The 121896-nt window shown below is 47.0% G+C and overlaps 5 protein-coding genes across 5 annotated transcripts in view; 4 read left to right on the forward strand and 1 right to left on the reverse strand.

Annotated features, from left to right (window-relative positions):
* LOC149362160 (uncharacterized) overlaps window positions 1-1692 on the forward strand; it is a 10936-nt gene extending 9244 nt beyond the window's left edge. The window contains exon 5 of the mRNA XM_089568232.1: window positions 1541-1692. Coding sequence (XP_089424358.1) covers window positions 1541-1692 — 152 coding nt within the window. The remainder of the gene's footprint in view (window positions 1-1540) is intronic.
* Window positions 1693-26683: 24991 nt separating this feature from the next.
* LOC149362161 (uncharacterized) lies at window positions 26684-37689 on the forward strand. The gene is made up of 5 exons (XM_089569647.1): window positions 26684-26797; window positions 29762-29925; window positions 32728-32801; window positions 35958-36044; window positions 37538-37689. The coding sequence occupies exons 1-5, from the start codon at window positions 26684-26686 to the stop codon at window positions 37687-37689; spliced, it is 591 nt and encodes a 196-aa protein (XP_089425773.1).
* Window positions 37690-46281: 8592 nt separating this feature from the next.
* Window positions 46282-59062, forward strand: LOC149362162 (uncharacterized). Its single transcript, XM_089568233.1, has 5 exons — window positions 46282-46395; window positions 50391-50554; window positions 52112-52185; window positions 57318-57404; window positions 58911-59062. The coding sequence occupies exons 1-5, from the start codon at window positions 46282-46284 to the stop codon at window positions 59060-59062; spliced, it is 591 nt and encodes a 196-aa protein (XP_089424359.1).
* A 7014-nt stretch (window positions 59063-66076) lies between these two features.
* LOC149362163 (uncharacterized) lies at window positions 66077-80278 on the reverse strand. The gene is made up of 5 exons (XM_089568234.1): window positions 79752-80278; window positions 70837-71126; window positions 70608-70676; window positions 69428-69517; window positions 66077-66220 (listed from the first exon to the last, which is right to left on the reverse strand). Exons 1-5 carry the CDS (start codon window positions 79972-79974, stop codon window positions 66077-66079), a joined length of 816 nt encoding a protein of 271 aa, XP_089424360.1. The 5' UTR covers window positions 79975-80278.
* Window positions 80279-96147: 15869 nt separating this feature from the next.
* Window positions 96148-121467, forward strand: LOC149362164 (uncharacterized). Its single transcript, XM_089572928.1, has 5 exons — window positions 96148-96261; window positions 107016-107182; window positions 108468-108541; window positions 116097-116183; window positions 121316-121467. The coding sequence occupies exons 1-5, from the start codon at window positions 96148-96150 to the stop codon at window positions 121465-121467; spliced, it is 594 nt and encodes a 197-aa protein (XP_089429054.1).
* Window positions 121468-121896: the final 429 nt, after the last annotated feature.

A 121896-nucleotide genomic window follows, 5' to 3' on the forward strand; every position in this document is an offset into this window, starting at 1 on the left:
CTCCAAATTTGGCCCTGGCGGCCGCCGAAATTTGACCTTGGCCGATTTAGACAAAAATCGACGTCCAACCATAACTCACTATCCCCAACACCATGGCGATCTCAAAATTTGGCCCCGGTCATTTGCAAAAATTTGGCCCTGGCTACCTCCGAAATTTGAACATTGCATAATCGGACTGAAATCGATGTCTAACCAGAATTGACGGGGCCGAACACGGTAGCGATCTCGAATTTTGGCCCGGGACATTTCCAAAATTTGGACAGAACATACCTTAAAATTTGACCTTGTCAGGTTTGTACCACCATTACTGGCCGTGCCTAACGCAATGGTGACCTCCATATTTGGTCCGGGCGACCTCCGAAATCGGACCTTGTCCTATTTCAACCAAAATCGATGTCCAACCATAATTGGCCATGCTCAACACGATTTCGCCCTCCAAATTTGGCACGGGCCAACCTCGAAATTTGACCTCGTCCGATTTGGACCAAAATCGATGTCCAACCATAAATAACCGCGCCCAACAAAATGGCGACCTCCAAACTTTGCTAGGACAAACCCCAAAATTCAACCTTGGCCGATATGGACCAATCGATGACCAACCGCTATGGAGCTTGCCCAACACGAGGGCGACCTCCATTTTTGGGCCGGTCCTGCCCCGAAATTTACCTTGGCCGATATGGACCAAAATCGGTGTCCAACAATAACTGACCGTGGCAGACACGATGGTGACCGCCAAATTTCCCCCGGACCATTGCCAAAATTTGACCTTGGCCATTTGGGAATGCTTTCGCTCTATAATAGGTTTAACCGGGTTCAAACCTCATGGTGTAGCATGGCTACCAAAGGTACGCCTAGCGCCTTAGTCCAGCATGATGGCTTGTTCTTTTACCCTAGATCTTTCACGTTCAGTCTTAAATGAGCTTCGTCCAGATAGCGATAGTGTCTGGTCACGTGACTTGACATGAACGTATGGCGCGTATATAAACGCCACGTAGCCGCACTCATTATTCATGGAAGAAGAGCAGTCAGGACTGTCTATCTAGGCATGCCGGAGCTATTACTATTATAGCTATTATTATAACCGTGATTAAACCGTGCCTAATTTTTTTGGAAGTTTGGTGAAGAAAATAAAGGTTTATTTGTACTGCCACGTCACAAAATTACCGTCACTTTGACTTGGCAATAACTACACGCATAATAAGTTACTTTTGATGTAAGCATGATGTGGTCTGAACATGCAAATCACATTACAAGAAAAATCGCAGCCTGCTTCCTTTCTTCATAAGCGTCGAATCAAGTAGTTTACTATGCGTATGACACAGAATAAATGTCGTGTATTCTTTCTAATCTGTTATTCTCACTAGAATACACAAGTATCAAATAGAGACATGGTAGACACATTTGCGGGGCTCCTGACTTATTCATGAGCTTGCTTCACCGTGGTAATCTTATCTACAAGGAACGGACTATGTACGAGTTCATTAAATAATCCTGTTTGGCGCACCTTCCCTCACACAAGCCTACCGATTTCTCTGCCCAGGATACGGCTGCACCCACTGGCGCCGGGTGTCCACATTCCATGAGCAAGACGACCACTGCGAGAGAATCTACGAGGAAAACTGCGGCTCGTCCCCCAAGTACCAAATCTACTACCCGTCGTGCGCTCCGGACTTGGGCATGCCTGGTCGGTAGGGAACTCGATCTGTGAGCGGATGTCGCCGTGTGTGCCATACAGATCGCTATCGGCGGCTTTGCTCGGCAAAAAATTTTCTCTTTTGTGTATACGTCGGCACACCAATGAGCCACATGAGGGGTATGAAGGCCTCCTTTATGTCCCTCTAATTAATCGTGCCTTAGGTGAGCCGCCGCCACATTATGCCTGAAAACTTTGTAATCTTATCCGCCCACCTCAGCCTCTAACGCCCTTGTGCTATGCTTGGTCTCCCTTAGAGTCCACTTTGTTACCTTAGGGGATCATCGGTTATTTTGCTTTTGTGTGAAAAGTGGTGAACGATATAAAAGATGTGACCAGAACAGAACGCGGGCGTATAACAGATAGGCAGAGAAAATGACTTTATCAAGCTGAGGTTTCTGGCGGAAGTAGAGAAGTGCGCATGAAAAAAATGCACTTTGCAAAGCAATTATGTGTTTTACTCAATAGCGCACACATCCAACCATTTATACCGAACCGACTTTCATAGAACATAAAATGCGATATATATTATTTCGTGATTTTTGGTGAAGAAATTAAGCTTGGTGAAGAAAATAACGGTTTATTTTTTTAGAAAATAAAGGAAAAATGGGGCAATGATCGCTGAAATTGATTACAAAATAGAGAACATCGAACATGCTTTAAAGATCTGAAGTGGCCGAAAAGCAGGCTAAGGTGAAACTTGCCGTCGGCAAAAGTCATGTTTAGACAGACGTGAGCAATCGCGTTACCAGTAAAGATCAGATACCTAAAGTAATCAGATTTTTACACCAACCTATACAGCAACCAAAATGATCAGTACGCTAATGAGGCAGACATTATTTATTTATTATTTATTTATTTGAGGAGTAATTGGACATGCATCCGATAAGCAAAAAAGATTAAAGAAAGCTTCACAAGCAAAGCAAAAACAGAAAACAGCTGGAAGGATCACATAGCCGAAGCTCTGCCGATGAGCGGTGGATAAATTGTGCTGCAAAAATTTGCCACCCTTGTATTGACAGCTTCTCACGGGATCGAGAGTACACAAATGTTGGAAAACAATCAAAGCATTCTAAAGTGTAAAAAAAGTGAAAAGTACTTGAAAAATTACAGACCGATCAGCTAACTGTCTGTTGCTATCCACACAATTTATCAAGTGCTAGAGAAAGCTGCAGAATATAAGAATATAAGCTGCCCCTACGTATAGTGTCCATAGATTATCAGAGCAAGGGGTGTAAGGCAAGAAGACACTATCTCTCCGGTACTATTCACCGCATGTTTAGAGGAGGTTTCAGAGATCTTCTGAGGGAAGAGTTAGTGGCAGCAGATATTGGCGATTAGCTTAGTAATCTTGGATTTTCTAGTGATATTACCTTGATAAGCTACCCAAACAACCAAATGCAAAGTATGATCGAGGACCTACAAAGAAAAGCAAAATAGTGGTTCTGAAAATTAATATGAAGAAAATCTGAAGTAATGTCAAGTAGTCACGGAACGGAACAAGAGTTTACTATAAGCACCAAAGTACTGTAAATACAAGGGAATGAGTCTACTGCGAGTTCAGTTGGGGTTCCAGTCCATGAGACTGAAATCTGAAATCATAAACGTAATCTGAAATCATAAAAGGCAGTTTAGCAGTATCCTTCAGTAGAAAATATTATTACAACTGTATCTTACCAGTATTCGCTTATGAGGCAGAAATATTGAGGCTAACGGAAAGTGTTGAACTTAAACCGCGGACAACACAGCGAGCTGTGGAGATGAAAATGGTTCGTGTAACAACAGTACATTGGAAGAGAGCCCACTGGGTCAGGGAACAAACGCAAGTTAATGATGTCCTAGTGTCCTAGTCAAAATTGAGAAGTGGTCGTGGGCAAGGCTTGTAATATTAAGGCAAGAGAAGCGATGGTCCCTTAAGGCGATGAAGTGGACAAGTACAGTATGGGGCATCATAGTCGGAAGATGCCGCTATAAATGCCTGAAGGAGACTCATAACAATGTGCACGAAACGGCGAAAGGACACACTGACATAGAATGTTGGAATCTAGACAGTAAAACATGCGGGTGATACTTCGCGGTAACAAAAGTTACCAATACAAATCAGCTCAATTGCAATGGTATAGGAGGTATGTGTCAGCAGCCCCTCTGTGGCAATAACAGAAATTAAGTAAGGTTTTTTCGTCACAACGAAATGACGCCGCTGTTGTCGCCAACAGTATTCGTTAGTAAGAATCTTCCCCTGTGGTTGCCGAAGATTTTCATGTTTTGGTTCAGCCTGTCGTATCTATTTCCGCCAACCAAGCAATAAATTTCACTTGAAAGTCAGCGCTCGTCCTTCTGTGCATTTTTTCGCCCAAGTCTCACTTTGCGCTAATTCTACTCCACGTCAAGTTGGCAGATGAGATTTGGAAGTTTGCGGGGATAATCAAGCCGCAGCTGTTACAAGACAGGATTAATAGGAGGGCATGAGAGCAACCCCTCTCCTACAATGGACATAGATGCGCAGATAATGAAGTGAAAATAAAAATGACTTGACAAACCTGACTTTGCCGTGGAGGTCCTACTGTAATATGGCTTCTCACTCCTAGCCATCCTTGTTAACTTAAGAGCGTCAGTGCACTAAGGAGAGCCTTAAGAAACTTCTTCCGAGTTTCTATGAACGTGCACCCATGTAACTTTTCAGAAAGTGGAAAACTTGCGCTTAGGTTTGATTCTCTAATACTTCACAGAAGTGGTTCTGTTGAGTACCTCGAAAACATGAAGTGGCAATCATTTCAGTATTGTCAGGATAAGGAAGGTAGAGCCAGCATCGATAATCGCTCATATCCTACCGTGTGGTCCATCAGCAAGTCTGAAGAAACTGTTATTTGTTTTCTTTTTGGTGCTGTATGCAGCGGTTTTCAAAATGGACCCGTCCGTAGTCATGCGCTGGTACTCAACAGCCTGGGATGAAAATTCTGTGGAATCTCAGAGACGACGAGTGACAAACGCTGGCCCCCTTCCAAATAACCACACTGGCTGTCCAGAAACCAACATGGCTTTTTGAGTTATGTGCGCGTCCAGTGGTGCGCAGTGGTGCATCACCTTCGCGTTGTTTGTGAGCTCACTCAGTTTGCACACCACAGTTTGCAGCTACATAGCTTGCCAAACTTACTGAGAAATCCCATTAGTAGCTTTCGCACTAGCCTTGACTTCACCATTTTTTTACCCGTGATGAAATGCCGAATAGGCCCATAAAGCTCCCAGACACGGACGTTCTTTGAAAGATGACCCATTTAATATACGTTGTTGTTCATGGTACTGCTTCCGTAAAAGTGGTCTAGCGTGAGAATTAAGGCTAGACCTTGTACATGAGTTGCATTTATGTTAGACATTAACGTCTGCAACATCACATGCGAAGATTCAACTGAAAGTGCACAGTTGCGAAGGTAACAAGCATTGAAAAAGTCCACCAAGATGAGTATGCTGTTGAAGTGTATCCCGCTCTTAAGCCCTTTTCGCTCTCCAAAACTCTCTTTCTGCGACCTTGGCAGTCGCCCAACATCCTTGGGTGGCCTCATTACAACAAGTTTCTGGTCTAGTGCTAAGTTGTTTCCGATGTAGAACATGGCTTTTAAACCTTCGAGTCAATACTCCAGGAACTGACGTCTGACTTCCAGCAGCACTCAATGCATGTTGTCGGAAACGAATCTACAGATCATGTCAAAATATTCAAGATTGATTGAAATTGATACTGTTCCAATTCCTCTAATTACTGTCCCAGGTTTAACTGCCGCATCAGTTTATTTCGTCACCTGCATTTCTATCTGCTATGGAGGCTCCTTCGTTTGGTTCAAGGGTATTCTGTACAACCCCCATGTTGCGTCCCGCGGTGGAAACGAAAGTTTGCTGAATTCCTCCTGTCGAGGCTATAACCACCGAACCCAAAGCAGAGCTTATACAAAATACCTTAAAAACTTCAGTGACGCCTTTACAGGACAGTTGGATTCCCTACACACACAAACATCAGTATGTTGAACAAAAATTCTATATAATGAATTCATTCTTGGCTGACAGTTTCGAAGGCCCAGTACAGCCGAAACAACCTTGTTCATCGAACTAAGGGAGGAAGTACGTTTACAATAAGCTGGATTGTCCAGGTACCGGTATATGAAGAGTAGAACACTGGAGCACCTTCTGTCTTGAGTGTCATGGCCGCAACAAATGTTGGACACCTGCCCCCACCCTCGATGTCTGTGAAAGCGCCTTTCAAAAACTGCGCAAAATCCAAAAAATCTTCAGGGTTCAAAATATTCTGTAGCTTAGAGCGAACGCGAAGTGCCACACACGGACTCAAGACTACAACCTTTGGTGCAGATGAACACGTAAAGAATGAGCAGTTGGTGGTGGTGGTGGTGGTGGTGAAAACATTTATTAAGAAAGGACAGGAGGTATGCTTGGATCAGCCCGTAAGGGACCGATCCTTACAAACACTAGGTGGAGGTCCCTAGTATGGGACCCCAGTGGCGGTGGCCGCCGCCCGGGCGCGCCCGACTAAGGCTTGTTGGGCCTGTAAGTCGTGGCAGCCGAGCAGGGTCGCCTCCCAGTCCTCCCGGGTTGGGTTGGGGATGGGGGGAATAGCCGGGTTGGAGGGGCAGGCCCACACCATGTGATAGGTGTCAGAAGACACCGCACTACAGTGCGGGCAGCTGCCGTTACAGGAGGGGTCAAAATGCTTTAGTGCTGCCGGGCACAGTAATGTATTGGTGAGAAGGCGGAGAAGGAGCCGCTCATCCGCCTTCTTGAGGCCTTTACATGGGCTTGGGTAAAGGCGATGACTGTTTTGATAGTAGGCTGTAATTTCTTTGAATGTATACACCGGATTAAAATCGGGTTCCTGATCGGGTGGGGAGGAGAAAACAGCCCGGTGAGAGAGCGCGCGGGCGGCTGCGTCTGCTGCCTCGTTTCCTGCCAACCCCTGATGAGCAGGGGCCCATATAATGTAACGGTTTGCGGGGTCCGTATCCCGTATGCAATTTTGGTATATTCGATAGGCTAGGAAGGGAGTGCAGCCTTGTTCGACGTTCCGACAGGCCCCTCGCGAGTCGGTGATTATGTATTTTGAATCGGAATGTGAGGCCGCGAGAGCAATCGCGACCTCTTCTGCTAGTGTTGCACTTCTGGCTCTGAAGGTGAGGCCGTTAACTGTGTTGTTGTTGTGAACTACCGCGGCCGTGTACCATCCCCCGTGGTGAGGACCGGAGGCGTCCACGTAGTATACACCTGTTTTGTTGCCATAATGTCGGGCTAGCGCTTCCGCTCGTGCCAGGCGCCGACCATTATGGTCTTCGTGTGACATGTTTGCTGGAAGAGGCCGCACGTGGAGGGCACGTCTCCACAGTTCTGGGATGCGAAACCTGTCTTCCATTGGAGGGGTGTGTTGGATATGGAGTCGAGCAAGAAGGCGGCGACCCGACTCCGTTAGCGACAAGCGCGTGTACTGGTTTGTAAGGTGCGCCTCCCGGAGCTCCCGGAAAGTATTCACCACCCCAAGAGCCATAAGCCGGCTGTTTGAAGTAGTGATGGGGAGGTCAAGGGCACGCTTAATAATTTTGCGAAGGATGACCTCAAGCGCATCCTCCTCTTGTTTCCGTAGGTGGAGATAAGGAGTCGAATAGAGAATTCGACTGGTTACAAAGGCGTTTGCCAGCCGCAAGGCATCCTTACTTCGTAACCCCCCGCGTTTGTTGGAAACCCGGCGGACCATACGGCCCACCTGGTCCCCCACCTTTCGGAGTTTGGCCAATGTAGTGTCTGGCCGTCTGTGTTTGTGGATGTAGAGTCCTAGTACCCGTATCTCGTCACTTTCGCGTATGGGACCGCTCTCAAGAGAAGGAGAGATTTTAGTTGCGCACTTCTGTGAGGGGCGGAGGTGCACAAATTCCGATTTTGAGGGGAACATTGAAGACCGCAGCGGCGGGCGTAGCGGTCTACTATCGTCGCCGCTGTTTGCAGGCTGGTTTCAATGTCTCCTGTGCTGCCCTGCGTGGCCCATATGGTTATGTCATCGGCGTACAGGGCGTGCTGCACGCCGGCGACACCATCCAGTTGTGCCGGCAGGTGCATCATAGCCAGATTGAAGAGTAGCGGGGAAAGTACCGCCCCTTGGGGGGTTCCCCGCGTGCCGAGTAGGTAAGGACCATGCTTTCTATCTTGGATGCGGATGTAGGATTGACGATCCATTAAAAATTGGCATATGTATCTGAATGTGTTGAGGCCACAGTCGGTCTGACTTAGGTTAGTGAGTATGATCTCGTGTGTTACATTTTCAAATGCCCCTTTGAGATCCAAGGCGAGTACTACCCGGTCATTATGGGGGCATTCGAGGGGGTCAAGGACTTCCCGATTAAGTTGCAGGAGGACATCCTGTGCGGATCTGTGTGGGCGGAATCCGAACATGGTGCTCGCAAATACATGTTTGTGTTCAAGATATGCAGATAACCGATCCCGCACCATCGTCTCCATGAGTTTGCCCACACAAGAGGTGAGAGAGATGGGGCTTAGGTAATCTGTGTCAACTGGTTTGCCTGTTTTAGGGATGAAAGTGACCAGAGCCGTTTTCCAGTCAATTGGAAGGGGGGTGTCTCGGCGCCAAATTGCATTGATGTAGGCGAGGAGGGACTGGTATGCCAAGTCGGGCAGGTTCGTCAAAAGCTTGACGGTGACCTTATCCCTCCCTGGCGCAGTGCCCCGTTTCATTTTGGCGAGGGCCGCCCGCAGATCATGGAGCTGGAAAGGTTGATCCAGCTCCGTGTTCTCCTTGCCTGCATAAGAGTACGCAGATCCACGGGCGTCTTGGGCTGTACACAGATACTGGTCCCGAAGTTTCTGTGCCAGTTGAGTTGTGTTGCCAGGGAAAGCATGCATGGCTCGCTGCAAATGTTTTTGTGTTTCTGTTCGTGTTTGGGTTGGGTCGATTAGGGCTCGAAAGAGACGCCACGTGTTGCGGCTGGACATTTGTCGCGCGGCCGTGTTACATCTATCCACCCAGTTGGAGTCGGCGAGTTGGGCCGCGTACTCTGCCGCTTTCTGGGTAAGCTCGGCAATTCGAGCTTTAAGCTTTCTGTTATGTTTCTGGCGTCGCCAACGGCGGACGAGGCTGCGACGGGCTTCCCAGAGGTGTAGAAGGTGGTTATCCACGTCCGTGACCGCCTCTGAGAGCTGGATCTGAGTTTCATGCGAGCAAAGGTGTGTCAGCAGCTGTTGGGACCATGCCTGGTATCCTTGCTCCGAAATGGGTGTATTATCAAGTGTGTGAAAATTTTGCCTGAATTTCGTCCAATCTGGGATACGGGCTTGTGTTCTGGCACGCTTGAGGGGTCGTGTGCGTAGTGTAGTGTTAAGGATGCAGTGGTCGCTACCGAGGGTCTCCTCGGTGTTGAGCCAGTCTGCGTGTCGTATGTTGCGAGTGAAGGTTAAGTCCGGACACGTATCCCGTGTCACAGAATTCCCTAGCCGTGTTGGGTGGATGGGGTCCGTGTGGAGGGTGAGGCCCAACGTGGATGCAAGTTCCGCCAACTTACGTCCGCGCGACTCCTCCTTGCGATACCCCCACAGCTGACTGGGAGCGTTAAAGTCGCCCACAATCAGCAGGGGATCGCGACCCGCAACTCTTAGCGCACGGCTAAAGAGGTCCGAAAAAGTCACTCGCTTAAGTTTGGGAGAGCAGTACACGTTGAGTATATGCAACGGCGGGTCCTTGCGGCGGAGTGGTAGGATAGTCACCATTACATAAGAATACTCGAGCTGGAGATCGAAATCTACTAAGTTGGCTGTGTAGGCTTTGTGAACGAGAAGACAAGACGCGGGATCCTGTTGGAACGTCGTGTAATTTGAAAGTGTGGCGCCCAGGCCTGGCTCCTGGAGGGCAACCACGGCTGGTAGGGACTCGAAGGTATCAAGGTAGAGGCGGAAATTCGCCCGCTTAGTGCGGTCTTTAAAGCCTCTACAGTTCCATTGTGTTATTGAAGTGGAGACGGCCGAATTGGAGATGGCGGAACTCCTTTGATTAAGGTGTCTCGCCATGATTTAAAATTTTTAGGGGGGAGGAGGAGGTATTGGGTGCCCCAGAGCCAGCTACTTGTGCCATCGAGGGGGTGATGACGGAAGGAGCGGGGCAGCTGTCCTCATTGTCCGAATCAATAATGAGACGGTTGAATTTTGAAGGGCGGGATACGTCCCTAATGGGCCCCGTCCGACGGAGGAGGCGGGGGTTGTCCAAGATGTGTTTTGAGACCAGTGCGGGGATGGCAGATTTGACCTTGGTCAAGATCTGGTCCATGGCGGTCTCGATCATAGATCGTAATCATAGATCGATCATAGATCGAGCAGTTACTCGCGTGACTCGTGACTCGTACAAAATCGGCCGATGAAAATACAGTTTACGATTTTTAGGAGGTTACAAAAACGACGGGAACTGCTGTTCCTGCTGGCAAAAAACTTCAGTGCCATCAAATCCGCTATGCTGCAAAACAAGGAGTGAACAAAACAAAACTGCGTCGATGGTTTGTGGAAGACGTCGCCAAACCCGTACGTGTGTTCATGCTTCGCAGTGAACACTGGATCTGAACACCGGAACTGAAGCTAAACCTAATTAGCATTTTGCCCAACTACGCAAATCGATCATTATTTTTTACGTGGCTTCCGCCTGAGTTCTGGCTTTGGGGATTTCACCTTTTCTGTCCGTTCCGGTTGGTTGGTTTGTGGGGTTTAACGTCCCAAAGCGACTAAGGCTATGAGAGACGCCGTAGTGGAGGGCTCCGGAAATTTCGACCACCTGGGGTTCTTTAACGTGCACTGACATCGCACAATACACGGGCCTCGAATTTCTCCTTCAAAGAAATTCCACCGCTGCGGCCGGGATCGAACCCGCGTCTTTCGGGACAGCAGCCGAGCACCATAGCCACTGAGCCCCGCGTTCCCTTTTCAAACTACTAGCTTCCTGTTCACCATGCTTTCGAGTTTGTTTTCCGGCGTGGCGTCCGCCTCAATTTGGGTCTTCAATTTTGCCCCTTTTTACTCCCTTACATTTCAAACTACTAGCTTCGTGTACAACATCCTTTTTAAGCTTTCTAGTAACTTTTTAGCTTTGTTTCTGTTGGCGGCTTCATGGTGTTTTCTTCCAAACTGATTTTTGGCCTTCGTTTCTTTGGGAGTGTTCTCCCTTTTAGTGTTCTAGTTTTGATTTTCGCGCTGGTTTTGGTTTATCTGTCGGCGTTTCGTTAGCGCCGTTGTGACTGATATATGACATAGGCTCAGTTTTTTTATCTCTGGTTTCCGTGTTCGCGTTGATGCCAGTCTATCTAGGTGACGTTCGCCGTGTTCTTCCTTTGTATCTCTGCTATTTGTCATGCGCGCAGCCTTCTACCCGCCTCCCCCTTGTCTCCGACAAATGGTTATGCATTCTGCTCCTTTCTGCATTATTTTTAATAAAGTTGAAAGTCAGCAATGTCTTGTGTGTGTGTGTCTTCCTATGTCCCAAAATACAAACTGGCCCTACAGATAGTACTTCCGTGGGCGCCATTAGGAGCGCCGCATGCGCCGTCTGCTTATACCGCACAGTACTGAGAGAAAGAGCTCTCCTCTATAAGCGGCTGCAGAGAGACACCTGTCCGTCGCCCCAAAACCGATTTCCCAGTCAACCCCTCGGCACACCTCCAACATGTGTATTTTGAGAAGTTCCTCTACCCCAGGGACTCTTCTACGTGGTATTAGAATATGCAAGAGCCCCTCAACAGCCCATCCCCCACCTAACAAGTAACACGTTTGAACAGTGACTGTCCATGACTAAGAGCTTACCAAACATATTTTATTTAAATCGTTGGTACGACATCGCCTTTATAACTCGCGTTATATAACTCCAGGCCCTACAGCTCAGTACCTATAAAACGCTGCTAAGCGTGGCTTCTGGCCAGCACAGTGTGAAATTGTGATTTTGGCTTATGGCGATGACGTCGCCCTTTTTTATTTCAGTAAAGTTATTATTACTTTTAAAAAAAGCAGGCTTGGATGGGCCGGGAGCACGTTGTGCTGTAAGAGCAATGATTTGCAGCTTCTTTGTGGCGACGCTCTTTAAAGTGCTGCGTTCTGCTAGGAAACAGGTACATGCGCTGCATATGATTTTTGTGCTTTTTCTGGGGTGCTCTCAAAGAAATCCTATGCGTCGACAGAATTTTTTGCTCCCTTCATAGAGTATGCAAAATGTACTGTGCCTTTTTGCCTACGAAATTGTTTCAGGGTTCTTCGTGTTCAAAACCACAAACCACCCTTTCCTGGCAGCTGTGCTTAATAGACGACTAAGTGCTCATCTGTATTTTCTAGAATTAGTCATGAGTATATTGTGCTGATAGATTCGATTTTATCTCTTTTCTCTTTCCCTTAGAATACCTGTACGGCCTCTCCAGAAGGCAGATGAAAAAGATTCTGATCGGTCATTTTTTTCTCTATTCATATACCGGCAGCCTTACTAAGCCTTTCTTGACCCCAATGTGTCAAAAAGCGAGTTCAGCATATGCAGATTCACTCGGTCTTAAAAACGTTTTTTAGATTCCACACGTGGAGCTTACACGTTAAGGCGGGGGTCCCACTCCGGCTGACCAGATGCTTCATTTCAGGGTATGTTCTCGCCAGCGTTCTGCACATTGTTCCTTTTCAAACAGCACAATGTAGAGATCAATCAAAAGCTTAGAGTACACTATGTCAATTGATGCACACAGCAATAGTGTAGCTACATCATCAACTGCACAGGAGGTTGTGTTGGAGCTGACGAATTCGGTAGATTCCCTGGTATTACCCACTTAGAGAACTTTTCTGAGGAAACTATTTTACTCAGGACAGTTTTGTTTGGGCTACGAATACATGTTTCTGTAGTGTCCAATTCTCTCAGAATGTGCGTTCGTTGAACTGCATTTCACCGGCGCCCTTTCAAATGTAGCAAAATTTGGCTATTTTGGGCACTAGTATCTGCTCTTTGTTAAATGCACAACAGCAATATATTTACCACTTCGGGCGGGCAATATACTGGTGCAGTGTGCGGAGTTTAATCAAGTTATCTTCATTATTTCTTTTTTAATTGCCTTTGTGATTTTAAGAGTTTCCGTAATACTGCCTCACGAACAGAATTCTTCAAATTAAAAAGAATATTAATAACGAACAAAAAATGGTTAATATGACAATCTTTCAATGGCTTTTAACAAAGGACGAGTGGTCAGAGATCGTAGCAATATTACTGGGCAAGCTGTTCCAATCTTAACTGGCCAGAAGGAGCGGTGATTATTTAAGCTACTTTGTGTGTCCAACGATAGCATTAATTTTGAAAGGTTGATCAACACGTAAAGATATATTGTGTCCTGGTCGAAGAAAAGTTTCGCGAAAGGAAGAGGACTCACCATATAGTTTAGGCATAAAAGAGGCTCGCATTCCGTCGTCTGATCTGAAGGGGTAATAAATTTAAACGACGTATCAAACTTGTGACTCTAACAGGTATGAGTAATCGTGGAGGGTTAATCTAGCAGCTTTGTGTTGCACTTATTCATTGCGATCGGTTAAATAGGCTTGATGGGGATTCCAAATTATGTATGAATACTCCAGTTGAGACCTTACGAGCGTAGTGTAAGTAAGAAGTTCAGTTTCGGTGTTAGCTTGCTGGAGAGTTCTTTTAAGGAAACCAAGAGTTCTAAATGCTTTATTTATAACGTACTGAATATGGGTTCTCCATGTTAAACCTCAGGTTAGCACAGTCCGAGATATTTAGTGCAGGATACGTTTATAGTGACGTTATATTGGTGATATAATTTTCAACCTGGCGTTTAGTAGCGAATGTTATTGCTTTTGTCTTTCTGGTATTAATATTGATTAGCCGCCTAGTGTACCAATCTGAGACAGTATTTAAACCTTCTTGCAACATGTCGTGGCGATGTTACGGTAAATTAAACAGTCATCTACGAACAGATTGATTTATGATAATATATACAGAAGATAGAGGGCTGGTCTATGTACGAAGCCCTGCGGAATGGCAGGCTTGACAGGTAATGGAGGGGAATTATACTTATCAATTACGACAGCTCGAACCCGATTAGATAAAAACGTATTGTTCCAGTCAAAGACGGTGGTCGACAAATTAATACAAGTCCGCTAGTAAATCAGTATATTGTGAGAGACGCGATGGAATGCTTTGGCGAAATCAATAAAGACAGCATCGATCGGCAAATGTAAGTGAATGGACAGATGCAGTTCGGTTAGCAATTCAACCAGCTGTTTTTCACATCAGCGCCCACACTGAAAACCTTGCTGATTAGGAATAATTAGCTGAAAGGTGGCAAGATATGTCATAATTTTCGATGAGATGATACGCTCGAGAAGCTTGCATGCTACACAGGTGAGGGAAATTGGCCTATAATCCTCACACGAATTTTTATCACCCGACTTGAAAACACTAATGCTATGAGCCTGTGTCCAATTTTCCGGCATGTCACCGGTGGAAAGAGACTGTTGGAACAGCTTGCCCGAAAGAAAAGGAGGCTATGTATCGCATAGCTTCAGTAGCTTTGTCGAGATTCCATCGGGTCCAGGGCTTGAGTTGACAGACAGACGGTCTATATATAGCTCACTCAACCCCGTAACATGGAACTTTTATGCCGTCCATGACGAACTCAAATGTACCCTGCGGAACACTAGTTTCTGATATAGGATTCTCATCAGTGAAGACCGGGCTGACAAATGCATTAAATTCGTCCGCCATCTGAGATGCAACAGGCGGAGTGTCGTCCGTACCCAGAAAGGGAAGAACATAGGTAGTGTGCGGATTTAAGATCTTCGTAAACCTCTTTTGATCTGATCGAATAATATTGAAATTTCGTCATTATAAAAAGATTTTTGACCATCCTTTATTTTTGCGAGCACAAGAGTACGAATGGTAATTAGTCCAATCGTTATCCACGTCTGCGTACACAGCACGTCTGTATAGTCTACAAATGCTCCGTTTTATTTTGTTCCTAAACCGTGGGGCACGATGACCAGGCCCAATTTTAGCACAGGGGCACATGCGGCTCCACATTTAATTAGTCTGTCGCGCAATAACTTCCAGTTTTTCACAACTGCCTGTCATTAAACTGGTGCAAGTAGAAAGATGCTACTTGCACCAGAAAAAAAGAGAAAAATGCAACAAAGGGCGAGTTACTAGAACCTTTTATGGCTAAGAGAACAGGAATCGTAAATCTAATTACGATGGCTGCGCTTATTTGTATGAAGAATTGCGACTAGGAAAAGAACCGTCATGACAGAAGGGCAAGATTCCGAAATCGGTGAAACAGAAGCAAGGAATCTAGTTCTCAAAGAAGGTGAGAACAAATTTCATTCTTTGTTGCTCTTCCCTCGTTTGGTCAAAGGGTGCGACCGGGTCTGTACGCAATCCTGATGTGATGAAAGGAAGCAGCAAACTTCCCTTTTGATACAGATTTAGGATGCTTCGGGAGAAACAATGGTGCTCTAGGAATTCATTACACGAATCAATGGGCTCATTAAGATACAAGGGGCGATACTTGGGCATTGCAATCTAACTCTCCTCAGCAACTGGGGAACAAAGAGTGCAGCCATTAAAAGCTTGCACGATATCATTTGGGAAACACGAACTATAATTAGGCATCGTGTTAGGAGGCCAGACAGAAGAAATCGATGCCACGTCAATAACGTTTTTCTAAACAATCACATGTGAAGAGAAAATAACACATGGAGAGAACAAAAATATTCTGCTCGATGACCTACACTATGAATCCTATGATAAAAGGGAAATAGGGAGACACCTTTTAAATGCTGCATTCATCGCTGGCAACGTGCTGCACTTGTTCCTTGACAGCGATATTAATTCTGAACGCGCAGACAACCACTGAATGAAGAGGTTGCTGTCGTTGCGTTCTTTCTGCATATTTCACGTACATCGTGAAAAGGCACGAAGTGACCCCGTGCTAAATGCAGGTTCAAGCTGAAGACTCCCATAACAGTTCTGGCCGACGAATCGCTCAAGACGTGCGAGCGTTACAACCAATCGCGTCGCGCCAGATTGACAGCGAATGGGCGAGCGCTGATTCGCTGCCGTCGAGTCACGTGATATGTTGTGTACGAATGCGCACTAAGATCCAGTGCGTGCTGGTCGATGGAATCGCCTTTCAGGTCAGCAAGTGTGCTGTATGAATGACGATGTGTTTTTTATGCATCATTTTAACCCCCCTGCTGTAGCGCCTTCGTCTAAGTGGGGTAAAAATTGAATAAAGAATAAAAAATAAAAAGGTCCACCCGGAAAGAGGGCAGCAAGCCCCCTTACCCGATGACTAACTGTAGACAAGCCGTCCTCGTCGGACCATGGCAGTTTACGCGACGTGTTAGTTTAGACACGATAGCGTTAAAGACCCTGTTCACGAGAAAATACGGTGTTGGCATTGTCGGCGTTGAGGGCCAAAACTCACTGGCATGACTTCTGCAGGTGGCCCGCACAGAGCAATTTAGCAGGCAGGTGGGCCATTTAGGTCACGTTACCGTGCGTCGTCATCACAACCTGCGCATCGGATAGTGAGACAAGTAACGACCGTGGCATGTGCCAGTTAAATTAATGATTGGTCTCTCGGGAAGAGCAACCTGGGTCACACAAGGCCCACCGCTGGGGCACCTGCCATCGCAGCGCAGTAGCGCATTCCTCAACTGCCGCACCACTGCGAAAGAAGGGCTGCATCGCAGCACCACTGCGCCCCGTGGTATATCACTCAGTGTCGACAAACTGTGGAGCACACTGAAAGATAAACTCTGATCTGCGTGAAGGATATGTGCCGAAATGGGTGATGATGAAACGTTGCAGCAAAAGCAAGCCATGGCTTACAAAAGCGGTGCACAGAGCCGTTGAAGAGAGACAGAAGGTATACGCACGCTTCAAAAAAAAATCCATCGCAAAAAAACAATAAGTTACAAAAGGTTACACAAAATATGAATGCTGCTGTTAAAAAAACGAAATTTGCCTATTTCAGTCCTTCGACTTACGTTTCCAAGATAGCCCTAAAGAATTTTGGCAGTATGTTAAAGGAAACAGAAAGGCTGAGTTCTTAATCCCAACACTCGATCACAACGGATATGTCGTTAACGATAATGTGGAGAAAGCCAAGTCCTTTAGGACGTTTTTAAGGCGGAAGCCTTTAATGCCTCATCGTTGTAAGCAGGAGTTGTCGACAGAAATGTCACGCTTTTCAATTGGTCGAAACGGTCGTGACGTCACAGTGCGCGAATTTCAAACGGGGCCAATTGTACTTTGCCTACTAACCATGCAACCAATTAAAGGGATCGTATAGTGGTGCTCCAAGTAACTTTGACTAAGTTTAGTTAATTGGTTAATTAACCAATTAGCCTAATTAACCTGTCCAGCCAGATCATATAAATAAATAAAACCGAGTAGGAAATTGGTCGAGCTTGGGAATCGAACCCCGGTCTCCGGAGTGCGAGTCGAGCACGCTACCACTCCGCCATGCCAGCTTTTTTTTTTCTTTATTTTCGAGATTGACATGAAAACAATAAGACCACTTCAGCTACACTTCAGCTGATACGGGTGAAGTTAAAATTTGTTAAGTTTCACTAGATCATCTAGTAGTGTTACCCACTGGGGTGGGTCATGCTGCGCCTGGTAACATTCCCGCAGATAAACAGCACTTTCAACAAAGTTCTCACGTGTACTACGAGTGTTTATATCAGCATGCCTTACTTGCATTCGCGTTTTCCACAAGCTGTGGAGGTCAAGAAGCATTAATAAGTCATAGGGTACCTCTTTGCGATCAACTGGTAGAAATCTGATACCATAAGGGTGCAGTGGTAGTTCTTTCTTGATGGTTCTCTGCAGGACATCCCAGAAAAGTATGGCGTCCCAGCAGTCTAGGAAAACATGTTCAATTGTCTCCGGCTGCTTACATAACATGCAATTTGTTGTCCATGGGACAAAGATTCCTTTTTCATGGAGCCAGGTTTTAACGGGTAGTGTATTTGAGTGCAATTTGAAAAAGAATGTTTTTCTGTCGGCCGGACCGGCATCATTTTCACCCGTTTTAAAATATCCTGCCCTGGGCCTCCACGGTAAGGCGCGCGATACAAAGGTGGCTGCAGCATAATATCAACCAGATCCTTATACAGCTTCTTTTTGGGAACGTTATACAGGTATTCTACTGAAAAACGCACTTCCAACAACCTGAAGGAAAGGACAACCTCACGCAAATATCCGTTTACAGCACCACACATGTTTTCACACGATGACACTATGATTCCGGGGAGCAGCCTTTGCAACCGTATTTGCATAACAGTTCTCAAAAATATGTCATTTTGATCCCGAAGGAAAATAAAGCGCGACACCACTTGACGCAAAAACGAATGAACCAGTCCAACGCCACCGCTTTTGACTGAAATAAACAAGTTTGTTCGCCTGGCTTTCTCCCAGGTCGACGCCCAAAGAAAAACGGCAAACACTCAATGGATTTTTTGAATATTGCTGCGCGACGCACAGAGCACATTCATCACGTACCATATCTTAGAAATCAAGAAAACATTGCACACAAAGGCACGTGAAAAGATTGACAGCTGCCTTCCTTGCCACGCGTCCGCTTTCTCTCTTGCCTTTAACGTCTCCTCGTTCCAGTGTGTGCTGGGATCGCGGTAACTTTTTAGGGGCACCCCAAGGTACCGCGTCGGTAAGTCAGTCCATTGCAGTCGAGAAAAGAAATCTAGTGAAATATCCCATTCCCCATGCCAATATCCTGAGCTTTTTCCCCAGTTTATCTGACATCCAGTTTGGTCGCAGAACTTTTCGACCACATTCATAGCTTCACGAATGCTGTCTCTGTTTGTGCAAAATACCGCTATGTCGTCCGCGTATGCAAGGATTTTCACTTCGGCTGCCTGAAGCTTGAATCCAGAAATGCAGTCACTGTTAAGAATGGCCAAGCACAACGGCTCGAGATATACTGCAAAAAGCAGGGGAGAGAGCGGGCATCCTTGTCTCACCGACGAGCGTACTATGAGTCTGTTGGTAAGTTCGCCATTAACTATAATTCTCGTCGTACAATTCGCGTAAGCCATTTTTACCCCTTCTACTATTACGTTACCCAGGTTGGCATGCTCTAGAATGGAGAAAAGAATGTCATGAGAAACACGCTCGAAAGCTTTTGCTAAATCTAGCTGCATCATAGCTACTTGACTGCCAAGCGCGTCAACGCATTCTAATACGCTTCGTGCAACATGTATATTTGTGGCAATGCTGCGACCTTTGATGCCACAGGTTTGATGCGGCCCAACTAACTTGGTGATTACACTTTGCAATCTGCTGGCTAAAATCTTCATGAACACCTTGTAATCCACATTTTTGAGGCTGATTGGTCTATAGGACCCCATCAACATACGTTTCTCCGTGTCATCAGTCTTGGGAATTAAAACAATGTGGGAGGTAGTAAAAGACAATGGAACTTGATTATTTTCATAAGCTTCTGTTAATACTTTGAGCATCAGTTGAGCGACGTAGTGTTTCAATGTTTTGAAGAATATAGCACTCAACCCATCTGGCCCAGGGGCTTTCCCAGATGGTAGGTCGTCTATTGCTTTTTCTATCTCCTGCAAGGTAATTGGCAGCTCTAGGCGCTGCTTGATTTCATCGTCAAGTGTTGGCATCAATTGTAAGAAGTTTACATGAAAACCTTCTACAGTCTGTCGCTTGTTACTGAAAAGTTCTGTGAAGTGGTCCACAAAGGCGTTCTGAATATCTCCTGGATCGCTGGTAATTGCGTCTCCGTATCTTATCTTTGTGATTTCTTTCTGGCAAGCGTACCGTTTTTCGTCCGCGAGCGCTCGCTTTGTAGGCGTTTCGCCTGCCCACAATTTTTCGGACCTTGCACGTACAGAGGGCAAAACGCATGTCTAGAACACGTTCTGAGCGTGTTTTGGACTGAAGACGCGATAACTAATGATAAGATTTGGTTAAAAAATGGTCTGGATGTAAACATGTGCAGTTAAACTCATTTAATTTCATCGTCATTTTTTGCCTGCTTGCTCGCAGCGGCTTTGGGAGCTGCGGAGAACACAGTTTGGTTGTTCTAGGCATGTGTTTTGCCCTCTGTACGACAGCAGCTTTATATTTTTCTGTGTCATTGCGTTCCAGTTCGCATTTCACATCTCTGATTTCTTTTGTGAACATTCCAGGAGCTGTGCTTTCCATGTTCAGCAAGCATTCCAGTTCAGCGTGCAAGGTTCTTTCTTTTTCTTTCGCTTTATACCTAATCACACTGCTCCTTTCTATTGCTTTAATCTGCACCTGCTCTTTGAATCGTTCCCATTCCATTGCAAAAGAAACTGGTTGGGCAATAAGAATGTTCTCAAAATCAGTCTTAATTTTCATCACGAACTCTTCATCCTCCAAAAGTTTGGCATTCAGTTTCCACAAGTGCCAGTTAAAGCGTGCTTTCCTGCTCTTTTTTCCAAAAGTGGCACTCACAAGACAATGATCACTGAAAGTCACTGGTTGTACATGATAACTAGAGCATAAGGGAACAAGATCAACTGACACATATACTCTGTCCAATCGCGCATGACTATCGCGCTGAAAGTGCGTGTATTCCGGACAGCTCCCAGTGGAGAACACACTGCCAATATCCTCTAAGCTGTAGTCACTAACAAATGCGGTCAGCATTTCAGCACTCTTATCTCTAAATTTTCTGCACTTAGCTCTGTCAACAGCCATGCACACGCAATTGAAGTCCCCAAGAACAACCAAAATTTTGTCGCACTTGAACCATGACTCCAAGGATTCAAAAAAATTCTGACGCTCTCTTTCCACATTCGGAGCATATACACAAATGACACGCCAACATAATTTCGAAAAGGTGAAATCAACAACCAAAAGACGGCCACTTTCACAAGAAAAAACCGACTCCACGCCTATACCCAAAGTGTTGCGTATAAATAAGAGATGTGATGCCACACAAGTTTTGAGCAGCCAAAGCGATCCGTAAACAATTGCGCGAAGTCGCTTAACAACGATAAGATGAAACCGCGCTCAAACTGGGAGTTCAATAACTGGAAGGACACTACAATAACAATAGTGCAGGCGCTGAAAAGAAAAGCAAAGCATTGAGTGGCAACAAGCACCAAGAAAACATGAAGAAAGATCAAGAGAACATCAAGCAGAAGAGGGGACGCCAAGAGCTTTCTTGTCGCGAAGGGCGCCCTGCACAGGAAAAGAAAAGGAAATAATTTAAGCGAAGCATTGTTTCCGGCCATAGCAAAACCGGATATTCGTAGAACACGATTTGATGGTGGAACAAGCTGTGTTCGGTAGGTGTGTGTTTAGTATGACAGCTGTTGCGGGAAAAGCTGGAGTACTAAACCGAATGATGTTGTAAAGGCGGCAGGAAATTCAGAAAGACCGCGGAGGCTCCACGAAACCCTGGGTATAGGGGTACCAAGCTTGATTCATGGAACAAAACAATGCCGCGTTGTGTCTGGAAGCAGTATTCGTCGTGCGAAGAGGCTCACTAGAATACTGCCTGTGACCATGAAGCCAACTTCGTGTATATAGATTGGGAGACTCAGTTGTGCCTTTATTTTTCAGGGGCGCTTCATTTTGCCCGCGCGCTGTCTCATTCTGCCCCGCGAGTCGGGGTAATATGAATATCATTCTCAAAATTCTCCATATCATAACTTTTTTTTCTGTTCCTCTTCAGCTGCCCGTTTCATATTTGAGGAGCGTAGTGCTAGGGCGAAAGGAAAGAATCCTGTATAATTTGTTTGCGTATTTTTGCGAAAAATAAACAGTCGGTGCTTTGCGAAGTCGTGTGGCGTCTTCTCCCAGTCTCGCCTCCTTTTTACCCCGAACGTTTCCCAAATCAGACATCTTTTCTACAGCCATGGTTTGTGTGGAGCCTAGCTCCGTGGTCGTTCTGAATTTCCTGCCGTGTTTGCAAAATTATTCTGTTTTAGTACCGCAGCTGGTCTCGCAACAGTTGGGACATTAAACCGAAACAAGCGGCGATTAGAATTGGAGAAAGCGCTTAACCCTGCTTGACTACCTTCATGATTTGTATATTATTACTTTCTCAATGGAGGACTATGCCTCTTCTACAGCCTGGTTTCATAACGCTTGCATGACTGCTGGTGTTTCCATACGTCAAACGCTTTGTTCTAATCTATGAAGGCTCTATATAGAGTTTAGCTGTGCCCTGTTCATTTATTGGCCACCTGATTGACGCATTCAATGTGGCCCATTGACGAGTTGGCTTTACCATAAAGCCTATGCCTTTGGTTGCTCTAATTTTTTTAGGGACTATTTTAACAGATGCCTTGGAAGCAACGCTGATCAGTCAAATTTTCAGTGCCTTCACGTCCCCTTTCTTAATGATTAAGATAATGTTAGCGTGCTTCTAAATATCCAGTGCGTTCAGTCTCGTTTCATTATAGGTACGAGGTAGCGAGTTCCCTTAGCACAATATATTCCTATCGTAGTTCAACAAATCTGAAGCTAATTGGTCACCACTTGCCGTTCTTGCCTTTTTTTTTTGCCTGAAAACCTCTCATTACTTCCCCGTTCTTTACTTGTGGAACGCCCATTTCCTCCTAACCACTCCCTCCGTCATTAGCGCCAAAATGTTTTGCGAGGCACTGAGCAGATCAGCGTTGAATTAATTTCTTGCCTACTTTACCTGTTTTATTCATATTCGTGATGGCATCGCCCTGCTTGCTTCTTGGTGCATAGACATAGGTTCTCGCTAACAATTATTTGCTCTTGCCCGATTTCAATCTATTTGCGTTCCTTATAGCATTTTCGATTCCCTTCGAGTTATACTTTTTATGTCAGATACCTTACTCTTATTGTCTAGCTCTGACAGTTCAGGCAGTTCTATTCTGTCTCTGCGGTCAAAAGATTTCATATCTAGTGAAGCAGCGCAAAGGCACGGGGCCAAAGGGAAGAAAGGGATGAACACAGCGCATGTTTAGCTTTCCCTAAGCCATACATTTGTTGCACACGGCGTAACTATATTTCAAGGTGATTGTTTGTATTCCGAAGAAGTTTCGGATTGGGTGTCTGGTGTGTGGGTTAAACCAATCTGCTGCTGACGTGACCACTGCACCAGTAAAGCCGGTTGGAAACGAAGGAAGAACACATGGTTTCCGCGGTTAAAAGCAATTGCCTGTCACATCCATCACAGTTTTCCTTTGCCGACAAAATGGGCAAAACGTGTGCCTTCTTCCTTTCATGCAGTGCTTGCCCCGCGTTCCGGTGTCTCGAAATGGGCAACGAAATGGGGAAAATGGGTTTTCCGTTCGTTTAGCTTTGGCGTCGCTTTTCCGGTGCCTCGAATAGGATGTGCATGACGGATGCAGATGTTGCTGGCTTGCGCTTCCTGCTTTTTTTTTTTGCATTAGAAAATGCAGCGTTAAATATAGAACGCTAAGGTATTTGTGGCGTTTCACGACCCGAACATGCTCTTCGTGGGCTATAAGGGATGCCTTAATGTTGGGCTCTGCAATAATTTCAACCACCTGAGATTCAATAACGTGCGCTGAAACCGCAGAGCAGACAGGCGTTTTTGCATGTCACCACCACTGCCATGCTCCCGTCAAGGCAGGGATTCGATCCCGCAACCTGCAAATCAGAAGCTGAACGCCATAGCCAATGAGCAGCTGCGGAGAACTTTTGATACGAAAGCCGACACTGACTTTCCGGGATCCCACTTACACTATATACTGGCAGTGTTTCTGTCTTGGGACATCTCTCTTTCGATACTTGTCTGAGGTAGCCTATCCCATGCGTTTACAGAGGTTTGCCCTTTCAGAAGGTTTTTAGACGGCCTATAGGAAGTATGTGAACTGTCTACTGAAATTTTTGCAAGGCCTCGCTCATGGGGACACATTGCATAGGTGGTCAGTAGAGTTTCTAATGAAAGTTTTGGAAGCAACCGCTGACAGGAACACCCGCCTGAGTCCCAAATTAGAAACTAAACACCTCGCAAAGTGTTGCATCAATTTTGGATTCCAGAACAATACTTACGGCCTTCGTTGCACCTAGGTTTACTACCTGCAGAGTTTTCCTAACACGTTATGAGTACTTGATGAGGTATAATAAATTACATTTATTTTGAGTTTTAATTCACTACGGCTTGGAGGGTATACTGTTTTCGGCAATCCAGTCATTTTGTTCAGTACTCGATTGCTAGTAACATGGCACATTTTTTCCCTTAAAAAAAGCTGTAATCAAGAGTTTAACTTTAAGAACCTTATCATGGTGGCATGCATTCCTCCTAGCGCGGAAGCTTCTTTCGTGACTGAGTAACAATAATCTCATTGTGGAGAAGCCGCGCGCGCGCCCGTGTTCCGTGGTTCGCATTTCACCACGAGAGTGGTTGCCGGCTCATTCTAACAATCCCCCAAATGAGGCCGCCGATAACATAACCCGAGGACTTACTTGCCGGGCAAACGGCGACCCCACCCGGGATTTCTCGAGGGAGCATGCACACACTTTCTCAGAACTCACACAACAAGCACGCCTTGCCCGTCGACTCTATCCCCCTCCCCACCCCCGCCTATCCCACTCCCAACAAATCCTCTGGAGGCGACTCCAGACCCGAACTCTTCCTACCCCTCAGCTTCCATCCTACTTCCGCCCCGTTTCCCCCGAGTGCACTCTCTGCGGAGAATCGCACGCCACCCTGGACCACATCCTCTTCGGGTGCCCTGCCGATCCTCCCACGCAGGGAGAGCCCGCCATCGGAATATGGGAGGAATGAGAGGCCCTCCTTGCGTAGTAGGACCCGTACACGCAACTTCGCCGAGGCAACCGGGGTGCCAGTACCAGGGCCCTATGTGGCCTGGGCACATGCGCGTAATGTGAGGGCTGTGCGGTGGCCCTGAGACCTTGAACGGTCCAAACTAGCTTGCTTAATAAAGTTTTCCGTACATCCATGAAAGAACAATAGTGTGTCATGTTTAGGAAACATAGGCTTGATGCCTCAGAACGCGAATACCGAAGCGCGGCGCTCTGGGTAACTACGAGCTCGTGCACAAGCTATTCGTGCGTTATACAAGCGCCATTCCCTGTGGCAAGCTGCAGCAGCTCGTTTAAGTCCGTAAAGATTTTGGTTATGCTAATAAAAGGTGAAAGAAAAATAATGTAACAGTTACTGCATGCTTATTAATTAATGACCTACTTTTGTAGGGCGGAAATTCACTGAAGTGGGCTAGATTTCAGATCATTTCATTGTAATTGTAATAAGAATTTTTTCCTGTAACCAGTAAAAGAGTGAATTCTTACCCGCAGTAGACAAAACAGTGGGCTCGCTGATTTGCTTGCTCGTTTTCCGAGTAATGGGTTTCGTCCAAGACGTATACAGAGCTGATTGCGCTGAAATTCTGCACAACTCTCACTTATAGCATAGTGATACATGGTCACTCATGCAGGTTGTGCGATGCCGCATCAAAATAAGATGCAACCAATACGCCCCTCATTTCTATGCTCTTAACTTGGTTTTCACAAGGAGCCCAGTAAGACATTATTTGAATAACCCCTGCCTTGAAGAATTATGATACGCTTGTTGCAGCTATCTACAACTTTTACTGAGTTAGAAACTGCCTACAAACGTATAATATGCCTCGGTAATTCCCACCTCGAAATAAAAGACCTTGGAAGATGCTTAAGCTTCGCCATTAAGAGTAGAACGCGATAACTCTATCGGACCGCCGTCGCTCTTCGGCAGTCATCTGCAGCCGCGCGGGGGGGGGGGGGGTTGATGCCTAAGCTTTTTCCGCTGACGAACGGGATCGCTGCATCCCTCGGCGGACTCCGCGACGGATGGAAACTTCCTGCCAGGCAGACGAGATCTAATGTCAAGTAGTTTCGCGCCACCATGTGGCGGCACGCTCGGCGGTCCCTTGACGGGTGTATGCCTCTATTTTTCCCCGAATTGTGATGCCCGAATCACATCTTACACATCAATACATTACACACACGCGCCCATCAAACCGTTCAAGTACGATGAAGCTTGTGATCAATCGAATCACTCTGGTTTGAATTACCTGTTCACTAATTAGCATAGTAATAATTAACTATTCACACAACGGTACATGACCTTAAGACACCATACGAAGTCAAAGACCACAACGCGTTGACCAAGTCTATCGCTATCCCGCTTGCATAGACGAGCGTTTTTGACCTATGGGTAGTGTGCCCGTCTCGCAATCTGAGGGTTCTAGGTTCTAATACCACCTAATCGAAACCAAATTACTTTTCACAGCAATTAAATTACTTCGCTATATAAACGTCCTTGAGACGCTTGCTACCGCCCCGAGCACGCTAGCACTAATTTGTCTTTCACCGCGCCGGTCCTGGGCGTTGACGCAGCGTTATATACAGGTATATTATACGGGAAGGAAGAGTGTGATTGCACGGGTTTGAATTACCCGTCATAGATCATGTGGTTGTGACGTCACGAACGGGTATGCTAGCCTTAAATTGTCTGCTACGCCGCCGGACAACGCCAACATCTGTTTTTCTGCGACACGGGGCCTTTAACGCTGCCGCGTTAAAAAGAGAAAGAAACATTAAGCACTGACGCCCTCTACTTATGGACGTTTTCTGCATATCCTGTTTTGCAAGCAATTTAAATCTCCTGTAGTTATGAGACAGATGGTGGTGCTTATTTTTGCTTGTGCCTAAAGGTCCTAAAGGTCCGTTGCCTAAAGGTCCTAAAGGTCCGTGCCTAAAGGTCCGTTGTCGTCTTTTGTTCCTCGTGTAACGCGGCCCTCTCCTGTCACTGCAAATTTCCGGTAATAACCTTGTGCCCTCTCCTATTTCTCTGTTTTTCTTGTTTCCAAGTTTAAAATGGACAGCAGCTAACGCGAGAACCACGCATAGTCAGCTAAACCCCGCAAGGAGAGGTTCTTATCGAAGACATGTTCCAAAAAATTTCTGCCTTCCTTTTCGTTCAGGTTCTGCTGACCCTGGCTAATGGACATCACTACCCAGAACTGCGTGGAGATCTTCAAGCGTACCAGGAACACAGTAGGGTGAGGCCCTTCACTTTTCTGATCTTTTCTAATAATTAGGGGTTGCGGGTCGGCTCCTTTCTATCTCTCTTTTGAAAGGGCAAAATATGATCCAGATGAAGTGATTTTTTTAAAAATAGCATCTCCAGAGTTTTGTTGCGAAAGCTGTTGTACCCCAGACAACTCTCATGCGGTAATCTGATTCCTGATGAAGTGAAGCCTCCAGTTGAAGCTAGCAGCGTCCAGTCCACGCCAGGAGCCACCAACCTCCGCCCTGCACCACCTCCGGTGGCACCAACCACCACCTACCAACTTCTCCATCCACCTGCTCCATAAGCGCCATCCACCATGCTCCCACCGAACTCTACAGTCCGAAGGGGCCACCCACTACGTAGCCTCCTACCGTCGCCCTACACGGGACCTCCACCCACTATACGTTCCCGCACGAAAAAATTTAGTGACGATTAAAAAAGAAATTGAAGGCAAAAGAGAAAGTACCGGGTGAGTTCAGAAAAAGCGTGAAAGGAAGAGGGGCAAAGGAATGTGGAAGCGAAGCCAAGGGTACCTTAGAAATGATAGCAGGAGGTGCAGAACATAAGGTAAACGTATAACGATAAATTAAACGAAGAGAAAAAAGGAAAGTAGGCAGAAGAGGGGGACTAAAGTGGAAAGTATAGGTAGGAGCGGAGCGGCAGGGTGGAAGAAAAGATCAAGCGGCGCTATGCTATGAAGTACCCAGGAATGATTCGCCACGTGCAATACCTTTTTAAAGAATTGCGTCAGTGCCGGAATATATATCAAAGATTCTAAGTTTCCTCTCAATGTGTGGACATTGGCTGGTTGTAAGGTTTTCAATTTGGGGATTGGGAATGGCTCTCTGTATTTTCTATCCCTTGCGGATTAGAAGCCTCACTGCGCGTCAGGAAACCATCTGCCTACCCTCTTTCTACCATGGACCCTTCTTTATTGGGATTTTATTACCTTCTTGATGTAGATCTATGGTGGATGCGCAGCTGCGATAGATATCTTTTAGTATTTCTCCATCACGGCACTCTTAATGCCATCCAATAAAAAGCGATCGTGAAATTAAATTCAAAGACGTGGTGGGAAAGCAAGGTGCCCTCGAGAAGCATCACCCTCCAGTCTTCACCCCATTTCAACCCACCGACATAGAGGCTCGCATCCAGCCGCCGCCACCATCAACCCACCCTCCCACCCGCCATCTCTGCCCACCCTCCAGAAAAATTCTGTCCTTTTTGACAAGCCTAGTCTTGAAGTATAAGCATTCCATCGAGTGAAATAATCAAAAAAGGCATCGAGGATAAATCCAGCTGCTTTCGCAGAATTGTCTCTTGGGATGTTTGATCGTGCCGTAATTATCTTTAGACGGGACAACTCCAATTACAGGACCATGAGATTTGACTAAGAATAAAGATTCGTTAGAGGTATGCTCAGTGCTCCTATAAGGTCACAAGACGGGACATCTCCAGGTGGCTGACAGACAGCAATAAGAGCCGAAGCCTGCTCCGGTTACTGCATAAGGATAGCTTTCAAGACTGCCTATACTATTTTCGTAGCCGCATTCATTGGAAAGATTTTTTGATAAAAAAATACTAAATAAAAAATGTTACCTGCACTGACACTCATTCACCGCTTTCAAATGCGAATTGGCACCATACTGAATGAGGTGTCAGCTGTAATTCCTGCACATCCTAGTTACAAGCCTCGAACAGGGACAGAAAGGATAGCACAGGTACGATAGGTCTGCAAGCATTTCTGTAGTTTCTTTTTTCTTTGTAGATGATCCAAAGCTATGATTCTGAAGTTCCTGTATGTTGCCTTGTAAACGAGATAAGATTTCCCCTGATGCTCAGATTTTCACTCACAGGTTAAAACTGACTTGATGGCAGAGATGAGGGCTATTGAGGGGCTTATCATAGTACCTCTAAATGGGATGAATCGCTTGCAGAAGTTCACAAAACTGAGGAAAAGGCGTAGCTGCGCCGTAAGGAAATGGGGCGAGGGAAACTGGTGATGGCTTCCATATAGGAAGGAAGAGGTTTGATGCCCTCGCTGTTCAGGAGGTGGTGGACAAACTCAGTGGATGCAACCACGAATTTACACGTGCCGGTGTTGATGACAAGGCCGTGAGATTGAACACAACGCAGTAGAGGTCACTCCAGCCGTGAGTCTCGAGTGAGCAACTAGCGACCGGGATGTCGTCGACATAGGCAAAAACTAAATGTAGTCCAGGAGTTATACATCAATAAAAGGCTGAAAGGTCTGCGCGGCGTTCTTAAGGCGAACAGGAACTTGGAGGGACCAAAGTGCATCTTGAGTTCTTCTCTGGAGCCATAGAAATTTGATGGTAAGCCGCTGCTAGGCCGCTCTTAAATCGAAGCTGCCCACTGTGGAGGCCGCAGGTGAAGTACTGGACGTTATGCACAGCGTATCGGCCAGCAATTTGTAGCAGGGTTCAGAGAGCTATAATCTCCACAAGACAGCCTGTGGAGATTATAGCCGGTCACAGTGCGCGGAAGGAAAACGTGCAGCGAATACGATGGCTTGAGGACAAACCTTGTAGTATAGTGACGACGAGATGCGAGAGGTCTCTCCGAGACCTGTCGGAATTTCTCGCGGATCCCGGGCCTTCAGATCCGGTTTATTGCTCGAATGCTGATCTGGCGATCGTGCCTCCACTTCCCCCCATTCACGAGCGCACAGGCCGCAGTCGGGCCCATCCACAGTCGAATTAGTAGTTTATGCACACGCTTGCAGCGTCTGTGGGGAACGGCAGTTGCCCCAAGACAGTGTCGCTGTCGATATGAGCCCATAAATCGCAGCCACTCAAAAATAGCGATTTTTACCGTGACAGTGGAGAAATATGGCTGCCACCTTTCATGTGCGACTCTGTTTTCCGCAGGAAATTGCGACATGCTTTCTTGCGGCTGTAACAAATAGCATTCATTGTTCTCTCATGCGCAGTGCTATCCTGATGTCGGAGAGTGGTACCAGATATACAGAAATTACTACTATGACCCTGATTTCGGAGGAGCGTCCAAATGCGTCAAGTATCAAAGATACGGAATATACAAGAACTTCTCCACACCAGTAACTATCACTTATGGAATCAAAGGAAACGGATCAGTGTAAGCTAAACCGAAGAATGTGTTACAAAGCAGCATGTTGGTGAGAAAAGGCACTTAACACCATAGGTTTCACGGATGCAGTTGCGTACATTCAAAGAACAAATTTCTGTGAAGTGGCATTTTTTTAAATCCTGCGTCGCATTGCTATAGCACTCAAGGGTGCCCACTAGGGAGACGGAGCATGCATATTTTCAGCGCCCGTGATGCTTCGTCCTACGTTGCACCTGAGGTATGACAGGGCTTGCACACGCGGTGCTATGGTCGAGGTACGTGTAACTCGAACACATACTCGGGGAGGAATGGAGCGGCAGGGAAAGACTTGGGCGAAAGAATGAAAACACATGCGGAAGCGCCAACTTTCAAATTTAATTTATCGCTGTCAATACGTCAAATATATACATGGCAACTCGCCCCTCGAAAACTGCTAAACAAACAAAATTAGCGTGTCGGTGTCAGGTACGATAAGCGATACAACGCGCATGAGCATTAAAACGATCAGAGCCAATGACAAGCGAACCGCAGCACATATTGAGTCCCCATCGACAAAAAATGTAACAAGCTCCTAAGCTCGAAAAAGACAACTAGGTGTCTTTTTCGAGCTTGGGAGCTCGCCCCGGGACACAAGCGATTTCACAGAAAATTGCGTCACAAAAAGCCACGAGAACCACGCCCGAAGACTAAAAGTAAATAAGAAAAAAAAAAGAGCACGACGGCTACAGCGGCAACAACAGATTAACATGACGTCTAAAACGCTAGTAATACCACGGCTAGAGAAGGCACCGAAAAAGGACCAAATACAGGGCATCGATAAAACATGAAAACCCTTTGGAAGGACTCGTGCTCCGTCAAGTAAGTGAATCTGAAATGCACAGTCAACTACAAGAACAAGTTCTTAGATTGTTCTGAAGGTATTGTCTACAAATTTTCCTTAACGTATGGTGCTTGCTACATCGGCCAGATCGAGTAGTGTATAAATGAGCGTCTCAGAGAACACCGCAGAAAGTTGCACCTAGCGACCGCTGACGGCAACCTTGCCCAACATTGCAGGTCCTGAAGATGCACGGCGCTGCTTGAGGTATGCTCTGTCATCTACAAGCGCAGATACCAGCTCAGTCGCGAAATAGTAGAAGCTCAACAAATTTTACAAGCGGACTAGAAATCCCTCAATACAGCATCAGTATGCCTCACACACAAAAAAAGAGAGTTTTGTTGGCCAAACCAGAGCGCTGTCGGAGTTGCAGACATAACAAGAGTTTAGCTTTCTGTCTGAAGGCTCGGGCTCAGTGCTACTAGCTTTTTAGTTGCCCGCTTCCTCTCTTTTCAACTTCTATACCTTTTGTCTTGTTGTATTGGGGTTTTTAGCGTTCATGTTTTATCGATGCCCTGTCATTTGGAGGATTTTAAGTTTCTTCTCCAGCCTTGTTATTGTTGGCGTTTTAGACCATGTTCATTTGTCGTTGCAGCTTTAGCTGTCATGTTCCATTTTTTTACTTATTTACTTTCAACCTTCTGGCGCGATTCTCGCTGTTTTTTGTGACGCGGTGTTCTTTGAGTTCGCTTGTATCTCGGGGCAAGCTCCAAATTTGTTAAAACCCGCCTTCTAAGTTCTGTCAGTTCTTCGCCTGTTCTGCGGTCGTTGTCTTCCTTGTCCTGCTGCTTCTCATCGATTACGCTTTTCTTTTACATTGTTTAGTCCATTGTTTACAGATAGAGGTTCACTAAGGGCTATGGCTCGCTTGTGATTGGCTGTGACATTTTTAATCTGCGTTATCTTATTTTGCTTGTCGTACCTGTATTTACGGGCTGATTTTGTAGTTTTTGCCGTTTTCGAGCGGCGTGTTGCCATGTATAAATTCGGCATATCTATAACCATCCGTTGAAGTCGAAAGTTGGCTCTTGGCTGTTTGCTCTATTTCTCTCGCCCAAGTCTTTCCCTGTCGCGCCATTCCTCCCAGAGTATGTCGCCCACACTTGCCCAAACCTTTACGCTGCTCGAATACCTACGAACGTTTGAATACATTCGAATACATTCGAATGTGCCGCAGGAGCGAAGCGTGCAAAACACTGGATGCCGCATGCGGCGATCCTGGCTTTGTACCTTAACGGCGCCATGAGGTTCTATATTGTTCAGTTTCCGGCAAATTATAAAATTAAACTGCCGACGCAAATAATTTCTGTGCCTAGTTAACTTATCCAAATGAATAACATTCATCTATGCTTTCCTTGGTTTTATTCACTGCTGCATCCTTCCGTATGCATACCTTGATGTTCCCCATACTTTTCAGCGAACTGGTCTGCTTTATCACTCATAAATAACTATAGGTTGTTGTAAACATGAAGAGTAAATGCGTCAAGTCCACGCAGTAGGGGTGCACTTGAAAGGTGTGTTGTTCTTTCACAAATGTATGCCTTGCCAAAATGACTGCCCCGCGAGATTGATGCAAATTCGCCCTGCGTTCCTAAAGATTATCATGCGCTCCTACGGGTGCTGTTGCATAGTGCGCGCGGAGCTAATTTCCAGCATCCTCACTGCAGGAAAACCTCAAGTTTAGCTTTGATCAAAATGTGTTCGTCAAGGCACTGGACCTGTTATCCAGTTTGCAGCAAACGAACGTTAAAGCTGATGAGTCGAAGATGTCTGAAAATGTTTTTTCAAAAATTACTCAGCGATGTAATGCGACTAAACTCACACAAATTGAATGAACTGTCGCATAATGTGAGTGCGCTAAACTGAAACATGATTGAGATTTTAATACAAACTTCATCTGAGTGGTAATTAAGAGTAAATTGCATATTTTTCAGGCCCGGTCGATATACCCTGTCTTCCACGCCTTGCTATAATGGCAAAAACTTAGGCACATTCATTCCAGATGACAGTAAGTGTTGAATTCTAATGATTGCATTCCTTCCTATTTTGAAATCCAAGCTTTTCCTCAAGTTAGGATTGATCAAATTAGCAAAGACTAATAGAGATTCACCGCGGCGTTGTGGCTCAGTGGTTAAGGCGCTTGGCTGCTGACCCGAAATACGCGTGTTCGATCACGGCCGCGGCGGTCAAATTTCGATGGAGGTGAAGTTATAGAGGCCATGTACTAGGCATTATCAGCGTGGTTAAAGAACCCCAGGTGGTCCAAATTTCCGGAGCCCTTTTGATACGGCGTCTCTCAGAGCCTGAGTCCCTCTGGTATGTTAAACCTCCCTAAACCATACACTAATAGAGATTTTGACCCCATATATTATGAAATAATACTTCAAACCGTAACTCTTCAACGTTTACAATGCTAGGCAGCATAATAATTTCAGTAATGTTTAGGAATACTGGACGAGACTCATTAGAAATAAATTAAGATGTCCTCATTTCAACTTCTCTGTCGCCCGCAATCTTCGTAATGGCCCCTTGAGTGCCGGGGTGTTGATGCCTGGCGCCACCGCCAACCCTGAGCTCCCATACCGAAGCTATCGTCCAAACTCCGGATCTAGGTTGCAAGGGGAAGGGCAGAAACCGGAAACGGTGGCAGTCGAGGTCTTGTTGAAGCTCCTGCCGACGGATGGGGGCTTTGGGACACTTCAGCGTGCATAAGGGTGAAGCAAATATGGCATGACACAAAATCCTTAGTTCTCACCTCTCCCTCTCTTAAAAAAAGGAAACGATCGCATAAACGGCTCCACCAGTGTACCTAAACATTTTTTTATAAAGCATGAAGTGCTTTTCGCTCCCGTTCTCTGCAGACTGAGCAGAACATCGTCCTGATATGGTGGAGAACCAGATGTTGACACCTTCGCCGAAACTCACACCAATCTAAAGCGGAAATTCACATCAGAATCTCATTCAGAGGGCAACAAATTTCACTGTGTTTCGAGCGAGTCGGATGCAACGCTCGTCCGTTGTCTGTTCGCGTTGTTTGTTCGCCTAGCGCGAGCGCTCTTTCCCGTGCCACTGCCCGCTCTTCGTCGTCTTCTACGTAGCAAACATCTGTGCACCAATTCGAATGCAGTACACATTCTCTGAAGTTTCTGCTGGTAAATAATAGTTCACTGCCCACCGTAGTGGCTGAGTGCCTGGTCCTCTTGGTTGCTCGACATCGAGTGAATGATGTGTTTCTTCTCACTGCAATTTACATCATGACTGCCGCAGGGACCAAAGCGTTCGGCTGCTCAGAGCCACTTCGCGGATGGTGTTGTTGACATGGGGGACAAAAATTCATCTGTGGCCAGGGCCAGTGCCCCGCGAAAACTAGGGCTTAATGCTAATGGTGAATTGGTCATCAGGCAAGTACAGATCAAATCAAACAGTCCAGGATGAAGGCAGAGTATAAAGGAAATAAAGAGAGACAACGAAAGCGCAACGGAAACTACCAAAAGAACGCATGCATTCTGCCAAAGCTAACTTCTTTTTCGGCTAATACCCTTACTCCTATTTTGAAAGTCCGCTTGGTAGCATTGGTTTCTACACAGTTTTTCTCGCGGACCCACATAAATTTCATCAATTTTTGCGGCCGGGAAAAATGCTTCTGATATGAAGAATGCTCAGATCCGTGAGCGTTAGCGTTAAATGCCTTGCGGCGTAAGAAACAAGTGCTGTTTGTGCTGCTCTTGAAGCTATAAATATAAAATAAAACTCGTTTGCAGTAGGTATGTGGCAGGCTAAAATACCTTGACATCGTCAAATGGCGACTGAACAGGGCGCTCGAGGAGGAAAGCGTACAAATTATATGGCATCTGCTGAATGAATGCCACCACAAACTGCAATGATACGAAGCCATGGACCTGATGGCTTTGCTACGGAAACAAACCCATCGGTCATGTTTCTGACTATATTAAATCGATCGCGGCGCATACCAACGAGACTTTGCCAGAAATATTTTCCTTGAACAGTCAGCCAATAATTGAACGTATAACTACTCAAGGAGCCCCAGCAGCACCTCCGTGTGGGATGGCTATCATTCACCAAGGTACAGAGTATAACCAACGGTCTCATGCTCACTCTTACAAAACGTTCTCGAGGAACTGCCACCACCGGCCGGAAATATCCAACCGTAAGTACAAAACAGCCGCAGAAAGCGCAAGGAACTACTTCTGTGCACATCACCAGTCGAGAATCGAGAACATACTTCCGGCCGTGCGACCTCAATGACAAGAATATCCTCTACCCCCCGGGTCATTCCTCTAAGGATAGTGTGAGCCTATCCTTACCATTCACGAGCGCATTGGCCCTGCCCACGCGCGTCATAGTTACCGCATTAATTCCCACACACCACGCCTTGTACCCTCAAAATGGCCTGGTCGCTCACTTTCAGGGCTCTGCCGAATGCTATGGTTGCCCTTGGCGAACGTCATTCATGCGTTAGACAAGAGCAATACTACCTTGAACTCCAGTCCCATGGAGCTCTGCCTTTTCAACTTAACACGTGAAAGGGGGTCGTTAATTATGATTGTATGTCAATTTGTGTGGTGAGTTCTTCTTGTTGCAAATAAAATTACATGACCCTTATCATAATTAGAGCGTGAGCAGAGATGCTACGGCTTGATTTGCTTTATGGGGTTTAAACAGCCAAAGCTTTATGGGGTTTAACCTGCTCCCCCCTTATGTAATGCCCCACCTAGGGGTCCTTAAGGGAAAATAAACGATGATGATGATGATGAAGCGACTCATGCTATGAGCGACGCCGTAGTGGAGGGCTCCGGATAATTTCGACCGCTTGAGTTTCATTAACTAAATGCGACCGCCGCGGCCGGGATCGAAGCCGTATCTTTCGGGTCAGCAGCCGAGCACCACAACCACTTATCTACACGGCGGCTTGAGACTACTATGACTGCCTGTGCCTATGAGGCCTTGCAAATGACGTTATGTCAGAGAAGTAATCATGAAAAACCAATTGCGCAATGCCGTTACGAACTCAAGCAACGTATTCTATTAGGAACATTCTGTACGTCGAAATTCCGCCTTCTGTCCCAACTTAGCTTCGAGGCTGCACAACATGCGGCTAGCACTAACGTAATTAATTCTTTTTGTTCCTGATTACGTCGCCAAGCTTCAGCAGTCGTTCAGGAAGAGTGGAACGTGATTTATACGGACTGTGATAAATGCTTCATCGCCCGCCACCGCTATGCCGAAAATGGTGAGTAATAGAAATTTTAATAACTGCAGAGGGCAAATGGCTATCGGAACTGTACTCTTGATCAAGGTATCTTAAATATATCTTAATCAGTATATCTTAAATAAATTAGAAGCCTGAAGTTCAGTGAACCTGCGTTGATATTTACCGAGCGTTTAACTTTCTTTTATTCCCTCAACAGCAGCGCACTCGGCGTTGGCGTGTTGAGAAAGGCATTTGGTCCACCTGCCGACCAGGTAACGTGGCCTTATGACGCCAGCAAAACCTGTCCATCAGACTGTAAGCAAACTGCCCATCGTGGCAGGCGGCAGTTCATTTAATGATTGGTGGAGACAGGTTGCTTGGGAAGAGCAATCTGGGTCGCACAACGCCCTTCACTGGCTGTGTTTGAAATAACCTCCTACCGGGGCAGCTGCATTTCGCTTAACTGCTGCACCACTGGGTCAGTAGTGGTAAGAGGACTCCCCGCCGCGTTCTATCAATTGAAAAGTAGGGAAGGACCAACTGCGCTATACGGGCACATAGTCGGAACCCAGGCGACAAAGGAATATTGGCGTGGCAGGGATTTGGGATATTATCACATTGTACTGTTAAGGGTAGGCTAAGCATTATGTGATGGTTAAAGAGAGAACAGTGCTTTTGTAGGACCCCAGGCCGAATAAGGGACCCATTAGGCTATTGCGTCATACCCTTAAAGTGGAGCTTCTGTGTCCCCTCAAATTTTCTTTCCCTTCTGTTCCAAAACGAACGCTGGAAAAGGTTGACAACTGCAGTTGAAGGGCATTACTAAGACTGCCTAGGCAGCAAATTATATTTACATTACCGTAGCACTGTCCCTCTTTACACGACTGCCCTCAAGCTAAATTATCCCCAGAGGTATTGGTGCGTGTTTAGTGATTGCACCTATCTCGAGCACCACGTAAAATTTCCGCCACTTGGACTTGGAAATAATACCGCACTGTTTAATCGCTTGTAGTTATTTTTCATACATGCACGATGTCTTCTGAACGTGAAAGTCATGTCACAAAGTATGACAACTCTCTCATTTCTTTCATTCGTCTTTATTTTTTCATCACTTCGAGTTTCAGATTGGATAAACATGAAGTTGTGAAAGAAAGCGCGAGAAACTGGGCGAGAAAATCAAGAGATACACACGAGCGCTTTTCCAGATCTTCTCTTTTTGTCGGTTCATTTTCCTTTTACCCTGTCTTCTCAGATAATATTCTGTCGCGAACGCACTCAGCAAAGTACATCAAAATAATACTTCTGCATTATTGTGCTGGGAGCCACGTCACAATTTAATTTCAGTAGAATGCAGCTGCTTCAAAAAGAGCTGTTACAGTTTTGAGAAACTTGTTATTACGCTACCTATTCATAAGGTGATTTCAGCACTTTAATCTTATCTATGGAGCACGAAGCGCCTGACTTCTTTCCCCATTCCATAATCAGCGCTAGTGGTCCCTATCCTCAATCTGCCTACTGGTTTGTCTCCCTAGGATACGGTTGCACCTACTGGCGCCGGGTGTCAACATTCCATCAGCAAGGGGACTGCTGCGACTTTATCTACGACGAGAACTGCGGCTCATCGCCCAAGTACCAAATCTATTACCCCTGGTGCAATCCGGACCTGGGGATGCCCGGAGCATAGACGACGCGATGCGTACGCGGGTTTCGCAGTGTGCGTAACGCAGATCGCACATGGCGGCGTCACTAAGCAGAGCCATGTACCTGATTTGTGCTTGGTCATAGAGGCAATAAAAATCACGGTTTTTTCGTTCATGGTATTGTCACGTGGCAAGAAAGATATAGGCAGGTGCACTGGCCAAGTCTTCCGAAGCAGAGTGGTCATTTGGCGGATTGCTGCCCGCGAAAGAAAGAGATACAACCGAGATGATACGCGCGCACTCGGCAGTTTGTGCAGTAGGAATGATCGCGCGGACGGCTCCGCTGTAACCAAACATGAGAGGGAACTCATCAGACACGATGCAAATGTCGTAGCTAGCACTCTTCGGCATTCTGCTACTGGTCGCATGTGATAAGCGCAGATCTTTCGACAACACAAGAGCAGCCTCTCTAACATTTTTAAAGCGGCAGGGTTGAAGGCCTTGCTGTTAGAGGCCTCGTCGGCGTTTCGACAAAAGCAGGTTGCCCACCTGCCAACTAGCTCACGGGACCTTTCGGCGTCATCACATCGAATAATAGGCAAACTGTCCACCCTGGCAGGTGGCAGTTAAATTAATGATGGGCCGCTCGTGATGATCAACCTGGGGCGCACAAAGCTGACCGCTGGGAGCACGTGCCATCGCAGGGCAGTACGCCGTCAGTACCCATTACGCTATCGCACCATGCCCTTAAGGCGGAACTTAAGGTTCCTCTCCAATTTTTTTTTATTGCTGCACACACGCATACAGGAAGAGAACTGTTTAATCCATTTAATTCTTGGGAAACTGAAGATTCGTAATCGTAGACCACTCAGTTGTGGCAAGAAGCCTTGCTGCGTCACCAAAGATATTCGGGCCTCAAAGAGCGAGCGAACAAAAACAGAAAGGACAGCACCGATGGCTGCGGTTTCATTCTCCCCTATAGGCATCCTTGATCTTCAAGAAGCATGGAAAGGCCCCGCCGCGGTGGCTCAGTGGTTACGGCGCTCGGCTGCTGACCCGAAAGACGCGGGTTCGATCCCGGCCCCGGAGGCTGAATTTCGATGAAGGTTAAATTCTAGAGGTCCGTGTACTGTGCGATGTCAGTGCACGTTAAAGAACCCCGGGTGGTCGAAATTTCCGGAGCCCTCCACTACGGCGTCTCTCATAGCCTGAGTTGCTTTGGGACGTTAAAACCCAATAAACAAAACCAAACCAAACCAAGAAGCATGGAAAGAGTACCAGGAGGTAGGTGGGACGCTTTGGAATCCGCCAGCGCCGTGAACAGTTTTCAAGGCTTTATGCCCGACAGCACAGCCATACAGTGAACAATATAGTCTACCGCTCCACCTGGCTTGATGACTTGCACCATCTTTTTCACAGGGATGTAACACTGCACACTGTATGAAGCACTTTGCCTCCAGTCATACAACCCGTGAATCTTGTGAGACGGCCATAGTTATACGTTACGCCTGGTCCCAGGGCCATCAATACCGCGCTACAGAGTTGAAATACGTCATTTCGTGTGCAACACGAGGACAAAATAAAAAAATAAATAAGGAGTGACGACTTGTCTCCATCGCCTTGCACTGCTTTGCCCATTTTTTCTTTGCTGCACATTGGCTCTGCGCAACTGCAACGAATGCCCCGAGAAATACCGGCCAAGTACATGGGCGCCTATGCCCATTTGTTTCACACTAAACGGATGTGAACGCAGTAAACAGCAGCGCTTCCTATCGACGACTAAGGGCGCCACACCATCGTTCTCTGCTCTGTCTTCGATGGTGCCAGCCTAGTGATGCAAAACTATCGAGAGTACTATCGATACTATCGATAGTTGAGTCACTATCGAACTATCGATAGTAAAAAAGACTATCGATAGTACTATCCACACTATAAAATCAACCACACGTACCCACTGCATCCTAAACTTGGTTTCCCGGGTGTGTGGTATGGAGGTGATGGTATGAGTAACTGACAGGGCTCGCCCGTTTTCGCAGCCTACGCGTCACCGAGCTCTGCAGACGTTCCCTACGTAAAGTTGTTGGATAAAATGTTAGCGTGCGAATGTCCTGGTTGCGAAGCATGTGTGAGAAAACCATTTCTGCAGCGGTTGCGTCAGCAAACCAGCACAACTTGTGCTGTTTGTTCTTTCATCGGCCGCAGTTCCACGTATTTTTCCGAACTGTCCCACTGCACGTTAAAGAACCTCAGCTGGTCCAAATTTACCTGGAGACCTCCAATCAGGTATCGTAAATGTTTTGGTTACATCGCTGGCCAAAAAATGCATAATATCAATATTGGTGCTATCAAGAGTCTTACCATCGACAGTTTTACTATCGATAGTGTTGCTATCAATAGCGGTACTATTGGTAGTAGTACTATCGATAGCAACACTATCGATAGTAATACTATCGATTCTACTATCGATAGTAATACTATCCATTCTACTATCGATAGTATTGATGGGGTCCTTGACAATATTGATGGGGTCCTTGACAAATGGGGTCCTTGACTGGACAAATGATGGGGTCCTTGACAAATAAAAGATTTTCACTTAGTTTATGACATATTTCTGCATTCGTAAAACGATCAGTCGAGGGCTTCCCTCACACCGCCGGCCAAGGGGATCGACTGGTAATTTTTCTTGTCTTACCGTTTGTTTAGGGCCGAGCAGAGTCGCACTGCTCATATAAATGCATTATCTTCACTGTATAGACGTTGCGCGAATTATTGCTCGACTTTCTGGACTTCTACGGTAAATTTGGTGCTTCACTGGAATCAGTTAAAATAAGAAAAAAAGCTTTGTATATCTTGTTGGTTGACGGTGCAGAAACTTTCCTTGACATACTGGAGAAACACGTTAGGCTAGAGGCTGAACAAGAAAGCTCTGTGGAAACGATGCATTCAAGGCAAGGTCTGCACAAGCAACTAAAACGGAGAAACCCGTGGTAGTTCTGGAGGTCAGTCTGTAGCGCACGTATTAGGGCACAGCTCTCGATGACGTGCGTTCCGAAAAGGTGGCGTTCTTTCCCTGGGCAGCCTTGCAGCACTCGATCGTAAAATCAAATGGCACTGAGGTAAGAGTCTACCTGGAAATAAATGGTACCATGGCCTGCTTATAGTCAATGGAGGCATTTTTACCGTAGGGATAAAATTGACGGCTGTCGGTTTTTTCATTTTTCGTGCTAAAGGTGCGAGTAGTTCGTGAAGATGGTCGGACAGGTTTCTTAATGGTCAGACCGTGAATCCCACATTCCGGCGAAACGGTGTGGCTTCCTTATGTATTTTTGGCAGGAGTCGAGCTTCTTTGGCAAAGCAGTCATTCATTGACGGGTATGCCGCTCTGGCGAACACATTTCAATTGCGCTAATAAGTAGCTCTTGCTGTTCGCCGTTTATTTTCGCTGCCTTTATCTCTTTATCTGTGCGTTGATTCCTGTATCTCAGAGAAATGTCAATATCTTTCCTCTACAGTCGGCACATACCACAGTGCTGTCAACCTTGTTAGCGGGGGTGATTAGGAAGGCCTGACATAGCTCTCTCTCCCGGGCTTGTAGCTGAGGGCGTATGTGTGCACTGTGTTAGAGAAACTGGAGCAGAATTCGGCGTCTTTAACATTGTGCATTTCTGAGTGAACAAAAGTTTTTGTCTAGCTGCTGCATTACGGGTATGAGTAAGAAAAATGGGAGGGAACGGCATTGTGTCGACTACCACGGTACAGTGCGTGCTTCAGGGAACAAAAGCAGCTTACTCACTGCGCATGGCACAGGAAGCATTCAGCAGCTTGCAGGAAGGAATGTTGTTGTTGTAAGTGCTCGGCTGGGCACAAGCACCAGGCTAGAATTGAGTTAAATATAGTACAACAGAGCTTCTAAAAGTAATACAATTAAAGCATCCTGTAAAAAGAAAAACCTTTCTTTTAGTCCGGCTGACCTGCAAAACTGTGAAAAGAAAAGGCCGAGCTCAGCAGAACGGAATCCCGGGTGTGAAGCGTGCAGAGATATCTTGAAAGGCCGTGTGTCCAGTTGTGACAGGTGATTTGGTATGACTGGCTGGCTTGACTTGAAAAACTCTGATAAAGAATTAGCATGACGAAGTGACACACCGTAAAAAAGGAAAATAAAGCAAAAAGAGAAAAAAATTCACGGTGGGGGGGGGGGGAGCACTTTGTTGACCTAAAGTGCGGTGAGGCGAAAGCCTTTAGCGTGGTGGTGCTGCTTGTGTCACTATTGTGTGGTTAAGATGTTAAGTACACAATTGTTTCTGAATCTTAAATGCTCCAGACACTGGAGGGTGTTTGGGAGGCATCTGCCTGATTCGACGCGTTTCTGCAAACACTATCCAGCGTCCTAGGCAAGGAGAAGTACATATTCGTTGGCAGGAAGTAGCGTAGCCATTAGCACGGAACGGAAGGATGGTGGTTCGAATCCCATCGTACACAAAGATTTTATTCCGTTAGCAATACTACTGTAGGTTTCGCCTCGTCGCCTAGCCCCGGCCGGTAGGGACGGATTACCTTGAACCGCCGCTGCGCTGAGCAGGTGGCGCATCGCTGGTTCAGCCACGCTCCGCCAGATGGCAGCGCCGTCGCCGCGTCGCGCGGCAGCAGTTTTCTTTGTCTACGACAGATGGCGCCACTAGGCGCGCAGTGCAAAACACTGCTGAGCAGCTTGTGTACGAACGTCAAGTGACTCTTAAACAGCCCAGCTGTAATTAGCCTAATTTCTAGTCACACCATATAAATAAATAACACCGAGTAGGAATTTGGTCGAGTTGGGACATCGAACCAGGGTCTCCGGAGTGTCTCCGGAGGGTCTCCGGAGTGATAGACGAGCACACTAACGACTCCGCCATGCCAGCTCGACGGTTCGGAATGAACAAAGGCGCGTCTAGTGAATACGGTGCCTTCGTTCACTCCCACTCTTCTTCCCTTCCCGTTACGGTGAGGTTCAGGTGTCCACCGAGATATGCGGTACAGATACACTTCCTTTCCTCAAAAACGAATTTACCAACGAGCAAGGCATACAGCCGAACTGGCGATGGCGTTTTGTGGCCTCCCTGGCAGCGTGGCGGAATGGTCACGTGACCAAATATGGCGGCGCCCATGCTCCCGCGCTGTTAAGCGTCTATAAATGGCGCTTGCCTTGGCGTGAATGCTTTGCTATGCAGTCCTCTAAGGAGAAGTGGCAGCGACAGGAAGAAGCCAAAAAGCGACAACGCGCACAAGAGACGCCAGAAAAGCGTCAAGAACGTCTTGCAAAGCGTCGCGCTAAGGATGCAGCTCGGCGACAACGTTCTACCTCGCAGAGTGGTTCCACGTCATCGGCCACCGATGAATCTCAACACCTGACTGCTCAGCAACGCCGCAGTGCTACCAGGCGAAGGCAACGCGCCGAAGAATCGCCAGAATAATGCGCGCAAGGACTCGAAAAAGAGCGCATTACCGAGGTTGCCATTCCTAACGCAATTTAGCCGGTTTACCCAGAGCTACACCACTGCCAATTTTTTTTTCTGGTCTCACTAGAAAATGAGTGACACCTCTGCTGACAACCTCCTGTCGACAACGATGAGGCATTAAAGGCTTTCGCCTTGAAAACATTGCGGCGAGTTCAGATGAAGCATGAAAGTAAATTGGGGGGAGGGGGGGGGGTAATGTGGAAGCCAAGTGTTTTAGGGAAATGATGACCAGATAAGCAGGGCTCAAGCTGAAAATAAAATTCAACGCAGAGAGAGAGAAAACAAAGTCTTTGAGGGTGTAAAGGATGAGCCCGGTTGGATGGGTAGGGTGAAATAAACCATAAAGAGGTTTCTTGCTTGTTTAGCTTCGGGAACCTAGTCAGTTTCTTTCGATCTGGGGGGGTCAGAGGATTTCTCGTTTTGGCATTGTGTAGGTACCGTATGCCCTGCTTCTGTTTCGCCCTTCGTAATCATATTTATAAGGTGAATGTTGATTCTATACGTATATACCGGCGAAGTTTGGGATGGGGTGTCTGGTGTGTCTGGTAAGCCACTTCGCTGCTGACCTGACCGGCGCGTCAGTGAAGCCGTTGGAAACACAGGAAGATGAACGTGGCTTCCTCGGTAAAAAAAAAAAAAATCCTGTCTCATCCGTCACAGTTATTTCTGTGCAACGAAAACAAGAAAATGAGTTTTCCAATCGTTCACTCTTGGCTCCACTTTTTGATGCCTAGAATAGGACGTGCATGACAGATTCAGACAGATTCAGATTTTAATGGCTTGGCTTCCTGCTATTCCCATGAGAAAAGCCGACGTTGAATATGCGACTCTATGGTAACCGTGGCGTTTGACGACCCGAATCTGCTAATCTTGGGCTATGAGCAATGCTGTAGTGAAGCGTGCACGGTTAATTTTAACTCAACCATTTGGGTTAATAACATACACTGACATCGCGTCCGCCGTAATGCGCGCCTCACAGCAGGGATTCGATCCAGCGACCTCGAGATCAGCAGCCTTATGTCATAGCCACTGAGAAGCCGCGGAGGGCTTTTAATATGGAACTCTGCGCTGCCTTTCCACGATCCGACTTCCACTATACACTGGCAGCGATTCTCTCCTGGGACAAGTTTCTTTCAATTCTTGTCTTGGGGGTTCGCCCTTTCACAAGTTTTTTGGATACTGTATAGAAAGTATATGGAGGGTGTATTGAAATTTTCGCAAGTAAGCGCTGATGAGGACATCGCGCATAGGTAGTGAGTAGAGTGCCTGACGAAAATTTTGGAACCTACCGCTGATTACAACACTGTGCCCAGTCGCAGACTGAAAATTAAGCACCCCCCCAAGGCGTTTCATCATTTGTATATACCAGAACAAAACTTACGGCCCCCGTTGCACCTTTGTTTACTACAGTTTTACTGACGCGTTGTAAGTAACTGATAGGGTGTAATAAATTGCAATTCATCCAAATTTTCTAATGCATCGATTACTTTTTAGGGGGTATTCTTCTCGGTAATCCAGTAATTTTCTAATGCATCGATTACTTTTTAGGGGGTATTCTTCTCGGTAATCCAGTAATTTTGTTCAGTACTCGGTTACTAGTAACCTGGTAAATATTTTTTTTTTTGCTTTAAAGCTTTTAATCGGCACTTTAACTTCGAGAACCTTGTCTTCGTGGTAAATACGTTAGGCGCGGAAACGTCGTTCGTGTTCGAGCTACAATCGTCTATATGCGGAGAAGCCAGCGCGCGCAGATGTTAGGACAAACAAGGCTGCACGGCCGGCAGTTGACTATTATTCTCCGTGGTTCACATTCCTTCACTACAGAACAACGGAATGTCATGGTTAATTAACCGGGTGTTTGTTCTCTCAAAGCGATATTAGCGAAGTGCGACGCTTTTTGTGACTACGAACCGCCCTTGCCTCCTGCACCTACATCGAGAGGAAAATGCAAAATAAAAAAAATACTGACAAAACAACTGCTGCTGAAAATTAGCTGCTGTAACAGTGTAGCATTTACATATTTTTGTACGACTAATAAAATTTGGAAGAAAATTAATTTATCATTATTTGAACATTTTGTAATTATTCAGCTACTTCTCAGGGGCTGCACTTGAATACAGAAATCAGCTAAGTTTTGGATTAATTATTGGCGATTAAAATCGGTAGCTTTTTTGTGCAACTTGTACAAGAGCGAATCATTATCTGCAGTAGCCGAATAATGGGTACGCTGATTGGCTTGCTCGTTTTTCGATTAATGGGTTTTGTCCGTGACGTATACACGGAGGGGTTTATGCTGACATGATCCAAAATTCTAATTTATACCATAGTGATACACCTTCACTGATGCCGCCGCGGTGGCGCAGTGGTTATGGTTCTAAGCTGCTGACCCGAAGTATGCCAATTCGATACCGGCCGCGGCGGTCGAATTAAGATGGAAGCGAAATTGTAGAGGCTGGCTTAGAGTGAGATGTCAGTACAGTTAACGATCCCCAGGTGGTCGATATTTCCGGAGGCCTTCACTACGGCGTCCCTGAAAGCCTGAATCGCTTTCGGACGTTCAACCCCCCTAAACAAAACAAACTACACGTTCTCACTAATGCACGTTTTGCGAGATCACATCCAAACAAGATGTCACCAATACGCGCCCCTTTCCATTCCCTTCATCTTTTCTTCCCTGTGAGACAGTGTTTTAGTGACCACTCCTACAAGAATGGTGATGCATTTTTGCAGTTGTCGGCATCGTGTACTGACTTCAAAACTGCCTACGAACGCATGATATGCCTCGGTAATTCTCAACTCGCACTAGAAAAATGGAACAGGAACGTTAAGCGTTGGCGCAGTCTAGTTATTGAGGTTTTCTGCATATCCTGTCTTGCAAGCGATTTAAATCTCCTGTAGTTATAGGCCGGATGATGGTGCTTATTTCTGCTTGAAAGCCTCACCGTGCACAAAGATCCATTGTCCTCTGTGTTGCTCGTGTGATGCGGCTCACCCCTGCAATCGCAAACTGTCCGGTAATAACCTTGTACTCTCTCTTCCTTCTCAGCCTCTCCTGCTTCCAAGTTTTAAAAGAACGGTCGCTGACGCGAGAGCCACGTATAGTCCGCTAAACCTCGCGTAGCGAGGCTTCTTATCGACGACATGTTCCAAAAGATTTCTACCTTCCTTTTCGTTCAGGTCCTGCTGACTTTGGCTGAGGGACTTTACTACCCAGAAATGCGCGGCGATCTTCAAGCGTTCCAGGAACAAAGCAGGGTGAGGATCTTATCTTTTCTCATCTTCGCTAATAGCTAAACATTTCGGGTTCGCTCATTTCCCTCTATGCTTTGGAAGGGCAAAGGATGACCCAGATGAGGAGCATTTTTTTAACCGAATCTTCAGTTTTCGTGCAAAAGCATTAGTACTCTACAACTCACCATACGCCCCCCCCCCCTCCAAACGAAGCCCCCAGACGAAGACCTTCACCCTCCGACCTCCACCCTCCGGAAGCACTACACACCGAGCTTCTCACCCTTAACCCCATCTATAAGCACAATCCACCATCCGCCCATCGAACTCTACCCTTCAAAACCGCCGCCCACTACGAACCAACCCGTCCACTTTGACCCTACACAGGGCCTTCTCTCACTATACGCCCGCGCAGCAGCGCGACAAAATTTAATGCCTATCAATTGGATTGATGCGGAGTATTTGTCTTCAGTTCGCCAATCTCTCCCAGTTCTGATTTTAATACAATTCTCATTCCACTGTTTGGACTCACTAATCTGTTCCAATTCTGATTCTATTCCTGTTCAGATATATTAAAATTCTGATTCTCTCCTGATTCCTAACGCATCATAAGCCTGACTACGCGGACCGCCACACAAAAGCTTCTCCCATATTCTTTATTAACCCTGTGCTAGCCGCGGGCAGATTATCCCCGTAGACTCCATAATCTCACCCGCCATAATCTTTCCGCCCCCCCCCCCCCCCCCCCTCTACGAATTCGGTGCATTACCCTGAACGACGATCCATTAAGTTGCTTCCCCTACATGTCCTGCCCATGACCATTTCTTCTTTTTGATGTCACCCTGGGTTTCACCAACTCTCGTTTGTTCCCTGGCCCACTCTATTCGCCTCGCCTCCTCTCTGCGTTACGCTTACCATTCTGCTGTTCATAGCTGGCTGCGTTGTTCCCAGTTTCAGTTGAAACTGAACCTCCAAATTTCTACCCCAAGGTACAGCTGTTGTATACTTTTCTCATTAGGAATACTGGTAAAACACCATTCGTAATCTGATAGCATCTGCCAAATGCGCTTCACGCAAATCTTATTCTTCCTGTTGTCTCACTCTCGTGACCCAGATCTGCGGTACCCACCTTAATTGAAGGAAGCGCGGTTTTTCGGGCGTGCCAGTCAATCATGGTCAACAAAGGGGAGTGCGCACGTACAAAAAAAGGACGAGAAGGGTACACAACAAGCGTAGAGTCGCAGCTTATTTTTGTACGAAAAAAAGACACACCTTTTATAGCTTCAAACCGTCATTTCAATGTCTAAACGCAGTCCGAAAAATTGGAGGACGCTTAAGATTTGCCTTCAATAGTGGAACGCGATAGTGTGTTTCACGTGGTGGTAATGCAAATGAACTAATTTTTACTTTTGTTCAATTCTATGAATTAAGAATCGATCATTTCCACACACTTAATTTTCTTAGTTATCATCATCAAGCATGTGGATTTTCATTCTGAGCATTTTTACACTTTCGAATCTTCCTTTTTCAATTTTTTATTACTTTAATCAATCTATTCATTACGATGATTTCCTTAACTCTTCATCGCCAATGACACCCCAATCCAGAACTACAAATTACCATGATGCAATTTTTTTTTACGCAGCCCCGAATTATTTCCGACAAGCGGTGCCGAATACTGCTACGCTCCATACGCTGTCGCGTAAAACCTGCCTTCTTTTTTATGCAAGTTGATTACACATCATTTCTTTTTTTTTATGAAAAACACCTCCGCTAGCTCATGTGGTATCTGGTCGCGGCTTCTCACGGCTTATCACGGCTGGTCACGGCTTATTGCGCGACGCATCCTGGCATGCGCCGCAATGCCGGGGTAAACCCAGTTTTTGACTTCAATGAAAGTTGATGTTCTCTTAAACGATCATTTAAACATCGGCCCTTGTGACCGATGTTTACACTACCACAGGTTAGAGGGACTTTTGAGAGAACACTCCGCAGGCACTTGACAAAAAGAGTGGCATGACACCTCAAGCAGTCCGCCATACTCTCTTTCGGACATGATCCGAGGGCACAATGAGGCCAATTTGCACGAGACGGAAACGACAACCGGCTCACAGTAGCGATTGACCGCATTCTTGAAACTATGGGACACCCTATGAACAGGGTCGTCCACTCTTAGTTAGAACGCGCTAGCGCATGGCCGGGCTTTTTGGACGGTCACTGCGTCCGAAACGGCTGCGCATCGAAGCGAAGTGGCAGATGACGCGAAGCACCACGTCCAGGTACACCTTCTCCTGCGCCACTTTGCTGCGATGAGCGACTGTGTCGCACGCGGTGGCCCTCAGAATAGTGCGGCCATGCGCTGGCGTGTTCTAAGTGTGGACAACCCTAAACATTGGGTAGCACTGCTGACATCAATGCTGCAGAAGTGCCACTTATCCCGATTTTCAGATATTTAAACATCTATTTGTTTTTTCTTAAAGTTTCAAGACTATGAAGCGGGCCATCGTAATTTACTGTTTACAGGGCACCTTGGCTAATTGTTGCGCAGACCTGGTACACCTGGTCCCTGTTTGCGCGTGCGCAGCACCCTTTGTTGGCTGCCCAAATTCAATGTATTCCTTTACCACTTTCAGCGCCTCACTACTATCGGACATTGCTGTCCCCTTCCGAGGCTGTTAAATATTACTTTATTTTCCTACATATAAATATCTACACTCACCGCTCTGTTTTATCTGTGTAAATCAGTGATCATGCTTTGCAATTCGTCCCCTGAGTGACTTGGAAAGGAAATATCGTCAGCGGATCACAGGCTTCTAATGTATTTACCATTAACTCTTATCCCAACTCTTCCCAACCCACGCCTCTTTATAATTCCTGTAAGCAAGCAGTTAATAACACTGCAGCGATTCTGGCTCCTTGCCTAGCATTCTTCCTTCTTGGAGTTTTGTTATTTTCTTTATGTAGGACTATGGTGGCTGTGCAGCCGCCATACATATCTTTCAGTATTTCCCCTTCATGGCCCTCCTAATGCTCTCCCGTTAAAAAAGCTATGGTGAAATCACATTCAGAGACGCGGTGAGAAAGACAGCTTCCCTCGAGAAGCTCCAGCCTTCTCCCCATCTCACCCCACCGACACAGCAACGAAGCTCGCATCCATCCACCACCACTGTCGACCCATCTCCGCGCACCTTCACCATCAAGAAAAATTGTGCCGCGTGTGTCAAGCCAAGGCTTTGACAAAAAGCACTCGGTAGAGTGAAAGCATCAAAGTAAGCATCGAGGACAAATCCAGCTTAATTGTCTCCTGAGATGTTTCATCGGGCCATAACTTTTCTTCAATCCATACACCTAAAATAGAAGGATCATGAGATTTGCCCAACAATAAAGATTCGATAGAGTTATGCTCAGTGCTCCTATGAGGTTACGAGACAGGACATCTTCAGGTGGCGCACAGACAGCATTACAAGCCGGAGCATCATCATCTTAATGGCAAAAAAATGCAAGTCTCTCGAAGGGAGATCTTGACCGTATAGTAACCCATGAAGACTCAAGGGCGAGCAGGGACATCAAGCTGCGCGGTCGAGGCGGCATCAGTAGTATCGGCTGGGTCCATAGTACTGATCACCACTGTCGCAATGTCGCGTAATCACGAAAGACATAACACGCGACATACCGAAAGGCTGCCCCTTCAGAACTGGTTTATTGCTCGAATCCTGATGCGGCGCTCGTGTCTACACTTCTTCCCATTCAGGAGCATGCAGGCTGATCGGGCGCATCCACAGTCCAAACAGTAGTTTATGCACGCACTTGCAAAGTGTACGGGGAACGCTAGTTGCCCCAACACTAGTGTCGCTGCAAATATGAGCCCTTAAATCGCAGTCACTCAAAAACGAACCATTTTTATCCTGACAGTGTAGAAAAATGAGTTTAACCTTTCATACGCGACCCCATTTCCTTCACAATATTTGGCCGAAGGTTTTCCTGGGGCTAACAAATAGCATTCATTGTTCTCTCATTCGCAGTGCTATCCTGATGTCGGAGAGTGGTACCAGATATACAGAAATTACTACTACGACTCCGACTTCGGAGGAGCGTCCAAATGCGTCAAGTTTCAAAGATACGGAACATACGAGAATTTCTCCACACCAGTGATTTACACTTACGGAACCACTGGAAACGCATCAGTGTAAGGAAAAGGGACGAATGTGTTAACAAAACAGCATGTTGATGAGCAAAGGCACTTAGCGCCATGGGGGTCGAGGATACAACTACGTATATTCAAAGAACAAATTTCTGTGAAGTGGTTTTTTTTTTTTTATCCTGCGCCTCATTGCTATAGCACTCAAGGGGTGCCCACTGGACAGACTAAGCATGCACATCTTGAGCACCCGTTATGCTTCGTTCTGCGTGAAACCTGAGGTATGACTAAGCGTTACACTTCCGGCAGTATGGTCGACCTACGTATAAATCGAACACATACCAACTTAGAAGTGGAGACAGCTGCCGCAGTAGCAGAGGGTGCAGAACACTGTATGCCGTATGCGGAGGTCGTGGGTTCGTGTACTACCTGTGCCATGGAGTTCTACTTTGTTCGGTTTCGGGCAAATAATCACAGTTGAAATGATAACGGAAATAATTTATTCACCTAGTTAATGCATTAAAAAAAGAATATCCTTCATCTAATCATTTCTTCTATTTTCTTCTTATGCATCTCGCTTACTAGCATTGCGTGAACTTTTTGGCGCTCATTCTATCTTAAACAATTTGAGAGTATTTTTCATGCAATTTCCGCTTTTTCGTCTTTATTTTCGTTCATATTTTACACGTAGTCATCTGCTATGTATGTCTTATTTCCTGCTCAATCGTTGCTTGTGCTGTAAAGGAGGCTGCGGGCTCCAGACAAGACGGTTGCCTCTAAAACAACTTTTACCCGCAGTACCCTGCATCACTGATGGAAATAAAGAAGTTACGGTTATTATTAATTGCTGTTTAATTTCGCATGTATACCTTGATGGTTGCCATACTTCGCAGCGAAGTGATCTGATTTATTACACAGAAATAATTATAGGTTATCGGAAACATGTCAAATACATACGTGAACTCCACGCAGTAGTGGTGCACTTCAAAGATGTGTGGTCCTTTCAATAACGTATGCTGTCCAAAAATGACTGTCACGACAGGATTGATGCTAATTCGCATTGAGTTCCTAAAGCTTACCGTGCGCTGCTACGGTGCCGCAGCAAAGTGCGCGTGGAGCTAATTTGCCGCATCCTCAGTACAGGGGAACCTTAATTTTCGCTCTGTTCAAAGTGTGGCCGTCAGGGCACTAAAGCTGTTACCTCGTTTAGAACATCCGAACGTTATAGCTGCAGAGTCCAGGCACTCGATGTCTGAAAATACATTTTTAAAAACTGCTCAACGATTTGAGAGAATCCAACAGCCACAGAAACCAAGAAGCACAGGGGATTTTTCTTATTTTTTTGTGGTATTGATCAAGTAAGAACATTACTGAATATGTTGTCTCTTAAAGCTAATTGATTAGAAAAGCAGAAGAAAAAACAACCACATGCCGCCGGTGGGATCCGAACCCACGACCTCCGAATTACTCAACGATTTAGTGCGACTAAACTTACATAGATCGAATTACCTGTCGCATATTGCGAGAGCGCTTGGGCAAACACGACTGAACTTTTAATACAACTTCATCTGAGTTGCAATTAAGAGTGAATCGCGCATTTTTCAGGTCCGGTCGATATACCCTGTCTTCCACGCCTTGCTATAATGGCAAAAACTTGGGCACATTCGTTCCAGATGAAGGTAAGTATTCGATGCTAATCATGGCTTTGTCTTCCTTGGTGAATTCCATGCTTTTCTTCTAGTTAGCTACTATCAAATTAGCGGACTAATAGAGTATCTGGAGCAATGTATTTGTAGCGAAAACAGGGGCGGGGGCCTGGAGGAAACTCTCTAGCTTGAATGGTGATGTCTTGCGTCGCTGGCACTGGCGGCAAGCCCCAAGCAACAAGTTTGGGCCAGTTGTACGACTGGCGCACTCTGGTGAGAATGCATGCAAAGCCCATGCGACCAGAGGTGAGCTCATCATGAGAAGCAAGAAGGATTTCGTCGGGTATATCGGCAGAGATGGCCAGTAGATAGGCTTAGGCACTGGTGCCGACGCTTTCCTTGTAGAGGATTCCGTCGCGCGTACAAGAGGAATACAGGCTCTTAGAGAGCAGTCGGGGTACATGAGAACTGAGGCGCTCCAGATAGTCGATCGCAGGTTTTAGGTCGGCATGAGTACGTTGCCAGACCTTTAAATCAAAGGTACTGATGATGCCAAGAAAATGGATGTCGTCGTCTGTATTGTCCTAAGCCAACGCCACGGGTGCACGCGACATTGTGTCAGCATCTTCGGGTTTCTGTCCACATTTATAAACGATGGAGTAATCGAATTTCTACATACAGAGACTCCACCCTGCAAGACGCCCGGATTTGTCACTGATACTAGCCAGCTAACACAAAGAAAGGTGGTCCGTCACAGCCTTAATTGCGCGGCCGCAAAGCTGGTTCGGAATTTCATCATTGCCCAAATGACATCGGGACACTCTTTTTCGGAAGTTGAGTAGTTTGCTTCGGCCCGAGGAAGAGTACGGCTGGCACAAACGTTCACTTTTTTCATGCCTTCCCGGTGCTGGACAAGAACAGCACCTAGACCGACGTTGCTGGAGTCGCTGCGAATTCGGGTGGCAGCATCCTCATCAAAGTGTGCAAGGACAGGGGGGCTATGCAGACATTGGTGCAGCTCGGTGAATGCCTCTTGTTGCTCGGCAGACCAGACGAACGGGCCATCATTGCTTGTCATACGCGTCAGGGGTTCGGCGATCTTGGAAATATCAGCCATGAAACGGCGATAGCAGGCGAAAAGGTCCAAGAACTGTGAGACTGCTTTCTTCGTGATAGGAATAGGAAATTCTGCTACAGCGCCTGTTTTGTCAGCTGGGCAGATGAGATTACGAAATTTGTGGGAATACGGTGGCCGCAATTGGCGAAGGACAGGGTTAATTGGAGAGACATGGGAGAGGCCTTTGCCCTGCAGTGGTCATAGGGAGGCTGATGATGATGATGATGATGAACCAAAGTTGCATTTTTATAGCCTTAGTGTTAAATTAACTGAGAGAAGAGGATCGAATACGGTTCACAGCCGGTTAAGATGGTCAAATGCTTCTGAATACACGATTACTTCGCGCAAAATAAACTAAACAGGTTTGCCATTTCAAGCCAGCAAGTACGGTGTACATCATTCGCTGGAACGTCGCAGGCGCTGAACACAGATCGAAAAGCAACACCTTAAATACATATAAGCCATCGGGTGAAAAACTCCGTTTTTTCTCGGTCTCGATCGTCTACCTCGATCTGCCAGTAACCGCTTTTTAAATCGATGGAGGAAAAGAACTTGGCGTCGCGACGCAGGGTGAGGGAGTCGTCGATAAGGGGCAATGGATGTTTTTTTGTTATGTCATTCAGCTTCATGTAATCAATTCAAAAGCGTACCGTGCCATCATTTTTCTTAACCAGGACCCCCGGCGACGACCATGTAATCTTAGACGGCTGAATAACACCATCATCAAGCATTTCCCATACTTGTGTCGGGATTGCCTCACGTTCTTTGAATGAAATGCTGTACACGGCTGTTGTCGAATAGGCTGAACATCGTCAGACGTTAAGATGCGGTGCTTGGTGATAGAATTTTGCCGAACGTTCCATGATCAGCCGAAGCATGCGGCGCACTCCAGTAGCAAGGCACGCAGGTCACGTTATTGACAGGCCGAAAAGTCAGAGCTGGCATCGATACGGTCATGGGGAACACCCGAAGCGTCAATAACTTCAAAGCATTTAGAATAACGTCAGAGCCTTCTGAAACTGCTCAGCGAACGTGATGGCAGTAGAGCAATAGAAATGGAGAGATTCCCTTGTAAAGTTCGTGACGAGAAGCTTAGAGTAATTGTTGTGGAGAAGAATTAAGCTTCGAGCTGCACAGACGCCGTAGGAAAATAAAAGCGAAAGGTTACCTTCAGTAACTACTGGCCCGTCACGTAGCCCGTCGCACACGGCACTGACAAAAACGCTGGAGCGGGGGGTATCGAAACACACTCGGTTGAAACTCGCAGGGCGTAGGTACGTTGACCGCCAGTGAGGCTGTCAGCCTCTTTCTCCGTTGACAACGTGACCGTTCGTTGCCGAAGGTCGATGATGGCACCATATTCCTGCAGGAAGCCGACACCGAGAATAAAATGAAAAGAACATTCCCGGAGAACGACGCAGCTGACAACAAACGTAGAGGTACGAATTTTGATTCTAGCTGTGTACTGTTCAATAGGAATAATGACGTCACCACCAGCCGTGCGTATCTGCGTACTAGACCATGGTGTTATAACCTTCTTAAGAAGCGCTGCCAGTTTCCCGCTTAAAATCGAAAAGTCTTCTCTGGTGTTCAACAAGGCGCTGACGTGGTGAGCATCAATATACACAGGGTTGTCAAGCGATAGCTGGTCTTGTGAATAAGATGCTGTCGTCGCTGCTCTAATATCCCCGTCAGTTCGCATGAAAGGGTCTTCAGCGCATCAATTTTAAGCGGCCCTGCCCGCGGAGGTGTCTCTGTTCAGTTTTCCCGGCGGGGATTTGGCGAGCGTCCAAGCCGGGCTCGCAGGAAGTTGTCAGCTGTTGAAGGTAATGATCGGCGTGGGAATGGTGACCTGGATTGCCGGCGTGCCATCGGAACCCGCTGTTGTGCGAGGTAATCTTCAATAATACGGGGCCGTTGACCGAACACGGGTCTAGGCACGTCGGCGGAAAAACCCTCCAGTCCGAGTTCTCGATACGGACACCACCGGAAAATGTGACCAGTTCGCCCAAAGTGGTAGCAAAGGTGCCGGTTGTCGGAGGCCCGCCACACGTCCATTTTCGGTAGGAGTGGTCGCGGTGGCCGCACTTACTGCATTGGCTGTTACAGTGGCAAGTACTGCGTTGGCTGTTGGAGGGGAATATACTGCGTTGGGTGCTGGACGACCACGTACTGGGTTGGTGGTACTTGGGGTAAGGCAGACAATGAAGCTCTAACTGGAGCTGAGCTTCGGAGGGCCTCGGCGTTAAGTCTGACGACGCTAGAAGGGTTGAAATGCGGGCCAGTTAGTGCATTGTAAATTGAGAAAAAAAAACTGTCACAAAAGACGAGGGACAAGAGAAGGAGTGTACACTCCTTCACTTGTCCCTCGTCTTTTGTGACTGGTTTTTTTCAATTGACGAGCCTAGTTAGGAGCACAGACACTTTGCCCTTCAGCAACGTGTAGTGTAGGCCACACGACTTGCTGAACCTCTTCGCGGATGTCATCTGCGCGAGAACCACCCACTGGTTGAGATGTGCCACAAAACTTCTAAAGCTCCTCGCGTACAGTGGTTCGAATAACATCACGGATGAAGTCGGAGTTGTCGGCGACGGCTGGAAGAGGATCGGCAGCAGTCGCGGCGAGGACCGGTCTCTTAGACAGCCGAGTGCTGCTGCCGGACCTTTTCTATTGTGACCTCCTCCGTTAGAAACGCGGTTACAGTAGTTCGTGGGCTGCGCACATGACCAGCAAAAACCTGTTCTTTAACCCCATGCGTTAGGTGGCGCTGCTTTTTAACTTGAGACATGGTCAGATCAGCTCGTCGAAAGAGCTTCGTCATGTCCTCCACATGCATCGTAACTGACTCGTTTCGCATCTGTATTCGGGCCTGTAGAGCCCGTTCTGCTCGTCCGCGCCGATCCATGCTGATATACTCGTATGCTTTGAATATACGACGGCGAAATTAAGGCCAAGATGTCAAAATGTCTTTTCGGTTCTAATATCATGTGAAAGAACCGTCCTCCAGAGAGGATGTGGTATTCCGTAGATTTAATTTGCCGTTCCACTGATTATAGAACACGACTCGTTCAAACTGAGCGAGCAAGTCCTCGAGGTCTTCGTTCGGAGTACCATGGATCGACTTCGGCACTCGAGGGTTCTGAAGAGTGTAAACCGTAGTACCTTGTATTGCTGATGTGGTGCTTTGCATGGCTTCCCGTAGGTTCTTTGTCGAGGGGGACTCTTAGAGCCCATGAATGGGAGGAAGGCCCAGGTTTGTCCTTCTGACGCGATGCACTGGCGTGTGCACGGGCAAAATCACGGTGTCGGTGCGCGTAGGTGCGTGCGACCTCGAGAGGCTGAAGTCCCAGCACCTCCACCAGAACTGTGACGAAAACAGGGGAGTGCCCAAAAAGAAAAGGGCAGACAGAGAGTCAAGAGCTGTTCAGCCAACTCCCAGACCGAAGATCGCGAGAGTGTCTCCAACTTCGTCGTATTTCGTTTGGTTGGTTGGTTTATGGGGTTTAACGTCCCAAAGCGACTAAGGCTATAAGAGACGCCGTAGGGGAGGGCTCCGAAAATTTCGACCACCTGGGGTTCTTTAACGTGCACTGACATCGCACAGTACACGGGCCTCGAATTTCTCCTCCAAAGAAATTCAACCGCCGCGGCCGGGATCGAACCCGCGTCTTTCGGGACAGCAGCCGAGCACCATAGCCACCGAGCCACCGCGGCGGCTCGTTGTATTCGAGTGCCACCTGAAACTACCTGGTGGAATTATGACGTAATACTTCAAAGCGTAATACTTCACCAAAATGTGCGCGTGGGAAGAGAACACTACGGTTACTTGTGCCTATGAGGCCTTGCGATGAGTCATATACAAGTCAGAGGAGCCAGCAAGAAGGAAAACATGAAAAACTAAATGCGCTGTGGCCGATACGAACTCTAAAAATGTATTCCTTTACGAACATTCTGCACCTATAAATTCCAAGATGCACAACACGCGTTTAGAACTTTCTACTAGCACCAACGTAAAGCATATTTGTTTTCTGTGTTTACATCGCCAAGGTTCCCAATTCGTTCAGGAAGAGTGGAACGTGATTTATACGGACTGTGATACGTGTTTCATCGCCCGCCACCGCTATGCTGATAACGGTGAGTACAAGCAATCTTAATAACTGCAGAGCGCATATGGCTGCTGAATTTTGGCTCTTTGTCAGTATATCTTGATAAATTAGAAACCGGCGGCTTCAGAGGAATCTGTCTTTACTTTTATCGAGCCGGTAACATAAACATATTAGTGCAGTCCTAACTACGGCGTCGCCGTCATTTGCGTGTCCAGAAAAGCAGGTGGCCCAAATGCCAACTAGGTAACGTGATGTTATGACCAGAACACAGCCTGTCCATGCGATTGTTAGCAAACCGCCCGCCGTGGCAGGTGGCAGTTGAATGAATTATTGGTCGCGACATTTTGCTTAGGAAGACCAACGTGGGTGTCACAAACCCCACCAGTGGCTGTTCGAAACAGTCACCTGCCGGAGCAGTGGCTCATCGTTCAAACACTGCACCACTGCGCCAGTAGTGGTATAAGAGTGCTCCGCGTTTTACGAATGCAAACCTAGAAAACGACAAATTCCACTACATGGAGATTTGGCAGAACCTAGGAAGCAGAGTTGGAGCACTTGCTCGGAAGGAATTTCTAACTCTATCGCATTTTACTCTCAAGAGGACGTAGGTTAAGCGCTATGTGATGGTGAAAGATGGAACGGTGTATGTGGCTGCGATGTGCTAAGCAAAGAGGAAACCAGGCTGCTGAAGGGACCCGTTAACGCTGTTGAGCCGTTACCTTAAAGCGGAGATTAGTGTCCCCTGAAGTGTTTTTTTTTTTCTTTTCACTTTCGTTCTGAAAAAACGCACCAAGGGTTGACAATTAAGCAGTTGGACATTGCTGAAACTTCCTATAATACAATTTGCCTGCCGGCGGCACTGTTAATCTTTACAGGGCCATTCTCAAGCTAAATTATCTCCTGAACTATTGGTGCGTGTTAAAAACGAGCACATATATTTCGAGCACCACGCAAAATTACCGTCACTTGAAGCTAATATTGTCGCCACTGTTTACACGTTTGTAGTTATTTTTCATACGTGTATGATGTCGACTGAATGTCAAAGTCTTATCAGAGATTATCACGTCCTTCTCTTTTCTTTATAATCTCTATTCTAGTTCACTTCGCGTTTCAGATTGGATGAACGTCAAGTTGTCAAATAAAACAGCCCGATAAAAGGGGGCGAAAAAATTAAGAGACTCACGAGCGCTTTTTGCATGTTTTCTCTTTTTCTCAATAGGTTTTTTTTTTGCTGCCTTCTCTAAAAATATTCAGTACCGAACGTATCCAGCACAGTATATTAAAGTAATGTCCCTGCCACTGCTATACTGGGAGCCATTCCACAATCTAATTTCAGTATACTACAGCTGCCTCAAAAGGAGCTGTTAGGCGTCTTTGTCGAGTTTGTTACTACACTACCTATTCTTAAGGTTATTTAAGCACTCTAATCTTATCTAAGGAGGACGAAGTGATTACCAGTTCTTTCCCTATTTCAAAATCAGCTCACATGGTCCCTTTCCTCACACCGGCCTACTCAAACGGTTTAACTCCCCAGGATACGGCTGCACCTACTGGCGCCGGGTGTCCACATTCCAAGAGAGTGGAGACTGCTGCGACTTTATCTACAACGAGAACTGTGGCTCGTCGCCCAAGTACCAAATCTATTACTCCTGGTGCGATCCGGACCTGGGGTTGCCCGGAGTGTAGATGACTCGATCTATAAGCGGATGTCGCAGAAGGTGTCATGCAGACCGCCTTTGGTGGCATCGTTCGGCAAAGCCATGGGCCTGATTTGTACGCTGTCATAGCGGCAATAAAAACCGCGTATTTTTCGTTCATGGTATTGTTACGTGACAACGGAGATATACGCAGGCACATTGGCCAATTCTTCCGAAGCAAAGTGGTCACTTAGCGAATTGGTGCTGGTGACAGAGAGACATAAAACGGCGGGAATACTTATTCGCGCGCTCGGCAGTTTGCGGAAGCGGAATGTAGCGGGCGACGGCTCCTCTGTAACCAAACATGGCTCAAAACTCACCCGACACGATGGAAATGCCGTGGCGAGCACTCTTGATTGGTTGTTTGGTTTGGTTGGTTTATGGGGTTTAACGTCCTAAAGCGACTAAGGCTGTGAGAGACGCCGTAGTGGAGGGCTCCGGAAATTTCGACCACCTGGGGTTCTTTAACGTGCACTGACATCGCACAGTACATGGGCCTCTAGAAGAACACTCTTGAGCACTGTGGTATTGGCCGCATGTGACAAATGCTGACACTTTGACAACGCAAGTGCAGCCTCTCTGACTTTTTATTATCGTTGCTACAATGCGTATACTGGAAAAGAACGGTTTAATTCATACTTGAAGGAATTGGTGAGCGCTAAAAAACCACGGAAAAAGGACGAACACACAGGACGAAGCGCTTTCTAACAACTGTTTATTCTTGTCAGCGCGTGCGTACCTCCCTCTTCTGTGCATGATAAGACGTCAAATGTGTGTATATAGTCATGTTCCTTTTGAGATTAAAACAGTTGTTAGAAAGCGCTTCGTCCTGTGTGTTCGTCCTTTTTCCGTGGTTTTTTAGCGCTCACCAATTCCTTCAAGTATGTATTTCCAACTAGCCCCAGTAGTAGCTCTTTTGAGTTTAATTCATGTAATTCTTCACAAACTGACGATTCTTTTACCGTACTCCGCTCGAACACGGCCAGAAGCCTTGCTGCGGCACCAGGGCTAATCGTGCTTCAAAGAGCGAGCGAACAATAACATTAAGAACAGCGGCGATGGCTGCGGTTGAATTCATCCCTGTAAGCATGCTTGATATGCAATGAGCATAAAAAGATGACCAGGAGACAATGGAACACTGTGGAATCTGCCGGTGCTGTGCACAGTTTTCGTGGCTTTGTGCCCGACAGCACAGCCATGTAGTGAACAATGTAGTCTGGTCAAACATAATTGCGCTTTTTAAAAGACGGGACAAAACAGGGACGACACAAACTCTCGTGCGCAAACTGTCAACTGAAGTTTTATTGCGATGAACACACATATATAAGCTTCACGTCATAACATAAAGCACCAAAAAAAACGGAGTTAAACAGCAGTTTTTCAATCATGTCAACAAGCAAAAAAAGAGATTTTGTCCCAGCTGATTGGATTACAATCGTTCACAGTGATCCAAGAGTTGCATTTCCTGTTTGGAAAGCAAAACCGAGGGGTCACTTACAAAAGTCCTTTTTTCCCGATTCCATGCGGTAAGCTTATATATGTGTGTTCATCGCAATAAAACTTCAGTTGACAGTTTGCGCACGAGAGTTTGTGTCGTCCCTGTTTTGTCCCGTCTTTTCAAAAGCGCAATTATGTTTGACCATGTTATCTACCAACTAGCCCAATTTGAAACCCTCTTAATGCAGTCTGCTACTCCTCCTGTAGCAAAGAATTCTAAATTAACCACAGAGAACCAGGCAGGTGCTGAAATGCTTATGGATCTTGTTAAGAAAAATGCGAACTTTGAAAGACAATGTCCGCATTGAAGAATACTCTCAAAACGTAAGTGCGTTCCAGAAACGGAAGATAAGAACATCACTACCATATTATCCAAAATTGGTTACGTCATCAAGGAGCTAATCTTCGAACATGATATGGAGGCCTGTTATCGCACGCCAACCTGTAACAGAGGTTGAACTAGCATCATTGTACAATTTAGGTGTACAGCACTGACTCGCAACTGCGAGACTGACTCGCAATGGTGCTGCAATGACTGGCAAGGACAAACTTCTATCTAAACATGTCTGAGTCAGTATGGAGCAAATAAAGTCCTATTCATTGGTCAAAACATTGATACTGCAGATTTAGACGCAAATGAGGGCAATGTTAGAGAAATTGTAGGGACCATCGAATTGACAGGCAAGCAGACCCCGCAATTATTTCTAGGCATTCCAGTCTATTAGGATACTTTTCTTAGCAAAAGCTGCTGATATGATAATAAAGTTACCTTTGAAGCGCACATTGCTTGCATACTATGATGTGACCAATCCTGTCCTGGCTTCATACGATGAATTGTCGTACGATGTGGGCGCATGCTCATGCAAAATTGTTTGGAGCAGAAATCCATATACTACTTTAGCAAGTATATTAGGCGCAGCAAAGTGCAATTACGCGCAACTTTATCGTAAACACCAGACTATGCAATATGCAGTAGACAATTTCCACAAGTACACTTCAGGACAAAAATTGACCTTCATGACCAGCCGTTGGTGGGCATCCTTGTACCTCAAACACCATGCTGGAGATGGAGTGTCTGCTGCTAGACCAAGACCAAGGTGTCATATAATACCGAAATTCACATACAATGCGTAGGCTCTGCCTACAAAGAGAGTATCTTGAAACCACACATTGGGGTTAGGAGGATGCCCGAAACCGTAATTAAGCCAGAGGATTGACAGCCATGGCTGCTTAAGAATGGTCCAAAGATTACGTGGCGTCACTTGGATCACTTATTGAAATGCTATCACAGATGACTAAGGAGACAAGGGGCATCAGCGATCCTCGCATGTGAACAAAACATGGTAAGAAGATTGAGGGTGCAGACATGATAGGAGCAGTATACCAGGGCTGTGAGGATCGAAGTGCACAAATTGACCACAACTGAGATGCTGAGACCCTGCCTGAGATGGGAGGGGTATATATATCGGCCACTTAACTAGGTACGCTGAAACGGCCCCCGTTCCTTCCGGCTCTGCTTCTGAAATTGCCTATTTCTTCCTGAATGCCATACTACTGCGCCATGGAGCTCCTAGTGTCCTTATCAGTGACCGCGGCAAATCATTCCTCTCCAACGTCTTTGCCGAAGTTCTTCATGCTTCTAGAACTGTCCGAAAAACCGCTTTACCCTATCACTCCCTGACAAATGGACTCACAGAACGCTTTCATCGCATGCTGTCAGATATGCTGTCCACGTATATCCAGCCCGACCACACCAAGTGGGACAGCATGCTCCCTTTCGTTACCTTTGCTTACAATGCAATAAGAACAACCAGCTTTTGCCGTTTTTTCTTGTGTACGGCCGCCCACCAACTTTCACCCTCGAAGCATCTTCTCTGCGCCACCAACCTCTTCCGCCCTCTCCCACGAAGAATTTACTTCCCGTCTCGCTTTCTGCCGCACCATTGCCCGGCTGAATACGGACGCCTGCCAAGCCTCCAGGAAAAGCACCTATGACTTCACCTACCATGCTATGTCCTTTATCCCTGGCGAAGAAGTGTGGCTGTGGACTCCTGTGCGAACCCCAGGCTTGTGCGAAAAATTCCTCAGTCGCTTTATTGGTCCGTACACCGTTCTCGAACAAACGTCCCCTGTGGTCTATCGCGTTGCCATTTTGAAACGGAACCCCAACCGCAGCGACGTAGAGGAATCACTCAGAATCGCTTTCTTACATGGTTTGACCCCACTTTGCAGCAGGGCATAGTTGTTGCTCTTCCTTTTTTTAGGCAACATGGAAGGTCTTACCATGCAGATCTAACCATCGAGAGTGGCGCTAGGCAGTGTGAAATCGCTCTCAGCCACGAGATCAGAAAATAACGGAGGCGTGGCGTGTAAGAAATGTATTTCGCGTTTCCGTATTACGCATTTGGCAATCCTGAAACATTTCACACAAGGCTTATGGGAAACCCTGAAGCTACGCGTATTAATGAAATTGCTAGAGCAGCGCCAACTCAAAAACGATGATGACGCTTAAGCTGCCTTAAGAGTGAAGTGGGATAGGATTATATTTCATGTTTTTCGCAACTTCTGTTGCAACTTCAGTGTGTGGTTGCGCCAGTTTGTGTACAATCTGCGCTCCATCAACAGCCATATTCGTACTGCTAGAGAGAGAGAGAGAGAGAGGGAGAAAGAAATTTTCGTGAGAGGAAAGGAGGAGAGGTTGCTGCAACAGCAGGCATCCGCTATGCTGTGACGCTGGCGACATTGGGCATATATGAATTTTTTTCCAATTTTTGATTTCTATTCTCTCTATAGGTTGCTGTCTAGAAACTGGGTTGCTCACAACCCGGTTGGCAGGTTGAGATGACCTCACAAGGTCACGTGACGTCTTTCGGCCAGTCAGCGAACTTCATCTCGGACATTGGCAGGGTTTAGGTGTGACGACAACTCTAATTCTATCATATTTAAAAGCATCGCGCGAGGGTAGCTCCCTTTCTGCGTCATTTACTAGGAAAGGCAAATGTAACTGAGCCCCTCCCCCCCTTCCAGACTACGAACCGCCCCGAACTGCATGCGGGGGCCACCTAACGATGCACTCCTAGTGTCGAGGGGAGGCAAGGGGGGGGGGGGGGCAGCAATTTTGCTCCCCGATTACGCACCACCCTTATGTGAATCACAGGGTTTACGATCGAACCACGTCGTGCAGCATTTGCCTATTAAGATATTGTATAAGATATTGTATGGCTTCGGTCGTCTTACCTAAGCGATTCGCGGATGCTGTGTGAGTGACTGTAGGGACTACAACTTGCCATTAGCATAGTCTCGATAGCAGTACGGTTAGTAAAGGCTCGATAGCAGTACGTTTTACAAGTGAAAGCCAGGATCATACCAGGAAGGAAATATAAGCGGAAGAGATGGAAGGGAAGATTTAAAAAAAAACGTATGCAGCGTTGACGCTTGCTCTCGCATTGTTTCGCAACTTACGCATGCCGCATAGCGTGTCTGTATTTACTCTTTACTTCCATCTGTAGATAATCTTTAAAGAGAGAAAACGATATGTTTACACTTGAGCCTATCTCCTCACCGATGACTCTCGAACCTGCGCCGCTCAGCTCGAAAGTGGGTGGTCAACGTCGCCTGGCTGAACGAGCCATGACACTAGGGCAGCGGCCCTCAGCACTGAAGCCTTGGGCTAAGCGCCCCACTTGTCTTCGGCAACTTTTCGCTCTCTGTCTCAATAAGTTTGTTTTCTACCTAAACCACACTGCATTTCTGCGCTAGTGGGCTCCAGTGGCATAGCAGAAGGCGGCAGAAAGTTAGGAAGGGCAGATAAGATTACGATGTTCGCCGGAATAGGGCTGCCGCAGCTGCACATCATCATCATCATCATCAGCCTGACTACACCCACTGCAGGGCAAAGGCCGCTCCCATGTCTCTCCAACTGACCCTGTCCTTTGTCAGTTGCCGCCACTGTATCCCCGCAAACTTCTTAATCTCATCCGCCCACCTAACTTTCTGCCGTCCCCTGCTACGTTTGCCTTCTCTTGGAATCCACTCCGTTACCCTTAAGGACCAGCGGTTATCTTGCCTTCGCATTACATGCCTTGCCCAAGCTCATTTCTTCCTCCTGATTTCAACTAAGATGTCATTAACCCGCGTTTGTTCCCTCACCCACTCCGCCCTCTTCCGATCTCTTAACGTTACACCGATCATTTTACTTTCCATAGCTCGCTGCGTTGTCCTTAACTTAAGCTGAACCCTCTCTGTTAGCCTCTACGTTTCTGCCTCATAGGTGAGTACCGGTAGGATGCGCAGCTGCACATGACAGGGTTAATTGGAGAAATATGGGAGAGGTACTCGTCCTGCATTGGGCGTGGTGAGGCTGATGATGGCGATGAGGCCTCAGCGATGCGATCTGCTGATGTATTTTCGAAGTCTGCGGCCGCCCATCTCGTGAGGGCGCCTATCCTTGCGCGGTGTGTCCCCGTCAGACCTGCTTCCACACGGTCTTGACTTCAAGCAATTCATCCTTTGAAAAACCAGTCGGAACGCACAGTGTCCTCGGCTGGAACGTGTTGAGCTTCTTTACAGGGTGGTGACATCGCCATTCTCTAGCATGGCCTAATCTAGCCTCATCAAAATACCTGAGAACATCGAGTAATGCTTCGACACAACAAAGTGTTGTTTCAAGCTAAATTTTAGGTGCTTTCTCCTCATTGTAGGGGTCGGCACAATCCTTGCGGTCCAAAATGGCGCCTCCCGATCTAACAATGGCTGTCATTACACTGCTGAAGGAACACTTCATTGAGGCATTTTAAAGTTATTATGCTTCTCATATCTGTCAACACCAAATGCAAGTGGTGGTAAGCTTGTCATCGTCTCCGACGTTGACAGAGCAATGGACTACCCAGGCAAAGAGCAATGGTCTACCCAGGCAAATTTCTCATGCCTTTGTGTCGGCTCTACTAGCATTTTTGTTTTATTTTCATCTATACTGCAGGCCCAGAAGGCCCGGCACCGTTCAAGTGTTCTTACTGATATACAGAAGAAATTCTTCATTGATCAGTTGACAAACTACGACAGCGCATTTCAGTAAAATGTGATTAGATATTCTAACAAAGCAAAGACAAAAGATAACATTTCAAGAGAATGCTACCTTAAATGTATACCATCTGAGCACTGAAGGAATAAAGCTACCGATGAGCAGCTTATTGCATTATTTAATAAATTAGTCATGTTTGAAATTGAAGCTGGATACAGAAACTACTGTAGTTGCTGTTTGCTCAAGTATGGGTAGTTCTGGATGAATCCTTGAAAGAATCCTTCACTTAAAGTGACCTGCAAACGGTGTAATAACCATGATGAACGGGCTTAATAATTTTATTCTGCCGAAAATACTACAACATTTAAGGTTCTTTTTTTTTTGTTAAGGTTGGCCCCTACTAGAAGACTGGTAAGACTAGACATCTTGTAGATGCTCAAGAAAGTGGGTCTGATTTCGTTAATGCAGCTTCTTTAATGCGGGAAGCTAACGCAAAAGCAACACCGAAGACACGGTCGACGGCATCACCGACGTGTTCATTCCTGTGGAGCAATGGGGTGACGACCGGGAACGACCGGCTAGCTTCGTCTGGTAGAGCACCAAAGTGTAGGTGACAACGACTCCAACCATCTGCGAAAAGCAAGGAGAGCAAAAACGTCTACTATGTTTAGGTAGACTTAGGCACTAGAAGAAGGAAGAACTGCGCTCGAAGGCTTAGGAGGATACTTTTACTGACGACATAATCAGCAAAGCGAACAGACGGCATCAAAGTCGAAAAATTGGGGCACAGCCGACATTGGCAACGGTCGCACTTTCCTGCGCCCCCATGCCTAAGTTTGAAACGAATAGTTCCCGCCTCAGCCATATTAGGACGATATTTGGGCTCGAATGAAATTTTTATCAGCCATCAGGCTCCGCTTCTGAAGATGGACCAGGCCACAAAGCAACAATGAATGGTTGATTCCGGCAGCTTCCTGCTGAAAAAAGTTCTATGCTGCAATAAACTCATACAGTTTATGATACAAATATCATAGACTTATCATACAAATCATAGAAAATTATCATTCAAATGTCATGCATTTCTGTAAAATCATACAGTCATCATAGAGATGTCATAGAAAATCATACGAATTGTATGACACATCATACAGATTGTATGATATTCTATGATGAATGATCTATGAGGTTATTGCATCATAGAACTTTTTTTCAGCAGGGCTCGTATGGCTATTATGCTTGTTTGCGCCGCAAGCCTTGAGTGACGTGCAAGGCAACTAGCATTCTCGCCCAGTGGTAGGTTCAATTACCCCACAATCTTAAACGGGCTCAAGGCCGCCTATACCTCAGAAGAGGGAACTCAGGGAAGCGGATAATGCGATGAAACCGCTCTCCTTGTCGCCTCTTCCGGGCATGCGACGACGCCTGCCATACCAATGACGTATTAGCTTCCTGGCCACTGCTTCCTCGCCCACAGAAGCGAGAAGGCGTTTAGTTTAGCACCCCCCCCCCCCCCCCCCCCCCGGACGCACCTTCGAGAAAATTTTGCTTAGGGAAAACCCACGCGGGCTTCTTTTTTTCTTGAGGAAACAAGTTCAGAAAATAAATTGTACAAATAGAATCATCCCTACCAAAATTTTCTATAAAACAGCCCCAAATGCTGTGTGGCGACAAGAACTTTTTGCGCAGCACTATACGCGGTGGACAAACAAACGCAGTAACAACTCGCTTGCGTCTTGTCAGACGTAAAGGGCAGCCGACCGCTTACAACTCCGGGCGGCTCGAAATCATGCTACTGACTTACACCTCCAAGATCGAGTTAGAAGGAGGCCAATAAGAACAGGTAGGTAGGGAAGCGAAAAAACATCTGTTTATGTTGGGGGCCCTGTTTCAAGCGCGTCCAGAACAGTTATTACTGAAAACCAGGGATTTAGAGAGAGCCATTCCTACCAGGAGGAAGGACGATGCGACCCAATTAGGGAAGAGAGGAGGGTATCGAGGAATGGTTAATTGACAGGGCACGACCGCTACAAGTGCTCATTATTGCAGTAACCGGAGCTGTCGGGACTTGTTGGATGACTGGGGCGTTGTAGGGAAAGGCTAATAAAATGAGGAGGAAGATAAGGTGGTTAATTCACACATGCCCCGTTTGGTTGAAGTTAGGGAGTAATTCAGCGGCATTTGAGGGAGGATATAATTAATTGGAGGCATATTAGAGAGGCCTTTATTCTTCAGTGGACATACGTGGCATGATTATGATGGCGATGATACATGTCTACATGTCTGATACATGTAGAGCTAGGCTCTTATCTTTGCTCTTGCTGATACATGGCGCAGCCACGCTGCGTGTTTAGCGTTTCAACACGGGCTTCTTCATTAGCTGTCGCTCAAGGAATGAATCTCGGGCGAAGTCGTTATTTGTGAAAACGAGGGAAACGTTCTGTAACCGCGAGTAGCGTTGTTTAAACAGCCCTAATAGAGAAAAAAAATTACGAGGAGCACTTAAGACTACTTACGTCCTTTGAATGGGAAAACGTTGTCTCTTATTTCTATGCCCTTTTAATTTTTGCATTGGTATTTCTTTTTGCATTTCTTTCTTCCTAATGACACATCTAACTCATTAGTACACAGTCGTAAGGCAACGCATGCACTAGGTTCACCTTCGTTTGCCAATAAGCAACGCGTTTTGTTCTACGGGTTGCGTACTCGCCTTGCAATTGAAGGTAGAGGATGAATTGCCCGGACCTTCGGCGGAAATTTTATTTTTGCTTGATACCACGCTGAAGTTAACTGAGATTTTTCGTGACAACTTTTGCGTTCAACAACGGCTGGTTTCTTTACCGATGAGCCGTATAAAGCTTTCGCATTGAAATGGAGAACGAAATGTGTCTGTGCCGAGCCGCCTGACCTCTCCGTATCTAAGCTGCAGGCGACAGCCCTTATCCCCTCATGCAATACATCTTTTAATTCACCTCCCTCCCGGTCTTGCCCAGGCTTCCCTTGAATTGTAAAACCTCTTTCCGGAAGAAAGACATGCCTAAAAGACGGGCCTGTTCATAGCAGTTCATATTTTGTCACTGGAAAGAAGAAGAGCACGCAGCACTGTAGAAACAACATCCTGGATCTCTGCGACGGAAACCAAAACACCAGGCACGGAAGAGAAAATTGGTCTCGAGCCATCGTTCGAGGCTGGAGAATGTGTGCCTGTAGAGCAGTGAAAGCAGCTGCCAACGCCGGCTGGCACGAATGTTTGCGGTGCCACAGCCCTAGGTTGCCACACGCCATGGCGTTAAACATGGACGCACAAAACAAAATAACCTGGACACTCAGAACCTTCAACCGGGCGAATTTTCAACACTTCTAAAATAAAGCAGCGACGATGATGCGCAATCATTGAACAGATGCCCGAATGTGCGCATTTCTACAGCACCACAAAGTATGTTTAAAGTCCATGCAATCTTTACAGGGATTCTCCTAGCTCTAGGCGAATCCCTCATTGAGTACTCGCTCAATTAATCAAATCCACTCCACCTTGAGGGATTCCCCTCATTATTGGACCAATTCCCTCTCGGCCTACCATCTGACCTTCTAGCCGTCCTTATTAGCTCAGTTGGCAGAGTCTTCTTAATTCTCGAAAGTTTTCGAACGTTAATATGGTACGGATCGAAGTCGCGCTATAACAGGCTGTAGTGTCACGACTCATGCATTCATAGGCAGGAGCCAGTCGTAAGCGTGCAGCGGGCGAGTTGCTTTGAGATATCGGCCGCTGGTTCGCTCACGGCCGCCGTAGCTCCTCCTCTGCTGGCGACATATGACACTAATGAAAATCTTATAGCATACCGGTCTGAATACTGGCGTTTCCACGTTGAAGAAGCCGCAGGCATTGAAGGTGAATCCTTCGGCGTTGAAACACAGCAGCAGTGAATGCACCTGTAAAAGCGTTCATGTAAAAATCGGCATGCACAATTCGACTTTATGAGCACTAATAATTTAAGTTTATGACTTCAACTCTTAATTTATTATTTTCAATTTTTCGTCGCCTCAGTAAAGACGTTGTTCACGAGATGCCCGATGTAGGGAAGAGACCTGGATATCTCTCTAGTATTGAAGAATATATCCCTATTTATGAGTAGCACGAATGCGCGCATGCGTGTAAGCAAGTGCAGTGTCGGTCTACCAAATAAAAAAAAGAGCAATATGTCCCAGCGTTTACAAAGAAAGGCAGCCATAATTTACCAAAATTGGTAGTAACTGTTTGTCACGTATGTTACTCATACGTGACTACTATCAGCCGGCATCAGCCTGACTGCTCTGCCTCTCCATGTCTGCTCTCCCATGTCTGTCCAATTAACCTTGTCCTTTGCCAGTTGCGGTCACCGTATCCCCGCAAACTTTTTAATCTCATCCGCCCAACTAACTTTTTGCCGCCCCCTGCTGCGCTTGCCTCCTATTGGAATCCACTCCGTTACCATTGAGGACCAGCGGTTACTTTGCATTCGCATTACATGCCCTGGCCAAGCCCATTTCTTCCTCTTGATTTCTCCAGCTAAGAAAAATGAACTGATGGTGAAACATGGATCATGCACGCTGTTCCGCTTCTAGACCACGAACAGGAGAAGACGGTTTAGTGGTTTAGTGGGGTTTAACGTCCCAAAGCGACTGAGGCTATGATAGACGCCGTAGTGAAGGGCTCCGGAAATTTCGACCACCTGGAGTTCTTTAACGCGCACTGACATCGCACAGCACACGGGCCTCCAGAATTTCGCCTTCATCGAAATTCAGCCGCCGCGGCCGGCATCGAACCCTAGACTTTCGGGACAGCAGCCGAACGCCGTAACCACTGAGCCACCGCGGCGAAGCAGGAGAAGACGGGGACACATTCAGCAGCTAAATGCCATGATCAATACCCCTGTGTGGAAATCACCATCTGTGGTGCCCCCGTTTCCTTGTTGTACGGCAAGCTTCCTAGCACTTGCACAACTTTGAAGACGTCGAACTTGATTAGCGGCTGCAGCCTCACCTCTTTCTGAAACGATCCTCTCTCACTCGCTCTGGTCCGTGTCATCAGAGAATCCTTCAGCTTGCGTGCCTGCAACCGTGTGTTTGGAGGTTCAGGGAGCACCGAGGCAAAGGAGTCACCTCTAGCGCTCTGAACCATTTTATGATGCTCCATAGCGTGCAATTGCTTTTCACGTGTCTGCAATGGCTTATCTGCTCATGCAGTGCTAACTAAATGCGAATGTCCTCACCTGCTCTGTCACATTGTGGGCGTAGTAAGTTGCAGCGGCCAGAGTGAATCCCGAGTGGCCGATGTACGCAACAGCCATGACCTTCGACGTGTAGCCGAGGTGAATCTCTGTCGTCACCATGTAGAATGTCATAGTGCACGTGTTGACCATCACCGAGGCGAAGGTCACCAGGAGTGGGATGCTGAGAAATTTGTCCGCCGTCAGGAAAAGCTGCTTCAGACTTCTAATCATGAGGCGGACTTCGCAGAGGAACTCTGCTCCTGCAGCCGCTCTGTTCCCGAACGAGGACTCTGCGGTGAGAGGGAGAGAGCGAAAGTATTCGTTCCACAACCAAGTGTGACGTTAAGAATCCAGGATAGCTCTAGAATGCTAATAAAAGTTTCCTGCTTTGTGCGGCAAAAAGGCGATGGCGTAATGTGCAAGTTCACCCACAGGAGAGGACGGCTACGTGTCTGGATCTGGGACTCACTGTGAGAAAAAAAATTGACGGTACGTTCTTTTCCTTTAAGTCTTTCAGTGTGCTTTCAGATTAAGTTCTAATGTGTTTAAAGAGAAGGTTTCCTGAAAGCGTCGTCAACGTGGTCCTACGAGCAGGTCAAACGTCAGGCAGTGTTGTAGAAGTACCTGGAAATAAGGCACTTTGAGCTATACTAGGCGCTCGCATGTAATATGGTTCCCGATCACTGATTTCCACAGTTGGAAAGATGGCACCTAGCGATAAGCTGGGTAATTTGGCACACATGACGGAGCTTTGTATACGTCATGCCTAGCTTGGACATCAGAGGCAGGAAAGAACAAAGATGAATTGGACTATGTGCGTTGTGATAGCAGAAATGCTCTAGGGGAAATTAGGCCTGTTTTCCGCCCTAGGTCGACCGTGGAAATCTGTCTTCCTGTCGTGCCTAACCGTAATAAACAACTCATTATCGATCGGTACCGCGCATTTGATAGTTTTTTTTCGGGAACATTGTCTTAATCACGGCGGTTTTGAAAAAACTATAGTGGTCAGCGTCGCTTTTTTTTGCAACCGGAAACCTGCACTTGCATTGTATAGTTTGTTGTCACTTTGCTCCGCGTCTTCCCCTTTGTTGGCTTCCCGCGATGCACCCTCCTAAGCTTGGTTATAGTTACCTTAATTAACAAGGGATGGTGCTGGCGTCGCAACGACACGAGCGCCACGGATGGCGCGATTGCTGCGCGTCCGAATGGGGAGACGGCTCGGGATTTTGCCGCGTGCGAACGTGTCTGCGCTGCCCTCCGCTCTTCGCCTGCGGTGCGAATGGCGAAGCCTCGTGGGGAGGCACGTTCTCCCGCATCTCGTCCCGTCCGGCCGCAGAGTATCCCCTGCCATTCGCTCGTAACTTCGTACATTCGCTCGTAACTTTGCTGGTGAGTCGGACGACTCCGATTCTTTAGCGTATTTTGTTGCTAGCTCTCGTTATTGTTGTTGTAGCAATAAATGCCATGTTTGTGTCAGCCAGAGTGTCATTTTTTTTTGTTCCCTCAGAGCAAGGCCCGTCGTGGTCGGCGTGCGCTCGCTAGCGTACGCGACCACCGGGTGGGGTCCGGCGGTTTTATTTTTGGGTCAGCCACGGTTAAACGGGGGAAACGTATATATTCCCCTATTCAAACCCCACAAGTTAGCTCAAAACAACCACCTGCTGATTCTTTTTCGCGTCCACTCAACAGCGTTGACTGTGTCGTATACTGATGACAATAGTCAGGAATAAGAGTAAACAACCCTGCAGCGACTACGGCGATACCAGCACGTGCACTGTTCAGTCATCGAGGTAAAAATGCTCGATGCCGCTCTCCATTTCTATGATCATGATCTTTCCATAGTGGCCTGGACACCTGTATCGAAGCCATCGATAACTCACTTATCAATCGATATCAGTCTCACCGAGTTACCAGTTGCACGCTTGCACTGAAAGCCAGAGTAGGCCATTGCTGACATGGCTGTGATAAGAAAAGTACTAAAAAGACATAAGAACCTCTGCGGCCATGTGATATTATCTTGGAGGTAATGTCCGAAACATGAACCCTGCGAAACGCAAAAATGCTCAATGTGAGCTTAGCCTTATTTTGATAAGTTCTCGCGATTAGTTAGAAACGGATACACATTAGGTATCCCTATTTAACTTAGCAACATAGCACCTCTGTGACTGCATCATACGGCACGCTTGCGCCCAAGACCGGAATTGCACCCTGACTAGGTTTGGACATTTGATATAAACAAGCCCAACTCGTAGATGATGATGCTCAGCTCGCAGATATGGCTAGGGTCATTCTGGTTGTGTCTGCAATATATGAGTCATTCACGCTTTGAAACAACAGGAAAATTCAAATCAAAGCCATTTCGATCTATCTTTCAACAAAGCCAACTGCCTCATCTCCGCTGACACGCAAGCCTTTGCCTTGATGGCAGAGAACTACACATCTTTAGTCTAGAATTTTGGTCCATGGGGCAATTACGAACGAGGTCTCGTAGTATGATGGCTCTCCTTCTTCTTCGTCGGACCTTCTGTTCTGGCACGACAAAAAAGAAAGACATTTTAGTTATTTTCCATGGTCCGTGTATGTCCCTGTGTCGTATGGGTCAGAAGTACTTGTATTTGGGCGTGTTGGTTCATAACTTTTCATGAGGACACAGGGGCGCAATAAAAGACACGGACATAGAAGTAGACGTAGAGAGAAGTAAAGACGTAGAGAGAAGTAAAGACGTAGAGAGAAGCTGTAGAGAGAAGTAAAGCGCTCGTCCCTGTATACTTCTATGTCCGTGTCTTTTATTGCGCCCCTGTGTCCTCCTGAATCGTATGGGTCATATGTGTAGACGAGAAAAGAAGAAGAAATGAGTGAAGAGAACAACACAACAAAGGCAGAGTAATATCCGCCCTTCTTGAACGCGCACACCGTCTCGTCAGAAAGTCGCGCGTGCATCTGTACGCTGCCGTCCTCCAATACTGGCATTCATGTTTCGCCCTTATCGCGACACCGAGAAGTGTAGAGCTGAGAACAAACCTAGTGAGACGGACACATGACGTAGAGATCTCGCATACTCGTTGCCTCCCTCGAGAAACGTAGAAGAAAGGAAAAGGGCGAAGATTGTGACCGGGTTGTGTGAGAGAAACCGACTCGAAAAGGACTCGGCAGGGACTGGCGTAGCGAAATCGCTTCATACCAGCGGCTCTAACTGTGCTATTGATCTGCCTAAAAAAATGCGAGAGAATAAAATCTTTTATGCTAGAGGATGGTCAGGGATCCATTAAAGCTTCTCAAGAAAACGCATTTCAAACAACGGGGTCACTTTTATGCGTCTCACGCCGGTAAGCTTAACAATGCGCATAACGTTTGTACCCCTATACGAATTGCCTTGAAAGAGAAAATTAAAAGTAAAAGCCTGCCTATTTTATGCCTTAAAACAAGAACAAAGATCCCAAGGGTATGTATGCTCTTTCAGCTAGAAGCAGCAATAAATCTTCCGTTTTAATTATTACTGCCCCTTATTACTGCTACTAATTATTACTGCTAAAAGTCAGTAAGGACATGAACTGCAAAGCATGATCAATGAGTTAGACAGGCAGAGCAAAACAGTGGGGCTAAAAATTAACATGCAGAAAACCAAACTAATGTTCAACGGTCAGTCTAGCAAGGGAACAGCAGTTCGCAGTTGGTGGCGAGGGGCTGGAAGTAGTAAGAGAATGTCTATTTAGGGCAGGTAGTGACAGCTGATCCAGGTCATGAGAGGGAAATAACTAGAAGAAGAATGGGGTGTAGCGCATATGGCAGGTTCTCCCCGATCATGAACGGCAGTTTTCCAATATCCCTCAAGAGAAATGTCTAAAAAAACTATCTTACCGCTACTCACCTATGGGGCAGAAGCCTGGGGGCTAACAAAGAGGGTTCAGCTTAAGTTAAGGACATCACAGCGAGATATGGAATGAAAAATGATAGGTCTAACGTTAAGAGATGGGAATCGGGCGGAGTTGGTGAGGGAATAAACACGGGTTGATTACATCCTAGCTGAAATCAAGAGGAAGAAATCGGCTTGAGCAGGACATGCAATGCGAAGGCGAGATAATTGTTGGCTCTTAACTGTAACGGACCATATTCCAAGCGAAGGCAAGCGTAGCAGAGGGCGGAAGAAAGTTAGGTGGGCGGATGAAATTAAGAAGTTCGCGGGGATAGGGTGGCAGCAGCTGGCAAAGGACAGGGTTAATTGGAGAAATATGAGAGAGGCATTTGCCCTGCAGTGGGCGTGGTCAGGCTGATGATGGTTATATTCTTAAGGTTATGGTTTTATTTAGAAGATGAGCGGGAAAATGGGTGAGAACTGAGAACGGCCAGCGTCAGGCTAACCACAGCCCGAGTTGATGATGATGATTATGTCCTCAGGCTTAATGGCACGAATTCTCGCGCTTCAACCTCGTCCTTTTCTCCAGGCGCGCAGTGCCGCGCCACGCAGCGTAATCAGCGCAACAATTGTCATCGGGCAGGCGAAGCTCCTCCTCGAGCGATTCAAGAAGGCCTAGGATTGCAGCGTTTCGATCGAGCCACGTGAGTGAGCTGTGTATTCCGGGAGCAGCGATTCGTCGAGGTAACCTTTGCGATGACACAGGCGACGTCACTCAGCCGACGGATGAAGACAAAGGGTCCAGCGTGGGGGCGCAAGAACTTCTGATACAAGCTGCGGTGTCGTAAAGACTTCCAAAGCCAAACGAAATACCCCGGTTCCTAGGTGACTGTAACATGAGCTGCAACGTGTCGCACCTTGGAATGGTCTTGAGATGAGACGTTCGCAGACGAACAAAACGACGGGCTTCCTCGGCGAGGCAGATATGTTGCGAGACGGAAGTGTCATCGTCTACGGAGAAGGGAAGAACAGTATCGAGGAAGGTTTGCGGTAAGCGTGCATATAGAAGGAAGAAAGAAGAATAACCTTGTGCCTCAGGGCCCACTTCTCGAATAAAAAAAGAAAGAACAGTAGTCGGTTACTTCATGCTTAGCGGTGTTATAGGCGTACGTCACAAGTGGCGAGACGGCGTCCAAGTTCTTATGGCCAGGTGCTACATACATCGGCATCATGTTGATGAGCGTCCGGTTGAGGCGCTCTGTAAGGCCATTTGTCTGGGGATGGTAGGGAGCAGAATTGCCGTATTCTGAGCCACAGAGTGGGAGCAGTTCTTCCACAATGTCAGCATTAAACTTTCGACCGCCGACACTGATGACCACTCGGTGGGCGCCGTGGCGAAGAACGATTCTCTCAAGCAAGAAGTGGGACACGTCGGCTCCTTTGGCAGAAACGAGGGCTGCCGTTTCGACATATGGAATCAAGTAGTCAACAGCCACGATAATTCAGCTGCAGCCGTCAGACGACTTCGGTAAAGGACCAGCCAAGTCAATTCCAATTTTCTCAAAAGGTGACGCAAAGATTCTGACCGGTTGGAGAAGACCAGACGGTGGCGCTGAGCATCCCTTCAGGCGTTGGCAGGGGGCATAACTTGCTGCGTAGCGCTTTGTGGTCGTGTACAACCCGGGCCAGTAAAAACGTTGTCGGACTCTCTAAAGAGTGCGGGCAAAGCCAAGGCGCCCTGAGGCATAGCCCTTCAATGCTTTGAAGGACTATGCTTTGAAGAAACATTGAAGGACTATGCCTGAGGTGATGTCGTCGTGCATAGGACAGCGCCGCGGAGAGAAGCCGGGCGACAGGCAGCAGACGGGCACCATCAGCTGAGTAGTTCTTGAAGAGTAGACCATCCCGAATAATGAAAGGTGTTGTAGGTGCAGATTTACCGGCCTTATCAAACAATGGAGTGAGAGCGGGATCTTGACATTGTTCGCGCTGGAACATTACATGGTCTGGCAATGTATCAATCATAGCTGCGAGGCAGTCGTCTAGATCGCCGTCACCTGCTGCCGTGCACGAAAGAGGATATCAAGACAAACAGTCGTAGTCAGAAAAGTCGTATTCTTAAAGACGTAATGCCCAACGAGCTAGGCGACCGTAAGGGTCACGCAGGCCAACAAGACAACACAGGGAGTGACAGTCGGTGATTACGCTGTAGCGGCGGCCGTATAGATGCGGTAACTTGGTGACAGCGAAGACGACGGCGAGACACTCCACATCTGTCACCGTGCAGTTGCGGTCGGCTTTCAGTAGCGTGTGGCTTGCATGAGCGGTAACATACTGGGCGTCGTGCTGAAACTGGACGAGCACCGCGCCGATGCCTACGCTGCTGGCGTCGGTATGAACCTCGGTGGTAGCAGCCTGATCTAAATGGCGTAAGACACGACTAAAGGTTAGCAGGAACTTCAGTTGTCGAAACGATGAATCATACGCCTGGGACCACACAAACAGAGCGTCTTTTTGCAGCAGGGAACTGAGCGGATGAGCAATTCGGGCGAATCCATCAATGAAACGGCAGAAATATGAACTTCTGCCACAAAAACTTCTTAAATATTCCGTATTTTGAGTATCTAGAAAGCCGGGCCGAATACCGTCCTGATCCACTAGGAATCCCAGCACAAGGGTCCGTCGCCGGCGCTGACAAAACCGCGCGATGTGTCCGCGGCGTTTGCGTCATCCTTTCGACAACTGAAGTTGTTGTTACGCTGCGCCACGCAGCGTAACAATATTTGGACAAAGTTCGTATATGCAAACTTTATTTTACAGCATCAGTACCTGTACGCTGTTCAACACAAGGAAACTGACGTAGTACTATCAGAAACAAAAGTATGGCGTTTAGCTTGCCGCAATCATAGCAAATAGTTCTGTTAACAGCTAGATTCTTGTGACCATATTTGTGGAGGTAAACGTCGAGCTCACGTAAAGTAGGCACAGGTCCAAGGAGAACACTGTGGGCAGGCGTGGCAATTGCGTGCCTAAATTGCAGTTTTGCTTGTCCTGGAGACTTCCTAATAGCACACGTAAACCGAGTACGACCGGAAACACGTGACTGTACAACCATCAGTGTGCACCAGGCACGTGTGCACCAGGCTGTTGACTTCGTCGAATATGAGGCAGTGAAAGGACATGATCGTGGGCGGACATGGCAGTTACTTGCATAAATTGCTTTTCGCCCGTTCTAGAGGTACGTCCCCGACAGTACACGTGCAGTCAGTGTGGCAGGAAATTCGCGAGCACTAGTACCTGCGCGCCAGCCACGTGCCGGCACCTGCTGACTTCATAAAATATGAGATAGTAAAATGGCATGATTGTGGCTAGACATTACAATATATGCTAATATTATTTCTTTAGCGTCCTGGTGGCTTGTTCACAATCTGACAGGAAGCCCGTGAGTGTTGGTTCCTGTGCTAGCCACGTGCCAGAGGCTGACGCCTTCATCAAGTATTAGACAGTCAAATGTGAGTGTAGGCAGACAAGGCAAATACGTGCCTAGATTTGTTTTTGCGTGTCCTGAAGCCTTTTTTCCCCCTTTGTGCATGGGCAGCCAGTGCGACCGGAAAGGCGTGAATGTTCGTCCCTGTGTCAACTGTGGGTTGGCGGCTGTTCACTTCATGTTTGAAGCAACAAGCGTCACGCCTACCGTTGCGGACAGAATAATATGGACAACGCTCTGGCGTTCAACCTCTTACCTTGCGTTGCGTAATGGAAATGGAAACGTTTGCTGCCTTTACGAAAAAGCGCACCAGAGGCATTTTCGTGCATAGGGATCAAATACCGTTTAATTATTGAATGTGTAAAACGTTTCTTCCCGACAGTAGATTGAAACACAGAGAGGCAGTACAGCCAAAGTGTCCGTGCGTATTAGAGTTTCTGAAATCTAAAATTTTTATTGTTCATACTGACACGAAGTATCGCAAGCCAGAAGCGGTTGTGATTCCCGCTAGTTACGTTGCCGTGAGTCAGCACATTTTAGTTAAATCAGCAGCAAGGGCTTTTTCACTCGAGACGAAACACAGTAAGGCCCGTGTTCCGAGATTTTGCGGCGGCCTAAAGAACTTCCGTTATTTTAAATGAACTGGGAGCCCTTACTGTGACCTGCGTCATAGGCCAGTCTTCTAAAAAGATTACTGTCATATATCAATAATCCATAACGGCCAACTAACCCTACTAAGTCACTCTCCATAGACAAACGAGTCAGCAAGCGCCTGCGCCTCATTTTCAGCAGTGTTCTGCGCACAATGATGACAGATTGGTTTCTAATATTCCGCACAGCTGCGATGGGCATTACCAGACGAACAATGTTCATCTTAGCGTCTGGTATGTCGACACAGTTGAGCACGTCCTGAAGACCCAGTCAGGCAGGTGCCATCAACCCTCTTTGAGACTGTGTTCACTATTGTGCTTTCTTTTTCTGGGAAGATGCTGCAGTTAGCTGCGGTCTCTTTGCTTCAAACGTGTTTAGGCCTCTTCTTATCTAACTGGGGTGGTTTTTTTCATGTGCGCTGGCGAACGCAATAAATATATCTCGAAGCATTGGGCTTCGCTGCACGTCTTTCGACACACTCGTGAAGACGGATTGTGTCCCATGCCATAACATGTTTATTCTGTACTTCCAGCAACATTTGCATCTTAGAAAAAATATGCGATCCCCTCGACTGCTTGTTTACTCATATGACGAAATGTGGTGTTTCGATGTTGCAATTTCTAGCCGTTGTGGCATCCTGCACGAAATTTTGCATGCGCCGTACGAAAATAAGGATCGCTATTTTAAGTTGCAAACCTGACTAATTGGCTTTCTCAAGATCGGCTCACAATATTAAGGAGAGCGGAAAAAATTAGGAAGAGAATTAGCTAGCGGCTCCACGGAAACGTTGAAGTGTCTCATTCAGTTTGTTCAGATTCAGGAGGAGCTAAAAAGACTTGGCTGGAAAGGCTTTGACAAGGCTTTCTTCCTAGGTGATTTCCTTTATTCACGTGTTCAAGTCCCCTACCGTGTTCATCCACTTACCGCAGTCTCTTACGTATTCGGTGGCCGCTTCCAAGTAGGTCTTCAGGATCCGCGAGGCGAGGCACACCGTGACCACTGCCAGCGTGCTCCAGGTGAGCATGTAGACGGCCCCAGTCAGCACGCACACGCGGAAGATGGTCTCCCCAATGGTGGCCGACCGGTACAGGGCTATGATTCTGGACGCCAACTGCAGGCATGAGCACGCGGCGCCGTACAGCGCCATCACCAACACCAGCCGCTTGGCGCAACTCTCGGCTTTCCTCGGCAGCGGCCTGCGGCGCTCCAGGCTGGCGCACTGCCTCAGGAACGAGATGAGCAGCGGGGAACCCACAACGGCGGTGGTCCAGTTGACCAGGCACTCGGTGGACGTGACGATGGCGAAGAAGACGTGCAGGCGGGCTTCGAGGCTGCCTCGGGTGCTGGAATCGGCTATCGCCTCCGCCACGGTGACCGCTGCCAGGGCCACGCAGAGCGCGCTGTAGGCCGTGTACCGGGACACCCGTACGCACTCGAGGCGCGACGGGTGCTCTCCCACGAGTCCCCGAATCGGGCAGCACCCTGATAGCCGGTAAAATGCGGTCAAAAACTGAAACGTCGCGTACACTGTCATGGTCTTGTGTGTCCGGCGTGTCTACATCTAGTGTGCCCCTTTTCAGTGAGGACCGACCAGCACGGGCCGGATCTTTGTCCTCGGCCGCACACCGCACGTCACGTGGGTCTGCGGCAGCGAATCGCAGCGCGCGCGGCCCTTCCGCTGTTAATCTGGCAAGGACGCGATTGGTTCTCACGCCATCACGTGACGATCTATTCGTGGGAAAGAACTGCTATCTGGGTCTTCAGCATCGACCTGTCATGAGGCACTGAGCACCCCCCCCCCCCCCCCTTCAGTCAGCAGTCGTCTGCATGTTCAGAATTCATCCCGCCTTCAAGGGACAGGACGTCGCGAGCGATGAATGCAGCATTTAAAATGTGCGTAAATGACAACTTCTGTTTTATCCTTGGCTTCCTTGTGCAGGCCACGAGCAGAATATTTTTGTCCTCTCTGCTTGCTGTGTTCTCGGCATATGGGGTTGTTTAGCGTGACGGTATTAACGTGACATCCATTTCTTTTGTCTGGGCTCGAGCACGGAGCCTAATTATAGTTCGTATGCCTCATATGTTTTCTTGCAAGCATTTAATGGCTGCACATTTTTTTTTTCTGCTGGTTGTTGTAGAGTGAACAGGCTACGTTGCAATGCACAAGTTGCTGTCATTGTATCTTAATGAGCCCATTCATCCGACTCGTGATTTCTTAATTCGCCCTTTTACACGTGTAGCATCCAAAATCTGCATTGAAAGGGAAGCTGCATTTGCTGCTTCCTTTCATTATGCTTACGTGCAGAACTGGTCGCAGCTGTTCAGAAAACGACGGGATAGCATCAGAGGGTGAATAAGATACCCCACCTCCTTTGAATACTAGATTTCTTCCTTATGGTTCGTCGTTGTTAAATCTTGCCCTCCTTCCATTAGGGCTGTTTTTCTACTCTTAATCCTTAATGAAAATTAAAGGAACTCATCGTAATTCTAGTTACCATTCCTGTTCCCAGAAAAACTGCTCTACGTATAAGGTCATTAGATTAACAGCGAAATTGGACCTGACATTTTTTTCTGTTTCGAGCGCTTCCAGCTTGGACTTGACCATGTTGAGGCTTCTGTGCATGTCGTTTTCTCCGCCGTTCTTCCAGGGAATCGCAGGTCCCTTGAAAACGGTGGTTTATATATTCCTGGTGCATTATAATGGTCCAGGCTGTCCAACAAATAGCGCACAATGCAGAAATGGCAGGGGAAAACGAAGAAAAACAAAAGAAGCGCTCAATTTGAACCGCGATTCCAATTTTACGAGGCTGTAGCGGCAGTTTCTGGATTTACGAAACAAAACTTCACAACGGGCTCACTAGAACCAACCACGCAGTTAGAAGCACGCAGGAGGGATTGGGGGTTTCGTCATTTTATAAAGTTAGGAGAGGCTTAGGCACCGCCTAAGAGCTCACGCGCGAGAGCGTGCGTGTTCCTTTTTTTCAGGTACAACATACTGCACCACTATTCGCTATATCCAGTGTTTTTGTTTATGCATATTTTCAGCAACGGCATACTACACCGTATTTGGTTGAGACATACGATAAATCTTTGTTATAACCGGTGCTTCGTGTTTTCAGTCACGAGATGTTACACCACTCGTTGTTTTATCCGGTGCTTTCGTTATATCGGTATTTTCGTTTACTACACACTACAGCAAAATTCTTGCTTGGGCTAGTTTTTTCATGGTCCTGGCGCTGGTCCTGTCGTTTGTGTTCTACTTTTGGTTCTCGTTCGTCGTGCCGTTTTAATTACATCTTCAACAACGTACTACACCGCCTTCATTATATCCGGTGCGTTCGTTATATCCGCTATATCCGTTATATTGTTATATCGTGCGTTCGTTATATTTTCGATTACTGCATACTACACAACCCTCGTTATATTCGTATTTCGGTCATGACACACTACGCCACTGTCGTTAAATCCGCAGCTTTCATTATGTCAGTATTTTTGGACACAACATACTACGCCGCCTTTGTTGTATCCGGTGCTGTCGTTATATTTGTATTGTATTTGCGGCTAAAACATACTACGGCGCATTCTTTATATCCGGTGCTATCGTTATATCCGTATTTTCGGTCACGACATACTACAGCACTCTTCGTTATAACCGGTGCTTTCGTTGCAATTAGCAGAGAAACATCACTGCAGCTGCACGCTACTCTATTCACATCGCAGATTCAGGACCGTTTGCTTCGTGCCGGCACATCTGTCCACTGGTATCGCTAAGCCGTATTAATGAATGCGCATAGAACTGCTCATGTGGTTCGGCAATATCTGTCCGTGCAGTTTTTAAGGCGAGCGCCTTTAATGCCTCATACTGTCGTTAGCAGACGCTGTCGGCAGCCGTGTCGACAGACGCGTCGGCAGATTTGTCCGCCTTTCGGCGTCACTGCTTGAAAAGAAACTGCGCCGAGGGTGGGAATCCAACCAGGGCCTTTGGCATTTGAAGCGGAGACGCTATCACTCCGCCACGAAGGCTGACGGTTCGAGCATGAATAAAGGCGCATCTAGTGAATGCATGGGTTTCATAAATAAAATAAAAGGAATAAAGTGAAGGAAATAAAAAAATAAAAAATAAAATTAAGAAAATATACAAAAATAAAAACAAAATAAAGGTAAGATGAAATAAAAATAAAAACAATAAAAATATGAAAATGAGCAAAAATAAAAAATATGAAAAATATAAATAATAAAACTAAACAGTGCGCCAGGAAATGCTTTCGCCTTGCAGCACTTTAGAGAGCCAAAGTGCCCCCTGAATTATTTTTTAAGCATTCGTACCAGCGTCATCTCGCACCACTCCTGACAATTTGTTGATGATAGCACAATGAATTGTTATTCGATATCGCCTCATACGCATCATACAACGCCTCCATAGTTTTTCCGACACGATTCTGCGGGCTTCCATTGAATCCTATGTCATGGCAAAGGCTTTTCGACCGAAAAAGCTGTATGCGTGATCGCGTTAAGTTCTGCTTATTTTGACTCTGTGGTATTATTCTCATCAGCCTAACTACGTCCACTGCAGGACTAAGGCCTCTCGTATATCCGTTCAATTAGCCATGTCGTCTGCCAGCCGTGGTAACTGACAGCGACGACAACGAAAATACACGAAAATAAGAAAAACAATTAAAGCACTAAAACGCACCACGTGTTTCCCAGAAAATAAATCTCTTTACTAGACAACACGTGATGTGTATAGTGTTTTTTTTATTTTTGTTTTTCGTGTTTTTTGTTGTTGTTGCCGCGGCTGTCCTGCTATCGCGGTTGGTTGGTTGGTTTCTTGAGGAAAGAAAATGGCGCAGTATCTGTCTCACATATCTCGGTGGACACCTGAACCGCGCCGTAACGGGAAGGGAGGAAGGTGGGAGTGAAAGAAGAAAGAGAGCCAGAGTTCTTGTGCTTGGCGCGTCTGGTGTAGGAGTTTTTAGCCATTGACTAGAAAACTATGCGGTCTTTAGATTCTACTGTGCCCATATGCGCCAGGGCTGTTAGGTCATGTGACTGTTAAATTTAAATGTAAAAAAACATTTAATAAAAAAATGCAGTTGCGAGTCAGCGCTCGTCTGTGTGTTTCATCGTTCTCTGTCTTTTCTCCGTTTCCGCTGTTTTGTACTCAAAATGAACAGATGCGAACTAGCCATTCCACTACAGTTCTTACGCTCTCCTTGTCTAGATCTTCCGTCACTACCTGCCCTAAGTAGACGTATTCTTTTATCAATTTCAGCGCTTCGCTGCCTATCATAAACTACTGCTCAGTTTCGAGACTGTTGAACATTAATTTACTTCATATTAATTTCGTACCCACCGTTCTGCTTTGCCGGAAAAGGTCTTCAGTCGTGCTCCGCAATTGGCCCTCAGAATTTAAAAAGGAAATGCCACCAGCAAATTGTAGATTACAAAAGTATTCACCTTAGGGGAGCGTAAAACAAAATGCACAATGAACAAAACGCGACATTTTTTTTTTCTCTTTGCATGTATGAAGGCGTATACACTGGTTGGTTACATTCTGGCCATTATCTGTCAGGTGACTAACGCAATGATTATAGTCTATTGTCAAGTCACTTTCCCAAAACCAGCCTTCTCCGTTGATTGACTGAATTCTATGGTTGCTCGAATTCTATTAGGGACTGCAGTAATGAATACGTTGTAAATAAGGCTAATCGGTCTGTACTTTTTCGACGCCTTCATATCTCCTTTCTTATGGATTAGGATAATATGAGTGGTCTCTCATGATTCCGGTACAGTCAAGTTTCCCTACCATAATGTCTCCACCGAACTTCAGCAAATCTTTAGATATATGTATTTATTTCAAAAACACTGCAGGCCTTACAGTAGGCTCAAGCAGGAGGGGTATAAATATTCACAAAGAAAGCCATGGATCATAAAGCAAAAGAGGTATAAAGTAACAATGTAATCAAACAAACGCGAACAAAATGCAATATTAAAATACAAGTTATAAGAATACAAATGTGACAACAACAATACAATCTATGAAAATACAAAATGCAAGAAGACTGCAATATAACTATGAGAAAAACGCGTTAAAAATCAATTGCATCAAGCCCTGTTGAGCCCTGTTGAGAAAGTTTGGTGGCAACTTGTTCCAATCATCTGTAGCCCGGGGAAAAATGAGTACGTATTGTTGAGTACTTATTGTTTAGCTTCGACAGTTCAACCTGTTCTATTGTATGTGCAAGGTCACAGGCTGTCGTGGTTTAGTATCTTGTTTAGCTACTGTACCTTTTAAAAGCGGTCTATAGACAGTCTTTTGAACACTTATAGACTTCATTGCCTTCCTATAGATATTTCCTTTTCTCTGTTCGCAGTCTATAGACTACCTGCAGAGAAAAGTCTTCTAAACGTCTAAGGCCGCAAATCTTTTCATTGTCTCTAGACTTTCTATAGGACTGGTATTGCCTATAGAGTATTCTCTTGGTTTGTCTATAGACAGTCTATATACTTTATAAACCAGCCTGTGGACAGCCTATTCACTGCGTAAAATATTTTTTTAAAGGGCTGTGCCTTAGATAATTATATTTCAGAGGTCATCGTTCATATTACAATTACGATGAAATTTGTGATGAGGAGTCTCATGTGTGGGCTGTCACTCCGCTGCTGACTTGACCGCGACATCAGTGAAGCAGTTGGAAACGCAGGAAGGTGAACATTGTTCGCTCGATTAAAAAAAAATTGCCTATCGCATCCATCACAATTTTATTTGTGTAGAGGAAATGGGCAAAAATTTTTGATTTTTTTTCGTTCAGTATTTTTCCCGTTTTCCAATGCCTCGTCCAATACGTGCATGACGGATGCACATGTTGGTGGATCGCGTTTCCTGTTATTTTGTACCAGAAAATGTGACGTTCAATATGGAACGCTAAGGTATTTATGGCATTTGACGACCCGAACATGCTCCTCGTGGTCTATGACGGATGCCGTAGTTAACTTCTCCGGTTTAATTTCGGCCACTCCAATTTCCTAGACGTGCACTGATATCGCACAGCACAGTAATGTTTTTGCACTTCGCCTCAACCGTAATCCACGCGTTGTGGCCGGGATTTGATCACGCAACTTCATAACCAGCAGCTGAACGCACAGCCACGGGCTCACCACAGCTGATTTTAAATATGGAACCCGATTCTGCCCTTCCGCGATCAGACTTTCACTATATATGCTTGCCATATTTCTCTATTGGCACAGCCTTCTTTCGACCAATGTCTGGAGAGATCTATTCGATGTAATATTCAATATTAAAGGTAATGCAACACTAAAGATATCATCCGCGGTATTCATCCTTCAGCTGTACTACAAAAGATTCTTGAGGATTTTCACAATACCGGTGGTCGCATTCTGATCTTTTACAGTTGTAGCAGAAAGGCTGGTTGTCCCCGTGTGCCCAGTTGTTACGCGACTTTTGCAGGGTCCGCTTGCCCGTGCGAACTCAAGGTGTGGCCCATAGTTTACCGTGCAGATCCACTGCAGCCACGGCCATTTCAGTGTAGGAACTGCTCGAGATTGGCCACAGCAGCAAGTCAAGTAGGTCGGCAACGTGCTGTCGCATTTGCGATGATGATCATTAATCAGATACCTATACTTCTGAATCACCTAGCTGTTTCGTTTGACGCGGTGCTCATCCAACTGACGATCCCATATGTTTGAATCGTGCGGATGAGTAGACTGTCCTGGACATTATTCAGTGTGACAGGTGCTCGCGAGCAGATGCGTATGCCCTGCTAGATACAAACCCCGGTTGTACGCTGGCATTGCCCACGCAACTGGCACTGATGTTGAAACCGTCTTGACAAAGTCAGTCGTTGCTGCTGTAGGGAAGGCTCTAGCTGGTGTCCTCGATTGTATGATCAGCACATTAAGCTATGCCCTGTCAAAGGTCATCTCCGCGTAGGTTGCTTCATCTGCTTTGAGTGACTAAACCCCGTCAACAGGGCCTTGCTCTTATATAACTGTTGATTCAATACAACGACCTACCTCTCTTACATCAACGCTAGTGTTGACGAATGACACTGACACACTCCCTCTCACACTTCCGACTCTGACATAGAAATGTTATGTCCATCACAGAAGCGTAGCGCTTTGTGCTCACCGTCTAAATCTGGTCATACTCATGTCAAGACCAGAAAAAGGTTCATCACGCATCACGAAGAAATTCGATATGCTGAAAGAGGCTGTTGCCGCCTCATTTCTAAAACAATAATCTTGAAGCGATTAGCAGTCCTCCTATGGAATTTTCGCTCAATCACACCTTCCTTCCATGATTTACAGCGCAGCTCATACTTAAGCATAGTTATGCGCCCAGATTGTGAGGTCATTGGAGTTCATATGCTTGTATCGCAGTGTGCCGCTCTAACAGATGCGAATATCTACTGCCCCGCTAGCGTCCGTAGGACAGATTGTTTGGATGCTTTATACGCAATAACATCAACCTGGCTTTTGCAGGGGACTTCAGTCTCCATAATGCTAAATAGAGTTTCCGCAAAGATGTCCGTGGGCATGCACTTTGGTGTTGGATTTCCGAAAATAATGTACGCTGATACAACAGCCGCGCTTAAGTTTGATGCGGGCTCATTCTCGTGCATCGATTGATTTGACTTTAGCTGTTCATGGGGTTGGGGTATCTTCGTGGTCGCCAGTTGACTACGGTACGTCGAGCGATCGCTACTCGAAAACTTTCACTGCCACCGGTTCTACACGAAAATTCGTAAACAGGCATTATCTTCTACTTTCTTGTCATTTAGCTCGAACCGAGCCCATCGAGTTTTAACCTCTCTGTTAGAAGCCACTTAGCTTTCTGCGTTGTCGGTTAATTAAGCTGTGAAAAACAAGACCTCTTCGGACTGGTGGGATGAAGACAGCGAAGCCGCTGTCGTCAAAGGAAGGCCCCCTAGCAGAGCAGAGCGCATAACTAGTGCGTAAATATTTGGATAAATTACATATTCTTTTCAGCTTCGTTTAAAAACACTGTACATAAAGCTAGGAGGAATACAATGCAAAGTTAACAACTATTTGTCTAGCTCGGCTAGTCGGAGCGCTTTTCACAGATATATGGAACTCACAAAGCCCTTGCTTTCACTCACGTAAACCAGTCTATAGTTCCCCCCAACAAGCAATAGATAATCTGAATTGCGTAGTTCAGAGGCAGACTTCACTGAAGTAGCTCAATTTGAGCTAATTTCTATAGACAGTACTCTGCAGTCCACCGCCCCTGCCGTTGACGAAGTCACAGTTGGTATGTTGCAGGTATTAGCTCAAAACTTTACCCCGTATATCCTACGCTTTGTGAACTCGTTGTTGGAAAAAGCCTGGATTCCACTAGATTGGAAAACAGTGGAAATAATTTTATTGCTAAATGACCCGGGGAAACGATTTGATCTTGGCAGTATTCGGCCCGTTTATCTCACTTCAAGTTTTGAAAAACTTTTGGAACGGGTTTGTAGAACGTTAGGAGCAGATTCGCCTCAAGAATCACGAATCGACTCTACGTGCTTTCATTGATTCTCAGATCGGTTTCCACCGTGGCTGTCCAATTTGGTCCACATGCATACAATTGAAAAGCCAAATTAAAGTTGCAGTGCAGCAGAATGAGGTCTCAACTATAGTTAGATTGGATAATGCTAAGGCATACGAAAAGGAAACCTGCTTCGTACCTCTTAGTGAGGATAAGAGATAAGCAATTCTATTGCACTGATGGCAATTACTATTCCAGCACATACGCTCAGTCGAGGGGCGTGGCTCAAGGTTCGGTGCTCTCGCTGTTACTGTTTAACATACTCATGCGAGGTATATTGCAATCTTCGCTTCTGCTAAGGATGTTCACAAATGGTATCAGAAGTTGCAAGCATACCTCGACGCCCCAGAAGTCTGACTGCACAGTCTAAGGTCAGCTTTAAATGTAAATAAGAGTGCCCTCCTTCTTTTCGCGCCGGCATCTGCTCTTTACATCTCCTTGTATCACCACACCCCAGTCTCATAAGCTGATTCGGTAAAATACCTGAGTATTATCTACGATCCCCAGTTAGACTGGCGGCTAAACGAAATATGCTTAGAGGTGAGCGCGCCATTGACAGGTTGGCGCGAACCAGCCGCCAAAAATTCGGCATGCGTTGTGACACTTTGCTCTTTCTTTATAAATGCTATGTAAGGCCGCTTCTTGAACTTAGTTGCATTTTTTTTTTCTCGTTGTACAAGGTGCAAGCTTCTTCCTTTGATTCTTGTGAACAGACGCGCGCCTTGGACTACAAAAAACAGCAGCTAATGTTGTGCTGCTCTTGGAGGCGCGGATACCTGATTTAAACTCACGGTTTAAACTCGTCCTTGTTCTCATTTCTCTGGTCCGTCGTCTTTTGCGCTGTTTATTATGAATCCACACCAAAAAATTCAGGGGGCACTTTGTTACCCTAAAGTGCGGTGAGGCGAAAGCCTTAAGCGCGGTGTTGCTGCTCGTGTCACTGATGCGTTGTTAAGAACGCTCCCAGGGAGTCCACAGAACGCCATCGCCCGTTCGATTGTACGCCTTGCTCGTCGTTAAATTGGTTTTTGAGGAAAGGAAATTATCTGTCTCCCATATCTGGGTGGACACCTAAACCTCGCCGTGACGGGAAGGGAGGAAGATGATAGTGAACGAAGACACCGTATTCACTAGACGCGCCTTTGTTCATTCCAAACCATCGAAGGAAGGAAGGGAAAGCTTTATTTACACTAATGGTTTTTCCTGCGGTTTGGGGGCATCTTCAGAGACGTCTTGGTTCTACCCCCAGGAGCCTTCTCTGTCGAAGTCGTCCGCCTCTAATTAGTGGTCGGTTGCCTTCAGTCCAGGGCTCCGCTGGCTACTGCCGCCCGTTCAGCTCGCTGTACCAGACCTTGTTGGTCTTCACAGCGGTCGCTGGACAGCAGAGTCTCCCACTGCTCCACACTCCGGTTTTGTATTTTGTGGACCACGTGTATGTTTTGGCAGGCCCATGTGATGTGGTATAGACTAGGTTTTTCGTCGCACCAGGGACATTTGTCCGTGTATATCGTAGGGTGCATTTTGTTTAGTATATGTAGGTTTGGGAAAGAGCCTGTTTGTAATTGTCTCCAAGTGACAGCTTCCCCTCTGCTGAGAGATTTGTGCGGTGGGGGATATCGCATTCTTCTGCCTCTATAGTTTTGTAGTATGGCCGAGTATTCCCTGGGTGCTGACGCGAGTTCCGCGGTCTCGTCGGATGCTCGGAAAGTAATATATCCTCGAGCTATCCTGTCGGCCTCTTGGTTCCCTGCCACCCCCGTGTGCCCCGGTACCCACATAATTTTCTGAGATCTTCTCGTTTTGTTCTTCCTGGTTTTTAATTCTGTCGCTCGCTGCGAGGAGTATACGGAGCGCGTGACGACCTATCCTGCCATTCATGTAATTTCGGCATGCTCTTTGACAGTCCGTGAGTATTATTAGTGACCGCCCGGTTCTATAGCCCTCCGCCACCGCTAGAGCAACGGCTGCTTCCTCGGACTCTGCAGCTGTGCAGCCTCGGAGAGACGCGCTGGTCATTTCGCGTAAAGACGAATCGACCACCGCCGCTACAGCGATTTTGGTATCTCCTCCTCTCCAAGACGCGTCTGTATACACGGTCGTGGCTTGAGGAGCGTATGTTTTCTCAATGAATTCGGCCCTCGCTTCTCTTCTGCCTCGATGGAGGGTGGGATCCATGTTTTTTGGTATTGGCGCTACCTTGAGGGTCTTGCGAAGCTCGTCTTGGATCGTTGCCGTCTTCGACATTTCTCGCATCTGCTCGCGGTATCCGAGCCTCTGCAGGAGCGCTCTTCCAGTCGTTGTTTGCAATAGCCTGAGTTTTTGCGACTCAAGCTGCGCCTCTCGTAGCTCCTAAAAGTTGTTATGTAATCCCAGGGCCATGAGTTTTTCTGTAGACGTGTTGCGTGGTAGTCGGAGCGCTGTCTTATACGCTTTGCGTAGCAGGGCATCCGCTTGTTGTATTTCGTTTTTGTTGAGGCACTGGTAGGGTAGGCTGTACGTGATTCGACTAACTACTAGGCTTCTAACTAGTTTTAGTGTGTCCTCTTCACGCATGCCATGTCGCCTGTTGGTGATGCGGGTGATCATGCGTGCGACTTGTAGCGTTGTTGTTTTCAGCAGGGTAAAAGTGTGAGTACTGCGCTGGTTGGATTGAACCCACATGCCCAAAATTCTTATTGTTGTCTTTTCGGGTATGGGTGTCCCTTCTAGGTAGACGTTGAGTTTTAGGTCCTCGTTGGTTGGGGCCGTCCGGTTTTGCTTACCTCTCCAGACTCCCAGAAGTTCCGATTTCTCAGACGAGCATGCGAGTCCTCTTTCTGCGAGGTATTGCTCTACACAAGAGGCCGCTTGCTGTAGCCTTTCTTCCTTCTCTCCGAGAGAGCCCGTGTTTGTCCAGACTGTTATATCGTCAGCATACGTTGCATGCCTGATGCTTTCGATGTTCTCTAGTTTTCGAGCTAGGCCTATCATAGCTATGTTGAAGAGTAGGGGTGAGATAACTGACCCTTGGGGTGTTCCCTTGTTTGGAGTCCGAATTTTGTCCGATCTAAGGTCTCCTATGCCGATGGTGGCAGTTCTATCGGACAGGAAGGCTTTGACGAAGCCGTGGATTCTGCGTCCGCAATCCAGGTTGTCTAGACCCATAAGGATCACTTCGTGGCTGACGTCTCGAATTCCCCCTTGATGTCCAGGGCCATTATGACATTTTCTCCCGTCCGAGGTACGTTTCGCAGGACATCTTCTTGTATTTCGAGGAGAACGTCCTCCGTCGAGAGCTTCGCTCTAAAGCCGAACATGGTATGTGGTACACAGTCGTTATCTTCCATGCAATTTTGCAGTCTTAAAGTTACAACCCATTCGTAAAGCTTGCCAAGGCACGACGTGAGTGATATGGGCCTGAGGTTTTCAATTTGTAGCTTTTTACCAGGTTTAGGTATCATTATTACTTCGGCGTGTTTCCAATCTTCGGGAACCGTCTCCGCCTCCCAATGTTTGTTAAGAAAGCTGACGAGCTCTTGTATGAGGTCGTCGCTCAGGTTGCGGATTAGGGCGTTGTCGATTCTGTCCGCTCCGGGTGCCGTGTTTCTGGTGGTGTTTCTTATGGCCGCGTAAACCTCTTCCACAGTTATGGGGCGGTCGAGTTTCTCGTTTTCGGCTCCTCGATACGTTCCTTGGTATCGCGGGGGATTGTGATCGCCGAAACATTTTTCTCGTGCCTTCTCCAGTAGAGCGATCTCTGATCCCTCGAAGGAGGGGATGAACCTGTGGATGGCTTTATTGTTGTCTGATTTTATATTGGTCGGATCGATTAGTGCTCTTAAGAGATTCCAGGTTCTGGCCGTGCCTAGAGTTCCCCTAAGCGAGTCGCTGAGTTGTTCCCAATTTTGTTTCGCGAGTTGCGCCGCGTATTCTTCCGCCTTTGCCGTAATTTCTGCTATCTTTAGTTTTAGTTTCCTGTTGTGTTTTTGCTTCCGCCATCTTTTGGTGAGACTGCGGCTCGCTTCCCATAGTCTGAGGAGGTGGGGGTCTACTTCGGGTGTTGCTGTCGTTCTCCTTAGACTTTTTGTGCATCGTTGTCGCGTTTCTCTCAGCATGCCGCTCCATTCCTCCAGTGAATGGATACCGCCTTCAGATTTGTTGCAAGCCCCGCGAAACGCGTTCCAGTCAGTGATTTTCGCCTGTCCAATCTGGCGTCTTATGGTGTCGGATGCTATTCGTGTCCGGAGGATAAAGTGATCGCTGCCTACATTTTCCATCATGTTTTCCCGCTGTGACTCCCTGCTCTTCCTTACTAAGGTGAGGTCCGGGCATGTGTCCGTGCTCACGCTATTCCCGATTCTCGTGGGGGTCGCAGGATCTGTGATTAGTCTGCAGCCAAAGTATTCCGCTACTTCCACTAATGTTCTTCCCTTGATGTCTTGTTTCTGGTATCCCCAACTCCTGTCCATGGCGTTGAAATCTCCTACGATGATGAGTGCATTTTCTTTGGCCAGCTTGTGCGCTCCATAAAACAGTTCGAAGAGTTTGGCTTTTCATTGTCTCTGCGGGCTGTACACGTTCAGTAAGAACGTACTGCTTCCTCTTCGCTTTTTCGGAATGAGTTCAACAAGCGCGTGTTCAATGTCGGTGTCGGCGATGGTATCGTGCCTGATGGCGGTAATGGTTTTGCTGACTAGGACGGCCGCTTTACCTTTCTTTTGACTCTCGTAAACCTCGTACCCTTGTAAGGTCGGCTTGATTCCAGTCTCTTGGAGCGCAATTACATCAGGAGGTGTCAGTTGTGTGTTTATATGTTGTTTTAAAAGGGCCTGCTTTTTGCGGTAGCCTCTGCAGTTCCATTGCCAAATATCTAAGTGTTCTTGTTCTTGCCGATACGTACTGATCATGTTTACGCGTTACTGCTGTTGCCTTCTTCGTTTGCGGAAGCTGTTAGCGCTGGACGGTTTTACGCCCTTTCCCTAATGTTTTCGGTATGTTTTTCTTTTCTAAAAGCGCTTCTGATCTCTGAGATCTGCCCTTGGAATTGTACTTGCATCTGTTGCATTTGCGATTGGATTTGCTGCATCATATCCTGCATCATCTGCTGCATCATCTGTTGCATTCGTGTTTCAAGGTCTCCTTCGTTCGATGCCTGCGGTTGTCGTTTTGGAAGGGCTCTAGTCGTGTCGAGTTCCCGCTGTTGTTCCTTTAGTGTTTTTGTGAGTTCCTCAACTTTGCGTTCGAGCTCGTTTTGTTTGATTCGAGCGAGTTCTAGCTCGCGTCTGAGCGCATCGCTGTTCGCGTCCTTCGGTTCTGTGACGCGACTGTCTTTGCTGTTTGTGTTGTTTATGTCACTACCCTTTCCTACCGAGTGCGAAGCAGTGGTAGAAGCCCAGCTCACCTTGCTGCCGCTTGTCTGGGAAAGCTTCTTCTTTTTCTTTTTCTCTTGCTTCTCCCCCTCCTGTGGGTCGGCTGGTGGTAGAGGCGGGAAGTAGTTGGACCTCGATCGGCTCCTCGATGTCTCTCCCTCTGAGCTGAGCCATCGCTTGGGTGGTCGCCCGCGTTGGTCGCTCCGTCCTCTTCCTCCTGTGGGTTTTGGCCTCGCTTTTTTCGATCTCTCTCGGCACTCCTTGGATCCGGTCCGGTGTGCCTCGCCACAGATTATGCACTTGGGTGCGCACTCATGGTCGTCGGGCGGGTTCGCAACTCCGCACAGTCCGTACACAATAATGTTCGGTGTGGGGCACACGTCGGAGCGGTGTCCTTGCTGGAAGCAGACGTAACACACTTGCCTAGCGGGGCGGTACTGGTAGCATGGTACTTCTCCGTAATATATGACAAATTTCGGCAAGACTGGGCCGTCGAACGTGAGCACTGCCGTCTTGAATTTTCCGAGCATCCTTGCCTGAAGTATGGTCACTCCTTGAGTTCTGACTCGTAAGCGTGCTTTGAGTTCTTCAGGAGGGGTACCTGGGTCTACACCGTGGATCACGCCGCGCAGGACGTCTTCCGGTGCTGCCACGTAAGCGTTTACATCATAAGTCTTTCCGTCGAATTTGAGACGGGTAATGTGCCGCACTAGCTGAGCCGTTTGCTCGTGCGGGGTGCTAACGATAATGATATTGGATCCGGTGCGAAGCCTTACAAGTAAGTCCTCGTCCTTGCATTGCTGGCCGCACTCCATGACAATGGCGCGCGCTACTTGGTGGGTGGTGAGGGACTTCACCATGAGTCCTTTCTTAGGTCGAATAATGATCTTGTAGTCGCTTCTGGGGAGTGGCGGCATTCTTCGCCTAGGCCTGCTCTGCCCCCTTGATCCATTCTTGTTGCAGCCGGTCGCATCACCCGGTAATTTTCCATCGTGAGATTTGGCGGCTGGGCCGGTTCCCGTGCCTTTGCGTTTTTTTCGCCTTTGAAGTTTTCTCTGGCGCTTGGATTGTGCAAGCTCCCAGCTGGCATCGTTGTTGTACCCGGCTGGCTTCGACGAGGAGTCGGATAGGATCTCGTCCTCACTTCCCAAGTCGGCGTCTCCGAAGTCGTCTTCATCCATCTCTTGGAAGTTGGAATTCGTTGAGAAGGACGTTTGGTGATTGTAGTGGCACATCGTTGACTTGGCTGGGCACCGCCATATGGTCCGTCGTTGAAACGGCGTCGATGCTAGGCGTCGGCGTCGTCGACAAGGTTAGCGGCCCATGCTCCCACGATGTCGAGCTGGGTGGCCCATTAGGGTTAACGGGCCGGCGCCCGCTTTATAACTTTCAAGTCCGGTAGAAAGCCGAAAACTTGTCCTACCGCTTGAAATTTCTATCCTGGGGATCCAGCACTTGATATCTTTCCGTTCCGAAGAAAATCCGGTGGCGAGAATAATTTGGTCCGGTCGAATTTGGTCAAAATGTGCGGAACCGATGCGACGCGCGTCCGCTTGCTTGAACCGCCATGTAGGAGCTCCCCCCAAACCATCGAGCTGGCATAGCGGAGTGGTTAGCATGCTCGTCTCGCACTCCGGAGACCGGGGTTCGATTTCCGAACTCAACCAATTGCCTACTCGATTTTATTTATTTATATGGCCTGACTAAAAGGATTAATTAGGCTAATTTGGTAATTAAGCAATTAACTAAACTCGGTTACACTTAGAGCATCACTATACGATCTCTTTAATTGGTTGCATGGTTACTAGCCAAAGTACAATTGGCCCCGTTTGAAATTTGCGCACTGTGACGTCACGACCGTTTCGACCAACTGAAAAGCGTGACATTTCTGTCGACAACTCCTGCTTACAACGACGAGGCATTAAAGGCTTCCGCCTTAATAGCCCAACTCAACGTTTTACATTGTTCATCTTCCGAGCCCGAGTGAAGCCAAACACTGCGGGAAGGACGCAGAGGGCAAGGAAATTAAGTTGAGGTAATGGCTGCGCTACACGAGTACAGAATGTCTCGTGCATCTGCCCTGACCTCCGGGCAGATGGGACAGTGCATATCCGTTTTCTGCATATCCTGTCTTGCAAGCAGTTTAAATCTTCTGTAGTTATAGGCCGGATGGTGATGCTTATTTTTGCTTAAAAGCTTCACCGTGCCGACAGTTCCATTATCCTCTCTATCCCCTCTTCAATGCAGCTCACATCTGTTATCCCAAAATTCTACGGTTGTTGCGCTTTACTCTCTCCTACCTCTCAGTCTCTCCTGTTTCCAAGTTTTAAAGGACGGCCGCTGAGGCGAGAGCCACGCACACTCAGCTAAACCCCGCATAGCGAGGGCTCTTATCGAAGACATGTTTCAAAAAGTTGTCATCTTCCTTTTCGTTCAAGTCCTGGTGACCTTGGCTGAGGAACTTTATTACCCAGAAATACGCAGCGATCTTCAAGAATACCAAGATGCCAGCAGGGTGAGGTCCTTCACTTGTGCCATCTTCTCTAATAGGGGTCACGGGTTGGTCACGGGTCACGGGTTGGTCACGGGTTGGTCACGGGTTTTTTAAGCTAGACCTTAAGAGTTTCTTTAAGCAAAAAAATGTTCTTGCTAACAACAAGGTTTTAATATTAGTTTTCTCAGTGTACTTCTCAAACCAGAAGGGAGGAAGACATCTTAGGTGGCTGTCAGCTACCTATATAAAAATAGCTTGCACGGCTACCTAGCTGTAGTATATGCCATAGGCAGCCCTAACAAATATATAGGGTGATTATTTTAACATTTAGCGATTTTTTTAGAAAACTGTGAGAAATACGTGAGTGCGGTCTTTTCGGGTGTACTGTACAGCACGGTGGTCATTATGTACGTAGTAGGGCTCAATAATCATACGATTAATTAACTAAAATCAACTAATCAACGTTTTGTATTTGATTTTAAGCGGAAAAATTATATTGAGAAATTAGATGCTGTTCGCATCGAAGGTAACCCCGGTTTTAATTTTTTTTTGGCCTTGCGGTTCTAGGAATCCAACGTCTAAATTATGCATTTCAAAGCTCGTTTAGTTGGTTTTTTTTTCCGCCTTGCATATTCATTATTGATGTCTCGGCGCGCAGTATCGTCGTCGAATCACGTAATTGCATCTACATCGCAAAACACACAAACGGTGTCGGTATTTGCTGCATTAATAATGCGAGCGACACTATTTTATGAATGTGCAAAGTGCGAAAGCCAACTCAAGAAGCTTTCAAATATGTATTTCTAACGTTCGATATTTCTAACCACATTACCGATAAAGAAAACTAAAAAACTGTGCTCGCCTTTGATCTTGACGAACTTAAAGTTCGCAATATAATCTTGTTCTCTGAAATAAAAGTAAAATAAGTTTATTGCGTCATTTTAGTTTATCTATTGTTTAATTATTGAGCTCAATCACGTAATTACTGTCCACATTGCAGTACAATTAACCGGCACAGAGAACGCAGACCTATCTCTCACAGTGCTTAAAATAAAAATCCCACAATCACCCGCTATATCTTATGGCAAGCATTTCGTTAAGGATATTAAACTAAGCTAGATTACATGCGCTGGGGATTAGTTACCCCTTTCAGTATGGAAATGACACCACAATGAACAAAGCATCAGCTGCTGTTTCTTCACATCTTGTTACAGCCCTCGAATAGGGCATAAAAACGAAACTTATTTTAATTTGGCAAGCTCTTCTACAAAGCTATTTTTAATGTGATCGTATCTAGGCTGCCATCATGCGTTTTCCGGTTTCTCCGTAAAAAAATTTCATTAGTGCAGAGAAGGTACACGACCTCGTAACGTCTTCACAACGTGCTATGATGGGTCATCATGATTGGTCGAAAGAGATCACGTGGCTTTGTGACGTTGTCTCAACCTGCCCACCATGGCAGGTGGACCCCCAAAATTTTGTAAGTTGGCCCAAACCGCCAAATTCCAAAAAACCGTCGATGTTTTGCAAGTAGGCCCACTCATAAAAAAGGATTGAGGGGGATTAGTTGGGACTGGCGTTTGATTAGGTGGATGAGTGGGTCGCATTACTATAATCACGCATGATAATCCAATATAAAGTACTCGCACATTCTAGAAAGTGATGACATACCTTACAATTCTGGACAAAAGCATTTTGGACCGGAAACCTGTTTAGGAACGCAGTTTTTCTCATATATTGTAAGATTTCACTCTAACAATCGTTTTATCCGTAGATCACCCGATGGCAGTCTTGCATTTTATTTTCTGTTAACGTTTTAGCTATCGTCAGAAGCGTTTCCCAATGGTTTTCTAGGGCAGTCTTAACTCTTCGATGCGATCGGTGGAAGAAGAATGGACCATTACCTTCAATTTTTCCATAACATTGTCTTGCCATTTTCCAGTTAAAATTTTCGTCCCGAAATGTTCATCCCTGACCCCTCTCCGGATCATCGTGGGATGATCCGTAGAGGGGTCAGGGGGCTCAACTATGTAATTCACGGGAGAAGTTTGTTGTAGAAGGCGGTAAGGGCCGTGACAGCGGGAAATCAGTTCCGTGGCGAGGCCGGGAGTGGAGGAAGGCACCCAGAGCCAAACGAGTGCGCCGGAGTTATATGACGCGGGAGGGTCGAAGGGGTTCCGACGGTGCTTCTGGTGCCGCTGGAGCTGTGTGGTGAAAGAGCGTGCAAGTTGTCGACATTCTTCGGCATTCATGTGAGCTTCGGAAAGGGACGTGGTCTCGAAAGGCTCAGGGCGATAGGGAAGGATGGTGTCCATGGTGGATGTAAGCTCTGGACCATATAAGAGGAAGAAAGGGGAGAATCCCATCGTTGTCTGCGTAGCCGTATTGTACGCGTAGGTTACGAAAGGAAGTACTTTCTCCCAGTTGGAGTGGGCGATAACAACGTATATGGCGAGCATGTCACTTAGTGTGCGGTTGAACCGCTCAGTCATGCCGTTGCTTTGATGGTGATAGGTACTGGTACAGCGGCGAATCATTTGGCATTCCTTTAGCAGCGCCGCGACGACTTCCGATAGAAAAACACCGCCACGGTCACTGAGCATTCTTTTCGGGGCGCCGTGACGAAGAACAAGACAGTGTAGGATGAAAGAAGCAACATCCTGTGCGGTGGAAGATTGGAAAGGCGACGTTTCTACGTAGTGGGTTAGATGGTCAACGGCAACGAATACCCAGCGCTTGTTAGACGAACTAGTTGGAAGCGGACTGTAAAGATCAATGCCGACGTGGTCAAAGGGGCGGGCAGGGCAGGGTAACGACTGTAACGGAGCGGGGTCGTAGCGGGGTGGGTTCTTGCGACGTTGGCAGGCTGTACATGACCGAATGTACTGACGTACGAAGCGGTACATACCGCGCCAGTAGTATCGCAGGCGAGCATAGGTTTTCAATACACCAGCATGGGCACATTGTGGATCTGCGTGGAAAGCGGCGCAGGTCGCAGCACGGAGGTGGCGAGGAATCACCACCAGCCACTTCCGCCCGTCGGAGAGGTAGTTACGCCGGTATAAGAGGCCATCACGAACGGCAAAATGGTGGGCTTGGCGACGAAAGGTCCGGGACAAAGAAGGTGGCGAGGGATTAGACAGGAAGATGAAGAGCGAGTTGATCCGAGGATCCTGCAGTTGTTCGGAGAGCATATCAAGGACACCGAACGACGGGAAATCGTAGGCACAGACGAGGGCAGAGGCAGAATCGCAAGGGAGTGGTGAACGGGAAAGTGCGTCGGCGTTGGAGTGCTTGCGTCCAGAGCGGTAAATGACGTGAATATCAAATTCCTGGAGACGTAAAGCCAGTGGGCAAGTCGGCCAGAGGGATCTTTGAGGGAAGACAGCCAGCAGAGAGCATGATGGTCGGTGACGACATGGAACGACCGGCTATAGACGTAAGGGCGCAACTTCGCAATCGCCCAAATGATGGCGAGACATCCTTTTTCTGTGGCAGAGTAGTTGGATTCCGCCTTGGAGAGGGCAGGGCTGGCGTAACCGACAACATATTCCGGATACCCACACTTCCGTTGGGCAAGAACTGCGCCCAAGCCCACACCGCTCGCGTCAGTGTGAATTTCAGTCGGACAGTCGGGATAAAAATGGCGGAGTATTAAAGGGATACTGAGGCGGTTTTCAAATCAGCTAATTTTTTAGGGTTTTGAAGTAGTGTCATTGCTGATCACGTCTGCGAAATTATTTTTTCGATTTTTGCTGAAACAGTGGCGCAATCACCAATTAAAAACGCGATGTTCAAATCTCCCGCGCCCCGCGCGAGCGTAGGAGAGGGAAACAGCGGAGAGTCGGCCAACGTGACGTCACATTGAGGAGCCGGGGATACTTCGGCGCACCCGAGCGAGCTTTCAGCGCGCGTTGTTTCTCGTGCTGCGTGCGTTGTGACGTACAAAGTATGTCAGCCGACCTTGAGAATCAGATTCAACACGAGGTACTACTCTGCGTTCGTGTCCATGAACAATTACGGCCGAGACTGTGTCGTCTTCCACTGTTTTTCCCAAGACCATAAGCTCGCAGCGCAAGCGCTCGCTGTTGTGACGAAGTATTCAAGCTGACCAAAGCAAGCCTACTCTGCTCGAAGCACTTTCGTAAGAGCGGCTACATGCAGAGCTTGTCCCTAATGTGACCTCTGGAGATTTCTGTCGAAAAGGCGCGGCTGAACCATGACACAGTTCCATCGATTTTCTCGCGCATGAGAGGCTTGTAACCATTCCGAAGAAGCGCCTCTTTTAAAAGTAGAAACATGCTCACTTAGCCCCTGAAGAAACCTTATAGAGGCTTAAGCATGTGACGCTCTCCTCAGCTTAGGTGCGGCCAGACCTCCTGAGACGCACTCAGCAAGGCTCGGTTAGTGATTTTATACTCGGTTAGACGTGTCCAAACAAGCAAGAAAGCAAGCAAGCAGAGCAAAGCACAATAAAGCAAAGCAAGCAAGCATCGAAGCTCTTCATGTGCGGCATCTCGTTTAATCGTAGCTAAGCAGTTAAAATGAAAGCGTTCGACGTTGATTTCGGATGCAAATTTATGAGTGCAATGAATGCCAACCGAGTTTTTGCAAAAAAACACCGCAACCTTACTCGGTTTCTTCATCAAGTTGTGGCAGCGGGCGAGTTGCAGCTAGCTTGGCTTTTAAACACACATATAGTTGGCAACTACTTCACTGAACCTAAACTGCAAATCTAGGAAAGGCGAACGTTTTCGAGGCAGCGATTGATATTTTCTGGCATCTGCTGGACGCGCCACGAGTGAACGCGCAGCCTTGTGCGCGTATTTGGCTTGGTTTCCAGCGCACAATGCTTGCGTCACTATCCTGGGGTCACATGCCTCGCAGTGCTAGGCCACTGCGCTTCGCTAATTTTGACATCAACTTTGTGCTCCTTCATCGTTTCCTTGAAATGCTTTTTTGCCCCAACCTGCAACGCCGGGTACTGAGAACAGGATTTTTTGTACACAGTGCTTTGGGCCTTTTCTTTAGGATGACGCGCTTCCGGGCGAGCCAGGAGGTGTCCGGTGGTGGTAATTGACTTGAGTATTGTTCGCACCCCTTCCTTTCCGAGAATACGAGCCGAGGTTGTGCTGGCACCTTTTACGCATGTTCTGCATACGCGTCTTTCACGCTGGCGTATGCTTGTGCTAGGCGTAGAATTTTTTGCTTGTGTCTTTTTTTGGTTTCAGGCGATACGTTGAATGAGCAAACTGTAGTATCCTTTTCTTCGAAGATCACTGAAAAAAAATAGTCGCCGTATTCGCTTTTACAACGACACGGAAAGCTGCGATCTGCACTCAACGCAGCGCCGGATCCGCATCGGCAGCTTCTCCAGTCCTCAAAGTGACGTCACGACCTCTCTTGACCAATCACGGGCGGCGGCGCGCCGCGCGGCGTGCCCCGCGGCACAGGCCGCATATTTCGGCTAAAAAAGGCAATTTGCGCTTGTTTTTGCCTTATTTGGATGCGATATTCCAGTATACAGCATGAAAAACTATAAGACGCCGCTGCCAGCCTGATTTTCAAAAAAAGTGCTTCAGTCTCCCTTTAAGGGGGAGGGGGGGGGGGGCAGACCAGCAGGAGACGTAAATTGTTGAATGCGTCATCGCAGCCGGGTGAACAAGACGTGAGATTCCGTCTGCCGGCAAGAATCCGTGTTAAAGGGGCGGTAATACAGGCGAAATTCCGGATGAAGCGGCGGAAGTAGGAACACAAGCCTATAAAACTACGAAGTTATTTTAAGGTGGTTGGTTGGGAAAAGTCAGCGACGTTGCGAAGTTTGGCTGGGTCAGGAAGAACGCCACCCTTGGAGATGACATGGCCTAATAAGGTCAGCTTCGTGGCACCGAAGTAACATTTCTGCAGGTTTAGTTGCAACTCGGCTGCAGTAAGGCACTTAAGGCCACGCTGGAGGCGCAGTAAATGGGAAGAAAAATCTTTGGAGAAACTACCATGTCATCCAGATAGCACAGACACGTGTCCCATTGGAGCCCGGTGAGAATATCACCCACCATTCTCTCGAATGTGGTTGGAGCATTGCATAGGCCGAATGGCATGGCATTGAATTCATACAGGCCGTCTGGGGTGACTAAGGTGGTTTCCGGCCGGTCAGCGGCATTGATTCAGAGTACGTCGTTGATTCAGGGTAGAGGATAAACATCGTTGCGGGTAATCTGGTTGAGACGGTGGTAGTCACAAAGAATCGGATGGAGCCATCTTTATTTCGTCACCAGGACAACAGGAGAGGCCCAAGGCCTTCTCAAAGCCCTTGCCGCGCCGTAGCATATCGTCGACATTGTCACAGATGACGCAGCGCTCTGTGGGCGAGACGCGGTACGGTCGCTGGCGCAAGGGGGCGTGCATACCTGCGTCAATTTCGTGAGACGGCAAAAGCACGTGGGAAAGGTCAAAAGGCGTGCTGAAGCATTGGAGAAGTGTCAGTAGCTGGTCACGTTGGGTGGGCGGAAAGTCGGCAGCGATGGCGCGATGAAACGTCGACGGGAAGCGGATCGGGTGTGGTCCCACAACAGTCCAGGGCAGCAATCTCTGGACCGGCACAGTGATCGGAGAACTCGTAGGCAAGAGCAGGGTCCAGTTCTTCGACACGACCGAGGCATTCGCAGCAAAGAACAGACGACGGGCAAGCAAAAGGGTTTGAGACATAGATGGCACAATGACCATCGTAAATCGTGAGAACGGTGAAAGGAATCAGAAAACGCTGATGGCGGGTGGCAGCTGCGGTGGGTGTGAAGAGAACAGGGCTGCTGAAGGCAGAGTCAGGTCGGAGCAGAACGAGAGCAGAAGAGAAGGGTTGTATGACGGTGTCGGCAGCTACGAGGAGCTTAGCGGTGCCCACATAAAGGTCGCACAAGGAAACGTTACACATGGAAGATAGCGCAAGTTCAGCACGGACACAATCACTGCATGGTTGATTGAAAGGAAGTCGCAGCCCAGGATGACATCGTAAGAGCCCTCACTCAGCACAGCAAACTCGATGGCATATGCTACGTCGTTGATAGAAACGCGTACTTTGCAGGCTGCGATGGGGTGGATGCGCTGCGAGCTCGCCGTAGGGAGCGAGAAGTCAGTCAGGGGCTTCGTCGCCTTGAGAATTTTTCGGCGAAGAGAGTCACTAATCACAGAACAGGGATACCTTCGACAAACATCTGAATCACGTTAGGGCGAGGAAACGGAGGACTAAACGAGTTCGCAAAAGACGCAGCTCTTGCCTCCTGAACTACGGTATTTAGTTTTCCTCTGGGAGGGGATCCGGTCGCCGAAGAATTGGGGGAATTGAACGGCGGCGAGGGGAAGGCGAGCGGCGAGTCGGATAGGGGGGGGGGGGGGGGGGGGGAGTTGCATAGACGAGCCAGAAGAGCCACTGGACAAGGGCGGCTGGCGATCGTATTCGTACGGGCGCACATCATCCCCAGAACGAGGCAAGCGCTGACGGGAGAGACGGGCGACGTGGCCTGGAAGCCCACAAGCGTTGCAGATGGGCCGATTAACGGCTGTGCGCTAAGGGTTCGTAGGGTGCCGTCGTGTGCGAGGAAACGAGGCTGGCGGAGGTGGCATGGACAGAGGTGGAGCGTAATAGGCAGGACTGCTGCGGTAAGTGGGAGGGGAAAGAGAGCGCGGTGTTAGGGTGAAGGCTTCAGCATAGGTGAGTGGTGCTGCGACAGGACGAAGCGGGGGGCTCGATGGCAGGACTGCAGCGACCTGCTCCAGAACTACACGGCGGATAGTCGGCGCAAGGGAGGGCGCTATGTCGGAAGTAGTGCAGACAGGGTCTTGAACGTGATGCAGAAGGGAGAGCTGGCGGGTGACTTCCTTGGGTATGAAATCTTTGACGCGCACCATGAACATAGATTGCTCCGAAGACGAGGGACCAAGTGCCAAGCCAGCAAGACTGTCGGTAGGCGCACCATACTGCCACGCAGAAGGGCATTGCTTGCGAACCTCGTCAAAGCTTTGGCACAGTTCGATGACGGTACTGACGGAGGTGGAGTTCTTCGCCAGGAGCATTTGAAAAGCGTCATCGGCGATCCCTTCAAGAATTTGGTTAACTTTGTCTGTCTCGGACATCGAAGGGTTGGCAAGCTTGCATAAATCCACGATATTTTCGATATACCTCGTGCGTATCGGCCGGTAGCTGAGCTGGAGCACGGAGTCGTTGCTCGGCGCGGAGTTTCCGCACTGCGGGACGGCCGAAAACGTCGGCGAAGCTCGTCTTAAATAAGGACCAGGTGGGAAGGTCGGCTTCATGGTTACAAAACTATAGATTGGCAACATCTGTGAGGTAGAAGAGGATGTTGCTCAACTTGACGGAATCGTCCCATCGATTGTAAGTGCTGACGCGCTCGTGTGAGGCCAGTCAGTCGTCGAAGTCATGGTCGTCCCTACCACTGAATGGAGAAGGGTCGCGCTGGCGTTACAACCTGGAACCGAGGACAGTGGCAGGGATGGGCGCCGTTTGCTGAGTTGGAGCGTCTGGAATTGTGTGCGGGGCGAGCAAAGTTCCGCTCCGAAGTTCCAGGTTGAGGACCGGGACGTGGATCGAGGCACCTCCACCAAGTGTAAAGGTGCGTCTTCGAAGCGCAGGTCGGTGGACGTTGAGTGAAGAGCGTCAGGACTAGCACACTCCCAGGAGTCGTTGTTGCTGTTGTTGTTGTTGTAGCCTTTGACAGAATGGCACATACCCACTCTGGGGGATCGGCCAAGAATCGCGAGGTAAAGGTTTGGTATTCACCTGTACGTAGTAAAGGCAGAAGGAAAGCACACGGGAGAGGAACACCGGGGGAGTCTACCACAAGAAGTGCACGGAGAGGATGAAAGTCACTCAGGGTCCAACACTGCGCTTAGTCGACCTCTTCGTCCCACCGCTTGAGCGGGTGCCGGTTGTTCCCACTACACAGTAATTACGTGCGCTACGAGACCAAGGCCAATAACTAGCCAGCGCTTTTAGGTCGTATCATTTCTTGGAGACATGACCGATTATTACACTGCATAACAAGGTTCAGATTATCTGTCGTACCCCAAGGAATCATCAACCTCGAATTTCACTTTTCAGGGCACATACACTTTTCAGGGCATGTTTCTAGTTGCCCACGAAAATTCTACACTTGATAGAGAGAACAGCAGATAACTGTAGCCGTACTTGCCATGCAAGATTAGTGCTATGTTCCCTCTGGCCGCCTGGCCTCACAACTCTGACGGCGAGCTGGTCTGACATTACGTTTCAACCGCGCCACGGAAGAAGGACAAAGAGTAGGGCACGGCACAACGCCGTGAATTATGTTCCCTCTTGGTCCATGTGCCGTCGCACTAATTCAGCATTGCGCAGCCTTGTGCCCAGGCGCCGAGTTGCGGGTGCGGAGGTTGTCAGATCGAATCCAAAGGATTTTTTCAGATCTTTTTTTACGGCGTTAGCCGTTATACAGAGCCCACCCCGAACCGCCGCGTGATGAATCTCTTCCAAGGTCATCGATGGAAGTGGCCAGGGAGAAAAAGACGAGCCAAGGAATGGAGAGATGGCGACGGAAGGAAAAAGGGTAGTAGGGGGAGAAAACAGAGGAAAGATGTTAGCAACAGAGAGGTTGAAAGAAGAGATAAACGCAGAGATGCCGCCTACCGCTGGCTATGGGAAGCGCAAGGGCCACGTGTGCCGGTGTAATTCATTCTTTCTCTTTCCTACCCAGAGGCTGCGGCTCGGAAGCCAAGTGCTTGGTGCGAGAGAGCTCACACAAGATTCCCTCCCGGAGGGTGCGGGGCGGGGGGGAAGGGAGGGAATAATAACAAATCGAAAAACCAACGTGCGTGAATGTGGCAGCAGCCGCCCATACAGTTTTACTAGTCCTCTGAAGACAAAGATAAAAAATATAAATGAAAATGAGGGGAAGTCTGGACCAGCAGAGATTTCCTGGCCTTAAATCCGACACAAAATTAAAGGATGCTCGCCGAGCTCATGCCCGCAAGGGTCGCAAGGCTCCCCATCGAAAAGACCAAGTTGTGGTCTTCCAAGAGTGATAAATCGATCGGCGGCGTAGCCATGCCAAAGAATGGCCGGTGACGAAGACCTCGCAAAAGCGAATGCGGTGCCGGCTACAACTCGTAGGGGAGAATCTTCTGCTTCCGAGACTGCAATCTCGGAGGAGGTTCGTTCTAGGAGGGTCGCGCTGGAGCAAGAGCGTAGGAAACGTCAGTGCGAAGGAGCCGCCGCCGCCCAGCCGCCAGATCATGGCGATTGTTCAGCGGTGCCCTTGCCTAGTTTAGACAATTTTTTTTTTCATTTCATTTGCGCAAAAGAAAATTTTCACCTGTTATTTCTAGCTTGGATTTTTAGTTCTAAAGTACTACCTCACGAGGTGGAACCGGCTCACCGAGTTTGTGCGAAGATTGTCTACCTTGGCCGAATCATTAATAAATAAATAAAATATATATTGCCGCAACTGGGATTCCAACCAGCGGCGGTGCGAACAGACCACCTTCGCTGGCCACTATGCAGAAAAATCGATGTCATTGCATGTTTAGGGCACGGTATCGTTTCTCCAACTCTAGTTTTACCGTCTGTATAGCCGATAGATCGGAGTCGCGTAAAACGGGTGATTTTGGTAGTCGTCGGGGAGAGGATGTGCTCCTCACTTTTCATATGTAGCTCCACAGTATCCGTATTATTTGACCTCAGATTTCCTTCGGTCTCTAACAACTAACACGCATTGTTCTCTCATGCGCAGTGCTTTCCTGATGTCGGAGAGTGGTACCAGATATACAGAAACTACTACTCCGACCCTGACTTCGGAGGAGCCTCGAAATGCGTCAAGTTTTACAGATTCGGCACATACGAGAACTTCTCCACACCGATGGCCTTCAGCTACGGAACCACTGAGACCAGAGTAATATTGTAAGCAAAACCAAAGAATGCTTTGACAAACCTCCACATTTTTCAGAAAAGGCACGGTAAACTTATCAACATGGGTCTCACTGATAAAATTACGCAAATCCAAAGAACACATTTTTACGAAATGTTTTTTTTTCCTGCATTCCATTGCTGCGCACTAAACTCGTGCCATGGAGCGGACGGAGCACGGATATCTTGTGTATTCGCTATGCCCCGCTCTACGCGGCACCTCCTGTAGGAGAGGACATTCCATGTCAGACACAATTGTCGGTCTACGCCTAACTCGAAGGCATTCGAATGTTGAAGAGGAGACAACTGCCACTGTAGCGGAATATGTAGCGCACACCATGCGTAAAGCGCAGGTTGTAGGTTTGTATCCATCGGCGAAATCAAGTTATGTTGTGTTCTATTTCCCGCAGCTTTTCTTTTGTCTAAAATGGTCACGCAAATAAGTTCCTCCCCCAGTTAATTCTTCCAAAAAGTCACATTCCTCTATACCTTTCTTGGTTCTATTCACTGTAGTCTCCTTTACTGTGTATACGCATATGTTGGCAGGATTTGACCGAACTGGACCGAACCGCGCAGAAATAACTGAACCACGCATCCGGATAACGCAAACGTTTGTTCGCGACTGCATATCTTGACAAACATTCCGAATGTATACGTGAACTCCATAAAGAAGAGAAGCACTTTGAATACGGAATGTATTTTCATGAGTGTATGCCGTCCAAAAATTACTGTCGCTAAAGTATTGATGCAAACTCGCACTGTGCTTAATCTGGTCATGCGCTTTGACGGGCGCTGTAGCTTTAATAACACGATTTCGAAGCCAGCGGTTCTAGCTCCCTTGGCTACCACACCATGGCGCATGGTTTTGAACAATAAAAATCAGAGCTTTGACATCATCCGCGACGTAAGAAAGAGAGAGAATGACCATTTGGCTCAGAACAGAACATGTTAAGTCGCTGCTTAGCGGCACTGCTAATTCCTGGTAATGAGAGCCCGCAGTGCTAATTTCCAGCATCCCCACTACAGGGGAACCTTTCATCTTGCTCGGATCAAAATCTGATCGTCGGTGCACTGAACAGCAACCTATTGTAAAAGCTGCTGAGGCCGGGCACCAGGTTTCCGAAAATATCCGGGAAAAAAGGCGCAACGAATTAATGGGACTAAACATTCATAACAAATCATCTGTCACACACAAAGAAAGCGCTAAACCCAACCGCGACTGAACTTGTAAAACGACTTCGTCTAAGCGGTGATTAACAGTGAGTCGCATATTTTTCAGGTCTGGTAAATATACCTTGTCCTCCACGCCTTGCTATAGGGGCAGAAACTTATTCAAGTTCGTTCCAGATGAAAGTAAGTACTGAATGCAAATGATGCATTATCTTCTTTGTAACAGTCTAAACTCTTTTCTAGGCTAGCTCTTATCAAATTAAGAAGCATTAATAGCAGTTCTGACGCTGATCTTTAATCAAGTAATATTCCGAAGCGTGTCTCTGCGGTGTTTACAACCGTAAGCACAATAAATAATTGCGATCATACCTTGAAATTTTGAACGGCTCTTGAAAAATGCATGCACATCTCGTCATATTACCATCTTCATCGTTCGCCATATTTGTAATGGCACCTTGAGTGCCAAGGTGTTGGCTCCCTGAGCCCCCATACCGAACCTTTCATCCGAACTACGGTTATAGGTTGCAAGGGAAAAGCAGAAAAAGGAAACGGTGGCGGTCGAGGTCTCGTTCATGGTGAAACCCCAGCTTGTTGAAACTCCCGCCGACGCATGCGGAATTTAGGACATTCGTGTCTGCATAAGGGTGCAGTAAACATGGCACAATAAAACCTTTAGTTCTCACCTCTCCCTCTCGTTATAAAAGAAGAAACTCAAATCCCAGAATCGACCCCACCAGTGTACCTAGACATTTTTTAAAGAATGAAGTGCGCTTTGGGCTCCCATTCTATGCAGTCTTAGTCGAACATCGTCCTGATATTCCGGCGAAGCAGATGCCGACACCTTCGCTGAAACTCACGAATCAAAAGCAGACATTCACGTCTGAATGGATTCCTGCAAAAAACGAAGTTCCCTTCGTTTCGAGCGAGTCCGACACAACGCTGCGGTCAGGAAGCCGCAGCCTTCTTCGAACCCTCAGAACACTCGGCCGTCGCCATCACAACGCTGCCGTCGAGAATGCATTACATTTGACCACTCCACTTTCACTTGGCGATGAGCCACTCTTTTACTGCAAGCTTCGAGCTATCTTGACGACTTTGGCATCGTTCAGTCATTCTAGGCATATTTTAGACAACTCTCAATACATTAGCCTATATTTTTCCCTTGTGTTTTAGGTATTAACTTTCAATACACTTATTAAGATAATTAATTTTCTTTAGACAATATGTCCTCAGTCGTCGCTGCACCATTCAACCACAAATACTACTGCGGATAACTACTCCTGCGATTATGATCCTATATTTGATCATAATAATGCGATTATGACCCTATATGAGCCTATATTTTTGCTTGTGTTTTAGGCATTAACTTTCAATAACACTTATTAAGATAATTAATTTTCTTTAGACAATATGTCGTCAGTCAGTGGCTCAGTGCCTATGGCTTTCGGCTGCTCGGCATTGAGTGAATGGTGCGATTAGGGGAATTCTCATCGCGACCGCCGCAGTGGCCAAAGCATTCGGCTGCTCACGGCAACTGCGAGGGTGTGATTAAGGTGCAGGAAAAGCATTTATTCATGGCCAGTACCAGTGCTCAGTTAAAAATAACACCTGCGCTTTGTGAATGCTGGTTTAGGAGGTTCGACGTCCTAAAGCAACTCAGGCTATCAGGGAAGACGTACGGGTGGGCTGCGGATAATTTTGACCAACTGGGGTTATTGAACTCGCTCGGACATCACACAGTACGCGCGCACCGAGCATTTTGCCTCCATAGAAATGCGTCCGCCGCGGCCGGGATCGAACCCGCGCCTTTCGGGTGAGCAGCCGAGCTGAATAACCATTGAGCCTACGCGTGGCTGCCTTGTGATTTTTTGGTCGTCCGTCAACTGCAGATAAAACCGAGCACTCCAGGATGAAGGGAGAGGGTAAAGGAACTATAGCGAGCTAATGGTAGCTTAACAGGAGATCCCATAAAAGCGCATGCAATCTGCAAAGGCATCCCTCTTCTCTTTGAACTACTTCCCCTTCATCATCTTGCAAGGCCTCCCGAGTAGCATTGTATTTTACATTCTTCTCCTCGCGGACGCACCTGGGTGTATTCAGTTTTTGCGGCCAGAAAAAAATATCTCTGATACGACGGCTACCGGGATCCGGGTAGGTTAGCGTTAAATTTTTCCCTACATAACGGAAGTTACTTTTACGGTCCCCATGAATTAAGGTATAGATGTAAAACGGAACTTTAACGCTGTAGGTATTTCCAAGCACAGAACACATTGGTGTCGCAAAAGGGTGCTTTCCGCAGCACAGTTGAGTAGTAAAAAGTGTGTCAACTCACGAGCCTAAGCACCTCTAGTGACGACGTGCCGCAAAGAGCATGCAATTTCGTAAACTGGATGTGGCAAACATCGCACACTGTGCTCTTCCCGCATCCCGCAGCATGGACGCGGAGAAATATTTCTTAAGCCGTTGATAGCTGTTAGTGTCTCAAGACCTAATTACATGATGCGTGCTGACGAATGCCCCCTGAAACTGCAATGGTACGGGGCTATCTATCCGTGGGTCTCTACACTGTCCGCCATCAAAACAACGTTCCCAAACAGAAACTATGGCTTTGTTAATCGGAAACAAAGCTATTAGTTATGTTCTGGTTAAATTAACGTTGCGCGTACGGGCATCCAAGGGAGCCTACGGGCTTTGCCAGAAAAATGTCCTTATAACAGTCAGCAAACAACAACGTATACTCGCTCTGAGACCCAAAACTCCGCGCCCTTCTGGAAATTTTCCCGGTCTCCAGGACAGAATACAGCGAACAGTCTTACTCTGCCTCTTACAAAATGACCTCCAACAACCGCCGCCAGTGGCCGGAGGATTACAACCCAACCCCATTTACAGTCGAGCCGCAGAAGGCCCAGGGAACTACTTTTGAACAAGTTACCAATCGAAAATTTGCTTCCTGCCCAGCGACCTCCCCAACCAAAGCATACTTTATCTCCTGGGCCATTCCTGTCAGGAATGTCCGGTGGAAGAATACCCCTACGCCACATGAGCGTGTTGGCTTTGTCGACAAGCCGCATAGTTACCGCAATAGTTCCTACGCACCACGCATTTTATCCCAAAAACTTTTCAATTCAATTCAAGTTTATTTGCATCTATACATGTACAGATGACGGGAGTGCAGACAAAAAGCCAAATGGATTTGGCTTGACGGGGTCTGTACCCCCTACAGAAATGGCACTATGCACAATAAAGAGAACGCAAAGATACAATAATGGATAAACGAAAAAAAAGTATTAGTGAACATTCTATAACATTCTATGCTATAACAGAAATACATACGGCGAAAAAAAAATCAATGATAGAATGCTGAAAGGATTTAAAAAGCAGAAAGCATAAAGCATAAAATTATACAAATAAAATAGCTTTGAAATTCACAAACATAAATAATATGTTACTAACAAGCAAAGAAAATTGGTTAGACATTCATGGCGTCAGTGTATACTACAGCAAAGCAAACAAAACAAAAAAACGAATCCACAATGAGCCCATAAAAGGAGAGCTACGTTGTTATTAAGTTTCTAATGAGTTTAACAAAGATGGCAGTGTGTGGCGTAACATTTGTTGACCGTAGTTAGTGCGCGTTTTAGGAACGTACCATGTTTCTCTGTGACGTGTGTTGTAAATGTTAGAACTCATTGTCAATAGAGATAAATGCTCGAAGAATTTGGTGTTCTGTTTTTTCGCAGTAGTGAAACGCTTGAGTAAAATACTACGATATATGGAGGTGACCGGCTGTAAGTTAAGGGCACTGAAAAGAGGCTGCGTATGAGCGTCATATGAGGAATTAGCGATAGCGCGCACTGCTTTCTTCTGCAAAAGATAAAGCTTTGTGATGTTAGACATCGTGGTGTTTCCCCACACTAAATGGCAGTAATTCAGATGGGACAGGAAGAGACAGTTGTAAAGCAGCTTTTTCACGCTCAAGGGAAGAAAAAATCGAAGTTTCGTTAGTATTCCCACAACACGAGCGATTTTGTTAGCAACTGAGTCTGTACAAAGATTCCAAAGTAAGTTCTCTTGAAATACGACCCCGAGGCACTTAATGGATGGCACAATGTTGATAACCGAGGAACCCATTTGCAAATGGCCGTCAATGTGGACATTTTTGTTTTTAGGTTGAAAAAGTACAGCCTTTGTCTTGCTTTTATTTATAGACAGTGAATTCAATGAACTCCATCGATTGAGTTCGCTTAAAGCAGCGTTCGCAAGAGCCAACAGGTCCCTTGCACAACCAGATGTAAAAAACAGACTAGTGTCGTCAGCGTATATGATGAATTGGGCAGTGGTGTCAATATTTATTATGTCGTTAATGTAAATATTAAATAACAAAGGTCCAAGAATGCTTCCTTGAGGTACACCAGAATGAATGGGTAAGTTATCTGAAAGACAGTTATTTATTGAAACCCTCTGACACCTGAACTGCAGATAGCTTTTGATTAAGCTAAGGAATGGGCCCCTGAAACCATAAATTTCAAGTTTTGTTAGCAGTGTGGTGTGATTAATTGTGTCAAAGGCCTTTGAAAAATCGATGAAAATGCCTAGTGTCACAAAATTTTGCTCAAATGCTTGTAATATTAGTTCCTTTTGTGTTAGTAGAGCTAACTCTGTCGAACGACCCTTTCGGAAACCGAACTGACAGTCAGTAAGGATATTGTGTTTTTCGCAGAAAGCGGTCATTCTGAGTGTTATTAATTTTTCTAGGCATTTTGAAAATACAGGTAAAATGGATATTGGTCTGTAGTTAGACATGTTGTTTCTATCACCGGCTTTGAAGAGCACTGTAACCCTTGCGAGTTGCATGCGCTTAGGAAATATACTGTTTACAAAGCACAAATTATACACATGCTCAAGAACTGGACATATCAGATCTAAAACGTGTTTTACGGGGCGTATTTGCAGGTCATCAATATCGCAGCTTTTACTGTTTCGCAGAGCGGAGAACGTGAGACAAATTTCTTCGGCGCTAGTTGGATGCAGAAAAGCACTATCGCAAGTTTTGGAATTGACGTACTCTGCGGAGCGAGGATCGTGCAAACTATTCACTAGGGACACAAAATAATTATTAAAAGCGTTTGCTAAATGCGCGCCTGATGAAAGTTCCCCATTAATGATCAATTCTCGTACGCCCTCTGGATGCTGACGTCCAATGTTAAGCACTGCGCTAAGGTTTCTCCACGTGATGTCCGTCCGCTTTACAGCTTCAGGATCAAACAGCCTATGAAGGTAATCTTTCTTAGCTTGTCTGAGGGTTGCAGTTAACTTATTCCGAAATTTCTTAAATTCGGATAGATGGCACGTGTCTCTTGTGTCCAAAAAACGTTTGAATAGAGCATCTTTTTGCTTGATTAGTTTCAGAAGTGCACTGGTTATCCAAGGTTTTCTAGCTTTTCTAGGCTTCAGTGTTTTAGGGTGAAAAGATTCCGAGTAAGCCTTTTTGAAAAGACACAGAAATGACTCGTACGCGGCGTCTGCGTCAGACTGATTGTACACGTCGAGCCAATTTATTTTTGATATTCTTGTATGGAAATCCTCGAGTGTAGCTGGATTAATATCTTGGATAGTGATTGGGGGACACTGCTTTGGCTCTTTACTCGAGACATACGATTCCAAGAGAAGAAATACTGGCAAATGATCGCTAATATGAGCGCTTATTACTCCGGAGTTAATAGTTCGAGATTCAGTGTTTATAATGAAAACATCAAGCAAACTTTCACAGTCCTTGCTAATGCGAGTTGGAGCAGTAATTGTGTTGAAACATGCATTAGCTTCTAAAAGTCGAGTGAAATCAGTACTCAGCTGCGTTTCGTTCAACATGTTAATATTTATATCGCCGCCCAAGACGAGTTCGTACCTGTTTTCATTTATCCAGGATAAGAAGTTTTCCATAAATGTGAAAAAGTTTGCAACGTTCCCGCCTGGAGGGCGATATAAAACAGAAAATATGCTTTTGTTGTGAACGACAGTCAAGATTTCAAAGTCCGCTGTAACCGCCGTAAACTCGTCGATTTTTTCACACTGAAAATTCTCCCTGGCCATGAAAAGTACGCCTCCACCGTTCCTGACTGAGCGATTTAAGTAGTGTCTTGTGTAACCTGGGATCTGTATAACTTCGTGGTCGTGTCGGTACCATGTTTCACAAAGCATAATAACATCAAATGAAAAGCCAAAACATGAAAACAAGGCACACAGCTCATCAGACTTATTGCGCGCTGATTGAGTGTTCAACAGGAAGAAAGATGTGCATGGCTTTTCATGATAAATTTTAGTCACATCCGCAGGGTTCACCGATTTGCCAGCCATTGACGGGAATGGCTGTTGGCAAATTGCTCGGAATCCTAGTTCCTCACTTCATCTTATCGATGTCCGCAACGCAAGATATGCGCAGCACATTCGACGTGTCTGTCTTGCGCGCGAAAATTTTGCCGCCCTTTGTCCACGCGTACTTCCATTCTTTTGATTTCTTTCGCTCCACAACTTGTCCAAGAAGTTTCTTCAAGGCGGGGCAAAGGTGCTCATTAATAAATACCGGGGGAGAACTGGAACCATCAGCACTCTGGTAACCAAAATCAGAGGTATAAATTCGATTTTTCCTGGCCTTTTCAATCACCGCTTCCCGTTTCGCACGAGAGCGGAACTGCACGACAATGTTAGGGCATCCTTTGTCTTTCCTTGGCACACGATGACACATTTCTACATCGGAATCAGAAATGGGTTCGCTTATGACGTCTCCTAGTTTGCTCAAGATTGAAGGTACGTTCTCGTCGTCGCTGACCGGAACGCCTTTAATCTCAATGTTCCGGTTCCTCGAGTACTGTTCTTGGTTTGTCACCCGGTCTTCAAGATCAGATAGTTGTTGTTTCAGTCCTGTGCATTCCTGTGATAGCTCGGCATTTTCTTTCTTTAGCGCTGAGTTTTGCTTTTCTAGTTTTGCGCAGCGCTAAGCCATAGCGTCAAACTGTTCACTAAAGAAATCAACGGATTTTTTCAGTTCTTTATATTCCTTTCGAAGCTCTTTCTCTAGTGCACTGCGCATATCTCGCATTTCCTGTTTAAAATCTTTCAACAGCTTTGTCACTTCAGTAGGCATTTCAAATTAGCAGTTCAGCAAACACGTACAAGAGCTTGGCAGCAGCGGCCGCCGAACCCTGTGTCTGTTCTTGGTGAGCATCGTTCATGCGTTAGACAAGCGCTGTACAAACTGGAAAGCCAGTCTCATCAATACGCGCCTTCTCAAAAGGGAGAATTGGTGGGGGCAGTTGGTTCATGGTACATGTGGAAAACACGCGAAACACGGGACAGAGAAAATAAAACACACAAAGCGCTTCTCATCCCTACCACTTGGAGCGTAGTCGTTGATTGTAGTTTTCTGTCGGTCTGTTTAGTTAGTTTAACTGCTTGTGAACTCAGTTCTTGACCCTTACTAATTTTTGCGCGTGCGAAGAAACTACTTTCGTTATCTGCACCAAAGAGGCTTTGCCATGAGTCATTCGCATGTCAGAAAACATGAAAAACTAATTGCGCAAAGGCCGCTACGAATCAGGCAACATATCCCGCTAGTGCCGTTCAGTCGCACGATATTTGCTTAGGTCCTAACGTAGCCTGGAAGCTGCACAGCGTTTTTCTAACGCTTTCTGCTGCCACTGAAGCAACGCATTGTTTTCATGTTCTTCCACACGTCGCCCAGCTTCGGGAGTTGCTCAGGAGGAGTGGAGCGTGATTTATACGGACTGTGACACGTGTTTCATCGCCCGTCACCGCTATGCTGATAACGGTGAGTGCAAGCAATATTACCGCGCATTCCAACAGGCGATCCAAAGCAGAGCCCTATGGACACTTACGGACAGCGCTTAATCCAATATGACCACGCAAAAGGATGGAATAAAGTGCCACTTTATACCGAAATGGCCAGCCACTTCTTGTTCCCAGTTAAGCATTTCCCCTTTTAGAAGATTTAGGGCTATCTGTTAGTTGATCTTTTATATAGCGCCTCCTGAGTGTTCACCGCCATTGTTTTGTTGACTGATCATGTATAGCCGGGTCAATATCCCAAATTGCGTACAGTGCCACACTCCAGAGACTATTGGACACCTTTGCGAGTGCCCGAACTATACTGCTGCAAGAAGAACATTGGAGGCGACCGTGAAACAACTGGACTCTCGCCGTCTCTCTGAGGAAACTCTTCTGGGCGCCAGGACGAGACGTTCTGATTGGTGGCGTGTGAGAAAGGCCCTGCTCAACTTTTTGTGTGAAACAGGCCTGGATACTCGTCTGTGACTGCCTGTGCACAACCTACATAATTAATGACATGTGTCGGTGTTTGTGTTGCAGACACCAGTTTTATGAGTTTTATGTGCGTCTACTAACCGCGATGCGAGTTCCAGCCAGTGTGGTGTGTGTGCGTGTGTGTGTGTGTAGACATCACCCGTGAAACTCATTGTATTATTCCATCATCAGCCTTCATTCGCACTTTCCTCTTCCTGCTCTTCCCTTTCCCCTGTGTGGAGTAGCAGGCCAGGGCCATGTTACCACCGGCCGACCTCTCCACCTTTCCCTCATTAAAATTCCTTTCTCTCTCTCTCATGTATAGCCGAGCTTTATGTATACTCTGTTGCCGAAATAACGAGTGTGTACAATGGACCTGTTCTAGCTTCTTCTATTGACCCGGCAGATTTTGCAAATGTTTTTTTTTTATTCGGCTTGAAGGAATAAATAAAAACAATATAGCCCTGCGTCCTAGCGTGGAATTTATGGCATCAGCCGCAAGACATTACTTGTTGAGCCACCTTCCGCGGTTTGCAGATTTCAAAGTGGAGAGAGAGAGAGAAAACCCCCATCACACTGAAGGGAGAGGAAAAGTACTAGAAGGAAGAGAGGATTGCAAGGCGACGATGGCTAAATAAGATTTCGCTGATCCGCTTAGCACGGTTATGCCTTCTTTCACAGTTGACGATGTAGATTCCACAGCCAAATGCAGGGCACAAATGGCTAAAACAAATCTCTTTCGCTGATTAGTGCGCTAAACTGTTAACCTTAGCACTTCTAATTTTTTGCTGAGTCGGCGGTGGCGAATAGGCATCCAAATCCACTCTCGTGCACCTGGATTGTATTCTGTGTGGCGTCGACGTAGACTTCGGCGTCCTGCGTCGGTGCGCGGTTGGTCGTTAATGCGTTGGCGGGTCAGCCGACAGACGTCTACAGCGCGCTGCAGGTTGGCAGCGACGTCAAGGTTGTCTTCGTTATTGATGTTCGGTAGCTTAACATCGAGAGTGGTCGTCGCCGCTCTGCCCTGAACGAGCCTAAAAGCTTCGTCTGGGTCGTCTACCGCACTGTGACGTTGTAAGCGAAGACGAAGAAAGGTGCAATGGTGTCCAATGTCCCGTGTTCTGCGTCAGCATAGATGGCAAGCATGTGTGCGATGATCTTCAAGCGCTCTGTAAGGCCATTAATCTGCAGATGGTACGCAGACGTCATCCGGTTACTTGTCTGCCTATAGTTCTAAATGGCTTCCCTCGTTTCCGCCGTGAACGCTGGTCTTGTGTTCATGGAGAGAACTTTGGGGGTGCCGTGTTGCAGGGGGATGCATTTAAGGAAAAATTTCGCCACTTGTGCTGTTCCGCCGTCCAGCACAGCTTTTGCTCCGGTGCAGCGGGTCAGGTAGCCTGTCGCCACGATGATCTACTTTTTTCTACAGGTTGCCTTCGGGAAATGGCCTAGGAGGTCTATGCCGACCAGCTGAAAGAGCCTTGATGGGGATCCATTAGGATCCGGGAATTCTGCTGGTCGTGTCGGTGGCCTCTTTTGTCGGGGGCAACCTCGACAGGTTTTCACATACCACGCGACAACGGTATATAAGTGGGGCCAAAATTATTTTTCCTGAATTTGGCGGAGGGTGCTAGACAAGCCGGGTTGTCCAAGTGTCGGCTCGTAGTGTGAAGCCTGCAGGATTTCTCCGCAAAGGTTTGCAAGTATGTATAGAAGGTAAGCGCATTTTTGCGGTGCGAAGTAATTCTTCACGATAACCGTGTTACTTACGCAGCAGAAAAAAAATCCGCGTTGGAACGATGATGGAGGTGTAGACGCCTTGCCTTCCAAGGATTCGATGAGGCTTTGGAGTTCGTAGTCCTTGCGTTTCTGCTGCACGAAAGTGCTGGCGCGGACAGATACAAATAAGTTGTCGTACTCGTCGTCCTTTAGGCGTCCCTCGACGAGGGGTCATGATATTCAATCGGCGTCAAAGAGCTTGAGTCCAGACTTGTAAACGACGGTGATGTCACACTCTCGAAGTCGTAAGCTCCAGTGAGTGAGTCGGTCCGAGGGGTCATTTAGGTTAGCAGGCCAGAACAACGCGTGATGGTCACTTAAAACCTTTAATGGCCTTCTGTAGAGGCAGGGGGTGTTATCAATGTGCCCCAGATGGTCGCAAGGAACTCCTTTTCATTCTTGAATAGTTGACCTTTGCGATGACACACTCAATGCCGTTCTTTGGACGCACGCAGAGTCGAGGTCCAAACTGCTTTCGTCGGTATGGACATCAGTTGCGAAGTCTTCACTGAAGTAGACAACGACTGACGGCTTTTACAAACAGAGTTGAAATCCTCTGAAAGCTTCAGGCTGTGGCGTTTCCCATTAGAACGGAACGTTTGCTTTCGTCAAACGCGTCGCGGCTTCGTCCGTGAGGCACTCTTTACATAACGCCGATATAATGGTCATAATCTAAGAAACGTGAGGACAACTCCCTTGCCAGCAAGCTGTGGAAAGCTCACAATAGAAGTCTTTGCTGTATCAGGTAGCACTCTCATCTTGCTGACAGCTCCTCGCAGGTGAACAGCAGTTTTCTGGCATTAAGCAAGTCAAGTAACCACCTTAGATGTTCCTCTAAGTCTACTAAGAATACGACGACGTCATCGAGATAAACGAGGCAATTTTGCGACTTGAGACCAGATAGCACAGTGTTCACGACTCCTTGAAACGTTGCCGGTGTGGTGAAGAATTCAAACGGCATGACCTCGAACTCGAAGAGTCCGTGTGGCGTTATGAAGGCTGTCTTCTCGAGGTCTCTTTCGCCTACTTCAATCGGCCTGTACCCGCCGTTTAGTTTTATCGGCAAGAAGTTACTTGGCCTTGCGCAGTCGAGCCAGTGTGTCGCCGATGCGGAAGAGGGGGTAGACATCCTTCTTGGCTATCTGGTTTGAGCGAGGGTTATTGACGCAGAAACGATGTTTACCATTCTCTAGACAAGAGGAACTGGCGACGCTCAGAGGCTTTTTGACTGCTTAATTATATCGTCACGTAAATGTGGTCGACTTAAACTCGGGTGACTTCGCGTTCTAGTGTCGACACTCGGCATGAGCTTGAACGAGAAGGCAGGGTGTATTCAACGGTGATTATTCGATGTTCAGCGACAGCTGTTTGTCTATCCGCAAAGACAACAAAAAAAGAGTCGCTTAGTGTCGGAGTAGACTGCATAGCTGGTCTTGTCTGCGCTGGGATACCGCCGGATTGATCTCGAAGGTGGCCGCCTCGTCTTGGCCAAGCAGGTCTCTTACTGGTGGGTCGGAGAGTGTCAATGCTTCCCGAATGTTAGCTATCTCGTCCACAATATCAATCGTCGTTTCTTTGGTGAGGCATCGTCATTATTCAATAAATTCGTCACCAGCACCTCAGCTTTCGACTCCGGAAATGGGCGATGCCTCTTGAGATTACAAATCCTCGGTCTAGAAGCAACCCTATGTTCCCACGGATGATGGCTTCAACGCTGGTGGCATCTTTTGTACCGAAGGTGACCGCGACGCTTGAGCGGGGTAGGACGTTCACTTGCTCATTCAGGATACTTAGCGACTTGATGCTCCAAGGTTATTTTCACAGACAGAGGTTATTTTCACAAACGTGGTGCACTTAGTCGGATGGAAAGTTTATCGCTGGATGCTCAGTCAGCAGGTTTAAGCCTAGTATCATGTTTTGAAGGCTGCAGGGCCAGTATGTCCGCTGACCGTTACTCGTGCGGTGCACCGCCCAGACAGTTAAACAAGGTGTATTTGCAGTCCAAATGGTTGAGCCATTCTTCTGGGTCACCGCCAAGGAACCGTGGAATGTTGGAAGTGCACTGGGGTGTTGGAAAATTTCTGCGGCAGGCGTCGCAGCACCGAAGCTTTAAACTGAGCGCGGCCAGAGCGGCGGTAGTTCCGTTCCCTCAACGCCGCAGAGTTGTTCACTTCTTTTTGGGAGCAAGTCAGCCGAACAGAGAACTTGTTTTGAAATATTTTCGTGGTCTTCCTGACGTCGGGACTGCAGTAACCACCACGTGACATCTGGCAACATTCAGGCGTTGCTAAAATTTAATGTGTACAAATTTATGCCAGTAACTCTAAGTCCTCTTTACGCGACTCCCCTCGAGAAGAACTGTCCTCTGAACTATTCATGCGCCTTCGTGAGCAAGATAAAAATGTGTTTCGAGCACCACGTCGTCAAAGTAAAGTAACCTGTCAATTCGATTTGGTAATTATACCAAGTATGTAGTCTTCACCTTTCAATTACTTCATGATTTAAACATGCGTGATGTGGTCTGAATATGTAAGTCATGCTGCAGATATGTATCATAGCTTGCTCGTTTCTTTTATATGTATCGATTCCAGTTTACTACGCGTTTCATATTGAAGAAACATACTTTCTAGCAATTCTACGCTAGGAAGCCACGTCAAAATTTGATGTCTCTAGAATACAGTTGGGATGGAGAGAACTGTTAAGCAACTTTGAGGGGCTTGTTACTACACAGCGTATTCTTTGGTTATTTTAACACTGTAATCTTGTCTACGGAGGATGAAATGTTTACGACTTGATTCCCTGTTGCACGATCAGCGCACGTTGACTCTTTGCTCACACCGGCCGAATGGTTTCTCTGCCCAGGATACGGCTGCACCTACTGGCGCCGGGTGTCCACATTCCATGAGGAAGGAGACTGCTGCGAGTTTATTTACGAAGAGAACTGTGGCTCGTCACCCAAGTACCAAATCTACTACCCGTCGTGCGATCCGGGCCTGGGGATGCCTGGCGTGTAGGGGACTCGATCTGTGAGTGGATGTCGAAGCGTCCGCCATGCAGATTGCACTTGGTGGCGTCGCACGGCAAAGCCATGTGCTTCATTTGTACGCCATGATGGTGGCAATAAAGGTAAACGCTTTCGCTGTCACGTTATTTCGTCACACTGCGGCGACAGTGGGAAGGCACACGGGCGAAATCTTCCAAAGCAAAGCGTTCACTTGGTGAACATGTGCCTTGTTAAGAGAAAATAAAGATGGCGGAAATATTTATGCCCGCACTTGGCAGTTGGTGGATGAGAAACGTTTGCAAGCCATGGATCTGCCATATTCAAAGATGACTGGCAACTCCCCACATACGGTGCGAACGCCGTCGCGAGTGCTCCTTAACATCGTGGATATTGTCCGTATGTGATAAATGAGAGCTTTTGACTACAGAAGCCCAGCTTC

This window comes from Amblyomma mixtum, chromosome 2, assembly GCF_055824585.1.
Source record: "Amblyomma mixtum isolate Tamu chromosome 2, ASM5582458v1, whole genome shotgun sequence".
Lineage (NCBI taxonomy): Eukaryota > Metazoa > Arthropoda > Arachnida > Ixodida > Ixodidae > Amblyomma > Amblyomma mixtum.

What these genes read in the sequence shown, in the direction of transcription:
- LOC149362161 (XM_089569647.1), top strand. Translation starts at nt 26,684, where the DNA reads ATGTTCCAAAAAATTTCTGCCTTCCTTTTCGTTCAGGTTCTGCTGACC. An exon ending in CACATTCATTCCAGATGACA is followed by an intron (nt 32,802 to 35,957) that starts GTAAGTGTTGAA and finishes TACGTCGCCAAG; the next exon opens with CTTCAGCAGTCGTTCAGGAA. An exon ending in CCACCGCTATGCCGAAAATG is followed by an intron (nt 36,045 to 37,537) that starts GTGAGTAATAGA and finishes TTGTCTCCCTAG; the next exon opens with GATACGGTTGCACCTACTGG.
- LOC149362162 (XM_089568233.1), top strand. Translation starts at nt 46,282, where the DNA reads ATGTTCCAAAAGATTTCTACCTTCCTTTTCGTTCAGGTCCTGCTGACT. An exon ending in CGTTCCAGGAACAAAGCAGG is followed by an intron (nt 46,396 to 50,390) that starts GTGAGGATCTTA and finishes TCTCATTCGCAG; the next exon opens with TGCTATCCTGATGTCGGAGA. An exon ending in ACCACTGGAAACGCATCAGT is followed by an intron (nt 50,555 to 52,111) that starts GTAAGGAAAAGG and finishes CGCATTTTTCAG; the next exon opens with GTCCGGTCGATATACCCTGT.
- LOC149362163 (XM_089568234.1), bottom strand. Translation starts at nt 79,974, where the DNA reads ATGGCGCTGTACGGCGCCGCGTGCTCATGCCTGCAGTTGGCGTCCAGA. An exon ending in CGAATACGTAAGAGACTGCG is followed by an intron (nt 71,127 to 79,751) that starts GTAAGTGGATGA and finishes CTCTCACCGCAG; the next exon opens with AGTCCTCGTTCGGGAACAGA. An exon ending in AAACGCCAGTATTCAGACCG is followed by an intron (nt 66,221 to 69,427) that starts GTATGCTATAAG and finishes TGCTTTTCGCAG; the next exon opens with ATGGTTGGAGTCGTTGTCAC.
- LOC149362164 (XM_089572928.1), top strand. Translation starts at nt 96,148, where the DNA reads ATGTTTCAAAAAGTTGTCATCTTCCTTTTCGTTCAAGTCCTGGTGACC. An exon ending in ACTGAGACCAGAGTAATATT is followed by an intron (nt 107,183 to 108,467) that starts GTAAGCAAAACC and finishes CATATTTTTCAG; the next exon opens with GTCTGGTAAATATACCTTGT. An exon ending in TCACCGCTATGCTGATAACG is followed by an intron (nt 116,184 to 121,315) that starts GTGAGTGCAAGC and finishes TTCTCTGCCCAG; the next exon opens with GATACGGCTGCACCTACTGG.